Source organism: Stegodyphus dumicola, chromosome 9 (assembly GCF_044657685.1).
Source record: "Stegodyphus dumicola isolate Sdum_Otavi_A_Nest chromosome 9, ASM4465768v1".
NCBI lineage: Eukaryota > Metazoa > Arthropoda > Arachnida > Araneae > Eresidae > Stegodyphus > Stegodyphus dumicola.
The window spans coordinates 23,434,859-23,579,037 of NC_140776.1; the positions used below are offsets into that span (position 1 = coordinate 23,434,859).

A 144,179-nucleotide genomic window follows, 5' to 3' on the forward strand; every position below is an offset into this window, starting at 1 on the left:
GTGAAATAAACAGATATTTTAAATTAACATGAATCTCAATTTTACATACGGAAAAGAAATAACCCTATCAGTGTGATCGTGTGATTAAAGAAAGGAAAAATCTAAAATTTTAAAGAATTACTTTCACGTTTGCGACAAAATAACTCGAAACAGCCTTGTGAAAATATGTGAATAAAAAATCATCATTAAAAATATATTTTATTATTTTAGAGGTTAAAAAAGTGAAATGCCCTACCGAATTGTCAAGTAATAAATTATCTATAGCACAGGGTATTTCAGCTATATTCTGAAATCGCATTATTACAATTTTTTGGCCACTCATTTGTGTTCATTATACTTACACACCGATAATTTGATACGCAAATTCAGGTTTCTGAAAAATGCAGAATTAACAAACATGATGAGTTGTTTTCAGAGGGTCATATAACAATTAATCAGAAACTCCATGTCTTCCATTTTGTATTCCAAATAAAATTCCTTTTTTAACGAATTATAAAAACCATCATTTTAACTTCTTTAATGTATTAGATTCACAGTGCAACAGAAATCTACGTGTAGGCTTCCTTTCCTTCATTTGTATTCCTTAACCAGTACTTTATCTTCTTTAATATATCAGATTCATAGTGCAGCCGAAATCTCCCTGTATGCATTCTTTCCTTCGTTTGTAATCCTTAACCATAACTTTAACTTCTTTAATGTATAAGATTCATAGTGCAAGAGAAATCTTCCAAATATAGCTTTCTTTCCTTCGTTTGCATTCCTTAACCATTCCTTTAACTTCTTTAATGTTTTCGATTCATAGTACAAGTGAAATCTCCATGCATGCTTTCTTTCCTTCGTTTGCATTCCTTAAAGCGATGCTCTCTAAAACATGCTTGTAAGGTACCTTATACATAAAAATTGATTTGTTTCGGCATTTAGTTAGCAAAAATATCTGCAGAGAATATAGATGATCGAAAATTTCAATTGTTAAGCTACAACAGATATTAACATACATCCTTATTAGTGTTTATTACTAACACAAATCATCCATTTTCTGTTAACTTCCATGATATTCGACTTACATCCAGTTTGAAATAAGGTGAATTCTTAAAAAATTACGTTAATTTCAAACTTTAAACTTATTGTAGCAAACATTTGCGAGAGAAAATGGACTAACAAAACTGGTTTAAGTGAGCTGTCTTGAGAAGTTTGAAATCTCCTCCACTGACCTATTTACAAGTAAACAGCCCTATCAGTAAAAGGAGAAGTTGATCATATCATTAAATGGACACCTTATCATTAAAGAGACAAATAGACTGTACACTGTTAGAACGGAAGTTGTTCTTACGGGCAGAGAGGCTTTTTTGTATGTTTGTAAATGAATTTATCATCCTTAGTTATTAAAACGCTAGCCTGGTAAAAATGTCTTGTTCTGAAAGGTTATACTAAAGCTTAAAAAATTATCTTTTTCAATGGTAAACCTTTCAGAAAAAAGAAGTTACACTTCAGCCTTAAGATTTCTTGAATATGATCAAGAAAATTTAAAATGAAACAATAATTTGAAAAGAATTTAGAAAAGTCCCTGTACATGACGTTTGTCTGGACAAATGGACTTCGAGCTTTATTTCATTAAATGTAAAATCCTAGACATATACTTTCTGTGGTGTAGTGGCCAAATCTGCTATCCAAAATCCCTGTTGTAATCCAGGGTTGAAATATACCTTTAACGCAAGTTCTAACAATAAAATGAATTTTAATAAAACAAAACATATATATCAGGTGCGGTTCATGGCGATGGGGGACTTGGATACATCCAGTCCAGTTATTTCAGAAATTTGTTAACAGAAATGTACGCGATCAACAGCACACACAAGGAGTCATAGTTCTAGCGGGCCAAAATGCCCATAGCCTCAGCAGGAAGGTCCTGGCTCTTCTCAGAAAACCACCTTCCATTTTCGCAGCCAGAACTTCAGTAACTGTCGCTATCTCCTCTGAACCCATGGAGGTAAGAAAGAACCTTACTTCCTACCTCCCTGCCTGAACCCCGGAGAGGGAGGGAGGAGGATATCCTCTACTCGTATATAACAAAGGTACCCATATTCCGACCCCAGTGAAAGATTTATTTATCCCTGGAACCGTTGAAGTGATCTTTTAAGCTGAAACAAGAATAATTAACATTTGGAACTCGTTGCAGCAGGATTTCTTCTCTAGTGGATAGAGGCACCACTACATTCAGAATTTAGTTCCCCTTGGATGAGATCTGTCAGAGGATATCTATGGGACCTTGTCGCATTTCCATTAAAAGGATAATTTAAATATGGAATTACACAAATAGTGTCAAAAGGAGTCTACCATCACCGCTGAAAAGCTGCAGGTTGAGTTAGAAATGCTTTGTTAAAAAGTCTAACTCTTTTATATGATCATCGCAAAGCAATTATACTATTTTAAAAATTATTTAATTGAATTTTATTAAAATAAAAATTTCCGTGCTTTTGAGCTAAAATTGCATATAGCCAAAAAGTAAAGTTCATAAAAATATTTTTACCCGAAAATGAAAATCAAAACTCTTTGAAATGAGTATTGTTTTGATAGCTGAGATATTCTTGTAGTTTTGTTTCTAGTTTCGATAGCTACGTATCTAGTTTTGACTCTTCTGATATTTTTCTCAGAAGTTCGCGAATTTCGGATAAAAAATAGGCACACAGAATTGATTTAGGTCATACCTCATTTTCGAATGTCTCTATGAATTTTGCAAGTAAAAGTAATGAATGCTTTGTTTTAAATCAATTATAGTATAATGTACAATTCGTTACCTGTAGCTATTACTCTGTGGGAGTCATATAAAAGTTTAAGTTGTTTGAACTCAACCAAGGATTCAAAAGTTTCGGTACCTTATTTGAGACAAAATCCTATTTGGAAGTATGCGTTCACGTAAGCATGAATACAATTTTTGATTGTTATTAGACAGAATATTTACTGAGAAATGGCAACAATTTTCTTGGTTGTCCTTCTGCTTACATTTAAAAATATTTAGACATGTACGATGCAGTAACAACATTCGTCATGATATATACGTTTTAAGAATAAATTAAAGGTACATCTAATTAGACGTTTCCTCTTCCAATAAATGCTTTTTGTCTTTTAAAACGTTTTCTGAGTGTTTTATTTAAATACACAGAAATCAGGAGTGGGATTACAATGAATCTACATGAAACATAGTAACGGATATTATTATTCTGTATAGAATTAAGGCTAAACGAACTTTAACAAGTTTCAGGTGCGTAAACGTTTTTGAAAATTATTTACAATTCTGTGATATTCAAGTTTCATCAATATTTAATTATTCATGAAACTTGAAGGAATATATGTTTCGAATTACTGCTATATTTGAGCGCAAGATTAATACCATTTAGGAAATCGTCTAACTTATAAGTTGCTAGAACAAATATTAGAATTTTTCATTCCAATATTGAGCTATTTTAAAGAAAATTAACTTAAAAATCCAAAATGTTTATGCTTAGAAAAGCAAAACGTGTGCTTTGAAGATTTTAGCAGAAGAATCGAGAGAAAACGTTTCGGCTAATCATAAAATAAGTAACATGAGGAGAATAAGTTTGGGAGCAAGGAATTTTACGAGGATTGCGTTAACAAATATTTAAACTTTATTATATACGAGAAAAAGGAAAGTGCAGAAAGAAAAAGAAAGACAGAAGAAGGAATACGCAAAGAAGTGTTTGAAGAACGTGTATTTTGTCTGTGGTGTATTGAGAATACGGCAAAGCACACTAGGGCTATTTTCCTAAGGAGAGGGATGCCTTCGTGGAAGACTTTCTAAGGAAAACTGGCTCGTATAAACTGTTTGAAGAACGAAAACGTCGAGAAGAAATGGAATTTGGATTGCAAAAATTACGTACAGATACTCAAAACATATGTTCCACTTGCTGTCACTTAATCGAATGGTGGTAAAGCGATAATAATAATAATAATAATAATAATAATAATAATAATAATAATAATAATAATAATAATAATAATAATAATAATAATAATAACAATAAGAACAATAATAATAATAATAATAATAATAATAATAACAATAATATTCACTTGATTAATAATAATAACACAAATAACTATAACAATAACAATAACAACAACAACAAAATAATAATAATAATAATAATATTCACTTAATAATAATAATAATATTCACTTGATTATTATTATTATTATTATTATTGTGTATCGAAACAACTAGAAGAAAATGTTTAATACTGATCTTCAGTTAACAAATAAATGAAATGCACATCAAAATACTTTTATGCTTAAACGGTTATGAAAATGTAATATATTAAGGTAATAGTTTTTCATTCAGTATGATAGAATGTTGAAGTGTATTGTAATATAATGTTATATGTATGTAATATATATAATGTAATGCCGTAATGAACTTAATATGTATCCAATGTAAGTAATGTAAAGTACTTAATGTAACAATGTAAAGAAAGTAATGTAATGTATGTAATTTAAGAATGTAAAGTACGTAATCTAGCAGTGTAATGTTCTTAATGAACGATGCAATGTATCCGTGATATTGAAGTACAGACGCGTAGTGTTGTACAGTTGCGATCAGTTAAGAAGTCAGAATGGTCGAGTGTAAACATAATTGCAAATAATTTATTATTAGACATAATTATACATTAGGCATAAAGACATAATTATTAGGTGCAATATCTACTGAGAAAAGGAAACAGCTATTTCCGGTTGTCTTTCTATTTTATATTCAGAAAGCATTTAGACATGTTCGATTCATTACTCGTTACGATATATGTTACGTTGAGGTCTAATAAGTTATGAGTCCTTTTTATCTTTCAATAAATGCTTTTTATCTTTTAAAAGCATCTCAAGAGTGATTAGAGTAAAATACGCAGAAAGGCAACATTCATGAACATCATTAATAAAAAGTATAGATAAATTTCTCAAATTCCTTTATATAAAATTTTGCAAATAACATTTTGCAGGTATTTACAGGTATTTCCGAAGCAATTTATTACACCATAAAATCAGAGAAATATTTGAAATAATTACAAAATACTTCAAACAATGTTACAGAAATAAAAAATTCAGATGTAGTTTTACCATTTTCTCAGAGTCAATTAATATACTGCAAATCTACTTGTAATCACATAATTTGTGGGAGATAATTAAAACTTGACATTCGCTTTCTTCTCGAGTATAACAACTGTGTTAAAGCATTGTCGCATCTGCGAGGATATGAACCGTGAAAAGATTAATGTTTGCACCGACAAAAACTTCCTCGTATAATGGGCAATTAAGTACATAGAGAAGAGTAAGCCATTTTAACAGTTCATGTTTTGGTGAATCCAAGGTTTTTGACTTCAGTAATTCCTCTGTACTATTTTTCATTTCCATATTTAAGACTTTCTCTTCAGAATATATTAGAATGAATAAATCTCTTAGGAAATATTTAAATCCGACTAACGAAACATAAACCTCAAAGGGTATGCATTAAAGACATGCTCTACATCATGTTTCTTTTATAGGTGATAATAGCTGATCACAGATTAAAGTGTTTCGCAGTATGAGTTATTGCGTTCCCCCTTTTTTTAAAGGTTAAATCATTCAAGTGGTTTTCTTTTCTTTTTCGTCTCAAAAACATTTAAATGCTTACAAAGTTTTCTGTAAAATTATTGACGAATGTTTATCCCAAAAGGGCATTAGCCCAGAAGGGATATTGGTCTCGAAACGGCATTACGTTGAAAAGCATTGTAACACTTTCAAATAGTTGTCACTAAATATAATCGAAACTGCTTTTGACGATGAAGTAAAGGCTACATATTTTGCTTTATGACCCTTATTTGCTCTTGAAGACCTTTCTTTAAATACTATGATCATCTCTGATTTTAGGGCAACTTCTTTCGCTACTGTAAATAAACATAGACCTGCAACTGGACAGGAACCTGAGGAATGCCGAATTAAGTAATCTCCCTGGAATATTATTTCCTTCTCTGAAAATTTGATTCCATTGGATTCCTTCTCATTGCGAAATGTCTTGTAACGAGCACGCAGATGCTCTTGCAAAGAAGGGCCCACACATCTTAAATAGCAGTATTATTCATCTACATTCTCCACTGCACGTCAGAGAGTTCTTAATAGTTGTAAGAAATATCTATTAGTGGAATTTCGAACAAAGATTCAGCTGCTCAACTTAACAACCTACAAGATCATTCTATTGATAAAGCAATTGCTGTTTTTCGTTTCACCGTCACCCATGGTTGTATTTTTGCCTATCCCTTCCATTCGGAAAGTTTTCTAGTCCTCTGTGTGCTTTACGTTGTATAGGCAAATATGAATGTCATCTATGAATGCCTTATCTGGAGCTGCTTTTTATTTGTGGTACTGGACTTCTTGTATAATATTTCAATATTTGAATTTTGCCGCAAAGCCGCGAAAGTGTCTAGTGACTCTGATTGACATTCGAGTCCCGGAGAAGATGTAAATTGTCTGTCACTTCATAGGAGGTAACTGTGGCCGCCTATTAATTGCCTCCATAATAAAATGACTAACGTTTCTGGCCTTAGTAGGGTTCAAAGCCTAAAACGGTTAGTGCCCGCCATAAAAATTTTTTCTATTTATTCCTGTTCATGGCATTCTGCACCTTAGTTTGCTTTTATGTGTTCCTATTTATTTATGCCATCTTAAAATACTCTTGACTAATGTTCACTTTAATTAAGACACAATAACACGCCGAATAAATACTGATTCAGAAGTAAAACAACAAAAATCAGCGTTAATTCACAAAATTTTCACAGGACTAGTTTCGATGGTTTTACCGAACCATCATCTTCAGCTGCAAAACCGCAAATGAACAAGATAGGAAATAATGTTTAGATAAGATAAGAAAGCCTGGACAAGAATAAGCAAGTGGCGCCATCTGTTGGCGAAACCAGAACTAAAGCATAATTTCTCTAAAAGCCGAAGGCAAATTTGGATTGGAATTAGGATCGTTAACTAGAACAGAAAGATTTTTATGAATGTGAAATGCCTCTAGAAAATCCAGTTCTCCAATGGAAGATGTTTTTTGAATAATTTTGGCAGCAGAAAAATTGAAAGTGTGATTTTCGGACCAACAATGTTGAGCAACAGAAGACTTCTGTGTTTCCTTTTTTCTAACATATGCCTCATGTTCTTTGACGCGAAATTTTAAGGCTCTCTTAGTTCTCTTAGTCTCTTAGTTTCTCTTAGTCTCTTAGTTCTCTTAGTTTCTCTTAGCTCCGACAAAGGTGGCCAGATAGTCGTCATGGATAAGAACACTTACATCGATGGTGTCACTAAACTCTTAAACGAAGAACCATATAATCCGATCCCTAAAGATCCTTCACCTTCGGACTTATCCAAAAGAAAAACTGCGATCAAATCTTCGCAAATCATTTCAAGCAACTTAAAACATTCGCTTATCCCATCTGTTGCGAATTGTGCCAGATTATATGCTCTTCCCAAAATTCATAAAAGTGGTATTCCTTTCCGCCCTATTGTATCAAATTTAGGTACTGCCTCGTATCCATTAGCTAAATATTTAGTTTCTAGATTTTCCACTCTATTAGACAATAACATTTACACCATAAAAAATTCAATAGAGTTTGTAAAAAAGGTTAAAAACATTTCTCCTCGTAATTTACTCATGGTTTCTTTTGATGTAAAATCATTATTCACCAATGTCCCAGTGGAGGGTGCATTAAGATGTCTAGAAACCAGACTTCGCGAATTTCATTTCTCTTGCATCGAAATTGATGAGCTAATTTCTCTCACTCAACTCTGTTTGAAACAAACACATTTTGTTTTCCAAAATAAATATTACAAGCAAACTGAGGGATTAGCCATGGGAAGCTCCCTCAGTCCCATCCTGGCTGATATCTACATGTATTATTATGAATCAAAATTGTTTGAAACTTTAAACTTCCCGGCATGGTTCCGCTACGTAGACGATACTTTTACCCTGTTTGAAGGTAATAAAGATGATTTAAATAGAGTTCTTTCAACAATGAATTCTATTGATCCTGCTATTCAGTTCACTTTTGAACTTGAGACTTGCAATTCTCTTCCGTTTCTCGACATTCTGGTCACACGTAACACATCCAACTTCAGTACTACAGTTTACCGTAAACCTTCATCGGTTTGCCTTCCACCACACTTTAAATCATGTCATCCGACTAAACAAAAGTTAGCTTCATTTTATTCCTATGTTTTCCGTGCTCTTCAAGTTTGCTCCTCCAAACTAGCCCTTGATGAAGAACTAAATTATTTAAAAGCAATAGCTATTGACAGGGGCTTTTCACCCAACATTATTAATCAAGCAGTTAAAAAATTCTCATCTCAACACACTAAAAGCCACACTCTTATTTTAGGAGATTATAAAAATTCTGTTGTCATTCCCTTCTTTCCATCAATTAGCTATAAAGTTGCACATATTTTGCAGAAATTTAACTTTCGGGTTGTTTACTCTCCCATCAATAAAATTCCAACTTCTATACTCAAGGACCCCATTCCGGATATGAATTCCTGGCGTATTTATAGGATTCCTTGCCAGTGCGGTTTAATTTACATTGGCCAAACTAAGAGAGCCTTAAAATTTCGCGTCAAAGAACATGAGGCATATGTTAGAAAAAAGGAAACACAGAAGTCTTCTGTTGCTCAACATTGTTGGTCCGAAAATCACACTTTCAATTTTTCTGCTGCCAAAATTATTCAAAAAACATCTTCCATTGGAGAACTGGATTTTCTAGAGGCATTTCACATTCATAAAAATCTTTCTGTTCTAGTTAACGATCCTAATTCCAATCCAAATTTGCCTTCGGCTTTTAGAGAAATTATGTTTTAGTTCTGGTTTCGCCAACAGATGGCGCCACTTGCTTATTCTTGTCCAGGCTTTCTTATCTTATCTAAACATTATTTCCTATCTTGTTCATTTGCGGTTTTGCAGCTGAAGATGATGGTTCGGTAAAACCATCGAAACTAGTCCTGTGAAAATTTTGTGAATTAACGCTGATTTTTGTTGTTTTACTTCTGAATCAGTAATGTTCACTTGTCTGACCTATAGTCACCCCAAGCCCACGTAGGCCCAAAGTAGTAGTCTTAAGTAGTAGTCTGAAATAGTATTCTTAGTAGTGTCCAAAGCCTCAAATGGCTAGTGTCCGCCATTAAAAAAAAAAAAAAAAAAAAAAAAAGGAATTTACTATTTATTCCTGTTCATGGCGTTCTGCACTGTATCTTTGCTTGCTTTTATGTCTTCCTATTTATTTCTGCCTTCTTACAATGTTCTTAACTAATGTTCACTTGTCTGTCCTATAGTCAGCCCAAGCCCACGAAATAAGCAAGGAGCAAGATACGCCTGTCGTTGGCAATAGCCTTCAGCACCTTTCAGGTGACAGCGCGATTTAGCTCAGTTCAGCCCCCAATTTTGATTGACAGCACCCTGGGGGGATGAGTACAGGAGTCTCCCTCCCCACTTTCCCTATCACCCTCTGGAGAGGACTTTCAGAGATATTTAGAGTGCCTCCATGCCGCACGGACACTACATTTACAAACACACATGGTTTCTCCGGGTTTCAAAACCGGGCGTTTTGGCTCTGCAGTCAGCGACGCTAACCACTTTACCGGTTGGGAAGCATTTTCGTACATATTTTATACATTTAAAATGAAACTACGACGGAGATTTTCCACGGGTGTCTACTTATTTTGTGGTAGTGTTTGTTTTGGACAACAAAGCTTTTGAAAAAATAAAATCCCAGGCATCTAATTTTAATAAAAGTGCAATAATGGAGCATCTAATTTGGTGTAATAATGGAGCATCTAATTTTAATAAAAGTACCATGGTTTTAGATAAAGAAAAGGATCATCGAATGCTCACGGGGGTTGTCGCATTCTTCGGAACAGAAATAGTACGTTTATATACAAAAAAATTACTTAATTCTTTTGCGAAAGGATCCGCATAATCATTATATTCAGCTAAAACTATCTGAGCTGTTATCTTTCCCGCAAGACAACAAAATGAGGAAATTAACACACAATACAAATTATTAAATATTAAAAAAAATTACCAGCTGAATGCTTTGGATTAATGGGATTTCTCAGCTTCAGCAGTTTGGAAGAAGATAAATATCGCTATTGATTACATTCTTTGGAATGGAACTATTATATTCTTGAGAAACTATGGACATTTTGGAAATGCCTTAAGACCCAGATTCTGAATTAATCTCATTAAAAGTGGCAAGGTCCTGGCATCAAGAAGGGTTCATCGAATGCTCGTGGGAACTGTTACATTTTTCAGACATGTGACTAGTGAAAGGTGGAACGAAAATGATACACAAAGTGGCTCGTCTTCTTGTATGCCTGAGGGAGGGGGAGAGAAAGCAAATAAAGTTAATCTCGGTAGGCGATGGAGTAGGGAAAGTCGTTCCTCCACTTTCCTTCGGATGCACCAGAGCGAGACCGGTTACGCCTACACGTGGTCGCCACTAGAGTACTTCAGATTTGCAAGCCAGAACACTCTCAATCACAACGTGCAGCATGAGCCGCGGCTCTCAACATTCGCTGGTTTCTAGCCGCGCAAAGCATGGTGCTGCCGGTGGTGATGGCAAAAGTGGTGGCGGCAGTATGAAATGTATTATCACAATTGGGATCTTATTACCACTTCTTGCTGCAATTATAGGTGAGTGTATTTTTGCTTAAATGAATATGCTAATCGTTTGAAAATTTCACCATTTGAATTTTTTGTTTAAAGGAATACAGTTTTTAACATTCTTTTATCGAGTTATCTTTTTTCTTGTGCGTTATATATTTCGACAACTAACATAACTTGAAGCTATTAATAATAATAACAATAACAAAAGAAAATATGAAAGCTTTCAGATTTTATATTACGCCCAAAGGGGCGTTTTTTAACGTTTTGTGTTCTACCTTTATTTATTAAATATCATGTTCTTCGCACTTAAAGTATTAAACTCAATTAAACAGCAATATCGTAAAATAATCTGAAAAAAAAACATACCTTTAGAATTTCTCATAGACAGGCCTCGCGCACTGGAGATAAAAGTGTTTTTGTTTTTAGTACAGTGTTGCCAATGCTCGATTTGAAATCGTTAAGTTTCTTAATCAAAAATTCATAAATGCTTCACAAAATGTGAAATAGATAATAAAACAAATTCCAGCTTCACAATTTTGGGTTTCCAGATGCCCATATTCGAGTGGAGATGTACATTATTCAAAATTGGATGGCTCTAGGTACCGTTGTTTTATCACAATGAGAGACATACATTCATGATCATACCATACATACATTCAGACATACATTGCCATACATACATTCATGCAGATTCGTCATTATTTATTCTTTAAATGCAATACATGGCAATAATATTTGTTGGCAACAATTTGAAAAATCATACAGACTTTTAAAGTTTCCGACGCAAAATGCCAAAACGAAATTAATAACCCTTGTGGGCTAACTCCCTTAGGGATAAAATTCCTTCAAGTGTAATAATTTTCAAATAAATTAAGATAATACGGGGAAAGGTGCGAGGGTTCAGAAATACAAGGAAAGCTGAATATGTGCATATAATACAAGATCTACTAATTGAGTAGAATATAATATACTCAACAACCATTTTTTTCTTAACATCGAAAATTTTCTGTCATGAATTTATACTGATATTTCTTAAGGCTAAAATGATTTTAATTTAAACCTGCAGAGAAACATATTTAACTTTCAAACAAACTAGAACATATATGACAGCTGTCTAAGTTTGTGAAAAGAAACTTTGCAGATGAAATCTGAGTTTATATTAAACAAGTGTATTTAAATGCAGTCTTACAGTGAAATTATGTGATATAAAATGATGCTGATTTAGCTAAGCAAAAAAACTGATATTTGAAAATTTTTCGATATTAATCTTCATCTTGTTTTTGAGTTTTTGAAAGTTTGTCATCTGATGTGCCAAAATTTGTGCTAAATAAAAAGCTGAATGGGAAAATTATAATAGGGGGAAAAATTCTGACATCTATGAATTCTTTCATTCCCTTAATTCATTTGATATGAAAATTAAAGACCCCCTCACTTTTTTCTGAGTACTTACAACATGTTTTAATTCCAGAGATAAAACCATTTAGGCTATTTTTAATTAAGCTACTTAAGCTTGCAATTAAATATTCTAATTTTTTTACAAGTCAAATTAAAAGGTTTTCAGCTAAAATTTACTATCTGTCGTAAATTAAACTAAAATTTTCTAATTCCTCCAAAGTTCTTGACAGCATTACCTTTATTTTTTCGTGTTTTCGTGAATTAATAATAGAGGTAACTTATATTAATATAAATATCTCTCTATATAAAATTAATAAATATAAAGCAGGTCAAAACCTGATCGAACTGCCCGCTGAAAGGAGCAAAAAGTGGTTGGTTATAATATGAAATATATTTACAAAAATGCAGTTGAAATTCATCCGATATTGATTTCGGAATAAACATATGCAAAAGTCCAAACAACAGAAGGTCTGTGGTAAGAGAAAGGGGCAAAAGATCCCAAAACCAAAAATGAAATTAGAAATTTACATCTTCCGCTGCATCGTCATCAGGGGGCTGGCGCAACGAGAGAAGTAAATAAATCAACCTGTTTCGGAACGAAAAAAGGCACTAATTAGGGCTAAAAATCGAAAATAATCTCAGAAAAACAATCAAAACAGTCTGTATCTTTATCACGCCAAACCTTGCAGACCCTGTAGTAAGCAATGCAGACATCTGCAAAATTATAGCATTCAGAACATAGACAAATTTGAAAATCTGAAAATTATTACTTTGAAAAGGACGAGTTATGAAAATTATTACTTTGAAAAGCACGAGCCATAGACTTAAAAATATAAGCAATCCAATATGTGCCCCCCCCAAAAAAAAATGTGAATTTTGAACTCCACAGGCTGGGTTAAATCCATTTTGAAATTCATAGCATCAAAATCATAAACAAACAAAAGGGCTTTAATATCTTAATTATTATAATAATTTTCAAGTTAAATGAACCGGGCCAAAAACATTTAAAACCAAAATAATCTAAAATATGAAAAATAATAAAAGAAAATTTTGACTCTAAAAACATAAAATAATAAATAATAAATGAGTTAGTTCTTAAAATTTATAGTATCATATTAACATTAAAATTTGTATCTAAGTTTTGAAGTGAAAAAAACAGCAAAAGTTTAGAAAAAATAAATTCGACCTGTTTAATAAATAAACCTAAAATGTGACAAGTAATGAATTTAGCTAGACTATGAGTTTACAACTTCAAATTTAAGTCATTAATTTTATTGAAAATAATTAGAATAAACCTCTGTCATAACATAAATTAATGTGTAGCAAGAAGAAAATCTTTAAAAGAAAAAAATATAGAATTACATGGATTATAAAATCAAAGGAAATTAGAAAGAGAGTCAAAAGAAACTTTCCTAGAATTATGTTCTAAATCAGTTCGCTTCAGTTCAATGATAAGTTTATTTGATTATGGCAAAGCACTCGAGAGCTAGCTGCCTAAAGAGAGGGATGCTTTTCTGCTGGGCATTCTAAGGGAAAATGGTTCCTATACACGTTACACATGAAGGAAAGCACGAAAACGCCTATACAGCAATTTCATTTGCCGAGAGGCCCAGCAGCGGCCGAGTGGTAAAGTCGCTGAACACTGGTAGTTCGGTCCGAGGTTCGAATCCCGCGAACGGGCTGGCTGCATAAGCGTTTTCATGGTTTTCCCCATGTGAAACGTGTATACGAGCCAGTTCTCCTTAGAAAGTCCTCCACGAAGGCATTCCTCTCCTTAGGCAGATAGCTCTCGTGGCTTTGCCATAATCACGCACACACACATTTGCCGAGATTCAAGCCCCGAACAGAACTACCTGTGTTCAATGACTTTATCCCTCGGCCTCTGGTTGGCTTCACTTCAACGAATGGATTGAAGAGTTTAGTTAACGAATGGAATAATTTATAGTGTTTAATACAAAACTAAAACTTTTTTTTTTTTTTTTTTTTTTTAAATTCAGCGAACAAGAAAGGTGTAGTGCAAGTTGAAGAGCTTAAAATATTGAAGTATTTTTAATTTTATGTGCTTTGGATCAAAATTTTCATTTAGTATTTTTGATGTACTGAATTGCTTCCGTTTTACATGTTTCTCGGACTTGTTCTGCTTTAATTTGAAAATTATTATTATTATTAGATTTTTAAGCTTTTTAAGCTTCTTGCGACAATTTTTTTAATTTGCTTAACCCGGCTTATGGGATTTCAAAATCTAGGTATATTTTTAGTTTTTGAAGATGTTAGATTTGTGCTTTGAAATCAGTCTGCTCAAAATAATAATTTCAAGCTTTTTAAAACTTTGTTTATGTTTTTAAGGCCACAATTTTTTAATTGTTTGTACTATTTACTTCGTCCTGTAGGGATTGGAATGATAAGTATACAGATTACTTTTCAGGTTTTCGCATATGTTTATTTCGAAATGAATATGGAATGAGTTTTAAACGTATTATATTTTAATTTCTTTTGTATTTTATGCATATGTAGTAAATATTATTTAAATTAAAACTAAACAGGCCCTCCATAAATTTAAGCAAGTAGAGAGAAAAAATTACTTATTTATTTTTATTAAAAAAACCTTTTAAGCTGAATATAATGGATATGTATTTTAAATTTGGATGAAGTTAAAAATAACTGCTTAAAAATATTTTACATAAAATAATACACTCTGATGAAACATAAAAGGGAAAAAATGGAATTATTATTTCCAGATTTTTTACTTTATCATGAGGAGGTCAAGTCATCTAACAATAATATTTCTTTTTCCTGGGAAAATCTGTGACGTTTTTGTACATTTAAAATTAGTACTCATTTGATAATTTAAATATTTTCCGTACCTCTGAAATTTACCCGTACGTAACAAATTTGCCAACGAAAAGTAAAAGCATTAAATAAACAAATAACAAAGAAATATAGCTAAATGTCTTAATGCAACAAATTACTCTAATTTTTTAATTTTCCACTCGCTGTAAACAATCTATGTATGTGAAATAATAACAAGTAAGCCCTTTCTACATAATATTTCATGTACGTTTCCAAATCCTTAGTTTAGCATAATTTTCCAACTTTTTTCATGTGTTCTTATGATATGACTATTTTCAAGTGCATGCAGAATGTTTCAGTGTCATTTGAAAAGCATACAAATCACTTCATTTAATGAAACATATTCATTATCTCATAAGAAAAAGCCAAATTATATTCGCTAAAAGATGTAAAAAGAAATAAAAAAAAGAAATTAAAAAAAAACACATTTTGAAAAATAAGGTATAATAAATAATTTTTACCACTTAATTCCCCTTTGTTTCTTTACTTTATTCCAAATACTTTATGGTCCCTGAGACCTTTCAAAAGCCAGCACCAGTTAAAGAAAACATAATTTGTGATAGATGTTTCTAAGTCAAAATGCATTTTTTAAAAATAAACTGATAACTACATGTTGAATTACTAAAAATAGATAGTTTGGATAATGAATGACTTTGGTTGAGTAATGAATGTTTTGTATTTATTCAAATGCCAAAGAAAGTGGCATTTGAATAAAACCAAAACATTCCTTTCTGGTAAAAAGTTGTCTAAATGAAAGATGTTAAATAACCTTTGAAACAATGCAAAAGTCTTGAAGTTTTGAGTTCCTCTTCGATGTTTTATGATGTGCTAAAGAGCGTAATATATATTACTTGAGATGATTTTAAAATAATCATTATATGTCAATCATGAATTGCTTTTATCGGAACTAAATATTTATCAAAATTTTAAACTCGCTTTTTTCGAAACAGGTTAAGTTCTTAATGCAAGAGATATACCGATACCATATATTCATTAATCAGCATGATTGTATGCAAAGAATAAGTAATAAATGCAGAAAAGAATCCATGAATAGCAAAGGAAAATAGAATAAATACTTTAGATTGCGAAAATTCTTTCCATAAATTTGTTTAAGCAAATGTCTTTTCTTTTTGACAGTATGTCTCTTTTCTCTTTTCCAATTTTTTTTATTTACGTAAACCTCTCTAAGTTCTCTAAAATATTTGCATAACCCATTTATGTAAAACAAAAAGTGCGTACGCTTTGAGCTAAGGCTATTACACTTGGCTGCATAAGTTGCAATTAAAATAAATCCTTTAAAAGGGTTCAGAGGACAAATGAAACAAGTTGTGAAAAATATTTAAAATAATTTCCAATGGAGGTAAAGCGTTTTATGGTGTGAAATTAATATTTTAAACTTGCTATTATTGTACAGTTAGAATACATCAAGAATTTTCGTTCTACTCTAAATGAATCATATACCTCTACCGAGATCTAAAGATGCGAAAATAACCAAGCCAGACATATCTGTCAAACCATATATAAATTATTCATACTACTTACTTTTATCTTCCATATTTCCAGTTTTCTTCAGCTTATATTTTACAAATCGAATCTTCGTATATTGTGGAATACCAAATACTTGAATATGAACAAACTAGGACTTGAAAAGTAAAAAAAATTAAAAAAAAATCTATTCAATAATCAATTAAGTTAAGAAAGTTGTTAAAATATTCAAATATTAACATTTAAAAATTAATCTTAATATTATTTCATAATTCTATGTTCTCATTAAAATTTATGAACAGCTGAAATTTTCCTTTGTAGGGAATTTCAAATAAATCTCCCTTGTTCTGAAGACACTGTAAATGACTACAAATGGTAGAGTTTCCTGCTTTATAAAAATAAAAATGTTTAACGGTTTCAATAACGGATGATTTATTTTAATTACAATAAATAACACTAACTTATCACCTATCTAGTAATTCTCCGATGCCTAAATCGTATAATTTGTTCTTTCTTTTCATTAACTTTACATCATGTCTCAAGTTACAAAATGTTTTGAATGAATGCTTACTAAAACTAATTTTTTGAAAACTAATTTTGAAATTTTTAATAATGAATTTTTCTGCGCTACTTTCGCAAGATTTATTGAACAGCAATTTTCATTACTTTTCATTTTAGACCCTTTATTCATCACCGAGACGAAATCTGCTATTTATTCCTATCTAATTAATCAAGAAGTTATACGTAACGTATTAGTGTTATATTTATTTCTTTGTAAAAATTAGCTAAATAAATTAGCCGATGCAAATATTTAAGAAATAACTAGTCAGTTTTGAAACTAAAAAAACTAGTTACATAGCACATTAATTTAATTAAATTTTTTAATTTGGCTAATATTCAATTCACTGTGTCAAAAAGTTTGATATTGTATTAGTTTTTTTTTTTAAAGCTATTGTAAATATAAAAAATATTTTCTTTTAAAAACAGGAACAAATTTTACAATGAAATTAATAAGAACGAACGCCTGGAATATATTTCTACTGTTAAATGTTAATTAATTGCTAATTAAGTGTTAAATGTTAATTAAAATTAAATTTTAGCATTAAGTTTCAATCATAACTCGTGGCTAATCTTTGAGTAGAGGTATAAGCGGCTTACCGCTATGTCGTATGCTAAGATAAATCTTAAGAAAGGTATCAAAGATCCTTTTATCCGGAACTCAGAATAATTTAACAGAAGGCAGTTCTTGTGTTTACAAATCAGCTAGCATTTATAGCGTAGCTCAAAAAAAAAAAAAAAAAAAAAAAAAAAAAAAAAAAAAAAAAAAGGATTTAAATTTAAAGCTAAGTTAAACCTCAGGTTAGCCTAAAGGTTACACAGTAGTGAATAGTTGCCTCAACTCAAGTCACTACAATGTTTGCAATAAACAATATTTGACAAACAATGACAAGCAACAAATAATGACAAACAATATTTGCAAGAATAACGCAGCGTCGAAGACAGACTGCTATAGTAGTAAAATTGCAACTAGTAACGTGGCTTTCAGAAGGCGGAACACACTCTGATTAAACAATCTGAAACTTTTCTTTAAATACTGTCTCTTTCTACCTCATTTGAATATGCACGAATTAAAAAATTAGCATTATGGCAGCAATACGGAAAGGGAGAATGACAGTAAAGCTATTTAATATGAAGTAACCGGTTAGATAAAAATAAATAAATCTTTATACGTAATTAATGTATAATTCACCATATTGAAGTTTTCATAGTCGACCTTTCCCCGAGTTCTCGACGCTCATTAGAAGAGTCATATTGCCATTACATATGACATAAAATCCTTAATTTTCCTTTGAAACATTTTTTAACAGATTGCATTTTTTAACAGATTGAGAGAAAAATATTTCATCACTTCTTAAAAGCTTATAGCTTTTAATTTTAAAAATAAATAATATTATGATATAGTTAAGTTAAAAATAAGTATTAAAGCAGTTATTGGTCAGCTACATTCTAGCGACCGAATTCTATGAACAAGAATTCTAAAGCGTATTGTCAACGCAGGGCAACGAATAGATGTAAGTTAATTAGGAGAGTCTTAAAAGTAAACACTTACTCAATAATACATTTTAGAGTACTGGTTGAATTTGAGTTTAAAACATTACGAATGTTAAATTAGCGATAATTAGTCAAACATTCCCAAATTTTCCTCCAAATTAATGGTGAAAAGCAATCACAAAAGTCTAGAACTTCAAATGCCTCATGAACTACAAACCTGTGAAATTTTCTTCAGGAAACGGAACTTCTGAAACAAATTTATCATAATGGCAGATGGTATCTATGGGTTTCAGAATACTTTCACTTAGGAAATGAAAAATTGACGGTAGATTCTCTCTTTTAGTATAAGGAGCCGATGGTGTTCAATGCGCAGGCTTACTAACGTATTGGCGGAATGCGCAGGCTTACTAACGTATTGCGGAATGAGGAGGATTACTAACGTATTGCGGAATGAGGAGGATTACTAACGTATTGCGGAATGCGCACGATTGTGTGAGGATGCTATAGAAAAAATAAAACAAACAAAAGATTTTACACGCACACACACATATTTTACTTTATTTTATTTTTGGTTTATTAAATTCATTCATTAAAAATGACCCTACGTTAGAACTGATCAATGGTATGAGAAATAATATACGTAATTTAAGATGTCTACAGTTATATTCATAGTAAATGATAAATCTGTAAATGAATTACTAAGTGTACTTGAATAGTAACTTGGCACCTAAAATGATGTTTCATAAAATCAAATGCCTTTTCGTCTACAATGCCTTTAACGTCTACGCTGAAATCACAAAACGGTATTAGAAAATGAAGCTGCAGACAACACTGCAGAGGAAGCAAATAAAAACGATAATATACATATTCTCTGCACCGTCTCAGTAGAATACGTGAAGACATTGTTTCAAAAATAAGTAATGGAAAAATGATAACACTGGAATTCCTCATTTTTCCTAAAGTTAAGACAACAAGCTTGTGTAGTGAAAAATGTGTAAATCAAGTACTGCCAGGTGATGTACAAAGTCCAAAATATTTAAAGAGATTTCACAGAAAGAAAGTAAAATGTAAATATGGTTGTGAAGCACAACTTTAGACACTATTTGTGTGCATAACAGACAGTCTCTATTAGAGTTGAATATTTGAAAAATATTTCAAGAGAAAATATAAAGTATTTATTTACGAAAGAAAAATCCAAATAGATTAGGAATTATAAAAATTGTAGATCATTTAATCAGGTACGAATATTTTCAAGTAGATTGATTATGTAGTAAATTTCTAAAACTGTAACTAAACTTAATTGTGTATTTGGGATTATTTATATAATCTAATTAGAAAGATTATGTAATAAGGAAAAATGTATTTTATAATCTTGACTTTATGTTAAACGCTATATAAAATTGATTAATTTAAATGAATAAATGATTTAGTATTTTAGAAAGATGAAAAAAACAAAATATTTATTTGTATCATATATTATTCTGACTATTATGCTGAATTTATTCAGAATAAAAATGGAGGTGACCCTACTGGCGAGGCCATTGAATCTTTCTCCGAGGACGAGTTAAGAGCGAGTTGCCCAGTATTTTTGATTTGGTTAATTAGTTTATTTGGTTATTTGATTGTTTTTTAGTTTTACTGGTTCGCCAGAATTGGCGGTTTGGTTTGTAAGTTGAGTTTAGGTTTAGGTCTACATTGAATCTCTTATAATGGGAACTTCTGCATTTACAGAAAACTCTTCACGAATCAGTAAAGTAGTCTCAGAATATTTCATCAATCCACCAAACAAAAACATCCTTAAATTTCAAGAATTAACAGCTGGATGAATATATATGGATACTAGAATAAATTTGATTGTTTATTAACAATTACATCCAACCATACATATATAGCCTGTTTTCGAATCCTGTATCCTCTTACGCTGTTTAACAGTAAGTTCTGTTGGTACAAAATCTGCCACACTCATCAAATTTCTATAAATAGCCACACACCACCAGCTTGGAGAAATAAAATAAAATGCGGCAAAAACCACTGCAACACACTGATTGTCTACGCGCGACTGTCTACCAGATGATCTTGCATTCACACGCGGTCGCATATTCGCACGGAGCTTTGGCTTCACCGAGATTTTGAGATATTTGACGCGTTACTATGCATAAATCCTTTGTTCAGTTTTTCAAAATTCTTTTTTTCTATGTTTGCTAATGAGATCTTTCATCTATCTGAGCAGTTCTCAACCGGTACTACGCAAGAGAAAAATAGGTACCACGCAAGGGAAGTATTGTTAGTATTGTTAACTACGAAATATACTTTAGTATTGTTAACTACGAAATTATTTTTAATTTATTATAATTTATTATTATTTAATTTATTATTAATTTATTATTGTTAATTATTTTTAATTTAAAATTACTCTCGCGAAGAAAAAGAACAGGTGTTAGAAATTTTCTGTGGTTGAACTCCGAAGATTTCAAAAATAATACTCTTGTTAATTTTAGGCTGAGCTGAAAAAAATGAATTTAAAAGCATTCCAAATAAAGCTGTTGAATTTTTATTCCCTTTTCGCACAACCTACTTGTGTAAACAAGGATTTACTTGCATATTAAATTTGAAAAAAAAAAAAATCTGAAATGTTTCAGATTTTAAATTACATCCAAAGGGGCGTTTTTTAACATTTTGTGTGTTACCTTTCTTTATTAAATATCATGTTCCTCGCACTTAAACCATAAGATCCAGTGCAACAGCAATATCGCAAAACAGTTTTAAAACGAGCATATCTTTAGAATTTCCGATACAGAGACTCACGCGCTGGAGATAAAAATGTTTTTTCTGCACAACGTTGCCATTGCTCGCTTTGAAATCCTTGAGTTTGTTAATCAAAAATTCGTCAAAGTTTTAAAAAATAGGAAATCGATCATAAAACAAATTTCAAATTTCAAATTTGGTCTTCCACGTGTTCATATTCGTTGGAGGATTACGTTATTCAAAATTCGATGACTCTATGTACCGTTATTTTATGACAATGTGAGAAATATACATACATTTACGCAGATTTTCATTATTTAATTTCTTCAAATATAATGCAAAACTCTAACATTTTATGGCAAAAGTTTGAAAAGTGAACCGACATTTATCCGTCCGACGCAAAATGCCAAAACGAAACTAATAGTCCTTCGGGACTCAAATCCCTTTGGACTAAAAAAGGACAAAATTAAAAGTGGATCCTAATTTACAATTATCGATTTGTCTCAAACAGGCCCGAATTTCACAATACATTTTAGAATTAAAATATTATAACTTAAATTTTGATAATTAAAATGGTAACCAATTATTAATCTATGTGTGCATATTTAATACAAATAGCCAACAGGTTGTGCAAATAGCAAAATATATTTTTTTAAATATTTCTCTTGAGAAATTGAAAAATAATGATTGTAAAAAGTAATATTGGTTCTAAAGTATTTTAATTTTTTTTTATATGGTTCAAATTAGTCAAAAGGTCGTGACGTATTTAGATTGAATGCAGCATTTGTAGTTTCGAAGATATAAGCATTCTTGCACACTTCAAATTGCGCCTTAATTTTTGATTTCCCATCAGACTATTTTTGTGGAACGTAATCCTAGGTTAAAAAAAATTCTTTATTACTAAAACGGAAAAGCTCTTTGCTTGTAATTAAATGATTAATTATTTCTTAGCCAAAAAATCCTTCATTTTTCACGAGAATTGATTCTAAAAGAAGATGACCTGTAATCTGGACCGACTGACCATCTGTTATAGCAAATATGGTGTCTAAATTCATTTTGATCAGTTGTACCAGAGTTGAGACATCTCCTGATGGACGATCCGTCCATTGACCGACATCATCAACAACATACTGTGAGAAGTGATAGTGATTGTTTTTGAACTTTCAGCGCTTCGCGCGCGTTATAATAAATGTCTTTTACGGAGAAAGACAGAGTTAATGACCCAAGAATGGAGCGTTATGTCCCACTTTCGACGCATTTCTTTTGAGGAGTGGAGCGGAAAGTTTTTCCCCAATGAGCGATTAATCGTCTTGCAAATAAGAGGCTGGAGTAAAGCGCGAAAGGACTTCGCTGAATTCGGAACCCGAATGACCTGCTAACAACTCTTGACGCGCTATATTTGACGCAATTTTGTAATCTAAAGTGTTACGAAACAAGCTCATTAACTACGTGTAAAATAAACATGTTAATAAAAATAAGTTACTTTTCAACTTAAGAAATAACCGTCAGTCTTTTTTTTTTTTTTTTTTTTTAATTTCTGGAAAGTAAAGCTCTATGAAATAACGTGAAATCGAGCTCAATTTAAATACTCTTTAAGAAGTCTTTATGAAAATTTATTTTACTTGAGTTGGACATGAGGAAGGTCGTTAGATTGCAATATAGACCGGGTAAAATGCATGTTTAAAACCACCAAAAAATTAACTGTGTATTTTTAATTAAATTTCTTATTAGAAACTAAAATTTAAAATTTTTAAATACTGTTAATATTTGTACCTTCATAACCAGATTTCTATTCAAACTACTTAAAATACTTTGCAGATGTTCAAATACAAGAACCAATACACAATACGCAACAACCATTAACACTCACTCAGGACCATCGTTGAAAACTATCAACTATTTGGACAGACTATATTAATCAAGACAAACATCATTACTGGCAGTACCAGCGACAGCATTCTGTCTATAGTTAACAAGTTCTGAGGTTTATCTATTTATTTTAACTAATGATTAATTTAAAGTTTTAATATTTTCCTATTACTCTCTTTTCACCCACGCTTTTCTTGCCAGAATGTAAATGGGATAGCGAACGTTTATTCAAATTAAGATAGAAAGAAGTGCTAATTAAGCAAGACTTATTATTATTATATAAGTATTAGTTTTAGAGCGTGTCTGTATATCCCAGGTCACATTGTGCCGTGATTATTCGCGATTTGATTTTGTGACGTAGAGTGCTTCTAGCCATTTAGCTTTGTCTCGCCAATTTTCTACAAACCAGAGCCTTGCTTGCATGTTAAATTATCATGTGAACCGTTAAGCTAATCTACCACATTTTGGTTTTGTTCAACATTACGTATTTCTTTTAAATCATAAATGCTTGGCTTGTGTAAACCCAAGTTGTGTAATTGTTAATTTTGGGTTCGAATAAAAGGATCTTATACACCCTTCTTATGACTTTTGTTTTGTTTAACAATAATAGAAGATAATTCTTCAATAGTCTTTTTAAAGTCTATAGTGTATGCTCCCTAAAGCAACCAAACGACCAGACTTTATAAAGTTACTCACTTATAAAACCATTCTGTGTTCCATTCTATGTTATGCCTGCCCTGTATGGAATTACTCTTGTCGATAAACAGAAAGCAGTTACAAATGGAGCAAAACTCTGTTCTACGTCAAACTACTAACTCACTCTGGTATGTGCGAAACAATGTTATCCATGAACAACTGAATATTATGCAACTTCCCACTTTCTATTACCACTTAGCTAGAAAATTCCATGTTCAAATGAGAAATAGCTCAAGGTATGAAATCGGGAACTACATTCTATAATTACAATTGCATGACCAACAACAACAGAAAAAAAAAAAAAAAAAAAGACCAATGACAATTGACAATTTTAAAACCCTAGCATTGTGATAAAAGATGTATCGTGTTTTCTATGAATGATTTTGTTTCTGTTTATTTAATTATTGCAATGCACACGAGAGCTATCTGCATAAGGAGAAGGATGCCTTCGTGAATGACTTTCTAAGGAAAATTGTCTCGTGTACACGTTACACATGGGGAAACCAAGAAAACGCCCATACAGCCAGTTCGTTCGCAGGGATTCGAACCTCAGACTGAATTACCAGTACTCTGCGACTTTATCTCTCTGCCGGTGGCGACCCCTGTCCCTTAATGTATTATAAATTTTGTGTTGTATTTACATTAACATAATATTTCTATTTGTATTTGTATTTATTATATCTTTTGTGTAAATATGTTATTACTTACTGATATTGGGTGATTAATATTTACTTTCTGAATTATTCATCAGCTCAGCAGCTTTCGTTTTCCTCTTCCAATGTATCCTAATTCAATTTAAACGATTATTAATATTTAATTATTATTTAAGATAATTGATCTACGATATTGACAGAATTTAATTTGTGACTTTCAGTTTAATTCGATTTGGGATATGCTCTCGCACCCAGGTACCTTGGTGTTTCACACCGTTAAATAAAACAGTACTTTTGGTATTGACCTGTCCAATTATTACGGGAAAAAGTATGCAGGATGCATTACCTGTTTTGGAGTTTTCTCTCGAGAGCAGGGATTAGCAACCCTTTTAAAAGAATATTGTTCTTCATCAACCCCTCATATTTTGCTCTATAATTAGAGTATGCAACAAAATCTAATTCAAATAACGTAAAGATAACCCTTAGACAAAAAATATGAGGAGAAAATTTGAAAAACATGGTTTATTAGATTTATGTTTTAATATTTTGCAATATTATACTTTTTTATATTTTACAAATACGTACAAGTTTTCGAAAAGAAAATCAAAGATTATAATTACATAAAAGTTCCACTTTAATTAATATGATGACTACATTTGCTGTATTCATGCAATTTTCTAATATTTAGTATAAAACTTAAATATCACATGAATACCAACATAAATTATCTTCAGCGTTTTTGAAATGAATAATTTTTGAATGAAGTTCTTATATTGTTCTTGTTACTACATTTTAATGAATAAGCTATTTTTTATAATAATTTTATTTGCCATTTCAGAAGGTACTAATTTTGGAACACTTTTTTAATTCAGAATATTTAAACGAATTAAAGGACATATTTTTATTTTAACGTTTAATATATTAAATGCCTTGTTATTATTAATTTTTATTTTTAACTTATTAGCATATTTTACAAATTTCAATTAATATCATTTTCTTTAAATTTCTATCTGTAAAATAAGAAATATATCATAATTTGACAAAAATTAGTCAAGTGCTTCCTCTAATTAATTGTACTTGAATTGCACTTATAATCTACATTATAAGAATTGATAAAAAATGATAAAATTTTTTTAGAAGATCTCCTGAAATTAAATTAAATTCTGTGTATTTTAATTACATTTCTCATACAGTTTTATAAACGAGACCAACAATAAAGTTTAATAATTTTAAATAACTCTATCACTATGTTCAGAACTGAAAAATAATCTAAGACGAATATGAGCAATTTGCCAATTTGACGAATATGAGCAAAAGCAAAGCAAATATAATTTTCGTAAAAATTATTTCCATTAACATAAAGCTGTTGAATATGAGATCCCGTGTCGAGAAAAGCAATAAATGAAAGATAAGGAGGGAATATAATCCGACTCTAAAAGGAAGAATGTGAGAGAGAGGGAACAAATTTATCTTTGATGTCATCTCAAGAGGATCCAAGAATAACATAAGACAAAAGCACATAATCAACCATTAACTGGAGATTGTGGGCCAGATATATGACATTCTGATCGCTTTTCAGAAAGGAGAAGTTTCATTTTACTGTAATTTAAAGTCATAAATGCAGTTTAAAATTTCAAGGAATCAATGGATTCTCTTATTATCTTAGACATTAAATGTTTCTCCTTTGGGTTTTCTTCTTTCACTATTGCTTAAGTGATTATTAACTCCAGAAATGGGATAGATCAAATTTTATTGTTGCCAAAGATAAATTCATAAATGTTTTGAGTAACGGCAATTTTACGATAGCTGCATGTGGTGGAATTCTTCCATGGTATAAAACTCTTAAAGCATTCCTTTGCAAATAACTTTAGGTAAACGAAATTTTTAGACCGTTCTAGAATAGTTGAATTAAAACATTTTATTTTTAACTTATTAGCATATTTTACAAATTTCAATTAATATCATTTTCTTTAAATTTCTATCTGTAAAATAAGAAATATATTATAATTTGACAAAAATTAGTCAAGTGCTTCCTCTAATTAATTGTACTTGAATTGCACTTATAATCTACATTATAAGAATTGATAAAAAATGATAAAATTTTTTTAGAAGATCTCCTGAAATTAAATTAAATTCTGTGTATTTTAATTACATTTCTCATACAGTTTTATAAACGAGACCAACAATAAAGTTTAATAATTTTAAATAACTCTATCACTATGTTCAGAACTGAAAAATAATCTAAGACGAATATGAGCAATTTGCCAATTTTAGTGCAATATTATTAACGGAATTATATATTTCAAGGGTTTAAAAATCGAGGTCTTTTAAATAATTGAAAAAAAAATGCATTTAATTTGGCAGCATAAAATATTTCCGCATGTAAACAAAACAAATTTCTTATTAGAATATTATTGCATGATTTAAATAAATGTTTTTGTCATTAAAAATAACCTAAACTTTAAAACATCTTAAAATTCATCATTTATTTCAAATGAAAAAGGTTCGACTATTATCTGTTTGCGTTGCTGTTTTTTGTTCCAAAGTGAAGTGGTATGCTTCCCTTTTCAATAATTATTATCTCTCAAAGTAAAGCTAAGCAAATATAATTTTCGTAAAAATTATTTCCATTAACATAAAGCTGTTGAATATGAGATCCCGTGTCGAGAAAAGCAATAAATGAAAGATAAGGAGGGAATATAATCCGACTCTAAAAGGAAGAATGTGAGAGAGAGGGAACAAATTTATCTTTGATGTCATCTCAAGAGGATCCAAGAATAACATAAGACAAAAGCACATAATCAACCATTAACTGGAGATTGTGGGCCAGATATATGACATTCTGATCGCTTTTCAGAAAGGAGAAGTTTCATTTTACTGTAATTTAAAGTCATAAATGCAGTTTAAAATTTCAAGGAATCAATGGATTCTCTTATTATCTTAGACATTAAATGTTTCTCCTTTGGGTTTTCTTCTTTCACTATTGCTTAAGTGATTATTAACTCCAGAAATGGGATAGATCAAATTTTATTGTTGCCAAAGATAAATTCATAAATGTTTTGAGTAACGGCAATTTTACGATAGCTGCATGTGGTGGAATTCTTCCATGGTATAAAACTCTTAAAGCATTCCTTTGCAAATAACTTTAGGTAAACGAAATTTTTAGACCGTTCTAGAATAGTTGAATTAAAACATTAAAAACAATAGCTTTGATTCACACTAAAAACCGTTTATAATGATTTTAAATTTGTAATCATTATTATACTAAACGTCTATCCAAAGCATTTTTACTTTCTTGTACGAAGTAAAGGAAGTATTGTAATCACGAAAAATTCCGGATACCATATTTCAAAGAAAATATCCATTTTGACCCCCATCGAATGCAATTTAATGATGATTTTGCGCGACATCTGTACGTATGGACAGAATAGAGGACTATTTCCCTCCCTAAAAAATTATAAAACTGATTTAAAATGGATTCAGAAGAGATTTTTTCCTGGCATCTGTACGTACGTACGTATGTACGTATGTATGTATCTCGCGTAACTCAAAAACGAATATTTCAGAAAGTTGAAATTTTGTACGTGCGAATGCTATAACATGTACATGTGCACCTCCCTTTGTGGTTGCAAACCGGGCCCACCAAAAGTATTTATATGTACTTAAGGATTTCTAAAAGTGTTTATATGTATATATATATCCACTCTGTTACTAGGCTCAGTGAGCTCAGTTTCTTTATTCTTATATGTTTGTAAATTGTGCATTTTTTGCTTTAAAAATGATTGAATTATGTTGTTCTCATTTTCCGGTTAAGTTTGTGTGCCCTTAGTTAACCTGCTTGTTATAGGTGCAGAATTATCAACAATTTAAAAGTGGCTTAAGTGCGGCTAAGCCTATTTTTTTTTAACATAGCAGCCATATTTGTTTACATTTGAAACTTAGCAGAATAGTGGATTTGTTGCCAATCTAGTGAAACTAAGCTCCACAACAACAAAGTAACGTCTTCTTTTATTATTGCGAATTAAATTATGCTTAATAAATTCTAAAATTATCAATTAAGTTATTAAATTATGCCATATATTGACTCAGCATAGCGTCCGCAACAAATTAAATCAGTTTCTACGCCTTCAGTGTCTTTTTGTCGGGTGAGATCAAAAATAAACTTTCAGTTTTGTGCACTGGAAAATCTGCCCTCTTGCCCTCTGGTCGAATTGCTTGCTTTTGCTTAGAAACTGTAATTCTAATTGAAAAAAACAATTTTTTTAAAATTGTTTTAACATATATTTGGTGTTTTATGTTTTTCTATATCTTTCAAAGATAAATGTAGATATTTTGAGTTTTTATGTATTTTTGCCTTGCCGCGAAGTGAGAACTGAATTAATTAAATGAGAAATGTATCTCCAATGAAATTTGAGCAAATAGGTTTAATGAAATGCAGGAAAAAATTGCGTATAGTTTAATATTCCGTACAAGGAAGTCATGTGGTGTACACATCAGATTTTTTTTAAACATTTTTCGATGGAGACTAGAAAGTTAGTTGAAGATAAATTCAAATCTTCAAGAAGTTTTATATTAGATTCAAATGTTATTTTTTATACAATATATTTTCCTGTGGCGTCAAATCTTTCACCGAAAATAGGCAAGAATCATATATCTGGCCTGATGTGTCTGTTGAGGTATTTTGCAAAGTTTTGCTTTAAAATTGCATTTATCATCAATTTATTTTTGGTTTCATATATAATGAAAGGAAACGTATTTATTTGTCACATTATTATCATATGATATATCGGTTTCAGTTCTGTAGAAAAATAAAGAATTTTATGATTCTTCATATATAATTTATATGCTATATACTATTCTAGAAAGAATTTCCATGATACATAAAAGCTTATATAGTACAGTATATTTTATACAAATATTTCTGCTTTTCTTTTAAGTAATTTCTTTTTTTTATACTAAAAAACCAATACATATTGGATTTTTTAGGGATATTCTAGATGCCAATTATTTTTGTTAATTCAATAATTGAAAGATTTATATCCATCAAAACATCAATAGATAAGCTTAGTAGCAATGACTAGAAAATCAAGCAGAGGATAAATATTTCAAAAACAGCATACGTCTCTGTAAATGCGATTTTTGATTTGAGAAGAGATAAAGTTCATTTCTGTGGTCTGCTTAAAGTAATGACGTTTACTGTATTCAAATGATTCTTTCCGTTTCATAGGAAGGTTTAGTAATATTAATTAAAAAATTTTTTGGTTATTATTAATTTTTGAAACTTTTCCCTATTCCTAAAAGTCTTAAGTATATAAATTAGGTAAAATTAATTCTAAATACTGTTTTAAGAACAATACTAATATTAATATTTTATTCGTGGATAATCGGTGTTTTGTTAGCACAGCAAGAAGAAATTTTCAAAACGAATTCTCTTAGCTTTGAAATGTAGTCGTACCTCGGTTTACGTCTTAATCCTTTCCAGATCCGGCGGCTCCCTCTTCCGGACGGTAAAGCTGCTGAACGCTGGTAGCTCTGTATGGGGTTCGAATCCCGGTGTACGGGCTGGCTGCATGGGAGTTTTCGTGGTTTTTTTTCATGTGTAAAGTATATACGGACCAGATTTTGTTAGAAAGTCCTCCACGAAGGCATCCCTCTCCTCAGGCAGATAGCCATCATGTGATTTGTCATAATAAACTAAACTAAAAAAAAAACAAACAAACAAAAAAAAAAAAAAAAAAAAAAACAGATCCGGCAGAAGCCTTCAAGTGCTTTGCCATAATCAAATGACCAATAAATCTTTTCAGATCCGTTGACTTTATACCAAACGAACTTTTCCAATAAGAAGTGAAGAGAAAATAAATAATACATTCTTAAAAAATTATATTATTATTATAACATTGGATAACTAGAATCCACCCCGCTGGAAGGGGGTTGCTGTATTGTGACTTATCTCACTTTTCTGATAGTAACAGCAAAACAAGCCCACGAAATTCACTGTGTCGATAAGACTGCGTCTGTCGTTGGACATGCCTTTTCCACGATTCAAATTCGGAACCTTTGGTACTACAGTAGGCTCCCCTAACCGCTATACCGTCTGAGTGGCTAAACAGTGGATGTAAATATATATCGTATATCAAGAGGTGGCTGTCTATCTTGGCTGAGAGTTAGAAACAACCAAAATGTGTGTGTTAAGAAGACGTTCCAGGTCAGCGGAATTTTCAGTTTGAAACAGTCTTTCTTGGTGAATAATAAGATAAATTTTATTACGAAAACATATATAGCATGCTTTAAACATCAAATTTAAAATTGTAATGATTATTATAAAAACAAATATTTTAACTAAATGAATTTTATTTTTTCCTTTGGTGTCAACGTTTTCTCTGATTCTGAACTTGCGACGTCAATTTAGTCAAGTCTGCCTTATATGGATAGTAGTCTTAAGACAAATTCAAGCATCTGAATTTTAGGTAGTCTAGCTGCTTCTGTTCTTACTTAAAATAAATTTCATGTGGGAAAATATTTGCTCGCATTTATAAGTTGAACCGAATACGGACAAAATGGCAAAGCTAGTTTTTCGAAATTATAGATTATCGATCAGAGTTGCCAAATTTATCTCTTGAAATTATGTTACATTAATTACAAGTAAATCTTAAACATTTATTTCCTGGAAAAAATTCCAGAAAGGATTAAGCATGATTTAATTGGTAATAATAAATGAAGGAATTACCTTTGTTGTTGCGAAGCCAAGTTTCTCTAGATTGGCAACAAATCCACTAGTCTGCTGTTTCAAATGTAAACAATCAATGGCCGCCATAAAAAAAAGGCTTAGCGGCACTTAAACAACTTTAAAATTGTTGATAATTCTAAACATATTGCATACATTTACTAAAGGCATAAAAATCTTAACCGGAAGATAAAAACAACATAATTCAATCATTTTTAAAGCAAAAAATGTACAATTTATAAACATATACGAGTAAAGAAACTGAGATCACTGAGCCGGGTAACAGAGTGGATATATATATATAAATATATTTATATACGTTTGGTGCGGCCGATTGCAACCATAATACGAGCTGCACATCTACATGTTATAGCAGTCCTATATACAAAATTTCAACGTTCTGAGGCTACTTGTTTCTGAGTTATGCGAGATACGTACGTACATACGTTCGTACAGACACCCCGAAAATTTATCTTCAGAATTAATTTTAAAGCAGTTTCATAATTTGTTTTGAAGAAAACGAGTCTTTTATTCTGTACTTACGTACAGATATCACGCAAAAACACCGTTAAATTGCATTCGATAGTGGTCAAAATGGATATTTTCGTTGAAATATGCTGCCTGAAACTTTTTGCGATTAGAGTACTTCCTTTTTACTTCGTACAAGGAAGTAAAAAGGAAAAAAAATCTGTAAATATAAACTTACATATTATTGAAAGTATTGAGAAATACGAATGCATTGCTTTAGAATTTCTTAGCGTTTCGCAATATAGGCAATGTAATAGGTGACGCTATAGTTTGGGAGATAAATTGTAAAAGGTTTTATCTTAAGAGTGTTAGTGTTCTTAGGATTGCCAAATTCTTACAGAAGATTAATTATAAATTTTTTTCATGTCTGCAGCCTTTTTAATAACTAGCAATTTGCCAGACCCCGCGCATAATTAACGCCGTGGTAAAATGGCGTAACACAGAGTAATGAATGTAAGGCGAGGCCAAAAATAGAAAGATGTCTCTATTATTAAAGTATTTGCTACATAAATGCAGTTTCTCTTTTTAATTCTTTCTCTATATGAAAGGATAATAATTTAATGGAAATTGTACAATACTTTTAACGCAAACTTTATAACAAAAACATCGATGCACCAAGAAAGAATCATTCGATTGTTTTGAAATTTCGTATGCACAAATGTTTTGACCAAATATGCAGATGATTAAAATTTGGTCCAATGAATGAATATTGCGATCTCCAGCACATCGGAACTGTGCATCCAGCAAATGTATATAAGGAGCTGTTCTTGAACTGTTGTTAAAAATTTCTACTGTATTGCGATTTAGAATACCTTTCAACCACTGAAAAGAATGCCTCGCCGCAGGATTCGAGTTCATTGCGAGCAACTGTCAGAGTTTGAAAGAGGTCGTATCATTGAATTGAAAGAGGCAGATTGGACAAATCGGAGAATCCCTCATTATATGAGTCGAAGCGATGCGGCGATTAGAAGACGCAAGAAAAAATGGGTGGACAATGGCAGATTTCAGAGTCATGATGGTAGCGGTCGACCTAGGGCCACAAAAGATCGGTAGGATAGCGTGATTGTCAGATTAGCTGTCACAGCGCCTGATTCATTGTTATCAACCATCCGACGTGCGACCTGGACACGAGTGTCTACCATGACCATTCACAGACGGCTGATAGAGCAAAATCTGCCCTAGTACCGATCGTAAGGCCACCTGCCACTGAAGCCTGCAGAGTATTGAGCCAAATTACAGTGGTACTTGGCTCCATCAGGTTGGAATGATGCCACTGGAGACGTATAGTCTTTACGAATCCCGCTTCCAACTACGTAGTGATGATCGAAGACGTGTCTGGAGACGCCCAGAGCGGCGTGCCGATTTTGTTTTCACTATTGCACGCCACACAAGCCCCAACCAGGAGCTATGGTCTAGGATGTCATTTCCATTGATAGCCAGGGCCCTTTGGCAGTCATTAGAGGCATACTTACAGCACAGCGGCAGGTCGACGACATTCTGAGACCTGTTTTGCTACCGTTCCTTTTGCAGTAACCTGACATTATTATTTTTCAGCAAGGTAATGCCAGACCACATACGGCACGTGTTGCTATGAACTGTCTTACAGCTTGTCAAACACTTCCTTGGCCAGCCAGATCGCTCTTCTATCGAGCATGCCTGGGATATGATGGGAAGGCGACTGCATCTACCAGGGAATGTTGATGACCTAGCCTGACAACTGGAACAAATTTGGCAAGAAATATCACAGGAGACCGTTCGGGAGCTTTATCAGTCTATGCCCCGCCGTGTGACAGTTTGCATCCAGGCTAGAGGCCACACATTACTGAGGTGGTTACTATGTAACTATGAAATAAATCATTCAATTTTTCCGAAATTTTAATCATTTTGTATTCTGTATATAATCTTCCTATCCACGAATTTTTCTTTCCATCCGAAAACTCCTTCTTAGCGCGTCAATTTTTTTGCTATAGTGTAGTGTATTTTATACATTTATCTAGGGGTCTCAAAATTAAAGGAACTGTCGTACTCTATATAACTCAAGCGTTAATTATGGTACAACAGCTTAAGTGTTAATTATAGGGCGAATATGATGAATAGTGAAAATAAAAGTGACTGTACTCATACCTGGAGGCCCGGTGGCGCAGCGGCTAGCGAGTCGAAGCACCACAGGTCCGGGGTTCGATCACCGGGCTGGGCGAGGTTGAATCAACTTTTCATCCCGTGAGTGGGTCGATAAAATGAGTACCAAGTTCGCTTGAGGACTAAACACCGGGGGTCCTGCGACAAGCTGATCACTTGTCCAGGGTAGATGCTCATGGATCCTGGAGCTGACGATCTAGAAAGCAGATATCAGGACACTACTGACCATGGTTCTCTAATGATTATAGCGCCATGGGTTTAGTTTTTTAGTTTAGTACTCAAACTTAAGAAGCAACCCTGAGTAATTAGTTAATCCTTACTATGGGAATATCGACATTTGAAAGAAAGACAAGACACATGGTCTTGCGAAAAGATCATATGTCAAATAATGATTTGATAAAGATCATGACTAAACTTGAAAAGACTGTGCAATTGATTGTGTTTCCAGAAAGACAAAAGAAATATATTTCAAATAAAATTGTGCTGTTAAGTTTGCATATGTAGTTCGCTGGTTTAAGTAGTAATCATGAAGGAAAACTAAACTCAGACTATTACGATGAAACATTTTTCATATGATTTTATAAAAGTTCACGGAAATAAATCATTCAATTTTTCCGAAATTTTAATCATTTTGTATTCTGTATATAATCTTCCTATCCACGAATTTTTCTTTCCATCCGAAAACTCCTTCTTAGCGCGTCAATTTTTTTGCTATAGTGTAGTGTATTTTATACATTTATCTAGGGGTCTCAAAATTAAAGGAACTGTCGTACTCTATATAACTCAAGCGTTAATTATGGTACAACAGCTTAAGTGTTAATTATAGGGCGAATATGATGAATAGTGAAAATAAAAGTGACTGTACTCATACCTGGAGGCCCGGTGGCGCAGCGGCTAGCGAGTCGAAGCACCACAGGTCCGGGGTTCGATCACCGGGCTGGGCGAGGTTGAATCAACTTTTCATCCCGTGAGTGGGTCGATAAAATGAGTACCAAGTTCGCTTGAGGACTAAACACCGGGGGTCCTGCGACAAGCTGATCACTTGTCCAGGGTAGATGCTCATGGATCCTGGAGCTGACGATCTAGAAAGCAGATATCAGGACACTACTGACCATGGTTCTCTAATGATTATAGCGCCATGGGTTTAGTTTTTTAGTTTAGTACTCAGACTTAAGAAGCAACCCTGAGTAATTAGTTAATCCTTACTATGGGAATATCGACATTTGAAAGAAAGACAAGACACATGGTCTTGCGAAAAGATCATATGTCAAATAATGATTTGATAAAGATCATGACTAAACTTGAAAAGACTGTGCAATTGATTGTGTTTCCAGAAAGACAAAAGAAATATATTTCAAATAAAATTGTGCTGTTAAGTTTGCATATGTAGTTCGCTGGTTTAAGTAGTAATCATGAAGGAAAACTAAACTCAGACTATTACGATGAAACATTTTTCATATGATTTTATAAAAGTTCACGGAAATTTAAATTAACATATTTGCAATCCAAAAGATTTAAAGAAATTTGAAAATTTTATATTAAACAACTGCCCGGCGAGATTTTTAATGTTTTTGCCTTCCAATAATTGAGTTGAAGGATTCTCTCCTCATAATAAGAGAGGAAATAAAGAAAGATATTGTAGGGTTTTATTTGATCTGGTAATGTTAATTAGTTCACGAACCCCTGTAGAGACATTAGGATTTTTTGGGAGGCAGGAAAGATGGAAAATGAGCACCACCTTCGCCGGAAATCGAAGCACGGACTTCTGGGCTATGCGCTCAGTGGCAGACAACTACACCACGAAGGCACGCCAAGAAGGCGGTAGAAATACCTTACACCCTAAAAAATGTAAAGCGAATTACCGCTACGTCTGAAGTAACAACGTAGTAGTGAGAAGGTTTAAATAACCCTTTTATTTAAACGTAAGTTAGAACATAAACGCACTCTGTGCAACGATATCGGTCAGAGCTTGTGGTGATGCAACTAAATAGAAAAGGCAAATTTAAGTTAAAAGTATAACAATAGTCAAAGGCTACACAAATTAAGAATAACACAAATAAAAAAATTTACTAGAAGCTGCCTCATTACTTTAGTGGAGCGTCAAAATGAAAGTGTCAGCAGCGATAGAACGCAGAACCGAATAATTACAAAATTCAGATCTGGTAGGAAACTAACACATAGCGTGCATGCGAAGAAAGAAATGCTCTGTTTTAAAATCCCAAAACCTCACTTTTTAACATTGGTTAACACGTTTTTATTCTGGAGAAGAATACGGGAAGGAGAAGTTGTACCAAAGACGGAAATCATGATAACTGGTTAATTTAAGTAAAAATCTTACAATAACATTACTAAATATCTAAATACATGTAAAAGAGAATGTATAGAATACTCAACTTTTACTCTTTAAGCAAAAATAATGATGTGTTGACTAAAATTAACTAAAATATTTGGTGCCACAAACGGAATTGCGAATAATCTTTTTAATATTCTTACTGCCTATGAGGATTAGTACATAATATTTATAATTCTAACGAAATGATTTCTTTTGTCTTGTGTCATTAGGCATTTAATACAAACACTAAATAAATTACACTTCATGCTTAATTTTCAAACCATAATTATTAAAAAAATCCGTAGTGTAATGTAATTAAAATTCATGGCAAGTAATAAAAATATTTTTAATGGTACTTTTCGTAGATATATTGCATCATTAATGGAAAAGAAAAGGACAATTACATGGCTCGTGAATAATAAAAACAAGGTAATGTAATATAACTTAACTTAACGATCTTAATGACCCAAATGTGTTGAAAAGATTCCTCTAAAACATTTTAAAAGTTAAAAAAATTTACAACCTGCATTTTTGTTTAAAAACTATTTGAAGTCGGCAGTAAAATAGCTTACACTCATTAAAAATATGTTCTGGATTCAGTGTTATGTGACAAGAAAACTTTAATCGCATAACATTACATAATGTTTTCTAAATGTCTTGAAATTGTTGAGAAGAATTCAGATTGTACCGAAGTCAAAAAGTAACTTTTTCAATCGATTCTTTAGCATCATGATTGCAGTGATAATGTAGAAAACACAATTGCGCAAAATAGGTTACATTCAAGTTGATCGTTTAACTAGAGACGGAAATATATTCAGCCTATTACTAACCCTTTCCATTTCAACCCTACTTTGAACATTAATCCATGCGTGTAAGAACATTACGGATTATTGTCCGATAGCCAATTTCCGTATTCATATGTTTTTGAGGCACTCGAATCGTTTAGTGACCGAAAAATCATGTTTCGTTAGCAAATTAAGTGTTATGTATTAGAGTAAAAGAAAAAAGCTTTCTTTGAAACAAAAGAAAATGAAGCAGTTTATTTTCTGCTTGGATACAGAGCACGTTATTGTTCAAATAACTTTAAAAGGAAACAATAATCATTTTTAATTAATGCCTTCTTGCTAGTTTTTCGTTCTGCGTTCAATTTTTTTATTTTATTTTCAATTTTTAAGAATTTAATTTTTATTTCACTTTTGAAAATTATTGAAAGCCTGAATTTGTAGTCAAATTTAATTTTCAACTATTTCCTTTAAATACGAACAAAAATTACATGCCGCTTCCATGTATTCTTTTCTCAATACTTTACAAAATTTCAATACTTTACAAATTTCGTTGACTAATCCAATATACATAAAAAAAAGCTGATGTGTACACCGCATGATTTCCTTGCACGGAATATTAAATTATACCCAATTTTTCCTGCATTTCATTTAAACGTACTTCTTCGAATTTCATTAGCGATAGATTTCTCATTCAATGAATTTAGTTCTCACCTCGCGGCAAAGCGAAAATACATGAAAACTCAAAGTATTTTCATTAAAAATTCATTCCTCTAGAACATTTTTAAAGTTAAAAAGTTTAAGCTATAGAATAACTTAAAGCACCACATAAAGTTAAGACAATTAAAAAAATAACAATTAAAATTACAGTTTTTACCCAAAAATAAGCAATTTGGCCAGCAGGCAAGAAGGCAGTTTTTCGGTGCCCAAAACTAAAAGTTTCCTTTTGGTCCCAATCGGCAAAAAGACACTGAAGCTACAGAAACTGACTTAATTTCCTATTCTGTTAAGTTTCAAATGTAAACAAAAGTAGCTTCAATGGTAATAAAACTTAGCTTTGGCCGCACTTAAGCAACTTGGTGCTAATTCTACAAGTATTGCATGCAGAAGAATAAAAAACTGAGTTCACTAAGCTGAGCAATATATATATATATATATTTATATACTTCTGGTGCAGCAGATTGCAACCAAAAAGGAAGCTGCATAACGGCATGTTATAGCAGTCCTATATAAAAAATTTCAACGTTCTGAGGCTGCTCGTTTTTGAGTTACGCAAGATAGATACATGCGTATTTACAGACGTCATGAAAAAAATCTCTTCTGAATCCATTTCAAATGAATCAAATAAAATAAGCTGTAATTATACACATACACACACATATATATATATATATATATATATGTATGTGTGTGTATGTGTATAATATATATATATATATATATATATATGTATATGATATATACACAAAAAAAATGTTTTAAAATATTATGGTTTTTAAATTGAATTTATGTTCCTTGGAAATGGTATATATATAAATATATACAGTAATATTATATATATATATATCGTGTCAGTCCCATAAGTTAGTGCGCATTAAGAGTACGCGTGGGATTCACTATGACGCATTTACTAAAAAAATACAATTTTGAACCTGTTGAAACTTGTCATCGTTTGAGTTCATTACCAACTTTCGTAAATATCGAACGCATTTTAGTAACTATTGAAGATTAATATAGATAATCAGTACAAATGTGCTGTGCTACATTTTTTATTTTCGTGTGATGAATCTACCAGGTTTGCAGCGATAAAAATTAATAGTGCACATGGTGAACACACTACTAGTGTAAGGACTGCACAGAAATGGTTTAAAAACTTTAAAGTTGGAAAACGCAGCATTGATGATGATCCCCGTTCAGGACGTTTTGAACTATTAGAACCAAATCAAACGATTAATTCAGAAGTTTATAGTGAACAACTTTGCCGTCTAAACTCAGAATGGATCAAAAAACGCCAATTATTGGTGAATATCAAGAAAGTGTTGTTTCATCATGATAACACTAGACCGCATATAGCTCGAACAACGCTTCAAAAATTAGTGAATTCATTAGGAGCTTTTGCCACATCCTGCTTATTCCCCAGATATTTCCCCAAGTGATTTGCACCTATTTTGTGCCTTACAAAATTTTTTAGTGAGAAAAAATTAAATTCTTAACAGGATGTACACGATGAACGTTCACGTTTTTTTGCATCAAAACCAGAGTCTTTCTACAGCAATGGCATAAAAAGCTGCCTGTAAGATTGCGAGACATTGTAGATAATGGAGAAAAATATATAATTGATTAAAATGTCAAATTGGTTTTTTATATTATTTAAAAATTTACCAAGAAATGCGCGCGAATTTATGGACTGACCTAATATATATATTAATATTATATATATATATTAATAATAGGAAGAAATATTGTAGCGAGCTTGCTAAAAAGTTACCAGGAGCTGTAGCTTCATGAAATAGTTCAACGCAGTATTTTTAAAATATTAAATATTGCGTTTAACTATTTCATGGAGCTACAGCTCCTGGTAACTTTTTAGCAACCTCGCTATAATATTTCTTCCTATTATTTCATATTTTTGCAGCATTTTGCGCAAAAATTTTTTAAGACCAAATAGGTCTTACGTCACATTACTTGTTAGCTTTTCAATTTCTATTTCGATATATATATTAATAAATATATTTAATAATGTTATAGAGGAAATTACCTTTTACGCTTTTGAATAAATTTGAAAATTCTCTAGTTTTTAAATTTTTCTTCTCGTTTTTATTTACGTATATATAATTTCAGCTTATTTTATTTTATTTTAGTACTTTATACACACACACACATCTATCTATCTATATATATATATATAATTTTCTTACTAAGAAATATTGATTATATTTTCTCCTAATATAAATTTAGTAGAATGTATCCAGAAAGAGTGAAACCATATGTAGGAAGCTTAATTCCGAAAACTGTGTTTTAAAGTAACTTGGATCATAATTTACATCCAAGTTACTTTAAAACACAGTTTTCGGAATTAAGCTTCCTACATATGGTTTCACTCTTTCTGGATACATTCTACTAAATTTATATTAGGAGAAAATATAATCAATATTTCTTTAGTAAATATATATTATACCGTGTGCAAATTGTTGGGGCATAGGTTTCTTTTCCATAGAATTTTAATTTGGTTGCAAGTTGTCACCAGTAGAACCCTCAATGCAGTTTAATCAGCTTTGAAGAGATCATCAGGATGTCTGTCCTTGATCACATAGAATTGCTTTAGACAGTAAATTAGGATTATTGCACCATCTTCTTTAAGCTTGTTTCTGTAAGAAGAGGAAATTTTGCATATATATAAATGCATTCTGCATCGCTTATTTTAGTATACTAAAAATGGATTTAACACTTAGAAAGGCGTTAAGGCAGAAATACTTTAACGTCTAGAAAGTATAAAATACTCAAAAGACCTACTAGATTTTAAAAACTCATCAAAGATATAAAAATTTTAGACATAGGGCTGTGCTATTTTCAAAAACCTTTGCAGGGACATTTCAGCATGAGTTGACTTCATGCCCCAAATTGAAATCTGTTTGAAGGAAAATGAAAACAGTTCCAAAGCCTTATCAATTCCTACTACGAAATGGCCTTATTAAATCCAATAGAAACTAACAAAGACCTTAAAAGAAATCTGTTGGCTATTGGTATTGACATCCATCTTTCAAACGTACAGCGTAGACATTTCACCGCTAGTCGGAAGGCGAGAAAGCTTATTACAAAACGATTTCTCACACATGGAATAAAGCAAAGCGATTATTGCAAGTAAAAAAATACAATTCTCGGTCCACAAATGACTCGAAAGATGTCATTTTCAGAAATGAAACTCATTTATTTGTTCATGGTTAGGTTACACATATAACGCTGTTAGACGAAGGTGTGTTAGGGTGAAGCGATAAGACCTCACTATATCCGACAAACTATAAAATACTCTGAAAAGCAAATGTTTTGAGCGATTTTCTCACTGCAGATGGCACTGAAAATCTAGTTCCGATTGACGCAGTGGTGAATTCATCAAAGATATAAAAGTTTTAGAACATAGGGATGTGCTATTTTCAAAAACCTTTCCAGGGACATTTCAGCATGACTTGACTCCATGCCCCAAATAGAAATCTGTTAGAAGGTTCATGTTGGAAAGTAAAATTATCGTACTCGATTGGCCTGGAAATTTACCAGATATAAATCTGATTGAAATTTTGTGCCACATTCTCAAAAAACATGTTAGCGAAATGGATTGCACGACAAAACAGTGCATGATTAAGAACGCTATAAAAGTGTGCTTCCATGATAATGAAATACAAAATATATGTAGTGCTAATATAGTAAATGCCTAAGCGCATTCTAGAAGTCATTTCTGCCAAAGGAAGACATATTTTCTATTAATGTTATTATTAATATACATATATAACTGAACAAATCGAAAATCTTGAAAATTGGAATCGAAGAATCAAGAAAATATCCGAAGAGCCTTAAAAAGAAATAGAAATCACGAGCTCCGTTTCAAACTAACTTCAAAGGTATCAAAGTAAACACATCTGCTATATTGTTATCTTTTGATGAGTTTTCCAAAACTCTGAAAATTTATGTTTAGCTGTATCATTAGAATATTTTGATTTAATAATTTAAGGCTAAAATATTTATTTTATTTCAGACAATGTCAGTTTTAATTTCTCTGTTGTCTATTCCTCTGTTGTATACAAATGAATCTTCGGATCAACGTTTTTATCGATTTTATTTCAGTCTTTTCCTAGAAGACGTATATAAAAAATTTTGTACATTCACTATTTTCATCAAATGATTAAATAAAAAGAGTATAATTTTAACATTGTCTGACTTTTAAACTTTAAGACAGGTGTCCCACTCAAGAATGTTTAGGCTGGAAATCCGAATTCTCTCAAAAAGCTTGCTTAGAGTTGTTTTTAGCCCAGAGCTAAAAAAAAAAAAAAAAAAAAAAAAAAACTTTAATTTAGCCCAAAGGGCTAAAAAAAGGGAAGAAGAAGGGCTATTAATTTCGATTTGGTATTTTGCGTCGGTTCACTATAAAATCGAATTTTGCTTTTCATATTGTTGCCACCAAATATTAGAGTCCTGCATTATATTTAAAGAAATTAAATAATGAGCAATCTGCATGAATGTATGTATATTTTTTGCATAGTGATAAAACAACGGTAGCTACATACATGCAATTTTGAATAACGTAGTCTTCCAGTCGAATATGGGCATCTGGAAGCCGGAATTTGAAATTTTTTTTATTATGTATTTCATATTTTGCAGAACGTTAACGAATTTTTGATTAACAGACTCAACAATTCAAAGCGTTCCATTAACCTTAACATCGCATGTATCTTCAAGCACGGATATTCTAAGCGCGAGGTTTCTTTACATTACTTACTAATATTATGTTGGTAGCGTAGCAACGCAAAGACGTTACAATGTCTAACGTTGTTTTGTGTCGAATGATTTTGAATGTTTGTATCACTTTTCAAATCCCGTGAAAAAAACGCACCTTTGGGCGTCATTTTATTTAATTAACATGAAATAAGCAAATTTTGCCATGTGTTAAAATCTCCATATAAAACATCGATAATTGTTTTCATTTTAGTTGACCTTTTGAACATTTATTATTACAATGACAAAAAAATATACCTTCTAAGGATTATGCTAATTTTATTAACAGTTAAATTTTGAGTTAAACTTTTTTTCCTATCGATTCTTACTTCAACTTACCGCTTCTGGTCAGAAAGTAGTTTTAGAATCACGTCTGAATAATAACGAGGAAGAGCAGCATATAACCGCGAAGTTCTACAGTCTTAGTGAGACAGATACCAGATATTCTAGCTGCACGTGTCCGCCTTTTTAGGCTACTCTCTCGTAAGCTATTATTACGCTTGGCCCTTGATAGCTTCGCAGCCTATTAACGTTAAGGGGCCAACTCGTTTAGAATTTTGATAGCTTCGGTTGTATCTCTTTAGTTAAGATTAGTTTAGTTTAATTCTTAGTTTCTTACGTTCAAGCCCAAGTGTCGGCTTTTATTGTACACTCCAAGAAGGAGTTCTGTTAAACTTTAGTTGGAATAATAAAGGGTTATTTTATCCTTCTATCTTGTTGTTTCCTGTCACACAAACTCAAGTAATTATTCCCTTATCAGTTCTTAAGATTCTTCACTTCCAACACTAACTTAATTACACAGAGGGGAATCCTACAATCTTTTAAGAGATGCACTTAAACATTTTGCGCTTCATTTTTGACTTTGTAGATAAATGCAAAACTTCTATCTATATACAGCACAGATTTTGTTCCTACTGCAGCAATCTACAGTGGGAAGGAATGAGCAGTGCTGTTTCGTTTACCATATCCTAAACGAAATTTGCTTTAAATTAAGAATGCTATGCTTGGTATTATGAATATTATGCTTTAATTTTTCTTTTATTTCTCTCGCTAACAATGGCCGAATGTTTATGACCAAGACAAAGGGCTGGTTCCATGGTGGGTTTTTGTTTTTTCCTCCATGTCTAACGTCAATCTGAGTCAGTTACTTATAAAAAATCCACTTCGAAGGCATCTATTCCATAAGGTAGACAACCCTCGTATACTTTGCCATATTTCAACAACTTTGCAGAGTCATAGGTTAGAAGCAGAAGACATGAAAAATGAGCAATGCCCTCGCTGGTACTCGAACCTGGACCTGGACCGAGTGCGCAGCCATTACACCACGAAGGCATGCTGGAAGAAGGGAGAAATAACTTATATACTCCCCATTTTAAAGTTCGACTGGAGGTTAGTGGACCAAGTCGCTAAATCCTGGTGGTGCTGAATTATTGTCCACCTCCTTGTAATTACGGCGCCACTGTCATTAGATTATTTTGAAGTAGCAGACATGAAAAACGAGCAATGTCCTCGCCAGTACTCGAACCTGGACCTTTCGAATAGACGCCGAGTGTGCTACCATTACACCATTATGGCATGCTGGAAGGAGGGAAAAAATACCTTATATCCTAACGCACCTTATTACGACCTAATCGAACCACCAGCAATCGCCATATCGTGGCAAATTCTACAGATCTAAACACCACTACTGATCTGCAAACATACCGATGCGATGTAAATTATCAATTTTATTTTTACTTAAAAATGGCATGCATGTATTTTCACAAATTTAGTAAAATAAAAGTTCAAACAAATGATTAAATTTTTATTATCTCTATGGCATAGATAATATTTACGAGCATCATAAAATCTGAATTAAGTAGTTTAAATTTTTATACTTTGAATAAACTTCAAGTAGGTAATATCTGTCTAATGATAATTAAATGAGAGAAAGTTTGTATAAAAATAGTAAATATAAAAATACAAATTCTATTTTCAATAAAAATTAAAAAAAAAATATCTAATTTGAATCACATGTAAAGCAAGTTCTTTAAGAAATAATTTTTTCCAAAAGCCAAAGACATATTTTTTATTATTGTTTCGATTAAGCAGTACGAAAACATACTCTTGATGAAAAATAAAATAGATTTTTATTAAAATTATATGCACTTAATTAGAGAATATTTATTGATTAAATTATCTAATCTGTTAATTTTTTTTTTTTAATATCAGGTGTAGCTGCATGGTCATTGAGCAGTGATTCAAGGCATCATACTTCCCATCAAACCCCTCTTTATCATGTAAGTAGAATTATCAATAATTTCTCCAGAATATTAATAATTATTACCATTAAATAAGAATTAAATGAGTTTATTCAATGTTTCTAGCATCGCATGAATAGTTTTAAAAAATTAGCTGTCGAAATCCTCAGTAGTAATTGAATTTCATATATATTTATTAATATCTCTTTTTTATTAAATTCACTGAATTTCTCTTTCAGAGTTCGGAATTTCGGGTCAAACCAAATATAATTCGGAATTATTTTCTGATTTTTTTTAGAATTTGTATTTTTTAGTGTTTTTATAATTTTTTTTCGAAAAAACTTTTGAATTATAAACTAAAGCGTTTTTGCCACTATCTTAAAAGTAGATGTATTTCTAAGAATACTTGCAAAATATTAGAGCTTTTTATTCCAGATTTCCTAAGATATGCGTGAATTTACATATTGTGCGATTTGAAATTTAACATATGTGTTATAAAAGATAATAATGCAAAATGAGGCTTACGCACTTTCTTAAAATTACTTTGAAAGTATGAACGATGTCTTTTTTTCCGGATCGTCTAAAATGAAAAAAAAAAAAAAAAAAAAAAAAAAAGTTCCTATAAATCATTTTTACAAATTTTTCGAAAAAAATATGAATTAAGACCTATAAACGTTTTATCATCATCTTAAAGTAGATGTATTTCTAAGCATATCTACAAACCATTAGGGATTTTTATTCAAAATTTCCTAAGATATAGATGAATTTACATATTGGCAAGTTTTGGAATTTGGCATATATATTATAAGCGATAATAATGCCAAATATGGTTGACGCACTTTGTTAAAGGTATTTGAAAGAATGAACGATGCACCTTTATTTCCGGCTCATGCACAATGACAGGAAAGGAAAATAGGTTACCATAAATTAAGGCTTTCGCCAATGAATTTTTCTCCCCGCAAACTGCAAAAAGTGCGGCAAGATAAATTTGTAAATTTCTGACCAAAGTTTACAAATTTAATATTTAGGCGAGTCGTAGACTGGAAATAAAAAAAAAATCGGTACGTCGTTTCCGAAAGAGTCCGATTTTGTGTCAGAATACCTATGTCAGAACGGCGCTGTGTAAAAATCTAATATATATTCGCTTTTGAGACATGAAAAACGCAAGTTATATTTCATCAATCGGTTCAGTAGAATGGGATATATAAAACTGTTCCATTTTTTGGGGGGAGTATACCTACTTTGCCATTAGAATATTTTCATTTTAGCTCTTGCAGATGTAGGTTAGTGTTTTCTTTAACCATTTTGCATCCTACGTAATTACATATCTAAATATTGTTTAAAAAGAAGATTAATTTTTCGCCCTTTAGGAGTAATTAGTTCTACCCTCGAGAACACTTAAAACGTACCGAAATAAGTTTCTAGAACTAAAGCCATGTTCATTAATAATTAAAAAATAATGTTTCTGATCAAGAATTCATCTATTTCATTACGTTTATATTGCTAAAGAAAAAAACATCATTATATGACATTGAATTATTCAGAAAATGCTGCAAATATGTTACTGAGGGATTGACGGAAGGAGCTTATAATTAATAAAGTAAATGTATAATGCTTTGGAAGTTTTTCCTAAATTTTTAATTTTACATATTCTTAAATTTAGGTTAAAATTGAAAACACTTTGCTTCAACATGGTGCCTTTTGTTGCTTCATTAATTTCTTTCTCTAAACATTCATAATTAGAAGTTGTTGTGAATGGGATATAAGCTTCCATCTCTATTTTAAAAGTTCTTATTAATTTACTTCAAAAAATTCGTACCTCTCCTAACTTATTTGGAAAATTAAATTATTCTTGATAATATTATTACACCCGGATACTTCAGACTTGAGTAAAAATAACAGACCGAATAAATATTGTTGGAGGAGTTAATCAAAATTAGAATCAGAAGATATCAGTAATATCAATGAATTTACAGGACAAATTCTCGAAGTTGTGAATAAAGAACCTTTTTCTTAGAAGTGCAAATGAACAATTTTTACTGTTCTGATTCTTATTGTTTTAACTCCTCCAATAAATGACACATTATTTAAGAAGTAAAAGAAAAGGCAAAATACATGCAAATTACTTATTATATGTTAATTCCTTTTCATCTTATCCTTAATCATTAATCTCCGAATAGTTTTTTTTTTTTTTTTTTTTTTTTTTTTTTTTTTAGTCCAAAGGGATTTCAGTCCCGAAGGACTATTGCTTTCGTTTTGGCATTTTGCGTCGGACTCATAAACGTCGGTTCACTTTTCAAACTGTTGCCACAAAATGTTAGAGTCCTGCATTATATTTGAAGAAATTAAATAATGAAAAATCTTCATAAATGATTGTCTATTTCTCGCATTGTGATAAAACAATGGTACATAGAGCCATCGAATTTTGAATGACGAAATCCTACTGCGAATATGGGCATCTGAAATCCCAAATTTGGAATTTGTTTTATTATAGATTTTATATTTTGTAAAACTTTAACGAATTTTTGATTTACAAACTCAATGCTTTAAAAGCGAGAAATGGCAACGTTATATAGAAAAAAAAATACTTTTATCTCCAGCTCGCGAGACTGTGTATATCGGAAATTCTAAAGATATGCTTAATTTAACATTATTTTGCGATATTGCTCTTGAACTGAATTTTATGGTTTAAGTGCAAAGAACATGATATTTAATAAATAAAGGTAACACTCAAAACGTTAAAAAAACGCCCCTTTGGACGTAATTTAAAATCTGAAAAATTTCAGATTTTTATTTATTTATTTATTTATTTATTTTTAATCCGAAAAGGGCAATTTACCCAGAAGAGCAATTAATTTCGTTTTCGCATTTTGCGTCGTCCACTATGAAAAGGCGTTTCACTTTTCAAATTTTTGCCATAAAATATTAGAGCCCTGTATTACATTTAAAGAAATGAAATCATGAAGCATCTGCATGAATTAAGACACAATAACACGCCGAATAAATACTAATTCAGAAGTCAAACAACAAAAATCAAATTTTGTAAATATAACGCTGATTTTTGTTGTTTGACTTCTGAATTAGTATCTGCATGAATGTATGTATGTTTCTCGCACTGTGAAAAAACAACGTTACATCAAATTTTGAATAACGTAGTCATCCACTCGAATATGACATCTGGAATTTGTTTTATTCAAATAATAATAAAATAAATTCAAAGAATAATGAAATAGATAATAAAACAAAATCCAAATTTGGAATTTGTTTTATTATCTATTTCATATTTCGTAAAATTTTAACGAATTTTTTTAACAATGATTTCAAAGCGAACGATGGCAACACTGTACTAAATAAAAAAAAAATCTTCAGCGCGCGGGACTTTGTATCAAAAATTGTTAAAGATATGCTCTTTTTAAATATTTTGTGATACTGTTGTTCAATTGCATTTTGAGGTTTAAGTCAGAAGAACATGTTATTTAAAAAATAAATGTAAGAGATAAAACGTTAAAAAAGGCCCTTTTTAAGTATAAAATCTGAAAGCTTTCAGACTTTTTTTCGTTAATTTATGCTTATTTTGTTTTACCCAAAAGGGCGTCAGCCCAGAAGGGCTGTTAGTCTCGAAACGGCATTTTGCATTGAATTGCTAAAAGCTTTGTATCACTTTTCAAATTGTTGCCAACAAATATTATAGATGTGTATTATATGTAAAGAAATTAAATAATGAAGAATCTTCATGAATGTATATATATTTCTCGCAATGTGTAAAGACAACTGTAGATTTTGAATAACGTACTCCTGCGCCCGAATATGAGCACCTGGAAGCCCGAATTTGGAATTTGTTTAATTGTCCATTTCATATTTTGTAAAACTTTAACCGAATTTTTGATTGAGAAAGTCAACGATTTCAAAGCGAGCAGTGGCAGCATTGTATGGAAAACAGAACATTTTTATCTCCAGCGGGCCGGACTGTCTATCGGAAATTTCTAAAAATGTTCTGTTTTTAAATATTTTTAACCCAAAGAGACATTAACTCAAAAGCTATTGAAACGTGTATGCGGGTGTAAATGAAAACATTATAAAATCTGGAAACTTTCAATTTTTTTTTTTTTTTTTAAATTTGCCAAGCTTCAGTTGCATTAACAATTTTGATAAAGTGAAGAAATTCAAATGTCTTGCATATTTCAAGATACATTCTAAATTTAAGAGCGTAATTTAACGTAATTTGAGAGCAACCTGTGCTTTCAGATGTTAAGAGATCTATAAGTGTAATGAATGAGTCATTACTTAATAAGATTTCCTGTATAAATTAAACAACTCATTTGGAAAGCAAGGTATTTTCTCCCTCTTTCTAGCATGCCTTCGTGATGTAACGGTAACCCACTCGGAGCTTATTCGAGAGATCCAGGTTCGAATCCCGGCGAAGGCATTATGCATTTTTCATGTACCCTGCTTTAAACAAACCTAATGACCCTATCCAAGATGAATGGATATTTTTACAGTCTGAAATCAAATAAATTATGCAAAAGGAAAAAATTTGTCTTATTCAGTTTTTATTTAATAATGGCTTTTAAATTTACAATTTAAATCTTAATTGCAATTAAGTTAAACAAATCGGGAATTTATCAGAGACGACTTCCTTCCTTCAGACGCAATAAATTATGATCCGTTACTAATTACGTTAAAGGAAAGATAAACAACGTACCTAATCACTCAGGATGCCACATCGTCAAGCACGAGGTCATCAGTCACTCAGACAATCAATCATGCAAGCGGATGCTTTGTTAGCCCTATATGTATATTCGCTCAGTTCCTTGCAAACGTGTTTTCCTACAGAGAATATGAGCAGAACCGAGCTTTATATTTAGTGGTTATCAACCTCACTAAATTTCCTGTTGGCGCTACAAAATTACTTAGCTGTAGTTAAAAGTTTGGTATACAGTTTTGTTTATACATTATTTAAATTGTCCAAATAATTTAAGTTAATGTAAAACCTCAGTAAATAAGGATGCATTTTGAAATGAAACAAGCCATTGTAATTGGAGAAAACCCTAGTAATGCTTAGCCCCTCAATGCTGAATATTCATGTGCATTATGATTTAATAATTATTCATCAGTATTGGTTCCACACAGAGTCGTATTTAAAAGCGTTTTGTAATCATAATGCCTATTTAAAAAACAATAATTACGTTAATTCAAAAGCACCTCTTTTTTAAGACTCTAAACGAGTGTTTATCCCAGGAGTTTTAAGACTCTAAACGAGTGTTTATCCAATCTGAAGGTCTTCAGATTTTATGTTACGTTTTTTTAACGTTTTGTGTGTTACCTTTAGTTATTAAATATCATATTCATCGCACTTAAAACACAATATTCAATTGAACAGCAATATCGCTAAATAATTTAAAAAGAGCACATCTTTAGAATTTCCGATACACAGTCTCGCGCGCTAGAGATAAAAATGTTTTTTTTTTCCCTTGTACAGTGTTGCCATGGCTAGCATTGAAATCATTGAGTTTCTTTACAACAACTAATAAATGCTTTACAAAATATAAAATAGACAATGAGACACATTCCAAATTTCGGCATCCAGATGCCCATATTCGGGCGGCGGAGATGTACGTTACTCAAAAGGTGATGGCTCTAGGTACCGTTTTTTTATCACAATGCAAGAAACATACATACATTTATGCAGATTTTTCACTATTTAATTTCTTTAAATACACTCATGTCCATAAATTAAGGATAATGCAAAATCAGGCAAAGGAAGAGTTAGAAGCAAAACAAATTTGACTTATTTGCAAAGCTTATTTATTAAACAAAAGGTAAAGATCAAAAAAAGATGCTATATGTTTGATATTATTAAAAAAATTAGCGAATTTTTCTTACTGGAGCAAATTAAAAAAAAAAAAAAAAAAAAAAAAAAAAAAAAAAAAAAACTATTTACAAAAAACCAATATTACATGGTTGGTATGTTTGTTAATACATTGTATGTTTCCCAGACGATGCAATACAGTTCGTACAAAGCCTAGGTATGCTGAGTATCAAATTATCGATCTGATCTTGGAGGATATTACACCACTCAAAAAGCAATGCTCTCCGAAGTTCCGGTAGACATGTAGGAAGAGGTTGACGGGCTGCAACTCGTCGGCCAAGCATGTCCCACACGTGCTCTACTGGATTCAAGTCCGGTGAGAATGCTGGCCAGTCCATACGGGTGATATCCTCCGATTGAAGGCATTCGCTTACGATGTTTTCACGGTGAGGACGGGCGCTGTCATCCATAAACACAAATTGTCCGTCCATGGCGCCCCGAAACAAACGCACATGTTGTTCCAGAATGACGTCCCGATAGATTTGGCTTGTCATGGTTCCAATTTGAACATGCAGGTCAGTTCTGGAACTCAGAATAATTCCTACCCAAACGAGCACTCCTGCACCACTGTAACGGTGTCGTTCACCGTAACGGTGTCGTTCTTGGTGATAACGGGTACCTGGAGCTCTCCATATGAAAGTCCGGCGAGAATCAGATTGCAAGCTAAACCTCGACTCGTCAGAAAACATCACACAAGCCCACTGTGGCGGTGTCCACAATGCTTGCTCTCTACTCCAGGCTAACCGCAGGCGACAGTGAGTTGCAGTAAGTGAAACGCATCTGACAGGTCTACGAGCATATGGACCAATTTGCCCTAAGTGTCTATACACGGTCTGCCTTGAAATTGTCGTACCAGTGGCTGAAGAGAGCTGACGAGACAGATCTGAGGCTGTGCTCCGCCTGTTTCTTTTGGCAGTAACTGCCAAATACCGGTCCTCATTCGGCGTTGTAACTCTGGGGTGACCTGTGCTGTAACGTCTACTCACATTACCATCATCTTGGAATCGTTGCCAAAACTTGGAGATGACACTCTGGGAAATTCCAAGTTCGTCTGATATTTCCAGTTGGGTACGCCCCCATTCCAGACGGCCGATAATTCTACCACGTAAAAAATCATCCAAATGCGTCCTTTATGTCATAATTATTCGATTGTTGCACTGAAATGCTCATAAAGCGCCTGCGAACAATTTTACTTCTTTGCCTGTATTCCTTATATATCACTCTCTTACACTCTCGTCATTGTGACGTACCATCGGTGTCATCTGGTTACTTCCTGAAATTTGCATATGATTCTTGAAGATGTGCATAGTGATTTTACAGGTGATATATTTGTTTTAGAGTTCGATTTCGCGTGACTCCGAATTATCCTTAATTTATGGACATGAGTGTATAATAGAGGGCGATAATATTTTGTGACAACAATTTGAAAAGGGATTAAGACTTTTAAAGTTTTCGACGTCAAATGCGAAAACAAATTTAATAGCTCTTCTGGGCTAAAGAATGCCCTTTGGTCTAATAGTGATTGGAATAATATTTAACTGCTTGCACTAAAATTAACAGAATCATTTAAATCATACTGTAGTGTAAAGTCTGGATAAAGGCAATTTAATTGCCCTGATATGGAGCTCAGATCAGAAATACAGCTTATAAAGGCTCTAATGAGAATTGATTACAGTATCATTAATACCTGAATGAAAAAAAAAAACATTATTCCACATCTTTTTTCCAAAGAACTGTGTGGTAGACAAAAAGAGCTGCCCATTAAAGTGAACTTTTTTTTCCTGACAAATCAAATGCAAAATTTTGTTTTAAACACTGGATTTCCTTTATATCTCAAGCGACAGAACCTGGTAAATAAGGTCCATACCATACTCAACAGCAGTTTGCTTTTATCGTCATAATTTCTCACATCGTCCTCATCAATAAAGGAAGGAGTTTAAAAATGTAGTCTGAATTAACTCCGATGATTCGCTATTCATGACCACCATGGCATCTGATTCAACGTTTTGTTCTTTTCCGCTTCTCCCTATTTACAGCACGCAACAAGATTTCACTAAATGCTATAAATCTAAATTTGACTTTCACGTGCTATTTATCACACTAATAAAACATAAACTCATTGTTCAGCATTTAGCTTTTTTATCTCTTCGAATTATATTCTTTTGTTTTGTAACACATGGAAGGAAAGTGAATTGTGAAGAATGCACTATAGAGTCATTAGGATTTTTTTAAGCACGAGACGTGAAAAATATGCAATTCCTTCGCCGGGACTCGAACTTGGACCTCTCGGATAAGCGCCAAGTGTGCTACCATTAACCCACGAAGGCATGCTGGAAGGAGAGCGAAAATACCTTATATGATTCTCCTTCTAAAGGGCGACTGGGGGTTAGGGGATCCAATCGGTAAATCTTGGTGGTGACGAATTATCGTCCACCACCTGTTAGTTCGAGCACCATTTGCAGAGTCCTTAGGTTATTTTGAAGCTTGAAACGTGAAAAATAAGCAATGCATTCACCGGGACTCGAAGCTGGATATCTCGAACACGCGCCGAGTGTGCTACCGTTACACCACAAATGCGTGCTGGAAGAAGGGAGAGATAGTGTTTATTGTGCAATAAGGTAGATTACTATAAGGTATTGTGCAGTATAAAAGAAAATACAAGCAAAATCTATTTCTAATTTTATAATAACATATTATCACCATTTTGAAAGAGTAAGCAGAAATTCTTATTTATTCTAATTACTGATTATAACAATCAAATCTAAAAAAAAGTTTCGACACTTTCCCACAGAAAAATGAGAAATTTGATAAAAAGAAAGATTTATTACTAATTATTGTGAAGTCAAATCTTGGAAAAAAACTTCTTTATACGAAGAATTAAAATTTAGTGGTCTAAAGGCTCTAAAATTGCATTCTTGGAAAATAAAATAGTTTTCAATATACTCATTGTTCAGTTTCTTTTAATCGATATTAGACCATAAAGGTTTTGACCAAATATGGTTAATTTTCAGGTTAAAAATACTACGGTATGTTCGGAAACGTTTGACATTAAAAAAGCGGTGTAAGTAAAACGACATCCGGAAGCCGAAATTTAGGAACAATTAATGTCGACATTGGGAGAATTACTCTAATTGGATAGAAGAAAAGAAAAGAAAGAATCTTCACAGCAGTTGACTTTAAGATCATTATAATCAATCAATGGAAGCAACGTAAAAGATTTCTTTATTCAAATCATTTACTTCTTCATGGGAAAAGCTTCAGGAAATAAATATATCTTACAAAAAAGTACCTTCTCTGCTTGTCTCTCTAACAAAGAATAAATAAATATTTCTCTACAAAAATGTGTAGCTGTATGAGATAAAATATAATTTAACTTAAAAGGGGTATATAGCATTTTAACTCTTAAAACTTACATACTTTGTGCAATTATGGATAAGTTTAAAAGGCTTTAAAGAAATAAAGAAATGAAAAGAAAAGTAAATTTAGCATGCGTAGAAACTTGGTTTCGAAATGCGAAATTGTTTTAAAATAATTCTTTAAGACGAATTAGTTTTTTTATCTTTTCACGAAAAGCATTCTGAATAGTGTGGCAAGTTTTTTTTATGTATCAGCAATATTTACGTATATAAATATTGTTGATATTTATAGATATAAATATTGTTTTATCTGTATATGTTCTAATTTGATGACTTCAAAGCTTTAACTTATTTTTCTGAATGATTACTTTATTTTCCTGAAAGAATGTCATCCCCGCTTCCTTCACAGACAAAAAAGCTGATAATCAAATCTCTCGAATATGCACCGACTGTGCTATCGGTACACCCGGAAGGCCTTCTGAAAGGAGGGAGAAAATACCTTATATACCCCGCTTTTAAAAGGGAACTACAGGTTAAGGTATCCAATCGCGAAATCCTGTTGGTGAAGAATCGCCATCCAATACCTTTTAGTTCGGACGCCATTGTAAGAATCATTAGAAATATTTGATGCTGGAAATGTGAAAAGAGAGCAATGCCTTCGCCGGAACTCGGATCTGGAACTCTCGAATAAGCGCCGAGTGGGCTATCGTTTCACCACGAAGGGATGCACAAAGGTAGGAGAAAATCCCTTGTACAGTTTACAGCTGAATCATTAGAAAAAGTTGAAAATAAATTTAATAACATTATGAAAATTTTTAATCAATGGTGCTCTGAGGAGCAAATGAAATCGAATGCTGTCAAAACTAAATTTATATTTTTCCTAAGTCCGGTCGCCAAGTTCGTCCACTAGATTAAGATTTAACGGTAAAATTTAGAAAATTAATCAAGAATTTAAATATTTAGGTGTTTATTTGGATTCAAAATTCAATTTTAATTATCATCTTAATTATCCAAAATCCATCTTAATTATATCCATCTTAATTATATCCAAAAACGAACTGATCTAATTTTAAATTTTTACAAAAGAAATTACTCATCCATTATTTTGAATAAAAGAAACGATATTTTGAGACTTCTTTATACTAAAGTTTTTATACCCATTGTTATGTATGGAATTACGGCTTGGGGTCGCAGAGCGGGGGAGTTACAACATTTACGTATGAAACTCAATACCATTCAGCGGAGCTGGCTTCTCGCGCTCATCCGTTGATTCCACACAGTCTCGAATGAGGTGCTTTGCATCTTGGCGGGAACTCCGCCTCTCTCGATAATCTACAAATTTTATTATGATAAGGATATATTAAGAAACAATATTTCGGACTTATTTAACTATGATGAAATCCCAGTTTTTGCTGATTCACTTTTTCTGTCTTTAATTTACATCTGATCCACCTGGCAAACCGTATTTCTATTAATTTTAATATTTATGATCCTTGTTAAATGGAATACCAAATTTTTACTGATGGATCGGGTTATGAGGGTGGGGTAGGCTCGCCTTCTGTTGTATATTATTTTGATACTGAGATTTATCACTATAAATTGGGCCTTAAAAATATAACTCTGTTTATCAAGCCGAGCTCATCGCCCATGCTCGATGCCCTTAAATGATATTGGAAAGTAATGCACTTTATAATGCTGAAAATATTAATGGTCTGATTATCGACATTAAAGATCTTTACCAAAAACTATCCTTATCCTTTAACATTAAGCTTGGCTGGGTTAAAGCCCATATCGGAACATTCGGTAATGAGAGAGTGAATGTGCTCGCAAAGAAGACTGCCTTAGGGAGTGTTTCGGGGACGCCCTATATCCAGAATTAAAAATAAATAGCAACCAAAGTTATTTATTCGTATCATTTTGAGCAATGACAGTTATAATGGAATACTTCTGAAAGGAAAAGCCGTTACTTGAAACAATTAGAACTGACTAAGAAAAAGCATATTATCTTCAATGATTTTGATATTAAGCAGTTTCTGACCGGACATGGGCTTTTCCCAGGATTCTTCCCTATGTTTAAGATGAAAAAAAAAAGACGATAAATGTAAACTATGTGGTCTGTTTGGTGATGCTGTTAATTTCATTGCTGTCTTACATTATTTTACATACAAATTCATCTGTCAAGTGCTTCAAAACCCGACTTCGTTCTTTGCATTGTTAAACAAGCAATTATTATTACTTTAAGAATATCAAAAAATACATGCTTATTGAAAGACCATTACAAAGGAAAACGCTTCCCAGAAGTACAGTGCTCAAATCACATCACGAATGCATTTTAATAGATGATGCTTCCAAATTTCCGGTTGCAGTTTTCGTTCGGTTTAAGAACAAATCGTCATTAGCAAAATTTCCTCTAGAGTTTCCTCTTTACACCATCTTCACCTGGCGCGAAATTCTTCCGTATTTGTTTTCCGTTTCAAATAGTAACGATTGCCTTCCAAGGATACGTGGTCCCTGTAAATTTTCCAAAAATTTGATTAAAATTAAGAAAATAATTTTAGAATTCTGAAGTCCATGTCGTCTTTATCATAAAGATTTAAGTGGAAGACATTCGTAAAATAACGTCGGAAACATATAGTGAAAGCAATTTATTACTGTTGAGCAATTTATTACTGTCTTTGTTACATGTGCATCGTTCATTATTACTACAATCATTTTTAATAGGTCTGGTCCAATATATTTTTACCAGAAGCAAAATTATTCTCTCGATGAATATATCTTCTCTTCTTCTCCATGTTCTGTCATAATTTTTTTCTGAAGCTTTTTTTTATATTTACTTAGTATTATATATATATATATGTTATTTATATAATTTTTGATCGAAAATTTTATGTTATTAATAGAAAAGATACTCACTTTTGCGATAGCAGGTATCAAAAAACTCTTCGTTGAAATAGTGACAAATTAGCGTACTTGCAATTACATAATTTAATAAAATATATCTTAATTTGCTATATTTTTATTTTCCCTTTATTCACGCCATCTTTCAGTTGCTAGACGCTTTTAAGGTTTTGTTAGCGTAAATGATTTTGTTAGTGTTTCTTCCACATTTATATCGATGTATTAGCTACTTTTTCATTTACAGGAAGGGCCCATCAGCGGCCGAGCGGTAAAAGACGCTGAATACTGGTAGTTCGGTCCGAGGTTCGAATCCTGGGAACGGGCTGGCTGCACGGGAGTTTTTGTGGTTTTCCCCATGTCTAACGTGTATACGAGCCAGTTTCCCTTAGAAAGTCCTCCACGAAGGCATCCCTCCCATTAGGCAGATAGTCCTCGTGTGCTTTGCCATAATTGAATAACCCCAATCTCTCATTTACAGGAACACATCGCAAAAAACGAGAATCTTTGATTTCAGTTTGATTTTGCTTCACAGCAAATTCTGTTTTCGTAGTCTTTTCCTCAATAAACATCGAAATTAAAAAATTATCTCACGTTTCCTATCACATACATAGCAAAGCTATATAAAACTGTATTTGAGTCATCAAGCACTTTTAACTTGAAACGCCAAATCTAATTTTTTAAAATGTTGATCTAGAACAGAAAACCTTTAAAAATACTCAGATTCATAGAAAAATCATTATAATCTTCATTTGTTAAGCAAATGTTTTATTTGTGAAAAATAAAAGTTTAAGACGTAAATATTGATCGCTTTCGACTGATTCAAGCTTTGTGTTTAAAACCACAAGGAAGCGAGCAGTAAGACAGCTATGCACTGGTATTATAAAATATTTTCTCCTTCCTTCCAGGATGCCTTAATGGTGTAACGGTAGCACATGGAACTAATATTCGAGAGATCCAATTTCGAGTCACGGCAAGAGCATTGCACATTTTTCAGCTTCCTGACATAAAAACCTAATCATTCTAAAGTGACGCCCGAATTAAAAAAGGGGATTTAACGATAATTCGTCACCATCATAAGTTGACGATTGGGTCTCCTAATCCCCAGTCGCCCTTTAAAACAGGGACTATATAAGGTATTTTCTCTCTCTCTCCAACATGCCTTTTTGGTGTAACGGTAGCACACTTGGAGCGTATTCGAGACGTCCAGGTTCGAGTCCCGGCGAGGGCGTTGCACATTTTCAGCTTCCTAACAAATAAAACATAAAAAAACCCTCATGATTCTTTATACAAACACTTAAGACAAGTTTTCATTGGGCAACCGCGCTTGTAACATGTTTATTTTCAATATTTAATTCAATTTTTATTTTCTGAAATGACTTTAAATGACTACTGAGTTTCCATCTGAGATATCTGACGTTTGAAACTGACATTCGAAAGAAGGTGATTTTTTAATACTCGTATGTAAGTTTGACTAGAAAATTTGTTTCCATATTACGAAAAAAAAATGTTATATAATAAACCTTGCAATAAAATAAATACCAAACAAAAAAAAAAAAAAAAAAAAAAAAAAAAATCTGAAATGTTTCAGATTTTAAATTACGTCCAAATTAAATTACGTTTTTTTAACGTTTTGTGCGTTATCTTTATTTGTTAAACATCATGTTCTTCGTACTTAAACCATAAAATTCAATTCAACAGGAATATCGCAAAATAGTTTTAAAATGAGCATATCTTTAGAATTTCCGATACAAAAACTCACGCGCCGGAGATAAAAATGTTTTTTCTGCATAATGTTGCCATTGCTCGCTTTGAAATCCTTGAGTTTGTTAATCAAAAATTCGTCAAAGTTTTAAAAAATAGGAAATCGATCATAAAACAAATTTCAAATTTCAAATTGGGTCTTCCACATGCTCATATTCGTTGGAGGATTACGTTATTCAAAATTCGATGACTCTATGTACCGTTGTTTTATCACAATACGAGAAATATACATACATTTATGCAGATTTTTCATTATTTAATTTCTTCAAATATAATGCAGGACTCTAACATTTTGTGTCAACAGTTTGAAAAGTGAACCGACATTTATGAGACCGACGCAAAATGCCAAAACGAAACTAATAATCTTTCGGGATTCAAATCCCTTTGGACTAATAAATGAACTTATTAAAACATAGATGAAATGAAATATTACATAATAAATCTTGAAATTCTCTTAATTTATTGATTGAAATAAACGCAAAAGTGCAGCATTATCAATTTTTTAAAGTACAGGGTGATTATAATTAAAGTTTAAGTTTCAAAACGCTATAAAAAAAGAACCACTGATGAAAATGATGTGAAATTTGAAAGGAATGTTATTGAAAAAGGCGGAAAGCATATGGCAGAAGAAAAATTTTAGTTTCAAAAGTTAGCAACAGATGGCGCTGTAAGCGGCAGAATCACGACGAGAAACGAGAAATGATTCGTAAAACAATGGCTAAGGTGGAAGTTACACATTAAAACGCATTGAAAAATTAGAATTGTTGAATAATTTTATTTGCATGACTGTACATATCACATCGAAAGGGACAAATCGGTTTCAAGAGTTTTGCGGCGACATTCCGCATAAGAACCATTCATCAAAGAAGTTCGGAACTGTCGCGAGACTGGCGCAAAACATGTTCAATATGGTGTCCACCGTTGTGTGCAACAAGTTGAAAGTGACAAACAGCATGTTCCACAACGGATCGCAGTGTCTCCGGGGTGATGTTCAGAATGTGTTGCGAAATGCGTGCCTTTAATTCCGCTAAATTTGCAATTGGAGCACGGAACACAACATCCTTCAGATACTCCCACAGCCAGAAATCACACGGAGTAAGATCAGGCGATCGGGATGGCCAGGATGTAGGGAAATGACGGCTGATAATTCGAGCATTTCCGAAATGGCGCCTCAGCAGCTGTTTCACGGGATGTGCAATGTGCGGAGGAGCGCCATCTTGCATAAAAATGATTTCATCCACACATCCATGCTGTTGCAGACCTGGAATCACGTGGTTTCACAAAAGAGACGCATACCTCTGACCAGTGACGGTTGCGGGAACAGAACCGGAAGCACCCGTTTGCTCGAAAAAATATGGTTGTAGGATGAATGATGCCGTAAAGCCACACCATACCGTGACCCTTTCAGGATGAAGTGGTACGGGGTGCGTTGCCAGTGGATTTTCTGTTGCCCATATTCGACAATTCTGGGTATGCACGTATCCTGTCAGATGGAAATGGGCTTCATCTGTCCACAAAATTTTCCACGGCCATTCATTATCCACTTCCATGCGAGCCAGGAATTCTAACGCAAACGTCTCCCTAGCTGTCAGGTCAGACGGAAGCAACTCCTGCACATGGCCAATTTTGTACGGATAGCATTGCAGAATGTTTCGCACAATTTTCAGCACTGTGCTCATAGGCCTGTCCAATGTTCGGACAATTCCTCGTGCACTGCACGGTTGCACACCACCGGCCGACCCCTCCTGTAATGCTGTGGCCACTTCTTCAACTACCGTCGAATGCACTCGTTTTCTCCCTCTACCAGATTGCACATCAAACGAACTTGTCGTTTCGAATTTTTGCATCATTTTCTTTAGACCTACGACACTCATTGGACCAACGCCTTCTTTTATATCCTTCAGTGTCCTGAATTTTTGCAGAGCTACTCTTGACAATCATCATTCTTGTAATACAGCTTTACCAGCAGAGCGCGGTCCTGCAGTGAAACACCCATGGCGAACGTCTGAGACGGGAAATGAGGAACAGCCTGGTACCTGGTGGCTTTATAACACTGAAATTTAACTAACATTTTAGTTTAAGTCTTCTTTCGCTTGCAGCGCCATCTGTTGCTAACTTTTGAAACTAAATTTTTTCTTCTGCCATATGCTTTCCGCCTTCTTCAATAACATTCCTTTCAAATTTGACGTAATTTTCATGAGTGGTTCTTTTTTTATAGCGGTTTGAAACTTAAACTTTAATTATAATCACCCTGTATATTGGAAGCGTAAGCATGATTTTTTAATGGTTTTTTGAACCAAATTAGTTAATTATTGTAAAAATAGAGTTAAAAGATTAGACTATGATATCATAGAATGGACGCAGCCCGACCCTCCTGGCAGACTTTACGTCGCCCTATGGCCTTTTTGCGGGCTGCGCCAGAGCAAGCCAGAAAGTGCACCTTCAACAGACATAAAGAACATAACTAAAAAACAAATTAGGGATGCAGTAGGGATTCAGATTAAAATCCCTACTGCAAGCTTATTATGATTAATCCTCTCCATCAATTTCCTGGCAAATTTTTTCAGTCTTTTAAAACCATTTAAAATATCATTAAAATATCATATGAAAAACAACATTTTTCTTAAACTCGTTCCTGATATCAGTAAAATATTTACATGTTTCCACATAATATTCCGCAGTGCCCGGTTCTGTACAGATATCACAGAAGTCAGACTCTTGTAATTTAAACTTTTTAAAATAGAAAGGAAAACGGCCATGACCTGTAATGATTTGGTTAACGTCAATATTTGTATAACATAAACCTTTTTTAAGCTTAACAAATTTCATATAACCGTTATTTCTATCAGAAATTTCCCGATCCTCCCTCCATTTATCATAAATATAATTTTTCATAATAGTCACAGCTTTCCCTTGTTGATCCCTGTACATGAATGTCCCGAGCATTAGCATCGGTAATTGCCTCCTTGACCAGTGCGTCCGCCCTCTCATTTCCAAAATGTCCAACGTGTGCCTTCGCCCAATTAAACACAATATTTTAATCTTCTCTCAAGTCTTTATATAATTCTCTAATCTATATATACCATTAAGATCACAAAACTCATCAGGTCTTGATCAGGTCGTGAGAGAGCTTGATGAACTGTCAGACTGTCAGAATAAATATGTAGTATATCATATTTCCCTTTAAGAGTCTTCTTAATCCATTTCAGTGAATAGCCATAACTTTCGCCTGATAAACTGAGTTATAAATATTGAGTTTATTATTCTCAACCTCTGTTCCATAATAATATATAGCATATGCGAAAGCAATGGCGTCTCCCAGACCTGACCCGTCTGTGATACAAACAACCTCAGTAGAGGTCGTTCTGAAACATCTCGTAAGCATTAGTAACCAAGATCTCAAGGTTAGGATATATTAGTATACCTACTCTTAGTATTTTTCATCGAAACATTTTTAGTGCGCAATGGGTTACAAAAATATTTGAGAACTAAATCAACAACGAGATAAGTTTGGAAGTAAAGAAAGAAACAGTTAGAACCTTTTACTGCTTTAATTCTTCCATTTTTGAAGAAATTCTTCCCGTTTCTACAACACATGTTTTTTTCATCACTGAAAAACGTTTTGATGCTGCAAGTTGACTGAATTCATTATTCACTTCATTTGTAGACTAAAGCCTTTTATATATACAGGGAAAGTGTAAAGGGCATACAGCCGTGAAAAATGTCCTGTTAAGAAAAAAAGGAAAGGTTTTTCCTTTCACTACACCTGAAATGTAATTCCTAATATAGTGAATTACATTACATAGAATCAATGTAATTCACTACATCTAAATAATTCTGATCATGAGAAATTGTATCAAATTAATGATTAAATAATATATATATATCTTTAGCATTGCAAAATGAGACATATTTAAAAAAGTCATATTTAAATTCAATTACATTTGCGTTTTTATTTGAAAAATTAATTGAGTGAGAATTTCAAATAATTTGAAAAATTATCCATGAGTTTCAAGAAGTGCAATTCCTACTATTTTTCTTCTGTATAAATTAAAGGAATTTCTATTTACTTCAAGGAAGATGCTATTAAGATATTTCTAGCGGAATATTTCTTTTTGCTTTTTAAGGAACTTCTTTTAAAAGTTGAAAAATTAAGCTTATATTAACTGAAGTACTTTCACACTTTTATTGTGCATTCAAAATCACTTCTTCATTTTAGCTGAAAAGAAAGTTTCTAACTTTAGAACTACTTAAAAAACATATAGCTTATCTATTTGAAATATGTATAAAACCCACTTTAATGAATGGAAGATCAAACTTTATTGTTGTTACAGGATTTCTTTGTTAAAACGAGCACGAGGATTTTTATTGATTTTATAATAAAGATTGTAACAAGTTAGAATAAAAGAAGAAATATAATAAGTACTTTCTTGAAATAAATTATATAACTAGGATATAAAGTTTACATTATTTACTTTTCACAAAATAGATACATTTAAATTATTCTTCACATGTTTGTGCATGCAGCGTTTTATAAGCGGCTTAATGAATGTTTTCCTTTTCATTCACATTTAAGAAATTATGTTAAAAGTTCAGGTTTCAAATGAAACATTGTCAGGTAATGCTATTGACAAATGATTATGGTACTTAATCTATAACCTTTGGCATATAAATCCAGAAGTTACAGATAAGGATGACATTTTGAGTACTAAACGTTTTTCTTTGTTGTATTCCATTTATTATTTTGTTTTGAAATGTGAGTTTTAAAATACTCCTTGCTTGTGAATTTAAATTTTATCACATTAGCATCCAGTAATCTCCCCGAAATTGCATCTCTTCCATTGAAAGAAACTATCCCTGAAATTATTGAGAGAAGATATCCCACTACACTCATGTTTCCTTCATGCAAAATCATGGATCCATGATTGAGCGAGGTATGGAGCTGGTGCTGGAATCTATTGTAATCGGTTTGCATTCTAAAAGGCAGTAGGAAGAGATACTACTAATTTTGATGGTGAAGTTGGGGCTTATTTATTGCTCTGAATCAATTAAGCTTTAAATCAAATAAGTTAATTTATTGCTCTGAATCAATTAAGCGCTCGGAAGAGTAATTTCCCTCGAGCTGTTATTTTGCCTGATAGCAAAGCCGCTTTGCAAGCTATCTCCAACAACAAAGTTTGCACTTCCGAACGAATTTACGAATGTAGAAAGATTCTTAACCCTCTGGCTGATTCAACCCTTTTGAAGTGGAATCTTGCTTGTTGTGGTATCGAAGGAAATGAAAGAGACAATTTCCTGGCAAAGAAAGGAACGACTGTTCTATAAACCACTAATAACCATATGATTTTTAATTCTGCAATATTCCTAATTAAATTAGAATTTAAGAAGTTTGCCTCCTACCTATCAAATGCAGCTAAGGAAAAGGCTTGGGAGTGTCTCACTAGTTCAAAGCCAGTTATTCCAAATTTTCTTCGTGCTGTAGACGTGGAGTTATTTCGTCTTTTGCCTGGGCACGATTGTTTGAATGTCCATCTTTCTAAAATTCGACTTAAGTACTCTTCAGTCTGTACTCTTCGTAACAGTCCATGGATAAGAAGCATATTGACGAATGCCCTGCAGTATTATTTTATAATTCTTTTTTTCTTAAGTACTGGGAGGCAAGACCAAGACTAATGGCTAAGTGGCCAAATGTATGGCATTTGTATAAGTAAACATCGCTCCATATTAAGTTTCTACTTAGTCACCCAGACAGTATAGTGGATGGGAAACCTGTCTCCGATACTAACCCGGGTTCGAATCCCGGAGAAGGCATGGATGTAAAATTGTCTGTCCTTTCACACAACGGTAACAGTGGTTAGGTGCTTCCACAATAAAATGGCCACCGCTTCTGGCCTTAGGAGTAGCCAATGCCGTTATATGCAAGCGCCCGTCATTGGAAAAAACGCTTCTACTTAGAAATTTGCAGCAGATAAATATTAACTTAGAGAAAGAACTTGGATTTATTTAAAAATGAGAGAGAGAAGTTTCAATAAAAATTCAGTCTGTGCATTGAACTTTAATAAAATTAAATACGAGTAAAATAACAGATGATTTCTTAAAGTTCATAGCGTTTCATATGTTCATGTCATATGCCCATAAACATATGTTCATGTCTTTATGATCATAATATTTTAAATTCAAAGTTCTAGCATAAGAATATTACACGAGCACCATATTTCTGCTATCTGTTTAATGATGTATGAATTTTATTAACAGAAAAATCTAAAAAATTCAATGGACTGATCTAATTTATTTATAATTACCTTAATATTATATTCTTAACTTTACATTGAAAGCGTTTTTATTAAACAAAGCTATTGTAAGAAGCATAAAACTGTATGGTATTTGAAAAGAAAATCTTGTTGCAACACGTACACTAGTCGATCGGATTTTTATAATCGTCCAGTTTAGCCTTTGTTGTGTAAATATTAGCCAAAGGAAATGTTCTTTGGAATGAACTGCAATGAAAATTGGACCGATAACGACGCATTTCCTTTTCGTTTTTGTTCTTCCGATGTTGGCAATGATAATCTAGGCACGTTTTCAATAAGCCACGAAGCTATTGCTTAAATGAGGAAAAGAGCACAAGCGGAAATTTTTTTTAGCTAGATGATTATAGGATAGAAGCAGGGAATTGAAGTGCAACTTGTATTTTTGTTAAATCTTTTTAATAACTGCTTTCTCCGGGTGAGAATGAGACAATAGACTGTGCCAGTCGGGGATAAACCAAACTGAGCTCGCTCTTTGCGATAGTCAATTTCATCGTTATCGATATCGGCGAAAGTCCGAGAGTGATAATTTTGTTTGCTGTTTATTTTGGAACATGTTAGGAGGCGCAGCGAACCGTTCTGACTAGGCAACGTTCGCAGCGCTTTACTACAGCCGAAAAATGCGGTTTTGTTCGAAATAGGACAGATTCTTTTTTCCTTTAAATTCCTCTTTTTTATATTTTATAACCGCCCTCTATGTGAATGTTTCTTCAACACAGACTGCATTTTTTTTAGTATTTTATACTTTTTTTAGAGGTATTGTTTCGAAACGCAAATGCACGCTTTGTGTCATTAACATCGAGGAAATATATACAAAAATATATGCGTGCATACAAGTGCATGACAGATCTCTCATATCTTTAAATGTCATTTCGTGAATTAGGAAATAGGCAAACACGTTTTTTAAATTACATAACAAACTAATATTTCAAATATTACACTTAAAAGAAGTTGAAGAGGTTGACAATGATAAAATTTTATTTTTAGTGATAAACTGGTAAATCGACTGATTGATTATTGCTTCCATATAAAAAGAATCAAAGTATTTGTTGGGAAATTGAGTCGCATGTTTATTACACCTCTTAAAATCTTAAAACCGCAAATGTTTGTTAGACCTCTTAAAATTTAAAAAAGTTATATAAACTTTAATTCGCGATTTTCATTACATATTTTTTTTCAAGAATGTTTATAGGAATTATCTTTCTCATAGCACAACGTTTTGCATTTTTTATTTTAGTGTGCAGAAATTATCTCCTAAAATGCGAAGACTTTTTATTTTAGTGTTAAACTTCATTGAAAAGTTTGAGTTTAAATCAGAATAACCCCGAAAACGTTTGCTAGATCTCTTAAAATTAAAAAAAAAATTCTATGAGTTTTAATTCGTGGTTTTGATTAATTTTTTTAAGAATGTTTATATGAATTACCTTTCTCACAGCATAATTCTTCCTTTCTTTATTTTAGTATGTAGGAATTATCTCTTAAAAAAAGAGGACCCCTCGCTTGTATGTTAAAATTCATTTAAAAGTTTTAGTTTAAATCGGAATCATAAAATTATTAAATTTTCCAGTTATGAAATTTCAGTTAAATTTTTTGATAACTGTATGTACTGAGATGAAACACAAATTATATTCCCGAAAAAGGATTTTGCTACTTTTTCTTGTTGCAACTTAAATTCATCAATGGATTATCTCTGGCTTATGGTAATGAAATGATTCAAATTTTCTCTGCTAATTGTATTTGAAAAAGATTGAACTAATAATTTTCATTTGGACAGGAAAAATAATTATGTATATACTTGTCTACGCATATGTGTAAACCTATATTCGAATATCCTTTCTAACCGTATCTTATGATACGTTTCCTATGTTATGCTGTTATATCTTTTCAGCATATTTTTCGAAGTACCTGCGGTTTACAAACGTGGAAATTTTTATTACTGCAATATTTGATACCTTTTCTGATAAAGGAGTCAATAAATCTAATCGACGATAAATTAGAGAGCAAAACTGATATTATTAGCTCTATTGAAAACGAAACTTGTGCAAAATTTTGGATATTGATAGCTCGTAAGAATTATATTAATTTTATTAACAGTTAAATTTTGAGTTAAACTTCCTTTCCTATCGATTCTTAATTTCACCTTACCACTTCCAGCCAGAACATAGTTTTAGAATCAAGTTCTTCTGTCTTAGTGCGAGAGATACCAGATATTCTGGCTGCACGCGTCCGCCTTTTTAGGCTACTCCCTCGTAAGCTATTATTACGCTCGGCCGTACTTTAGGCCCCTGATAGCTTCGCAGTCAATTAGCATTAAAGGGCCAACTCTGTCAGAATTTTGATAGCTTCGGCTATATCTCTTTAGTTAAGATTTAGTTTAATTCTTAGTCTCTTAAGCTGAAACCCATGAGTCGGCTTTATTGTACAACTCCAAGTTCTGTTAAATCTTGATTGGAATAATAAAGGGTTATTTTACCCTTCTATCTTGTGGTTTCCTGTTACACGAACTCAAGCGATTATTCGCTTATCAGTTCTTAAGATCCTTCACTTTCAACGGTAACTTAGAATTACACAGTGGAGAATCATACAAGGTAACATTTTGATTTTATGTTACCGAATTTTGTTTTCACTTAAGTTGCTTTGAATTTCTCTGCGGTAACTTCAGTACTGCTACATATAAATAATACAGCAATCATCATATCTTCGGTATTTCTCACATCACTGTGCACATTTTTGAATAGGTCTACACATGGGTGTCATGTGTAGGTAAAATATATAAGCTTTTTATCGATATGGGCTTCACAAATAAAAACAAAATTAGTCCACGAATGAAATTGCTTTCACTCCTTCACTTGATTTTCAATGCTTTAATTACTAAATTCAATGTTAATGCTTAAAAAATTGAACTGATTATTTAGTTAAGGATGAAGTTTAATAGCTTAATGGTTTTATGTCAGTGAACCGATACTATAATACATTCACACTTATTGATTGTTATTATAATGTGTTACAATGATTTTAACCTGTACTTATGCGGGATGTGTTTTTGGAAAAAGGATTTAAGGAAGCTAGTGTTATAAGGTATTTTCTCCCTCATTTTCAGCATGCCTTCGGGGTATAATGGCTAGCACACTCGGGGGGATTTAAGAGGTCCAGGTCGGAGTCCTGGCGATAGCATTGCTCATTTTTCGTGTTTCCTAAGTCAAAAAAAGGAATTCCTAATAACTCTACATTGGCGCCCGAAATATATGGTGGTGGATGATGATTCTTCACCACCGGTATTTGGCAATTGGGTCCCCGAATTCCCAGTCGCCTTTTAAAAGGGAGTGTATGTATAAGGTATTTTCTTCCCCATTTGCAGCATGCCTTTGTGGTGTAACGGTTAGCACACTCGGCGCGTATTCGAGAGGTCCAGTTTCGAGTGTCCCGGCGAGGGCATTGCTCATTTTCTGTGTTTCCTACGTCAGGAAATCTGAATGACTCTACAGTATACAAATAATTGTTTATTTTCTTTAAAGCTGAAACAAATGAAATATAATTAATATTGATATCATTGATGGTAAATTGTTATCTAATAATTTTGCGAGAGTTTAGTATACTACAGTAAAATTATATTCCATTCATACTTTTTTTCTTTTAACTCTGTTTTATGGTTTCTGAATAAGATCACTTTTCTCTTTCCACAAACTTCATGCTTTATTTATTTACCTTAATTATCACTTTATCCTCTTCCATTGATTATCATGACCCAAGCAATATCTTTTCCCATTTCAAATTGTGAAAAAAGTTTAAATATTTCGCAGTATTGCATATTTAGCTAAACGTTTCAGGAAATGTTTATTTTTTCGCATTATAAGTAAAAGAAGATGCCATGAAATAAGATTTTCTTTTAAAAAAGGGTATAGCGAGAAGACTTAGAAAACAAGTCTTCTTTTCGATGCATATACTGGAAAAAAAGGTAACGCTATAGCAATACCATTAGCTAAACTTAAAAGTTTTATAATCTTTATTCCTTTCCTCAAAATCAAAAAAGGATTAGCATAACAACTCAGATTCTTCTTTTCATTTAATCCTAACTTCCTGAATATGTATTAAAATATACGGAGGACGTGCATTTTACATCCAATTACCGGAAGTAACGCAATGCGTAGATAAAAACTAATTATCAATCAGTATTCTTTATATCACTGAGAATTATTCAAGCGGGCAATGGAGGCAATTTAATACATTCATACATGAAGCATTTAATTTCCACAATTCAATACCATAATTTATTATCGTTATACATAAATCAGGCCATTTACATCTGCCTTTGAATAAGGATTCTTAACGTATTAGCAAAATTTATTGAATTACCCTCAGCTAAATTATTCCCAAGCTTATAGCGGCAAGGTTTGCCAGACGTGACTTTTAAAACGATATACCAATTAAAGGAATCTTTCAATGAATGCTAAACGGGCATTATTCTCTAACTAAAAGATGCGTGAGATTCATTAACATTTGAAAGGAAAGACATATAGCTCACGGAAATTTATGCCTTTGAAAATGCTCTTGACCATGAAATTCATGATTACTACCGCTGCTGAATTTGAACTCTCAAACAGATCTAGGACGCATCCTTCACAGCACAGCGAAAGGTTTAATAAATTTTGAGTATTGAGAGCAGTGAGTAATTTTCCCACGGGCAGTGATTGCTCTATTTTGTGGATGAGGAAAATCTGTAGCGAGAAGTTATATGATAAAGCTTCTAGTAAACAAAAGTCGGGCCATCTACCTATAGAGCAATGAAAGTTCACTATGTATAGTTTTATGTAAACCAAGCAGAACGAACAAATCCATCTAAATATCATTTCATTCCATTAGGAAATTCTCTAGTTCTTTTCGACTAAATACTTTCTCTACATTTTGTTTCCTTCTGTTAAATACTTTCTCCAGTTTTTATGATTTTAATTCGCTTTTCTTCATGGAATAGCATTAAAATTATGAAGATAATCAGTAGAGGGAGATGAATATTGTTTAAGAACATTAATCTCCTTTAAGTTAAAAGTAATTTTCACCGCTTTTCTTGATGGAATGCTACAAAATTTGTCAGGAGCTTTTCTTAATGTTATGCTATTAAAATTTTGAAGATAATCAGTGGAAGGAGATGAATATTATTGATGTAACCATAACTTTAATCGCTTTTCTTTATGGAATGCTATTAAAATTGTAAGGATAATCAATGGAAGGAGATGAATATTGTTGAAGTAAATATGATTTTAACCGCTTTTCTTCATGGAATAGTATTAAAATTATGAAGCTAGTAAATGGAAGCAGATTAATATAATCGAAGTAAAAGTAAACATGATTTTAATCGCTTTTTTCATGGAATGCTACTAAAATTGTGAGGATAATAGACAGAAGGAGATGAATGTAATTGAAATAAAAGAGTAGATGATTTTAACTGCTTTTCTTCTAGCGAAGATAATCAATGGAAGTAGATTAATGTAATTGAAGTAAAAGGAAATATGATTTTAATCACATTTCTTCATGGAATGCTATCAGTATTGCAAAGGTAAGAATGGGAAATGATTAATATAATTGAAGTAAAAGTAGATTTTAATTGCTTTACTTCATGGAATTCTATTAAAATTGTGAAGATAATAAATGGAAGCCGATTAATATAATTGAAATAAAAGTAAATATGATCCTTTTTCGTTATGGAAAGTCACCATGTAATCGCTTTTCTTTATGGAATGCTTCTAAAAGTATGAGGATAACCAATGGAAGGAGATGACTATTGCTAAAGTAATGTAATCGCTTTTCTTCACGGAATGCTTCTAAAATTATGAAGATAATCAATTGAAGGAGAGGAATAGTGTTGAAGTAAAAGTGAACATGATTAATCACTTTTCTTCATGGAATGCTATAAAAATTGCGAAGACAATCTATGGAAGGAAATTAATATAATTAATTGAAGTAAAAGAAAATATGATTTTAATCACTTTGTTTATGGAATGCTACTAAGATCGTGAAGGTAATAAATGAAAGCAGATCAGTATTATTGAAGTAAAGATAAGCATGAAAGTGATTTAACGAATTTAAATGTTATTCATCTTTTCATCTTGTGATTTTATGGTATTTTAATCACCGAGGTAATTTAATTCAAAAAGATGTAGATCTTTAGATGCATATTTAAAGTCTAGATGAAATGTTATTTGTTTCTAAGCTATAAATTTTTTAGTCTAAAATATGTAAATCTTTTAAACTGAAACTTATGTTTTTTTATATACTTTACTGCTCTTCATAAGGAATAAATTTAAAAAGTAAAATTGCTTTTTTTAATTAGATTTGTAGAGTCTTTAGTTTTTTTTGAAGCAAGATACGTGAAAAATGTACAATGTCCTCGCCGTAACTCGAAACTTGTACCTCACGAATGCGCGTCAAGTTTGCTTCCAATTACACCACTAAGGCATGTGGAAAGGAGGCAGAAAATACCTTAAAAATTCAATGATGGAAAAATACAGGACTATACCATGCGTAAGTTACTTTATTATGCGAAAACTCTTCTACATAAAATTAAACAGAAAATGCGCATGAAGCAAAACTCTTAAGCGAGCGTTTATAAGAGGGAAATCAAGTACATTTACTTTTCAATCATGCAAATGTTTGATCATTTAAACACGCTTAAATCGTGATTTTAGCACTATCATTCATTGGCAAGTCATGTGAAAAAATCCATAGTTTCTCTAGCTTTGGATATCAATTTTATGCTCATGTTTTAAAAATCATTCTGTTCATTCACTTTCTCAAACTAGATAAATGACCTTGAATTGAGCAGCTAACAAACTTAGATAAGAAGTGAAAGTACTGATAAAATCTCTACTATTCTTCTTGCTCACTTTCCTTATTTATGAATTCTATCTTACTTTTCTGCGCAATTACTTGTTCGGTAATTGAGATCACTTTGGATTCGCTAACCTATCAAACAACTAGATATCAATCACTATCTTTTCGAAAGCCCCTTCCGTAAAATCTATCTTGCTCTTTCACTTTTTATATTTAAACAATGTGAACACGAAACAGCTGTTATTAGTTATTATTTTAGAATGATCAGCTTAGAAAATAACATGTTGTTAGGAATGTATAGGAAAAATATCCAACTATTCTGAATATTGTAAATTTCAGTTCCAATTTAGAATATTAATGTATAATACGAAACATGAAAAGCAACATATATATTTTATTTACATACATTACAATTTTTATCAAGTAAATAGATCTAAAATCCATTTACGGATGTATAATATATGCCTATACTGCATATAAAGGTACCGGTTGGGCGGCTACACCGTTTGGGCTGCGAGTAACGAATGTATACACACATATATCTACAGAAGAGATACCATTCATTTAAAAAAGTGACTTCGTATATTTTTTATGTATCTTATTTTATTTTTATTTTTATTTTTTTTTATTATGTTAAGTATTTGTAATATTTATTCGGCAACTTTCTTTTTATTATATTAAGTACCAACTTATAAGCCTGAATTATATGTAGCATATGAATGCAAGTTGTCTTTGTTTTTGAAATACTGCTAGCTACTGTATATACTGTCTGATTTTGTTAAAAATATGTACAGCCCTACCCTAGTAGTGGCGACTGCTAGATTGTACTTGATCTCTTGCTGAGGAGGCACTATTCTGCTTGGTATACACCTTAAGTCAGAAGCCTGCTCAGTGGTGATAAATAAATAAATAAATAAATAATTTTTTTATGTACCCAACGAATTCTTCGTGGCAAGGAGCGGAAGGTATGCCTTTCTGTCGCCTTGAGCACCTTACAGGTGATAGTGTGATTTAACTCAGTTCCGTCCCCAATTTTGCTGGAGACCCTGGATGACGAATCCGAGGGTCTTTCAACCCTCTTGCCCTACCATCAAACTCTCGAGATTACCTTGACTCGCCGCATATTTAAAGGGCCCCCATGCTGCACGGGCACTATACATTTACAAACATCCATGCCTTCTTCAGGATTCGAACCCGTGTCCTTCGACACGGCAGTTAGCGAAGTTGACTGCTATACCGGTTGGGCGGCTAGCAACGAATGTAATTTTTAAAAAATATACAATTCAGGAAATGAAATTAATTAAGCAAAAAACAGCAGAAATGAGTAATTTTTTTTCAAGATTAACTCTAATAAAATTAATTAAAAACCGATAATTTAATCACTTATATGAAACTCACGCGCAGCGAAGAAAAGAGGGAAACATTTTAAGCCAATTTATTCAGGAAATAACTATATTTACGTAACGAGAGAGTTGCAGTTTTATTAAAATCAAAATGATTTAAGAAATGCAGCAGAACGTAAATTTTTCCTAACAATATGATGTCATGTCATATAAATATGCAACCGTTGTTTCAGTATTCATGAATAAAATAGCATTTCGCTGTATTTATGTCAGCATCAGTGTGATAGCGGGTATAAATTAAGAAAAAAGATAATATTATCAGGTATGTATGTCCTTTATTGCATAATGTTCATCCCATTTCACCGAGGGAAACGTAATTATTGTTATGCATTATTTATGCTACTTAATTAAAGATAGTATAGCTCGATATTTCATAGCATAATAATGGAAAACAAAATAATGAAAATACATGAAATACAGAGAAACTAATAAAATGGGAAATAAATGATGATTTTTAGAAATGCAATGCATAAAAATGTACCCTTTTCAAGGAAGGTAACTACAAATATTTTCCCCATTTGTTTGAAAAAGTTAAGTCCTAAATTCAACCATTAGAAATTAATGTAAATTTAATCATTTATATAGTTAATGTCCACCTCAAATAACACATAATACATTAAATTATTTGTAATTCGTTGAAATTCTTTCTTCAATAAAACTTCCATTTCTCAGGCATTGAATATACAGTGCAAGCTGACCATAAACAATATTTGAAAACAACCTTGAATTATGTTCCTTTGTCCATGATACTTATCGTTGTCTAAATTGTTCATTATTTATTTACTATTATACTTTATTTTTATTATATTTATTTATTATTATACTTTATTTTGCTGTTTCTAAAAAGTTATCTGGCATTGCACTGATTTAAGTAAAGTTTAATTTTATATAAAAATGCATATAAAGCTACATTTTACACCATATTTGTTTTGCTATATGTCTATCATATTACACTATTTAGAACACGCTTTAGCCATATGAAAGATTCCAAGAACATAGACAGAAGGCTATATATAGCTTATTTACTATCCCAAATCTATGCTTATGCAAATTAAATTTAAATAAAATCGGAGAAAAAAAAACAGAAAACACTGAAATCTTTCAGATTTTATATTATGCCCAAAGGGGCGTTTTTTAACGCTTTGTGCAAACTTTATTTGTTAAATATCATGTTATTTTCACTTAGAACTCATAAAACTCAATTCAACAGCAATGGCACAAAACAATTAAAAACAGTACAGTAGCATACCTTTAAAATTCCGATACACAGTCTCGCGGGCTGGAGATAAAAATGTTTTTTCTGTATAGTGTTGCAATATCTCGCTTTGAAATCGTTGAGTTTATTAATCAAAAATTCGTTAAATATTTACATAATTTTAAATAGATAATGAAACAAATTCGAAATTCAAAATTCGGGCTTCCAAGTGCCCATGCTCAGTTGGAAGACTACGTTATTCAAAATTTGATGGCTGTAGGTACCGCAATGTGAGAAAAATTCATGTAGATTCTACATAATTTAGTTTCTTAAAATAAAATACATGGTAATAATATTTGGTGGCAACAGTTTGAAAAGGGAATCGACGCAAAATACCGTTTTGAACTTCGCCCTTTGGGCTAATAAGTTCAGAAATTTACAAAAATTAAAAGATTGTATATAATTCAAAAGCTATTAATAGTATATATAAATATAACAAGCTTATCATGTGTTAGAGATACCTCCAACTAAGATCTAACGCTTCCTTTTGCATAATCAAAAGCAAATTAACTAAGATATCATTTTTTCAAAATTCTAAGATTAAAAATTTTAATTTCTGACAAGCGGGATTAGTGGCAACAACAGCACAACATATATTAATGTTAAGCTATCGTGCACAATTCAATAAAATGAAGTGAATTCATTCAGTTGAAACAACGTCACATTACTAAACTCTAAAATAAAGATTTTAAGCCAGTAAGCATTAATTTCAAATGGAATAAAGGTAACAAGAGTGTTAGAGAATAAATGTTTACAAGAAGAAAGAATAATATTCTGCTCATTGTGGTACTTCTCGTCACACACATTTGTCACACACATTGCTTTAGAATGATCCTAACTAACTATCCTAACTTGATAAACCATCTTAACTAAGCTAACTATGGGGATAATAATATAATACTCTGATAAGTGGTGACAAACTAATGTGGTTTCAAGAGTCAATAAAAGTAGCAGTAAGTTCCAAAGATTCATTATTATCTTAAAGTAAAAACTATATTAAAATTATATAATACTAACTTAGTCTCATTCAAGTTCAATAACGATGACTGTAATCTACACACAGTACATGCGTAATTAATTGAAAGTAATATATAATTGAAAGAAAACATAAACGAATTCTGTCCAAACAGTTATTTAACTTTATTCAAGTATACCGACCTGACTTACTTTCAAAATAGTTTCCTTTATGTCTGTGTAAGGTATTATGTCTTTCTATATTGTAACTTGTGACCAAAGACTGTAAGCGACTTATCGTTAAGTCATAAAGTACAGAAAGACTGCTAAGACAGAGACTTAAAAAGGTGTAAATGGTCCTTTATTTTAAACTAAAATTGATTAACAGAAGGCAGACTGAGTGCTCACAAAATCAGCTATCATTTATGGCCACAACCCACAGTAGAAATTCAAATGTGAAACTAAATCTGGATATCTAATTACCAAAGGCCACGTAGGGTAAATTAATCTCAATGTTGGCTCTAATACACTTTCACTGGTCTGAAATTGTATAATGCACGACCGGAGACAAGAACACTTATCTTATAATAACAAATTTAAAAACGTGCCCTTCAATACTATGCGTCATACATATTATTTAAATAAGAACAATATGTAAGCAACAAAACATTAAACCTGCAGCTAAAACTATTCTGCGGTTTAGTAAGAACTTGAAAAAAATCTGGTAAAAATGAAAAAAAAAAAAAAATGTTTGAAGATTTAAAATCTGAAGTGGTTTGTTGATTTAATGATGGTACTCCTAATGTTCTGGACATTACTTTAATCAAATTACCAATATCCCTAAGCTTATAGGGAAAAAGAAACTGAATGAAGTAAAAATATTTCGACATTAACTATATCTTAGATGTTACTTGTGAAACTACTTAGAAGTTATACTAAATAATTATATCATTAATTGTCATAATAAAGATAATAATCAAGTTATCTTACTTTCACGATGCACAAGTTAAAAGAGAAATTATTCTTCCAATGATACCATAAATTCTTCTCAAAGAATTTTACGGCCGACTCCTCCCCCTTTTTATGCTGAAAGAGTAGGTATTTTTATCCTGCGACCATTAACTTTCTCTCATACACTGGAGCAATTCTCCTCCAAATATTTCTTCATAAAAGCTAAAGTCGGTGTTATTTAGCTATCAAAAATTAGGAAAGCTCGTAGACCACCCTAGAATATAGTGTAACACAATGCTTTTAACTACCATTCCTTTTATTAAAAGGATAGCTTCTAAAAATGAAAGATGTCACTAACTGCTACGAAAAGTATTTGGCATGTTTTCTCAGGCATAAAACAAGACATCCGACAGAGAATGGCTTCATAAATAGACGTTTAGTGCTTCTATCCCCATATGTTAAACGTAGTAGTCATTCTGAACCAAAAGAAGTCATATCTTTTTTGCTACAGAGATAGGTGAGGGATCACTAATATTAACGGAATTTAGGTCAAGAATTCAAAAATCTGTATGTACGAATGAGGTTATTTTACTTAAAATTAACCAAGATTACGTTACTTCTGTGTGAACACCTTTTGGTAAAAAATCAAAGAATCCAGCTGCAAATTCTCCAGAGTAGATCTCTTAGTATTCTCAGAAATGCTTTATGGGTCTTCGAGAGTTCCATGTTTCATAAGAGCCCGAAAAGTATTCTCATTAATAATAACATTCTGAACATAGAATACGTTCTGATTGGGTTCAATCATACTTTCGAGAATAATCACTCTGATGTTATTAATGCTATCAAAAGTATGCTGAACTTAAGTATTTATAAGTAACTAGGGAATATTTATAATTGCGAAAAACTGCCCTAGGCATTTTAAATTGTGAAAATATTCTTGAACATTTTTTCTAACATGAAAGGATTCCGTATGGTAATTTTAAGAAGTAATGTCAATAGGCACTGATGGCCTTTTCTTAGCCATAGACACTGATGGCCATAGAAGTAATGGCCGTTTCTTGTACAGAAAAATCAATTAAATGAGAAGATGTAAAAAGGGATTATGTAACAAAACTCAAATTTTACAGGAGCAACAAAAAACTATTCTATTCCTCACAAGAATGCCAGAAGGCAACAACAAAAAATTATGAGATCGATGTAACAAGTATTCATGCAATGCAGCTTTTTTTAAAAGATTTCTGCCACTCTTGTAAGGAATGGGATAATTGTTTTGTAGTCATGTAAAAAACATTCGATAAAAAACGTGGATAATTCATCGCTGAACAATTGATGAATGGATTGCCAATAAATGATCGCTGAATGGCAGTTGAAAAAATAGATAAAATTTTTATATGTAATTTTTGTTGTGTTTCTGTCATTTTGCCTTTGTTGGAGCTACCATATTTCTGTTGCTAGGGATGAGTCGGTCGACATAGCTAATAAATAAAAAACTTAAATACCATACATAAAATTGTAATAAATTATAAATTTAATCCTATCTTGTTAATATTAAAAACCAGTAAAATGTTACAAATGAATCATAGTATCTTTTAAGTCAAAAACTGAAATATCTTACATATATAAAGAATTTTTTTTTTACTTTTATAGTGAAATGATTCGCAAACATTTGAAGGATTAAATTAATTTAATACCTTAATGTCAGCCAAGATTAATTTAATTGCACAATTCACTTACGCTAAAGTAACACAAAAATAGCATTTCGTGTAAAACATTAATTTACTATATTATCAAACGTTTTAAACATGGGTGACGTATGCAAGCTTATTGCCTGCAAAGGATTAAAAATAAGAGTATATAATCATAACTTAGATGAAAATGGTACTTTTTTTTTAAATTCTAGAAATAACAAGAGAGTGAAAAAGAACAGCATATCAATCAATACAATAGCATAATATCCAGTGCCGATATAGATTATCGATATTATATATCGAATTATAATCGATTAGCGAATTATTATCGATATTATCGATATCGAATTAGATATTATACAATAGTATAACATCTAATTATGAATGCATGTGACAGAACAGCACGCGTGTATACATACTCCACAATTTGAACAATTCAGGCTATACTATTTTACCTCTTTACGCATTTGTTTACAAACAAAATAAACCCTAATGCATAAGGAATAAAATTTTACTTAACAGTAAACATTTTAATGACTTCCGGTAATGGGGAAAAGCATTAAGAGTTGAACGTAATGAGTGCAGTAGAACTTATTTTGCCAAATTATTAAGCAGGCAATCTTGTGGAATTTAGAAAAAGATTAAAAGCATACATAGACTTTAATAAATAAATCCCATATTAAATCTGTTTCTTTATTATCTTTCTGATTCGCATTCTCAGATTAAACATTTTAAAACCAAAACTTTAATTACACATTAATAAGGTATTTTTGCCTTTCTTTCCGTGTTCCTTCGTGATATAACTGAAAGCCCATTCGACGAATGTTCGGAAGGTCCGGAATCCTTGGCGAGGGCAACTGCGGATTTCATGGCTTCGAAAAATTCTAAACGATTCTACACGTTTAACTGCATTCATAAATTACACTGAAGAAACTTATAAATTATATTAAAATATTCCTTTATTTACATAATAAGGTTTTTCTCCCGTCTTGTTAGCACGCGTTCGTGGTGTGGTCAGCAAACTCGGTGCGTATTTGAGAGATCCGAGGTTCGAGTCCAGGCGAAGGCATTGATCATTTTTCATCTCTCCTGCTTTAAAAAAAAAATTGATGTCTCTACAATCGCGCACGAACTAAAAAACGTGCTAGATGATGTTCTCCAACACCAGAATTTGGCAATTGAGTCTCCTAATTTCCAAACGCTCTTTGAAAGGGGGAGTATGTAAGGTATTTCTGCCGCCTTCTTAGCATGCTTTTGCGGTGCAGTGGTCACCACACTTGGCACGTATTCAGAGGTCCGTGGTTCGAGTCCCGGGAAGGGCATTTGCTCACTTTTCATCTCTCCTTCTTTTAAATAACCTAATCGCTCTACTACATAAATTATTATTTCAGTTTTTAAAAAATGCCTAGGTCTTACTGAATTTAGATAAAATTTTAGTACAAAAAATTTGGGTTATAATTTATAGCCCGACGTTTTAGCAAGTATATTCAATACATGTACAGAGCCCTTAAATAGTCGTTACGTTTTTAAGTGTATTTCATTTATTTATTCTGTATCTTTAGAAGGAATATACCAGTGGCCATAATTTTTCCTATTTTTTAATCAAAATGTGATACAAGAAAAATATTTCTTTCTGTTTCATCTGAGAGCCTTACTTCATTATGATATGATGCTACCATATACTTGCTGGAAGTTTTTTTAAAGAATGCAGATGTAAAGAACAATAAAAACTAAAATTAATTAGATATAAAATTAAAATTACTGAATTGAAATCGAGTAGCTGTACTCGCATTTGTTCATAAGTAGCTACCATAAGTACCTTTAAATATACTGGTTAATTCCTTATTTAAATTTTTTTCATCTAAAACCACTTTTGGTTTTTTTAAAAAATTCTAAACAGTCTATTTTAAACTCTATTGCATGAAATGAGAAAACGGTTGAAGTGAAATGTTGATGGTGTGATTAATATTGATGAAAGTGATATTTTTGAAAATTATCAATACACATTTGTGATAAATTCCTTTATCAGAGGTCGAGTGACATCCCCAAATATACACATGTGTTCTGAGACTTTCATTACGTGGCATTCATCCACTTACGCATAAGCACAAAAAAGCATTACTCCCTGTTACGTAGATAGCTTTTAACAGCATTATCACACTTAACAGCACATTTATGAGATTTCGACTGGACATACGCGAAGAGGAAATTTTTCCTTGAAGGCGAATTGCAGATATTTTTTCTAGATCAAAAAATCACTTTAGCTTTATCCTAGGTTTTTAACGCTTGCATCCATTTACTCCATTTGCTCTTTTCTAATTCACGTTACCTTTCAAGTTCTTTCTCATTTATGATGATGAAGTAATAGCAAGAAATTTATGAACAGAAATGTTTTTAATTACATATGTTATCTAAGATTTAAATTACTTCTAAGAAAATTAAGAGCATAATATAAAAATTTCCTTTAAAACATTTTTGACATCAAAATAAATAAAAAATAAAAAACAGAATTTAAAATTAAAAAAAAAAATCTGTAAGTTTTCAGACTTTATACTACGCCTAAAGAGGCTTTTTTTAAACGTTTTCTGTGTTACCTTTATTTATTAAATACCATGTTCTTCGAACTTAAACCATAAAATTTAATTCAAAAGCAATATCAGAAAAGAATTTAAAAGGAGCATATCTATAGAATATCCGATAGACAGACTCGCACGCTGGAGACAAATTTCTTTTTCGTACAGCGTTGCCATATCTCGCGTTTAAATCATTGAGTTTCTTAATCAAAAACTCATAAATGCTTTACAAAAACGAAATAGATAATGAAACAAATTCCAAAACCCAATTTTGTTCTTCCAGATGGCCATATTCGAGAGCAGACGTACGTTATTCAAAATTTGATGTCTTTAGGTACCGTTCTTTTATCACAATGCGAGAAACATACACACATTTATGCATATTCTTCATTATTTAATTTCTTTAAATATAATACAGGGAGATAATATTTAGTGGCAACAATTTAAAAAGTGAAACGCCACAAAATGCCGAAACGGAATTAATAGCCATTCTGGGCTAACGCCCTTTGGGCTAAAAATTAATTTATTATTCAAAAATTTGGGCATAAAAATGTAATTATAAAGCTAATATTACATTTTACTTACTGGCTCCATTTTAATAGCATCTAAAACGAAAGCAGGAATAAAAGACATATTTTTCCTTTTATTTTTCAATTAAGTTTTACTTATGCTAATCTACGCTGAATGCAAATTGCGTGACAAGTTATGGGTGACGAAGCATGAGAAGGGAGTTGACTAAACCGCTCCCGAACAGGAGGGGTACACTGGGTTCAATTGTTTCTAAGAGGGGGGGTTTAGTTTATAACGTACCATCATAACTTCAACATTTACGGTCTGTTGGACATTATTTTTGATCAGGGGTAGTTTATTTGCTCATTTAAAAAGCGTGGAACGTATATGGATCGAAAACAAATTCTTAATATTATTATAGATACATTTTCAAAATCAAGAAATTGAGTTTGTATCTGTGTTTTCTCAACGAGCGACTGTCAAGGGAAATAAAAAGCAAAAAATTAAGGTGTCACAAGAATGAATTTTAAATCATAATTTGAGTACATTATGTTCTCTGAAATCGGTTTGTTAAAGTGACGCTTCTCCTCGAAACTACATCAGCGCGTTAATTAGAAAAATTCACTTTATTTAAAAAAAAATATTTATCTTCGAAGTTACTAATTTAATTATCATTATTGCTGGTTCCGAAGAAGAAAATTATAACGCTTTGTAGAACTAGATATTAAGTATAAAAATACTCTTCTTCATATGTTTTTTTTTTTTGTCGGTTGAGTATTCAAGTTTCTGAGAATTTCCAAGCCTTCCAAAAGAATAACTCAGAAAGACCAATTTTTAAAAATAAAAATTCATTTTATTTAAAAAATAATTTATCTTCGAGGATACTAATTATCAATGTTTCTGTTTCCGAAGAAGAAAATTATAACGCATTATAGAACTCGATATTAAGTATAAAAATACTCTTCTTCATTTTTTTTGTCGGTTGAATACTCAAGTTTCTGAAAATGTCCAAGCCTTCCAAAACAATAACTCAAAAAGACCTATTCTTTTTTAAATAAAAATTAATTTTGTTTAAAAAAGAATTTATTTTCGAAGATAATAATTTAATTACCAATAAATTAGTTTCTTCGAAATTTCTGTATATTCTATATGAATCTGAATATTTCTGTTCCTTAAGAAGAAAATTATAACGCTTTGTTGAACTAGCTATTAAGTATAAAAAATACTCTTTTTCATTTGTTTTTTTTTGTCGACTGAATACTCAAGTTTCTGAGAATTTCCAAGGCTTCCAAAAGAATAACTCAAAGAGGCCAATTCTTTTTTAAATAAAAATTCATTTTATTTAAAAAAGAATTTATCTTCGACGATACTAATTTAATTATCAATGTTTCTGTTCCCGAAGAAGAAAATTATAGCGCTTAATCTGGAAGGTTATTCAGTAACAACTAACCAACTTAAAAGAAATAAACAGTCTTTAAAAATATTTTTCCTGCTTTTTAATGCGTTCTTTGTCAGAAAAGTTCCAGGAAATTTTTTTTTATTTCTGACTTTTCAGTACTAAAAAGGAACAAAAGTTGTTTTTATGTTACCTGATATATGTATTCTTATTTGAAAGGACCTTGGCCATGTTTCCATGCAAACCAGCAGTACTTAGTGTCAACAAATTAGGACTTCGTATCGGTAAGATATACTTTTTCATCTGGCGATGGCACATGTTTTATTAGTTACTTAATATTAGTAAGATTTTTCTTAACTATAATTTTAGGTATCGCTACATCAAACATTTTTTAAGGTTGGATAATCAACGTGTTTTTAGCAAATATTAGCCCCTATGAGAATCATGAATTTCAAATATCATTGTTTCAGCCTGTAGAATTTTGCGATTTTCTTGAAACTTCCACATTCCAGTAATGCTATTGTCTATGCTGAAACATTTATTTTCTTTAACCATTTACATCATGATTTGACCTAAGGCATTGGAAGAACATGACTACCTTTATCTCGCTCCTAAAACGTAATCCACATAGCTTAGGGAGCACTGTTTTGAAAATCAATCAGTTCATGCACTGCTTAAATTCTGATTTAAAACTCTTCGCATCAGGAAATCTGATGCTTGTTGTTCTATAAAGTGAGATTTTAATTCTAAAGAGCTTAATGAATCCAACTAAGGACTTCGTGAAACGAACCAAGGAACGTGAGAAATTTCTGCAGTTTGCTATAAATATTAAGTATTGACTTTCAAGAATAACTAAAGCTCCAGTGAAAGCCATTCTTCAAATGAAACTTGAAGAGTTGGTCAAGATTAATCCTATCGCAGTGTAATGTTTCAATATGTGGAGAAAACTTGATTGTGTTAACAATGTTTATCACAGCCTTTGCAGGATTTCTGCTATACAAGTCTGGTATAAGTGTTCAGTTCATATAAAATTAGAGTTATCTGCTAACTATTCTTTAATCTAGTCACGAGCAATTAAAGAGCATTCAGCAGCAGTTTCTGCAGTGATACAAACTGCCTGAAACGAAGCCCTCCTTGTTAAATTTCATGCGCTAATAATTAAAGAAGAAATAGTATGACAGGAAATTTTAGACTTTTATTTTTCAAATACATTTACCGCATTCTGAAAGTGCTGCTATTAATTTCCAAGCCTGAAAGATACCTTTCAGGCCCCAAATTTCTGGTTTTCAATCAAAAATAAATTATTTAATATTTTTATGAATCTAGATGCTCTTGTTCCATAGATGTTAATTTGCTTTATTCCTTTCAAATGAAATATAATTAATCTTCCCCTGAATCAACTACAGTTTTTTCTAATGACATAAATTTATATTTCAGCTAGAATCTGAGTCTTCCTGAAACAATATACCTTCAATAATAACTTTTTATTTAAAATGTTTTTTATTAATAAGCATTTAAGAGAATTGCTAAAATTTTATCAGTTATTCGCCTATATCTTTTCGTCATTTTTGTTAAAATTTTACTTAAATCTTTCTTCTTCAATTATTCTTTCATATATATTTTTTTAAACAGCTATTAACATAATATCATAGCAAAAAGACCATCTGCAATTAAAGAACGGGTTATAAAAGGCATTTAAAATGAAATCAACACGGATGTTTTCGCGACATCTGTACGTACGTATCTATACATATATCATAACTGACAAAGAATTAGCCGTAGAACGTTGTAATCTTAGAAGAACGAAAATCTTGTATATGGAAGTGCTATAATATCTAGTTGTATACTTCCCTTTTTATTGCAATCAATATCCAACCCCTTACTCAGCTTAAAATTATTATAAATAAAAATAATTATAAATCATTTCCAAAAATATCGTGTAAAAGAGTATTTTATAATTCTTACATTTGTTTCATTTTATTTCTTGTTTTTATAAAGGTTCACTAGATCTCTTTAATAGGTTTCAATAGGGTATGTTAGGAAATGTCCAACACTAGGAGCCTGATTTTAAAAACTGCAGTTATTTGAGAAACTCCACGTTTTTTAGCTAATTTCAATTCTTGAAAATGTAAAGGAGAAGATTACAGGTTTTTTTTATTTCTAAGTGGAAATCCAGTGAAAGTTAAACATATTACATTTTAAAAATATATGAAAAGTAATGCTAACATATTCTATATTTTTTAATTAATAAATGTATTAATTTGAAGAATAGTTCTTTAACTAGTACAATGCACTTTCTTATCTGCGCATAGTTTTCATATAATACCATGAATTAAGAGTTCTAAGTCATGCGCTGAAGACGCTAGGGAAGTGCACACGACAGGGATATGAAGTCCTATTATAGAGACATTAGGTTATTTGAAAGCATGAGACATGGAAAAGACTAGAACCACGGACCTCTCGAATACGCGTCAAGCGTGCTGACCACTACACAACGAAGGCATGCTAAAAAGGCGGGAGAAATACCTTATAAATTCACCCTTTGAAAGAGCGACTGGGGATTAGGGGACCCAATCGTCAAATCATGGTGGTGGAGAATCATCATCTACCACCTTTGTTTTCAGTTTGGGCGCCACTGTAGAGACATTAGGCTATTTCGAATCAGTAAAGATGAAAAAGAGCAATACCCTTGCCGGAACACGAACCACGGACCTCTCGAATAAACGTGAAGCATGCAGACCGCTACACCAGGAAGGCATGCTAAGAAGGCGGGAGAAATACCTTATAATATTCATATGTGAGTAAGTATGGAAAGGTAAAACATATTAGTTTATTAACCATTGCGTTTGTATCGCTATATTTGAGAAAAAAAACTGCAAAACGTTATTTTCTATATAGGGGACATGACTTGTTAAATAATTTGAAATTTTAAAATTTAGTTGAATAAATTAGGGTAAGAAATTATATAAAATTCTTTGCATTTTATAATCCAAGAAGATTCAAGCTTTTCAGGAAGGAAATCAAGGTTTTGACAAAATGAATAAATGTTATAATCTCATGTTATTTGCAAAAACTTAAGAATTATTAATTTTATTACTAATTAAATTAATTTATAATACTTTTCTTCCTGCTGAGAATATCTTTTTAGATGCCCTGAATTCAAATTTCATCATGCAAGCAGTAATGTTTCGAACTTCTTTCAGGAAGACTCTGTTTTGTATAAAGGAATTTCGAAAGAAGACTCTGTATTGTATAAAGAAATTTCGAAAGAATCTTTCTTATTGATGCAACTTTGCTTTTGGTTTCCTTTTAAAATCTTGGTTTAATCAGAAGAATTTAAGCATAATCTCCGAAGAATCACTTTTGCTTTCAATTCTGATGTGTCAATGATTTGACTGTTATTGACACTGCTCGTTTATTTGGATTTTTATTATTTATCGAACATTTTAATATGTCATTTTGCTAAAACTTGTGTCTACAAAATCTGTTTATAATTGCAAGCGAAGTGCGTAATAGTGCATGTTTTGAAACAAAAATAATTACATTCAAATAGTGTTCCTTCCTATAAAATTCAAAAGGAAACACCCTGGAAATTATTAACGTCACCCGTATTAATTCCGAATTACCCCAGATTTTCGATTTAAGGTAGAGTTGCTGAACTATAACGCATTTAACGAGTCATTTGTAGCTTTCACTTTATTGCCACATGCATTCAGATATGCTTGATATAAATCGATTACTGAACTGTTTGTCTATTATAAGTACCCAAGTTTTCGATCTTGCTGTGCGAGACAATAGCATTTATTTTACATTTCTTTTGCGTAACAATTGTACCATGGCAAGTAAACAGCGTAGGTAAACTTTAATAGAGTGAATTTACCGCATTTAAAAGAGCTACTTCATATTTTTTGGTAAATTAAGTTTTTACATTTGGGGGGGGGGAGAAGACGAAGAATATATATAGAACAAAAGTTGGTATAAAATCTGATTTCTGCATATATGCAATGACTTTTTGTAAAGTAATAAATTTACAAATTGATGTGTCCCGTTTGAAATAAAGAATCATAAATTAAATTAGTAACACTTAATTCTTCTAATAACTTATTAGCCGACAGAGGCAATTTGCCTAGAATGGCTATTAATTTCCATTTGACATTTTGCATCGCCCACTATAAAACGACGTTTCACTTTACGTATTGCTGACACCAAATAGTACAGGTCTGCATTATATTTAAAGAAATTAAATGACGAAGAATCTGATTGAATGTATCTATTTTCCTCGCATTGTGAAAAAATGATGGTATTTAGAAACATTAGATTTGGAATAACGTTGTCCTCCACTCGCATATGGGCATTTGGTTAGATTAGATTATTAGATTATGGCAGAGCACTTGAAGACTATTTGCCTTAAGGGAGGGATGCCTTCGTGGAGGACTTTTTAAGGGAAACTGGCTCGTATACACGTTACACATGGGGAAAACCAAGAAAACACCCATGCAGCCAGCACGTTCGCGGGATTCGAACCTCGGACCGAACTACCAGTGTTCAGCGACGTTACCGCTCGGCAACTGGTGGGCCTATGGGCATTTGGAAGCCCAAATTTAAAATATGGAATTTGCCTCATTAACTATTTCAAATTTTGTAAAACTCTAACGAATTTTTGATTAACAAACTCAAAGGTTTCAAAGTGAGCAATGGCAAGACTGTACGAAAGAAAAACGTTTTTATCTCCAGGGAGCGAGTCTGTGAATCGGAAATTCTAAAGATATGCTCTTTTTAAATATTTGGTGACATTGCTGTTCAATTGAATTTTATGGACGTGCGAAGAATATAATATTTAACGAATAATGGTAGAATTAAAACGTTAAAAAAACACCTTTTTAGGCATAATAGAAAATCTAGTCCAAAAGAGTAATTTGCCCAGAAGGACGGTTAATTTCTTTTTGGCATTTTGCATTGATTCATTATAAATGTCGGTTCACTTTTCAAATTGTAGCCACCAAATATTAGAGCCCTGTATTATATTTAAAGAAATTATATAAAGAAGAACTGCATAACTGTATGTATGTTTCTCACATTGTGATGAAACAACGGTACCTAGAGCCATCCAAATTTGATAATGTACGTTTACACCCGAATATAGGCATGTGGAAGTCCAGATTTGGAATATGGAATTTGTTTTATTATCTATTTCATATTTTGTAAACCTCTAAAGAATTTTTGGTTAACAAACTCAACAATTTCAAAACGAGCAATAGCGACACTGCACGGAGGGGAAAAAAAAAACATTTTTATCTCCAGCGCGTGAGATTGTGTATCGGAAATTCTAAAGGATATGCTCATTTGAAGATTATTTTTTTATATTACTGTTGAACTAAATTTTATGGTTTAAGAGCGAAGAACATGATATTTAACAAATAAATATAACACACAAAATGTTAAAAAAGGCGCCTTTGCGCATAATGTGAAATCTGAAAGCTTGCAGATTTTAAAATTTTTTGTTTTGATTTGATTCAAACTGACAAGGTGTGCCCAAATTACACTATTGTTCATTTATTTATTTATTTTTGAAGAGGAAAAGAAACCATTATCTTGACATAAGAGAAAGAACTTTTATCAGTTTAATATTTGGTAGACAGCATGTGAAAAATTCATTTTCATTGAAATGATTATGTAAACATTTTACCTCTAATGTCTGATTTGAAAGGTTATTCACCTCGTGATGTAAGTAAAGTAAGTAAAGAAATAAAAATTAAAGACCATCATAAGGAACATAGAATAGTTGTGAAGCGTTAAATATCCTTCCTTTTAAAAATCCACTAAAATAAGCTTAATTGGCTGTTACTCTGTATCTTTCATTATAAATTAGAAAGTTCACTTAATATAATGTCAGTTGGGAATGGATTAACAAATACAGTTATTTAGTAAGCGAGTTAATAATAACAGGTCATAAATAAATGTGTCAGTACGAACCAAAATTACCATACTTTTTCTTGAAAAAGCGAAAATGGCAACGCATTAATAATTTCTAATCGTGTATAATGTTCTGCAGGTGCATGTTTGAATTTTAAGGACTAAGAATTGGAAAGAGCAATTATATAGTACCCTAAAAACCAGAAATCTCTGTTAAAATGGGATTTACATCAACACTTATAGAAACCTGCATGAGAGCTTTTTGTTAAACTTCATGGAAGCCTATATTGAACAGATCCTTACATCAATATTCACAGAAATGTATATTTTATAGCAAGGTACACGATTTTATACTTGAGAGCGTGTCGTGTTAAAATTTGCCTACTATAGCAACGCAAATGTTACGTAAGACTAGCGGGCATGACCAAAGCAAAATTTCTAAGTTCTATGTACCCTGAAGAGCATATATATAGAAACATTTCAGTATGAATGCAATCAATTCATTTTTTCCAAGCAACAACCAATTCCTAAATAATTTTTTGTTGCCAAACCAGGAAACAAAATCTTTCGGCATTTCAGGTTAATACGTATGACGTCATAATTTAAATTTATTGTTATATAACAACATTTTTCTCAATGTCAATAAAAGAACTAACGTAGCATTATTATGTGATGTCAATTATACCAATCTGAAACAAAAATGTTGCCAGCAGCAGTTATTTATTTAACATGCTGCATTAACGAAAAATTTTCAACATATAGAATGACGTCACAGGCAACTGCGTGCTTTCTTCGGTGTCAGAACATGACCCTATATAATAATAACTAGCTGATACCCGTTCGCTTTGCTGGACACACTATTTATTTGAATGCGAACCTAGACCTCTTATATGGACGAAATATCTAATTTCGAATTGATAATCAAATGAAATTTTTTATATTTAAAGTCGGGAAATGTAGTGCTAATCAGTGAATGTGTCATACACAGATTTCCACATCACCCATGAGGTACTGCGTATTGGGATGCGTCAACATTATTTGAAGTGGCGGTATTCCCAGTAGGCCTACGTTTATGCATATTTAACTGTTATCTTAAGTTTCAAGAAAATAAATATTATTATCTTTGTTATCAAATTTTTTAATCAAATATAATTATTTGTCCCTGATTTTTTATGTATGGCAATTTTTATAAATAACAACAGCATTTTTATTTTTCATCACAATAATTTGTTTCTCTTAATAATAGCATTTATTTTCATGAAACTTGTGATAACAGCTAAATATAAATGTTATTATTAACCTTATTATTTATATGTTCTTTGTACTCGTTGGCTAGATGTAAGTTATTCACCAATTTAATAATTTTAGAGAAAAATGCAATTATTGGCAACACTGTATTTCATATCTAGTTTGGGTAACAATAAAAGAAAATTCTGAACTTGGATTTGAAAACCAAATGTATGAGAAACTTCTATTGTATAACAAAAATCTATTTTGGACAGGATTTACGTAAAATCCGTTCTTAGTGCTCGTCTAAATCGTGGAATGTGTAACTACACAAAATTTCAAGTTAATCGAGTGCATAGTTTCGGAGATCTTGTGATGAGTCAGTGGTATTTCGCTTATATATATAGTATGCAGAGACATATGTTTAACTAGAAAGCCCGGGGGTCATACGAAATGACCGCTATTCTAGATATTATAAATTGTAATTAAAATGATTTGTACAGAGGTGTCTCCTAATTCAAACTGAATTACCCAGGGCCGGCGGCGAGGACGCCCCTTTCCTTAATGCCCCACGGGGTTTTCCCCTTCTACTTGCTTAATTGCTTAAAGTAGAGTGCAATGAAGGAAAGCACTGGCGGTACATTTCTTAAAGAGCCCCCGCTAGCTCAATAAATAAAGGTGATTTAAATAATAAAATGTTAATTCACATGTCAAAGATCTCTTTGTACATAACATTTATTGTGTAGATCTTTCCATTAATTTTAAGCTCGTCTTGCAGAGAACCATTAATTATTTTTAATTTTACGTCCGTTCTTTCACGAATTCTTAACACGAACTTACCAACTATTGCATTCCGCACAATTTGCGTTCAGCAGAAAATTCAGTTTAAAATACAATGTCGGAATAAAATCGGGCAAAATTTTTAAATCTTTCGCGAAAGGATATTTAGCCTAGAAGTTTGGGTAAACCTACCTGATGAGATGTACTACGCACAACTCGTTAGTTGGTTTCGTCTCCTTTAATTTATGAACAAGTTTCTAGGTAATTCATATGTAAATAGAGTTAAATGCATAATAAGCAACAATTGTATGAATTAAAAATATTTAATGTTCTTAAATACCATGATAATTTAATTAAAACAATGATAACTGCATGCATGGTATCAATGTATATGCACTATTTGAATCCCGTGACAACTTCACCGCATTGGCTAGTACAGTTACGCAAGCAACCAATAAACTATCGGCGACAAACAGACACTTAAGCCGCATATAATAAAGATGTTTCGCAATGCTATCTTTACTTCATATTCTGTGAAACCTGCAAAGTTTTTGATTAACATACTCCACGATTTAAAAGCGAGCAGTGGTAACACTTTTAGAAATAAGCATTTTTATCTCCAGCGCAAAAGCATATTGCCACTCGGAAAAATTAGCGAAAAAATTGCCTATTTAATAAGTCTTTAGTTAATATCTCGGCTGATTAAAGTTGTACGTAGTTGCGAATGCTCGAGATGGCTTCCCGCGAAATTTTGGAATCCGGGGGGGGGGGTGCCTCTCTCGAGACTCTACTCCCGGTCATTCCGGAGGAGATGATGTTTATATTTTTAAAAGTTGTTTAAAAAGTGTGTATGGAGCAGTTTTTCTGCTCAAATTCCTGTCATATTTATTTAAAATAAACGTGATAATTAAAACAAAATGAAAAGTAATTTGTTTTTTCCTTCTTCTTCTTTACCATGAATTCTAAGCTTCATTTTATATTAATACCGCTTAATGATTTTAATCAATGCAAGACAGCGCCAGAAAATATATAGATAGACAAAATAAAGAAAATTATAGTTTAGTTTTAGCGTGCTTCTTCATGCGATAAATTGCCTGTCAATGCTCGGATTAGATAATTCAGCTTCTTCGTTACTCTTTCACATCTTCGTTCTCGTGAATATTGAACCCTAATGAAAACAGTCTTCCTTTCACCGTAGAAATGAAAGTTACTGTCTCAAAATGAAATCGATTTCTAAGTCGATTAAAAGTACAATTGACGACACCCGAGGATGCGTATCGGGGCCAAGGAGTTACGCTGCGACAAGTGCGAAATCTTCAGAAAACAAAAAGTAGAACTTTTTATAAGAACGACGAACTTTTACCGTCTTCTTTCGTCCTCATTGCCTTCTTGACGTCACTGAGAATATAAGTACTACTTTTATTTCCGCTGCTTTAAAACGACAGACTGAAAATGCATTTAAACGCTTATATGTTGATGTGTTTTGATAATAATTGCTTTACAGACAGTGGCTGTGAAAACTTAAGTTATTTAAAGGTTATCTGAACAGCTCATTGTCACAGTGTGTCACGAAGACAACAGCGTAAACCTGTAATTCTTTAAACGTTTGCAATTTATCTCACAGAATACCTTTTAAAATGCGTTAGAAGGGATGTTGAAATGCAGAATAATGATATTATCTGGAATATGTAGACCTTATCGATTACAATTGCACATCTAAACTTGTGTGATTTCAAAAATCGAGCTTGAAAATAAATTGCTTGATTATTTGTAGCTGTGGCCGACCAATCGAGCGAAAAAAATGTAACATATTTTGAACAATTTTTGGACACAATTTCACACATGGTTTACACGGCAATTTGCAGTGAAGGACACACAAACTATTGTCTCCACTATCTTGAAGATAACTGATCTCTGTTGTAGAGTTTGTATTCTGTTACAGCAAATGCTCTTCATAATCGATATAATCACAATGCTTTTCAGTTTTTTGTTATGTGATGTAGTGACAAATTTAAATTTTGGGCATAACTATTCTTTCACTGTTCCCCCATATATGTTATCTTGCTGAAGAAGATTGATATAAAAATAAAAGACATTTAGTTTATCAGTAAATTGACTGTTTAATAAGCAGATGGTTTATATACTTATATCTATGTAAATACGGACTATACTTAAATTAAAAGAACAAATTGAGAAACATCGTATGATCATTGAAGCAATTAAAGTCAATTGACGCTATTCACCGTTATCCAGCTATTTTTTGTCATGATGTTTATCGTATGATGACCGCTCCTTTTAGAACAGAATTTGCGGAAACTATATCTTGGAATTATTAACCCGTTAAAATGAATGATAATTTTTACAGTTTGAAATAATAAGTATCAATGATTCGAAAACAAGTGAAATTAATTATTTATTTACATTTCGCGTTTCTTCTGAGAATCGTTTGAGGTTTATATAAACCGGCTTGGTTTGGTTTATTCGATTACGCAGAGCACTCTAGAGCTACCTGCCGAAGGGAAGGGATGCCTTCATGGACGGAAACTGGGTCATATACACGTTACGCATGGGGAAAATGACGAAAACGCCCATGCAGACAGCCCGTTCGCGGGATTCGAACTTAAAGACCGAACTACCAGTGTTCAGCGACTCTACCGCTCGGCCTCTGGTAAGCTTTGTTTAAACCGGAATTGCAATGAAGAATGCCAGGGAAAGTTCTACATTTATAAGTGTAACCAACCACGTAAAAGCCTTTTTAAATATCTATATCTGATTAATTTTTTTTCGTCATTTAGTGACCAGTCTCTCTGCCTGTGAAGTTACAACCTTATATGCCCAGATGAGAATGAGGAAAGTTTTTTAAAGTAAATTACGTTAAAATTAATTTTAAATTAGTTAGAATTAATTTGAAAACAAAAATTATATCGTTATTAAAAGAATCTTATAATGCATAAGCAAATCTTTTATTTCATACAAAAATTACAAATTTCTTCTATTTCACAAATAAATGACATAAAAATTTCGTTAATCAAACTAAAAAAAAAAAAAAAAAAAAAAAAAAAAAAAAAGAGAATACTATTTTATTAAAATGCCCTCTTTAGAAAGGATTTTTAACGAATTATATAATATTCCAGGAAATTTATTTAAAAGGTTGGTTTGGTTTATTTAATTACGGCAAAGCACACTAGGGCTATCTGACTGAGGGGAGGGATGCCTTTGTGGAGGACTTTCTAAGGGAGACTGGCTCGTATACACGTTACACATTGGGAAAACCACGAAAACGCTCATGCAGCCAACCCGTTCGCGGGATTCGAACCGAACTACCAGTGTTCAGCGACTTTACCGCTCGGCCTCTGGTGGGCCTTATTTAAAAGGTAATGTCCGGCAGTATTTGCGCTGTGTGTGTAACTTCTTCCTTTCTTCTGGTAACGTTCCGGTTATTAAGCCACGGTTCTACAAAAACTTTCTTTGATCTCTTTAACTGTTTAAAATGATGGACAAATGTCCTTTGCTTTGGGATGTATTTGTATTTAAACAGTTTCAGTGTTACTTATAACTACAGTTCTTTAATGAGAAGTGCCTATTCATGACAAAATAAAAAGCACAAATAATTTGTACCATTGAGAATTTAAATTTCTTTATGCATTCATGCCAGATTGTTAACTTGGCTTCACTAAACTGTACTCGTATCTCACTCATATCTTAGGCTTAAGTGAAAGTCACATCAGTAGTAGTCTGTATATACGTAAAAAATAAAGATAGATACAGGGGTTGGACAAAAATATGGAAACACCTTTAAAAAAACATGTTTCTTTGCTTAATATGGTGTAGGAAACCCGTTGGCATTAAAAACAGCTTACAGTCTTCTCGGAATGGATAAATACAGTTCCTGTATGTTTGCCAAGGAAATATTATACCATTCTTCCTGCAAAACGATGGCAAGTTCAGATAAAGATGTTGGCGGCGGATAACGAGAACGCACTTTCCGTTCCAATGTAGACCACAAAGGTTCGATAATATTCAGGTCTGGTGACTGTGGTGGCCAGGGCAGATGGGACAACTCATCCTCGTGCTCAGAAAACCAGTCCTGGACAATGTGAACTGTGTGAACAGGGGCTTTGTCGTCTTGGAAGACACAATCACCATCGGGGAACAAAGTTTGTACCATGGGATGAACTTGATCGGCCAAAATGTTCATAATGTGAACATTTTGGCAGTCATGTGCCCTGAGACAGTTATCATGGGGCTAGCAGAGAACCACGATATGGCTGCCCAAACCATAACAGAACCCCCGCCATGTTTCACTCTTGGCAACAAGCAGTCTGTATTATAGGCTTGAGATGGCGTTCTCCAGACGTAAACTCGGCCAGAAGTGGGAAACAATGTAAAAGAAGACTCCTCAGACCATATTACTCGCTTCCACTGCTCTATAGTCCAGGATTTTTGACTTAAACACCACCTTTTCCTGTTACGGGCATTAGCATCACTGATGAGTGGCTTCTCAATTGCAGCACGGCCAGCAATTCCCTGTTTATGAAGCTCCCTTCTAATTGTTTTGGTACTCGCAGGGTTCGGTAACACAACATTCATTTCAGCAGTAACTTTTGCAGCTGTGGTCTTCTTATTTTTCGTCACAATTGCCCTTAATGATCGTCTGTTACGATCACTCAGGACACACTTTCCTCCGCGCTGTGATTTAGCAGATGATGTTTTTCCGCTTTTCAAATATGCGGAATAAATCTTCGATACAGTACCTCTTGAAACACTAAACACCTCGGCTACCTTGCTTACGGAAGCACCTATCATACGTGCTCCAACAATTTGCCCACGTTCGAAGTCTGTTAACTCTGACATAATGCAATGACAACCTCACATAACAGTACTTCGACAACAACTGAACTGTTTAGCACATTTACGAAGTTGTATAGGTGGCATCAGTAGTCAAAAACGACAGCGCCACCTACATATTTAATTAAAATCAATCTTTTTAAACATGCATTTCACAAGGTGTTTCCATATTTCTTCCCATCCACTGTATATGTAAAAAATAAGATATATTTTATGGATATATGTAAAAAATCATACACTATAAAAATATAGCTGAGCAATTTAATGGTTAATTAACTAAGGGAAACTACAAGAAATTTACTGCCAAATAAGGCATTGCCTTTGTGGAGGACATTCTAAGGGAAATTTCATTTACGTTCCACATAAGGAAATTTAGATTGACAGTTAATTCAACTTTCTTATATTGACGCACTTCTTGCTTAAATTTCTAATAAGTTGAAAACATAAGTTTAATTAAATCTGTAATTTTTAAAGTTTTTAATCAATTGAAATAAGAAATAATTTTAAGAACACTGAACACAGTTGTAATGTCTGATACCTCCCTCCCCCTGGTACTCGAGGAAAAACGTTGTACAACTCCCTCTGGCGACTGATTGCCGCAGGGGAGAGTCAGTTAGGGTTTGGACAGCGTCGGAGGTGACTGCACGATTATCGCAGGCATGTACTCACCGTATATCTTAATAGGACTACACGATAATATGCAGGCGTGTACTCTCCAATTGACTTTAATTAATGTTAATCTTATGTAAATATTTTGTAATCTAATTAATACCTCTTTTATATATATATATATATAAATAAAATAATGTGTGAAAAGAAAGAAGTCCCATTATTGGATTAACACCACGGATGACAGCAAACCAAAGAACCTTTAAAAATCAATCATCACAACAGTCATCTTCGATTTTATAATGCATGCAATTACTTGCATTATTTACTCAACTCAGATTCGAAAAATTAGAAAATATATAAAACTTTTATTTTACATTCTTAATCTTTCTTTTTTTTTCAAACATAAATAAATTTATAAATTTTTCAAATCTAAATGAAGTGCTCAAAATTTCTTAGCCAAAAGCAATTTTTAATTATTAATCTGATCTTCAAAGTTTTGTAAAGTCTTTATATTTTATATGTACATAAGAAAAACTTCAAAATATAATGAAGAATAGATTTTAATTGAAATTGGTTTCTGAGCTTTAAAAATTAATTAAATCTTTATCGAAGCTTTTTCAATGTATTTTTATCTGAAAATACATTATTAAAAAAAAGAAAGAAAATCTGAGGGTTTTCAGATTTTTATATAACGCCTCAAAAGGTGTTTTTTAACGTTTCGTGTGTTACCATTATTTATTAAATATCGTGTTCATTCGCACTTAAACCACATAGAATTCAATCAACAGCAATATCACAAAATATTTAAAAACAGCATACACAGTCTCGCATGCTGGAGATAAAAATGCTTTTTTCCGTACAGTGTTGCCATTGCTCGCTTTGAAATCGTTGACGTTTGTTAATAAAAATTTGTTAAAGTTTCACAACATTTGAAATGGACGATAAACCAAATTCGAAATTCAAAATTTAGGCTTATAAGTGTTAAAATTTGGTGGCAGCAGTTTGAAAAGTGAATTAACGCAGAAAGTGACACTACGCGAAATGCCATTTTGAGGCTAATAGCCCTTTGGTTCTAACGCCCCTTTGGGCTAAAAATTTATAATCTTTATACTTTCAGTAATGAATAAAAAATCATCATAAAAGAAATCTCTGTGGTTTTAATTTTTTCGAGGAAAAAGTTACGAATGAAAGTACTGAAATATTTACTCTTAATAATTCATTTCGGTCTTCAAAGGTTTCAGTTTTAATAGAACGTTGTTCTTTTCTTTCAGAGTGGCCGTTCATATTATCGAAGCGGTGACCACATCTTTGAAGAACGTAATGATGAAGGGCTCGTATTTGGGCAGAAGGTTCCTATTGGTGGAGCTGTTAGTAAAGACATATTAGGACCGGATGTTGAAGAAGAAAGGGATATATTACCCCCTCTGGAGAAGGATGTATTACCCCCATCCCCCGAATCCGCAGAAAGGGATCCTCTTTACGTTGTTCACTATGTACCGCGTGGACCCCAAGAAGCCACATCAGAAGCACCATTGCCTTCACCCGCACCAGATGTTCTATCGAAGCTATTATCTGCTGGTAAATCTAGTGGTGGTAAGTGATGAGATATCTTAATTTATTTTTGATAACGGTTTAGAAAAAGCAGTCTGTTTTCAATGAAAGAAAGATTTCTTTTTTTATTTTTTTTTCGTAAAAGTAACAGCTTCACAAAGAAAATCCTAATCAAGAATACAGAGAATTTTCTTTTCCATCTTAGAGTTCAAAATGCCTGTGTTAATCATTAGACAAATGGAAATATTTTTATGTCGCAATTCATTTTCTTTTATTTTTGGTTATTTTTTTATTTCATGCTTTCATATTTCTTTAACTGTTGTTGAAATTTCGTGTTCAAAGGTTTCATGACAGCATTGTAAATACATTATATTACGCTCATCATCTTGTTTAGAATATTGAATAGTATCTGTTTCACATCTATTTTGTTCATTAACTTCCAAATACTTTACGATTTGAAAACACTTCTCAATTAGAGTGTGGATCATTTGGATTACATAGAAGAATGAAATGATTTAAATAGGTGTTTTCATACAGTAAATGAATAATTATGTCTATTCGTACCATAAAATGTTAATTATATAAAAAAATCTAATGAAATAGTAACAAATTAATTACTCATCAAATTTATTGGTTATATACAGAAGAAAACCAGCTAGGAATTTAAAATTACGCAAAATTTAACTTTTTTTAACTTTATTTTGAAAATGGTTAAAAAATATTAATAAAAACCCTACAAAAGAGGTTATTGAATTTTTAAAATTTTGTACCACATGAATAAGAATTAAAATTACATGTAACATTTTAAAAGCATTTTCTGATTAAAAAACAATGCATCATAAATGGAGTGTATATAATCAAAGAGTAAAAAAATTTTAAATTTATAACTGTATGGTATTTTCACCTTCTTACCAAGGGCCTTCATAGTGTAATTGGAAGCACGTCTGGGTAGCAGTCAGAAGATGTTAATTCGAATATTGGCAAGGACATTGTTGATTTTTAGTTTTTTCTACACCGTTAGAAACCTAATGATTCTACATAAATTGGCATACATTCTACATAAAATACTAACGATTCTTCATATAAATTGACATATTCTACATAAAAATCGAATGATTTTGATATTAATTGACATACATTCTACATAAAAAAACTAACGATTCTACATACAAATTGACACATTCTACATAAAAATCGAATGATTTTGTTATAAATTGACATACATTCTACATAAAACCCTAATGATTCTCTATATAAATTGACGTACTTTCTGCCTAGAAAGCTAATGATTTTGCATATAAATTAACATATATTTTGCATAAAAACTTAATGATTTTACATATTAAATATATTTGTAAATAAGACGTTTATTTAATAACGTGTAGAATTTGACTTGCTTTGGGAGCTTAAAGTAGATCCAAACACTTGACGCAGAGAGAAACTATAACGGTGTCGTCGTAGGTTTAAACAAACCTTTTAATTAAAACATAACTTGAAAGTTAACACACTTTTTGATCTTAATCAACCACCACTTGTGACAATGTAACTAAGTAACAGTCACATTCAAATTTAAAACGTGGACCAGGACTCTAAGACTATATTTTTACATCAAGCTGGCTCAGAAACAAACCTCTAATCGACTCAACAGTTTACATATCGGCAGAAAATAACCCGAGATCGAATAATTATATTCTTATCAGAGCTAGTAGAACTAACGTAACGTGCCTCGGAAGGCAAAAAACACGCTATGTCTTACAATCCAAAACACTGTACTTAAATGCTCTCTAACCTCATTTATATTTCTGGTGAGGAAACGGAAAGTAGAAGTTGTAGTAAAGATCTAAATCATCGCAACTGGTTAGTTTCAAACAATTACCCTACATGTGAAATAATAATATACGCTACAGTTCCTAAGCTAAATACTTAACAAATTGTACCGCTCGTTTCAGTATTAATCCCAGAGATGTAACTAACATATGGTCAGTGCAAACGCCACTATAAACATCAGTTTAATGGACATTCCCAAAACGGAAAAAATATGTACGTATCTGAATAACAAAGAATACAGTGAATAAAGCTTTAAAAGGGCGACATTTTTCATCCATTTCGAATATTCACTAAAAATTTTTGTGTAAATATTGTTGTTTAGGTGGTACAGTATTTGTGGTGAGATGGCTTCCCCGCAAAGCATTGTTAGGGTTAGGGTTGCCACACTTGGCAAAAAATCTCCCATTTGGCGACAATATTGGCGATATACAATGGACGGATGGAGAACCTTCTGGAACGAATTCTTACCATTTTAGCCTAGAATGTTCTCGAACACAAGCCGAAAGCTATATAAACCCTGCTGGTCCGCAGTCAGTTAGTAGGTATGCCTCGTATAGCGAGCCGATAGTCAGTCATTGAGCGAGTGTCTCGAAGTTTAGCGCCAAGTTGGTCGTCGAGTGCATCGAGAGAGTCTTTTAGTGCATCGTCGAGTTTTGTCTTAGACTGTGCTGAGTCGAGAACTATGCTCTTCTGTATCGTCGAGTGCATCGCGTGGAGAGTCTCGAGATTACGTGGAATTCCGAGAACAACCAAGCAGAGTCGGAAGCTGTACTCCGGAAAGCAGAGTCGGGTGCTTTGCAGGAAGCTGTTTCCACCGTTATTGCCTGACAGTGTGAAGGCTGTGTCGCTGATTGTTCCAGCGTGTTTATAGTAGATCTTCGACGACTTTAAAAGTGTTTTGGAGCTGTCTTGATTAATATTGATAAATAAAGTGTGTTTCGATACTTCATCCAGTGTCGTCGTTATTCACTCCAAATCTACGAACCCCGTACGAACGTGAAGGAAGAAAATAACGTAATAACTGGTGTCAGAAAAGAAAAACGCAACAATATATTATATGTAGCACATATAATCTGTGAATGATACACATACCATAATTGAGAACCTTTTCTCTGAAATTAGCATTATTCAAAGAGCTGAAGTCCGCCTAATTTTAAATACAAAAATTAGTTAAATATTATACATCATTAAAAAATTCAGTAGAAGCTTTGTGCTTATATTTCGTACCCTGGGACATAAGTACTGGGATTCGTAGGTGTTCAAAAATGTCTTCAAATTCAGTTTTATTTTATACCAAAATATTTCGCATTAACTTTCACAGACAAAGTCTCCACAAGTGAAAAATGTTGTTGTTGTTGTGACTTATTTCACGGCAGTAACATCAGAATAAGCTTACAAAATTCATCATTGTAAGGAGTGCAAGTTTGCGCCTTTCGCTGGCAATAGCCTTGAGAACCATACAGGTGAGAGTATACGACTTTTCTCTGTTCCTCCTCCCAATTTTGAAGAAAAGCACTTCTTCCCCTTCCGTCAACCTCACAAGAGGGCTTTCGGCCAGCCGCATATCTATAGTGCCTCCATGTCTTCCCCGGGATTCGAACCTGGGCCTATCGGTGCGGCAGTCAACCTCGCTAACCACTATCCCAATCGGGCGGCACAATTGCAAAATGGTTGACTTTAGTGCATCGGGTGATTCAATGTCTTTTAAGAGATATTATGTACTACATGAGATAAGAAATTGAAGCTCTAATACGAAATTTCAAACGTAGCTGAATAAAATTCATGATCACAAAAGCAATTCTCCACTTGAGAATTTTCTAGCTTCATATTATACAATGATCTTAGAACCTCAAGGAAATGCAGTGTAGTGGCGGAGACGGAATCTTCTAAAGATTGAACAGCAAGGGCAAAGTGAAATTCCTGTTCTTTTATTCTCATGCCAATAAATAATCGAACAGTCGTGACGGAAATGATATGAAACAGTTTTGAAGTGAAACTTCAATGCTATGGTGGAAGGACAGGAATAAAAGGGAAGTGCAAGAAACAACTATCATAATATTAGCAAGCATGAAGTAACTACTCATACATTTTAATATAATAATACGCATAAACTTTGATTTCTGAAAGTCAGGAAGAATCCGGGAAAAATCGAAGCATGTAATATCAAATCATTGTTACTGCCGTGGACCGCCTCATATACCATAGCGCATTGCAAGCTGGAATTCATTGATCTAGATCATTAAAAATGAACTTTTTATACTAATATCCAAAGGAAATTTTGTTATGCTTAAATTCACTCAAAAGCTGATGAAATTAGGGAAGAAATATTTTTTCATAAACAGGAAATATACTAACAGGAAATTACACATGTCACGAGCTCCGCGGGACTTTTTTTTCCACGAAGAGGGTCAGCACATTTTTTTTGTTCTTAAAAGATAGAGACATAGCTCACAGTCACTCATATATCTGACAGATTATATCTGAATAAGGAAAACTAACATCTCTGACAGCTCTTAGACAAAGCTACGATTTGATTGAGCGAATTTTTTGGACGATTTCATTGTAATTACATAATTATTTTACTCAAAATGTTTTAAATAATTTTAAATAAATAATGTTTTAAACAATTGTGTTTTAAATAATCTATTTAATAACCCTTATTCTTCGGTATCTTTATACACTGTAATTTCCAAGGCACTAAAATCTTTTTAAAAGAGGTATTTTATGCAATTAATCTCCAAAAGCTTACTAAAATCTATGGAGTTGTACGTCGGCATTCGGAACAATTAAACAAAACTCCAAAAGCGCAAAAATGCATTGGTGATAGGTCAGGAGATTTAGTAAGGATATGAGTGAAGGGAACCTTGATACCCGTTTCTTGTTACATTTTTTTCCAAGAAATTAGCCATAGATTTTGATGTATTGTTGCCTGCTTTGTCTTGATGCAGTCCTAATGATTGATCACATTGTGTGTAAAGAGAAGGTATTTCACATTTGAAAATTAGGTATAAAATATGTTTTTGATAATATGTGAAGTTGATCCTAGCATTTTTCTCCACTCTCATTATTTTAATTTGCCGTTATATGAAAAACCAGCAACGATCTTAATTCCCTCCGAAAAACTTTCTTTAGATTCCTTGAGCTATCTTTTAAAGACTTTTTCTCCTCTTTGATGATAATAAGTGAATCTTCTCTTACTACAATCATTAAAGTACACCCAAAATTCATCTATTGTGACAACATTTTTCCATTTTTGTCCTGATAAATGCTTCTCATAAAGAATTCTGCAGCGAGTTCTGCATTTCGTGATATGTCATGAAGAGGTACGGTCCACATCACGTTTCTTCGCCTTTTTAAGATTATAATCAGTATTAATCACTTTGTTTACAGTTACATGACACTGAGCATTTTAATGATTTTGCAACTGTCCTTTAACTTGGCGGATATACTTTTAACATTAAATATCTTACTTTTGCAACATACGAAACATTCTATTTGTTTTCTCAGGTATGTATTTGGAACAATGCTTCCACATGTAGCTAAATGTTGGCTTTTTTTTTTTTTTTTTTTTTTTTTTTTTTTTTTTTTGACTTCTTTTAGCTTTAGATATCGAAAAACCACGGCTTTCACTCACGTGTCTATAAACTGGTTGCGAATAATTTTCTTTGGAAAGAACACAAACATAGCCTCCCATTCATTGCTTCTTTGAAAGCGACATTTTGCATGAAAACAAAATTGTCAAGTAGCGGATGATAATTTATACTTTCAAAAATATAGTTGATGTAAAAAGAATTTCAAGCGGAAATTGTTTTTAGTCCAAAGGAATTTGAGTCCCGAACGACTATTACTTTCGTTTTGACATTTTGCGTCGGACTCCTATAGATGTCGGTTCACTTTTCAAACTGTTGCCACCAAATGTTAGAGTCCTGCATTATATTTGAAGAAATTAAATAATGAAAAATCTACATAAATGTATGTATATTTCTCGCACTGTGATAAAACAACGGTATCTAGAGCCATCCAATTTTGAATGATGTAATCTTACTACGGATATGGGCATCTGAAATCCCAAATTTGAAATTTGGAATTTGTTTTGTAAAACTTTAACGAATTTTTGAGTAACAAACTCAACGATTTAAAAGCGAGCAGTGCAAAACTCTAATTTTTGAAAAAAAAAAAAAAAAATACCTTTTTATCTCCAGAGCGTTGAACTGTGTAACGAAATTCTAAAGATAGGCTCATTTTAAATTTATTTTGTGACATTGTTATTAAACTAAATTTTATTGTTTAAGTGCAAAGAACGTGATATTTAATAATTAAAGGTAACACACAAAACGTTAAAAAAAGTCCCTTTGGACGTAATTTTAAAATCTGAAATATTTCAGTTTTTTTTTTTTTTTTTTTTTTTTTTTTTACAGCAAAGCAAAATCGTTGAAAAATGTGGGAACAGCCTTTATACTTGAAAAGTAATTGCGGACTGTACCAAAGAATTAAAAAAATCTTTATTAATGCTAATTAATACAGAAAAATTTTCAACATACGTGATTTGGCATGTTAACTTAAGCGAGTTTAGCGGTTAAATGAATAGCTTTCTTTTTTTCTACATCAAGTAGGGCTATATGGGGTAATACTTTACTTTAACACTATTTAGCGCAAATTTTAAGAGTTGAACGAATTATAATGGTGGACCTCAAGAAAGAAAATAGGAAAGTGTAAAACCTTTACTCTTTCAAAAGTTTCTTCTTGGCTTCGATGGCAATAATTCATGTTGTTATGATAAAAATAATTAATTTAACTGTTAAGAACTTACTAATAAGTAATATATATTTCCTTGATTTTAATCACTTTTCTTGAAGAAGAATAAATCAAAAAGAATAATTAATGCATATGTCGAGTATTCATATCTTGAATACTTTTTATTACATCTTAATCAAAATAATCATCAACATGCATACATTGAGTATGGGTTTTTACCATTTCTTACTTTAAATTGCATTTTTAATAGGTAAAGGAACGCCTCAATTTATTGTTTTTGCTCCTACGGCTAACGAAGCACATGCTGAGGATGACGAGGAAGACGATGATGGTTATAGTCCCAGAGTAACCCGTAAACGTGTGAAGAAGAGAAAGAAGATGAGAAAAGAAATGGATGACATTGAAGATGAATATGCAGATAATACTCAACTAAGAAAACAGGTAAAACTAATAATAATCTCATATAACCTATCCTAATTTAACTGCAGTCGTATTCAAATGAATTCGGGGTATACCTAGCATTCTAAAGCAAATGAACATCTAATTATTTTGGCTGTATGCGATGAGTTCTATTCTATTTTATCTGTAATATCAAATGTGTATTTGGAACTTCGAAATAAGAATTGAAGCTTTTTTCAAAAACATAAAAACAGTTTACTGCACTGAGAGGATAGCATGTAATCAAAATAAATTTGCTGCCAGTATTTATCATAGATTTCTGTAGCTGAAGTAAAAAAAAATGTACTCTCTGGATTTGTTTGAAATATTCTGTGACTACAGACTTTCAGATCCATTCCATTCGTGTAATCTAAAAAAGGGGATTAATATTCTAAAAATATATTTAATCATGTAATAATTATAATATGACTCTAACAGTTAAATGTGTTAATTACTATTTTTATAACAAGATGCATACCGAAGAGAAATACCCTCACATCAAAGCACATTCATGTGAAATTAAAGTTTTGATCAGCAGTAAAATATGAATTATTGATTTTTGAATAAGGAGTTAAAACATGAATAGTGATAAAAATGATAGAATAAATGAAACCATTATATGCCTTATACTTTCATGTGTGGCAAAAATTTCTTAGAAATTTATTAAAAGCAAAGTAGTGTAGTTCATTCTGCCAAAACAAATTGTTCTGTAACATCTGAGTTTATCCCGTTTTGTTGAAGAAAATAAGTAATAAAAACAACGCATTTCATTACATTTATGCACAATCATAGTATCTAAATTATAATATATTTTAACCAAAATTGAACATAACAGTTTATTTATTATTGTCTGAGGTTTTGTTTGGTGACATTGGCGTGCTTTCTCTCGAAGAATGCTCTAAACTAGGTACAGAAAAGGTGAATTCCTAAGAGTACCCATAGCTTTTAACTTGATTTTCTTCTTCTCAGATAACACTGTACTGGACAGTAGAACTTAGACTACTAAAGCGTCAAGGAGAGTTATTACCTGCGTAAAAAACAAAACAAAAACAAATATTTTCCAAAAACAACAAGTGCTACTTATGGTCGAACATAAAATAACATGCAATAGAAAACTTGAAATTTTCGCTAACTTATGAGAAATACACATTTGGCTTAAACTAATAACAGTTTACAAGCATAATTGTAAATCACTGCTGTTGTCGTTAGTTACCAATCACACTTCTCTGATAAAGGTCAACACAAGCCCACGACATTCATTGTGGAAAGGAGCCATATGCAAGTCTTTGGCAAGTCTTGACTATCATATAGGTGACAGCCCTACTTCAGCTCAGTTACGTGCCCAGTTTCGAGATAGATTACCCTACGGGACGGGTCCGAAGGTCTTCCAGCTTTAATCTTCTACCATTAACCTCTCGAGAGGACTTTAAACTCGCAGCGCATTCAGAGTGCCCCATGCTACAAAGACATTATACATTTGCAAACACTCATGTCTTCTCCGGGATTCAAACCCAGGCTCTTCGGTACGGCAGAGTCACTAACCACTATCCCCTTTGGGAGGCTAATTGCAAGTCGTAAATTAGACATTTGGAAGGATATTATCTCTCAAATTTAAATTTCCAAACACATAAACTATAAAAAGGATTTCGAAGATGCAATAAGGAAAGGAACAGAGGTAAAACAGCTCCTAGCCGTGAGGAGGACATTCTTGAACAGGTACTAATCTCACAATCTGCTTTCCCTGCATAACTCAAAATATTTACTCTGGCATAACTACCGCAATTTTTGAGAGTTGAACGAATTATAATGGCGGACCTCAAGAAAGGAAATAGGACAACATAAAAACTTTACTCATTCAGTTTCTTCTTGGCTTCAATTGCAGTAATTCATGTTGTTATGATAAAAATAATTAGTACATTTAACTGTTAAGAACGTATTAATAATTAATATATATTTTCATGATTTTAATCTCTTTCCTTGAAGCAGAACAAATCAAAAAGCATAATGAATGCATATAAATCCTGGAATACTTGCACACAATACATGGTTATTAGTGAAATTAGTAAAGTAATTTTAGGCATTAATGGCCTTTTGTGCCATTTGTTTATAAAGAAAGAAAGGGAAGCGTAAAATCAGATAATTTAATGTTTTTAGGGAAAACATTTTTACAAAGATTTCTAAATGTTTCCTTCGTGTTATTAAAGGAATACGTTATTTGGCCTTTTAGGTGTTTTAGAGCACATTTCTTTCTCAATTCTTCTACAGTAAGAATTATAAGCATTATGAGTAAATGAATGACTAACGATGAAAGTATTAATTACATGCATAAATGTAAATAAAAGAAAGAAGTGTTTTTGTTGAGGGAAGAAAGGTTTTAATAGTGACTGATAATTATAAGTTTCAAATGATGAAATAAACATTTTATAAAATTTTGTTTTGGATACTTAATACATTATCTTGGGAAAGGATTAAGAAGATGAACACCATTCATTTTATTTAATTATTTTTAATAATTAAACCGATAACTGATAGAAACTTCCCGTTTTTGAATAATTAGTGATTTAAGATAAAGAATATGTGGCATTACTTTAATAGTTACATTGGATAGTTTTATTTCTGTTATATGTACTTAACTCTTAATTACAATTATATAAAATTATTGTATCCGCAGTTTATTATTGGGTTGGTCCATAAGTTCTGGTTTTTATTTTTATTTTTTAAAGTTTAGGCTTTTCCTAAAATAAACAGGAAATGAACGACAAATCGATTAATAATGTGTTCTCCGTTGGTCTTTACAACTTCTTCCTAGCTTTCAACAAGATGTTCAATGCCTTGACTTTAAGATTGACCTTCTTTGAATAGCTTAAACCAATTTTTAGTTGCACTGAGAGATATCGCTTCTTCGCTATACAAATTGTAATTTTTTAAATATAACGCTGATTTTTGTTGTTTGTCTTCTGAATTAATATTCAATACTCAATGGAATTCCTTTTTTATACTCAATTATACTGCCAAGAATCTATAAATTCCTTTTTATCTTGACCGAATGCAAAGAATTTGTTTGAACGCCATCTTTTTTTGCAAAGTTATATTTATAATTCTGCTGCAGGATTCGTAATAATTTAGTCATCTGTGCATTTATTCCATTAATTCCTTACTGCGTTTCAAGCTGATAGGTTCATGTAACTCTCTTTAATTTTCTTCTTATTAAATATATTATGACATAGGAAATCCTGAACTTATTCCATTAGTGGAATGAATTATGCATATTCAAATCTAATAAAAATTATGTTTAAAAACTCTAAAATCATTCATTTTTTACTCAAAACTGGAAAGAAATTATCATTTGATAGCAATAAATGTTAAATAAAATGCTCATATTTAAAACATTTAGCAATATTAAATTTGCGTAGTTGTTACTAGTTTAAATTATATGCTTCAGAGGTACATCTAGAGCTTTTAAATATTTTAATTTGAAAGCTTAAACTAATTTACTCAGAAAAGATTTTACAGACATTTAAAACTGTCTGAGCTTCAAAAAAGATTATTTACAGTCATTAATAATCTGTGATCATTATAGAAAATTATCTATATTTTTCTATAATGATCCTTCAATTTCTATAATGAGCCTTCAATTTTCTAGCTAAGTGTTAATTAGCTAAGTGTTAATTATTTGAATGAATAAAATAACATTTATTCGTATAAATTACATGCATATAAATTATTCCTATAAATACTATAATTTATCTTCCAAATCACCTAATATTTGTTTATATTTATTATGTGAATTTAGAATATACTTTTTTTCTCACAGTTTTACAAATACTATAAAATTATTTAAAATTCGTTTACATGGGATTTATATACATACTTTGTCAGAAATATTCTAGGACCAACGCCATAAAAGTAGAAAATTGCACTTACCAAGTAATGATTGTAGCTGCTATCAAAAGTAGTTCCCTTGGCTATTTATGCACAACTGCCAACATTTCTGCAGGTCTTGGAAGCAAGCAGGGAAATCTTCAATTGCTATGCTTGCAAGCTCATTTGTCACAACCCGTTGGATGTCTGCAATAATCTTGACCAAGCTTTTCCTTCAGTCACCTTTTCACTCACAGAAAAAAGAAAAAAATCACAATAATCTTTGACACAAATGTGGCATCACGTCTGGCTCTATCCAATAGTTCAACAGAAATTCTTCGTTTTTCCTCTTTCTGTTCATCTGTTGTGAGTGAAGGAGGATTCTTGCATTAAGTTTCCGTTTCCCTAAATCTTCGCTTAAAACCTTCTGACACGTATTACGATTTCAATTTAGTTCTTCTAATAGCATGCGCACAATTATAAGACGGTCTTCTTGTAATAACTGCCTTGCACGCTGTACACATCGGTATCAGCTCTGCGTTCGTCTTCAACTAAATCTCTGCCCTCACGAAACCTTTTCCGCCACTCGAAAACAAGTTTTTTTTTAAAAGTGTCTCGCCTGCATATGCTTGCTTAATCATATTCCACTTTTCACTAGGGGGGTTTCCCGAGCTTAACACAGAGCTTAATGTTCACTTTTTGCTGACAACCAGCATCCATTGTGTCACCTTAATGAATGCGACAACAATCCGAACAGCGTGTTGCTAAACACAGCCCTGCCGTCTAGTCAGTTTGGGCGGAAACATGGCTAAGGTCATGTAAAATAAGAATACATACCAGGTAACATAAACATAACATTTGTTCCTAACCATTCTTTTTAATACTGCAAACTCAGAAATAAAAATTGCCCTGTAAATTTTCTGACAAAAGATGTATAAAAGTATTTCCTTTGACGTTTGTTTGAACAAGTCTCTTAGCTACGAAATTGTGATATAAACCATGGTTATTGCTTTAAACATACTTTATCGATTCATGGCATTGTAAATTAACATTTGTGTGTTCTTCTTGTACAGGTTACAGCTGTACCACGCAATGGCTATTACGACCAGTCTAATGATTTTCAAAATTGGCCTGTGCAACAATTCAACAATCAGCAACAGCAGTACAGTAACCAGAAACCATGTTGTAATATGCCCCAGCAATCACAAGGAGGTGGTATGATGCCCGCTCAACAAGGTGGGGGAATGATGACAACGCAAGCTCCTAGTGGCATATCTATCACTTTAGGGCAAGGTCTTCCTTTATCACCATTAGGAATTCTAAGGCGCTTGTTACCCAACCCGAAAGTAGATCTTAAGAAAAAAGTTTTCTTTGGTGTGCAACTTGAAAACGGATTCGGATTCGGCGGGGCTGATGGAGCTGGAAATGCGGGTGGAGGTGGAGGTAATATGGGTGGGCAAACGGGAGGTGGCGGAAACATGGGTCATCAAGGAGGTGGTGGTCAACAAGGAGGTGGAATGACTTACCATTTTGGTTGAGGAGAAGCGAATTGAAATGGAAAACTTAGGTGAGGTTCGTTTTTCATTTTAACTGGGTTTTCCAAGTTACAACGGATTCATATCATTCATTTATTATCTCATTTTAGAAGTAGATAAAAGTAAATTTCGCTGTGAATAACTGCATTGAATGGGATTATTTATTTCGGGTACAAATGGAGATGGATAATAGTTATTGCTTTCATAAAATTTCTTAGCTTTGTTGGTGGTGCTTTGATGTCTATTTTATAACTAGTATTTCAAACTTTTATTTAGTCAAAATGAAGTTGACAATAACCTAAATGAGATCACAACTATAATTTTTAATTTACGGTTAAATTTAACTTGCAGTCTGAGTGTTACATACAGCATCCTCTGCATGCATAGATACATAGATACACATAGATACAGCATCCTCTTCATGTAACAAACTAAATTTTACTTTTTGTAAGAAGCTTATTTAAATCAGGATACAATATTTATGTAAAACTACTCATCTTGTCATATATTAATTAGTGAATGATAGTTAATGATTTAAAATGAAACTTAATTATTGAATATCTCCTTTAAAATGACTGATAGAGGAGACTTTTGCATGTAAACCTATATTTATTGCAAGTCTTATTGGCCAAAGTAAGGTTTCAAAATATTTCAAAATGATAGCTCTTTTTTTTCCTTAACAGAGAGTATAAGACATATCATATTTTGTGATACAATGATCTAGTCGGCTATTTATGAAAGCAAAATGATTACTAAGGCAAATATTCAATTTATCATAATACTGTTACTCAGTTTTTCCAAATGTGCACATTTTAACAATAGCTAAGAGTATAACTTGTTTTGTTTAAGAAAAACATTAGCTATATTTATGTGTAATTAAAATAATTAACAATAAATAACAACGAATGAAGTTTGTCAAATATTAGTTGGATAGAGAAATTTAATACTCTTTAATTTATAATTTTATAGAAGAGTTTCATTGTGAGAGACCAGCACCGTAAAATTAGCGTTCTGTGACCTAGACGCATTGTGATTTTCTGGTTTGGGTAAAATCTTAGATGCAGAAGGAAATAACCATTACTTCTACGAAACGAGAATGAAATGCATATGCCTTGGTAAAGGGAATCCGAATCCGTTTTGAAACTGGAGCCACAAATCCAATATACTATGCAAAGAAAATAAAATGACTTTGTGCCTGTGATGCCATCTGGGACTTCAGAGAAAGTCAGACTGTTTTCATTCTAAGAACCAAAGAAGACTCTTCGCTAGTGTATAATATATATTTTTTTTTTGAGAAATAAAAAGAAAACTACTTTTCTATGAAAGGATCCATTACTTTACGTGTATTTTCTCCATTTTTAGAGCAAACTTTTGTACAACACTCTTACCACAAAAATGTATAGTAATGTTATAAATGCGAAATTATGTTTAGCAATAATAATAATAATAATAATAATAATAATAATAATAATAATAATAATAATAATAATAATAACAATAATAATAATAATAATAATAATAATAATAATAATAATAATAATAATAATAATAAATCTGAAAGTTTTCAGATTTTACAATTACGCACAAAGGGCTTTTTGTAACGTTTTGTTTGCTACCTTTATTTACTAAATATCATGTTCTTCGGACTTAAATCATAAATTTCAATTCAGCAGGAATATCGCAAAATAATTTAAAAACAGCATATCTTTACAATTTCCGATACACAGTCTCGCGCGTTGGAGATAAAAATGTTTTTGTTTCGTACAGTGCTGCCATTGCTTGCTTTGAAATCGTTGAGTTTGTTAATCAAAATTTCATTAAAGTTTTACAAATTATGAAAGAGATAATAAAACAAATTCTTCTAAATTCCAAATTTGGGCTTCCAGATAACCATATTCCCGTGGAGACATACGTTATTCAAAATTTGATGGCTCTAGGTACCTTTGTTTTATCACAGTGCGAGAAACATACACACATTTATGCAGATTCTTCATTATATTTTCTTTAAATATAATACAGGGTGATAATATTTGGTGGCAACAATTTGAAAAGTGAAATGCCACAAAATGCCAAAACGAAACTAATAGTCATTCTGGGCTAACGTAGTTTAGGCTAAAAAAATTAATTGAGGTGGGAAAGGGGTGTTTTCTTCAATTTTAGGCATGAGGCACTAATATAAATGCTTGTTAATTTTAACTCAACATAGAAAAATTTATTTATTTTTTGTTATAGCTTTAAAAATGGGGTAGGAAATAAAATAGCATTTCATATTCAAAACTAAATTATCGAAATGTTTTACATATTAATAATTGTGGATATTTTATTATTTCAGATTAACTCCCCTACTTTGGAAACACACCTACAAGTAGTCTTGTCATTTAAAATTATAATTAAGACTGATAAGTTTTAATTCCAAGGCATACCACGCGTATAACAAAAGTTAAACAAAAAAAAAAAAAAAAAAAAAAAAAAAAAATTAAAGTTAAAGTTATTCTCTAAAGCTTGTTAAATTTCACTTCATATTATAAAATAAAATTTTATTATCTTTATTAGCTTATTTTAAATTTAATTCTGTTTTGTGAATTTTTGTACTTTTGTGTTCTGAATAAAATTTAATTTCGCAGATGCATTAAAACGAAAAATAAACAAATAAAATGCTAGCTATTAGCATCCTCTAAAGGCCAAGCAATCTTAGCAAGGCTAGCTGGATACGTTGAGTAGTAGCAGCGATATTTTGTGCATTCTATAGTTATTCCTCTAAAAGTAGTTAATTAGCAAAACATTAGTATTTAAAGGAAACACTTTTTTTTCTTCTTGGGCAACGTCTGGGCATTTACTCGAATGCATACGTCGAGGTGCTTATGCTATGATAATTGGATTGGATTATTTAATTATGGTTAAGCACACGAGGGTTATCTGCCTAAAGGCAGGGATGGCTTCGTGGAGGACTTTCTAAGGGAAACTGGCTCGTATACACGTTACACATGGGGTAACCACGAAAAAGCCCATGCAGCCAGCCCGTTCACAGGATTCGAACTTCGGACCTAACTACCAGTGTTCAGCGTTTTTACCGCTTGGCCGCTGGTGGGCTATGCTATGATAATACATAAGCATATTAATTAAAGATTATTATATCTAACTAATTAAACAGTATTAGTCCCGTTAGTCTCTAGTAGTTATTCAGATTTACTTTATTATGTTAAAACGAAATGTTGAATTGAACCGACACTTTGCACTTTATTTGATGATATGTATATATAGATATAAGCAATTAATTGAAAGATTTAGGAATTTACGATTTAATTAATTATACAGGAGAAATTTATCAGGACTTTTTTTTTTTTACTTAAAAATTTAGGATTACATAAGTAACAATGGTTAGTTACACTTTATTAACAGAACAAATGAACAATTCAATTATTGTGAAAAATTAATTAAGTTTTGCAGTCTGGTACTTGGCATTTACTACATTTTAACGCAAGTAACTTGTGCTCTACAAGCATTCTCGATCTATAAAGGCAGCCTCAGTAAATGTTAAATATACGTATATGTAAAAATCATAATAATATGAGAACCTTATTATTTACAAATTTGGGGGAAATATCTGGAGCTGTATTTGAATTTCAGCTCAAATTTGTATCCGTAATACATAGTATTTAATTTCACAAGCATAACAAATAATGATTGCTATCTATTTTTAGATGAAAAATTGCTCAGGAATTAACCTGTTACGTATCACTTTTCTAAATTATGCTCCAGGGCTCGTATATAAGAACTCACGATACATCATCAAATAACTACAGATGATAAAATGTAATAAAAATAATTTGCATCAGCGCTTTGCTTGGCCGTATTTACAGATACAGCATAAAATAACCGCATGCATTTGATAAAGAAAAATAGCATTTAATACCATTAAAATGAAATTGAATTTAGTATTATAGAAATAACTAACTGCTAATAATACTAAGATAAAAGCAAAAGATCTGATGTGAACACTACATAACTTCCTTGTATGGCCTATTAAATTATACACATGTTTGGCTGTATTTTATTTAAACTTATTTCCTTGAATTTCATTAGAGATACATTTCTCATTCAATCCATTCAGTTCTCATTTCGCGGCAAAGTAAATGTATAAATAATCTCGAAACATCTTCGTTAAAAATTGTAAAATACAGAAAAACATAATACGCCAAATACAGTTAAAAGCAGACAAAAATTGTTTTTAGAGTTAAAATTAGAGTATATACCAAAAACAAGCAATTGGGATTAATAGAGTTTTCATTAATAAACTGAAGGATTTGAAATCGAGCAAGAACAACATTGTTCGAAATGCCGTTCAGTAAAGCCTAAGGTACATTCAAATTTAATCTGGAAGGTTACTGAGTAATAAATCGAGTGATTTAAAAGTAATAAACATAGTTCTTAAGAATACCTTTTTCTGCTTTTTAATATGAATGATTTAAATAATCAGGTATTAAAGTCATGATATGTCTACTAGAAATTTTATATTTATGATAATTATTTCAGGTAGCTAGAAGCACGAGCGGCTAGTTTCTTAAGAAATAACTTAGCAAATATACAAATGTGTATGGGAACCACTAACACTCTACCGAGAATTCTAAAGATGCGCGGTTTTTAAATATTTTATGATCTTTGCCAATGAATTGAATTTTATGTGGCGTAATTGCGAAGAACGTGATATTTAACAAATCAAGTTAACGCACAGACAACTAATAATAAAAAGACAAAAAAAAAAAAAAGTATTAGCCATTTTTCTAAGAAAAATGAATATGGGTATAGTAAACTGAGAAAAAGAGAAAAAAAAATATAAAAGCATATGGCAACATTTAAGAAACTTAACACAAACATGAGTTCTAAACATATAACTACTATGAAGCTCGTACAAATTTTGTGTGCTGAACTGTACGTGGCGTAATGAGCAGAAAACGATGATTAATAATTAAGCTAAACGAACATAAGCAGGAGTGAGTGGGAGATACCAAGAGTGATTGCAAGAACAGACTTGTAGCCTGCGAGCTCAGCGAAAAGCGTAAAATCCTTAACAAACCATTTTGGGCAACCGTTTAAATCTGAAACCTACTAGATTTCTTTAATTTTAATTATAATCAACATTTATGTGGTATCCGTATCTGGTGCTTAAATTTTGAGAAGTGTTCCTTATTTGAAATGCTGAGTTATTCCATGCTGAGTTCCAGTAATTGAAATTAATGGAAAAACATTAAACAAACTTGGTTAAGTTATTGTGATATTAATGTGATGTTTTTGGGACAGTGTTGCAGTTCATAGATGATTCACAGTTCATGAAAAGTTCATGGATTGAGTCAGAGTTCATACATACAGTAGAGTTCACCAGTTCTAGTTATGCCATTTTTGATGTGCATAACTGTGGTCGTATTGTCTAGGTGCTAAATCCTTGCTACACTAAGACAATCTATTGCAATGACTATAGAGGCACCCCCAACTGGAAAACTGGCGTTTGTGCCAAGATAAAAGAAGCACTGATAACAGTTATGGTGCACACAGTTCCAAGCCGTGACGATGGAGTGTGTCAATTATGTTTTTGATACTATTGTGGATTTTCCGGTACTTTATCAGGAAGCGTTTGAAGTCTGTTCTTGGTGCTGTGGGATGGCGGATATGATGGTCTGCTGTTATTGGGCATTGGAATAAATAATGGTATAGATCACCCGGATTGCCACAAACGCATATTTCAGTCTCTGAAAACTTTCATAGAAGTACTTTGAGTACGGTCCATGACCAGAGATATATTGAGAGAGATAATAATTATAAATAGTACGCTCAGTATCGACACATGGGAGAAGTGAATGCGTCCTTCTGCTTTGCGGTCCTGAGTTCCATTGTCTCAGCCACTCTTCTTTGGCTATCACTTTTAGCGTAAACTTCACTATGGAGCGTGGCCATAGGATGTGGATGGTAGTGCCTAACTGTTCGAGGGCAGCTTGCTTTGCAAGGAAGTCTGCTCTTTCATTCCCGGCGCAATTACTATGTAAGAACGAAATTCATTTGGCTGGAATTGATAATTGTCTGTATTTGTCGGGCTACTGGTGAATTTGAGCAGGGAATTTTAATAGCATAGATTGATGATTGGCTGTCACTGACGATATGGACTGTGTTCGTTAGTAGTTGCTGGAGCTCTTGCATACTGTAGAGGATTGTAGATCTCTAAGGTGCCCTTGCCATTCTGTGTGTGAGCTAAGATTATATTGAATGGTTGCAGCGCTGCCAAACTTTCGTTCAATCTTTGAGCCGTCAGTGAAAGCCATGTATTCCGTTGTGGGTGGTGTTTTGTCGAAAATGCAGTGCAGGTTTTGGAGATTCAAAGCTGGGTGATGAAAGTACTTTTTAGGCTGATCTTCGTAGTCTGTTGGGTAGACTGACTGCATTACAGAGCCACAATTTCTGATTAGCGCGCGTTCGACTTTTGGCTACACTCTCTATAAGCAATTTCTACGCTCAGCCGTATCTCAGGCCCTTGGTAACTTCGCAAGCTTAGTTGATATGCTTAGGGGCCAACTAGTTGGAAAACTTGATAGCTTCGGCTATATCTTTTAGTTAAGCTTTAGTTAAGTTTCATTTCTCATTACCTTGAGTTCAAGACCAAGTGTCCTGAGAAAATCCTGAGAAAGGGACCATTTATTAAATTCTTATTTTAAGAAATAAAGGGTAATTAACCCTTTTTGAGTTTTACGTATCTGTTAACATAAAGCGATTATTCGCTTAAGTGTTCACGAGGTTCCTACACACTTAGCTCTTAGATAAAAGGTTGGAACCCCACATAGTGACCAGCTAAACGAATAATCGCTTTAGTTCAGGAATAGAGACGAAAATTAGAGAAAGGTTAACTACCCCTTATTGCTCAAAATAAGATTTGACAGATGGCTCCTTTCTCAGGGTGTACAGCAAAGCCTCCACTTGGACTTGAACTCAAAATAATAAGAAATAAGACTTAACTAATGCTTAACTAAAGAGATATAACCGAAGCTATCAAAGTAGTTGGCCCATAAATATCGAATAAACTAGCGAAGCTATCAAGGGCCTGTAACACGGCCCAGCGTAGTGACAGCTTAGAGAGTCGTAGCCAAAAGACAGACGCGCGTTAGTCAGAAACTCTGCGACTCTTTCTCGAAGTCAGTGGAACTTCGGCTTAAATACTACTCTTACTCATTTGCATTAAACGCTATTCTAAAAACACGTTCTGGTAGGAAACTGTAAGCTGAAATTAGGAAGGACAGGAAAATAGATTTAAATAAAATTAACTGCTAAAAATCTAAGATAAATCTTACAAACATATAAATTACAGCATACAATTCATCCTATATGTTAAAATTAATAGCAATTATTTTAATGAATAATTCATAAAGATGTCTAAATAACATATTATCAAATAATGAAATACCAAATGGTGCCGTAAAATAGCAGAAATAAAATTTGAGAGATTTCCGTGCCACACGTTTGAGAGTTTTCAGCATAGATACTTTTAGCCAATCCTTGCTATAATGACTGAAGTATATATTTACAAATTATGATGAGGAGGGCCGATTTTAAACGGAAAATATAACGAATTTCATCATCAAGTCAGCTTGTTCACTATTGTCTTATTCCAAGACTCAGTTATTCTTACTTAAAAGTTGACTTAGCCATTCTTATGTACAAACGTTTTCATTGGTGACATTTAATGAATTAAATTGCAGATGATGTCATGCGAATGTCTCTTATATATCAGTGATTTTGTTTGCGTCATAATTCGAGCACTTTATCTACCGAATTTGACTTACTAAAGAAAATTCTGATAAAAAAGTTCAAACATCAATTTACCTCCGAATACTTGAGTAACTAGTCTGAAAAATGTTGCTCGAATTTATGTCTTTTAAATCAAAAAAATTAATAAGCATATTTTAGAATATCTAATGTATAACATAATTTATGATTCTGATATAAAGATCTGATCAATTATGTAAACTTATACTGACATTTGAAAATAAAACGGTTCATAAAAGTTAATAATCATACGTGGAGCTCTAGAGCATAAATGAATTCAGATTCAGTATTATCATCCTTGTTTTACGCGTTGAGTTATTTATTTATAGCCTTATAAGGTATTTTCTCCCTCCTTTTCACATGCCTTTGTGGCGTAATTGGAAGCATACTCATGCATATTCCAGTGGTCTAAATTTCGAGTCCCCGCGAGGACATTGCACATTTTTCACGTTCCAGCATCAAAAAAGCGAATGCGTCTTCAAGTAGCGACCGAAGTGAACGCAAGTGAATGATAATTCGTCACTAGCAGAATTTAGCAACCTAGTCCCCCCATCCCTAGAAAAGGGGAAGTATATAAGATACTTTCTCCCTCCTTTCCGCATGCCTTCGTGGTATAATTGGAAGCATATTCGACGCATATTCGAGAGGTTATATGCTTGAGTAACGGCTAGGGAAATGCACATTTTTCAGGTTTCTTGTTTCAAAAAAGAAAAAAAAAAAAAAAAAAAAAAAAAAAAAAAAAAAAAAAAAAAATCCTGAAATGTTTCAGATTTTAAATTACGTCCAAAGGGGCGTTTTTTAACATTTTGTGTGTTACCTTTCTTTATTAAATATCATGTTCCTCGCACTTAAACCATAAGAACCAGTGCAACAGCAATATCGCAAAATAGTTTTAAAACGAGCATATCTTTAGAATTTCCGATACAGAGACTCACGCGCTGGAGATAAAAATGTTTTTTCTGCACAACGTTGCCATTGCTCGCTTTGAAATCCTTGAGTTTGTTAATCAAAAATTCGTCAAAGTTTTAAAAAATAGGAAATCGATCATAAAACAAATTTCAAATTTCAAATTTGGTCTTCCACATGCTCATATTCGTTGGAGGATTACGTTATTCAAAATTCGATGACTCTATGTACCGTTGTTTTATCACAATACGAGAAATATACATACATTTATGCAGATTTTTCATTATTTAATTTCTTCAAATATAATGCAGGACTCTAACATTTTGTGGCAACAGTTTGAAAAGTGAACCGACATTTATGAGTCCGACGCAAAATGCCAAAACGAAACTAATAGTCCTTCGGGATTCAAATCCCTTTGGACTAAAAATAGAAACCTCTCACTGTACAAGTGACACCCGAACTGAAGGAAAGTGGAAGATAATTCGCCACCACCAAGATGTGGTGGTGATGTAACCTTAGCTGTGTAACTGGAAGCATACTCGACGCGTATTCGAGAGGTTCAGGGCTCGAGTCCCGTTAAGGACTGTCTCATGCTTTAAAAAAAAAAAAAAAAAAAAAAAAAAAAACTAATGACTCTACAACCTCATCAGGCCGCCTTGACTGCGTAGTGATTAGGGAAGCCGCCTGTGATACCGAAAGGCCCGGGTTCGAATTGCAGAAAACGCATGGATGTAAATTGTCTAGTCCCTCATAGGAGGTAAAGGTGGCCGCCTATTTGGAGCCTCCATAATAAAATTACCACCACTTCTAGCCTTACTAGTGGCGAAAGCCTGAATATGTCTAGTGCCCGACATTAAAAAAATAAAAAAATCAGAGTAACAGGCAAAACAGGATAATAATTCAGCAACTTTCATTGAGTTATAATTTCCTGAAAGTTCGTTTAAGAAGAGTCGTGAGAACTAGCTGATTTTACCGTTTGGTTTATGAATACCCATATCATTTTCAACTGACTGAACAAATCAATGTTTTGCTACATGCAGTAAAGTTGATTTTTTCTTACAACATTAAACCAACATGGTACCAGATTTTATAGGGCAATTAATTTCGAGAATTCCCTCAGAGAGCAAAACGTACGCTCTGAAATGAAAAATATCTAAGAACTCAGAATGTAAGTGACATCTGGATCCTTGCTTTAACAAATATGCTATTAATTCTGAATCCGAATTATTCATCATCTGCGAAAAATCTGCCAAAGATACTTATTTACTGCTAATATTAGAAGACTACCCAAATTGCATTTTAAAGCAATTAAAAGTCTCATGTTGTTTACAAGTTTCTTATTTATAAAAATAAATTGCATTTACCTAAAATCTTTAAATTGCGGTTCCTTGTAATTAACATATTCGAGTAACAATAATTAAAAGGGAAAGTTTTGAAATGCTTCAAAAACTTGGAAGTTATCAAAAGCATTTTAATTGCTTTCTGAATGAATAAATTATCGCTTACGGAACCGGAACGCAGGAACGTTGAGTCGAGCCCATAAAACTAAATTTATTTTCTAATAAATAGTTTCTTAATAAAATGCTTAATTTTTTTTTGTTGCTGTGATTAATCTTGCTTGTGTGATATCATTGCTTACTACTAAAATATAAAACAAAGTGAGTTGTTGTGGTGAGACGTATTTCACTTACCTGATAGTAACATCCAAACAAGCCCACGAAATTCATCGTTTCGAGGAGAGTAGGATTCGTATGGCGTTGGTAAGAGCCTTGAACACCGTACAGCTGACAGTATGAATTCGCTCAATTTCGCTCCCAATTTTGATGGAGAACACCCAGACTGACGGATCCGAAGGTCTCCCACCCCTCTTTATCTACCAACAACCTCTCGAGAGGACTTTCGGCTCGACGTATATTTAGAGTGCCCCGATGCCGTAAAGACACTCTACATTTACAAACATGCAGGCCCTCTCCAAGATCCGAAACCGGGCCCTTCGATACCGCAGTAGGCTTTCCTTAGCACTATCATCATCAGTGAAACAACCATCAGTGAAACAACGTTATTTTGACCCTGTAAACCACCAGTGAGATTTATTAAATATCTCCGTGATTTCGAATAGTGCCAAGCACCACTTTAATGTTTGATCTCCATTTTATTGTTTTTTTAAACATTAAATACATCTTGCCTTTTAAAAAGGCCGATCCATAACTTTTTCTTTGTTTAATCATCGCACCAAAGGATGCAAAAGTGTGTCGCTATAATTAGTGAAATTTATTGCAACACGCTTTTAAATTTTATAAATTTAAATGAACTGGTAAAATTCATTACATGTATTACAGTTTTCTTCAGGTATAAAAATACCGTACTGTCACGTTTTTTGATGGATGGTATAGGGAAAGGATGAGAGTTTTGTAAAATTATATTGAATTTGGACAAGAAATTCGACACTGGCGAACACACAAATTAATATGTGCACTGTACAAAAAAAGAACAGTTCTATATCTCTCGTTCTACTGAACCGACTGACGAAATACAAACTGCGTTTTTCATGTATTTCTCTAACGCGCGACTTAGGATATGTATTACATTTATATATACCATTGTTCTAATATATGTATTTCGACACAAAATCGGACCTTTTTTGAAATGACATGCCGGTGGTTTTCCATATTTCGATTCTACGACTCAAATTATGCCAAACTAACAAGTTTCGTAAAATTCGGACGAATAGTTTCTAAAAAATTAACTCTCAAAATTTTAGCTCCTCAATGTTAATTCAATTGGGTGTCTATTTGTTACTGTCCTTTTTTTATTAAACGTATTTGATTCCTCCTTTCACATTTCGAAATTTAGGTTTATTCCAAAAAAAATTCACCCATTTTTTATGATTTGTATTTTTAATTAATTTTTATAAATTTTTCGAAAAAAAATTGCACTTTAACCTATAAAATGTTTAACATAATTTTAAAGTAGATGCATTTCCAGGCATACCTGCAAAAGATTACAGTCTTTTATTCAGATTTTTTTAAGATATGGAATGAATTTACTGGCACGTTTTGAAATTTGGCATCTTTTTTATAAGCTATAATAACGTCAAACGTGGTAAGTAAGAACGATGACTTTTCCCGCTAGTCTAAAATGTCGTCGCTAGTCAACATTTTACCTTTAAATATTAGTCAAATCTGAATTTTATGTGATGGAATAATTATTCTTGTAAATATCGACCAAACATAGAAAAAAAATTCTTTAGAATAATTGCTGTTTATAGCGAGGAAATTTCGAATTAGTTTTAAATTACATTGAATGCTCAATAAATGCTTCATAACATATTGGTTCAATAGAGTAGTAAATAAATAATGAAAAATCAAAAGGAATACGATTGTGGGGGTCTTTACAAGGTCTTCGTATGAAAATAAACAGTTAATAAAAAATTTAATAAAACATATTCGCAGTTAGGAAATCAAAACAGAAATTAAGATCGTGCTATTACATTAGATAGATACATGAGCTAAAAGAAAACTTTGGAGCAAATACGAAACTATTTGTAAGTGCTTATTCAATAAATGGGAATCGTGCTATGATAGATAGGAAAGTGAAAAAAGGAGAGGAATTTTTGAACAAAATTTGAAAAGATAGAATTTAGAATAGTGCTTGGTATTTAATTAAAGCAAACATATCTTTATGTTTAGGACGCAAAATTTATCTGGGCATTTATCTCCTGAAGTTTAATAACCATTCATGATTTGTGAAACTACTAATTTTTTGTGTAAAATCTAAGCTTTTCAATTACGCATGCAATTCAAATTTATCTTCTGTAAGTTTTATTTTTCTCATTTTTAAATGAAACTGAATCTTGTCTTAAAATTCAGGACTGGCCCGCTTTTTTTTCCACGTTCCATTTTCATTCAGTGCGCATTACATTTTCATTATTTTCATACATTAGTATGATTGTTTGAGTAAAGAGTTATTGAACCCAAATAAAACATAATACACATTTTAACACATATACGTTTACATCGTTTTATAGAAAATTCCTAAAAGTTGCCAGCTTAGAAAGTCAGAATTATGTTTCTGATCATAATTTTAGAAGTCTTAACTGAATATTGACTATTTTTACTTTCACCTTCAACTTGGCGAAGGCTTGAATATCTTACTACCAAAATCCTAACTTTATATCCCACATGCATTCAACCAAGCATCTCTTCACGCACAAAATAAAATTAATAAACGCGAGAATTTGAGTAACACAGCTTGCAGTTAAACTAAATCTATAAATCTAAAGCACCTTTAATTTATTATAACACCTATATATTTGTAAAAACGTTTGTCAAACATTTTAAATGTCATTATGCTCTTTAAACCATCATTATAATTAAATAAAAATGCTAATAAACATCAATGGCTTAATTGTATTTCCCATAAATAACGATCTAATCATATATAAAAAGCTAAAATACTCTGAAATTTCTTCTGCTGTTTAGCCTAAGGACAGTTTTGGTTAAAATGGTCTTTATTAATATTTCTACATAACTACCACCATCCTTCAGCAAAGAATTCAGTTAAATTCCGATGTAATATTTATTTATATAATGCATTTTTCCTCCAATTAAAACGCGAATGATGATGTTTTCTGGCAACCATATAATAGATTGTGGTAGAAGCTTCTTTTATTAAATACATTAATTATGCGAATGCGCACATAGATTGTCAATTGATTAGATTACTAAATTGATGTATTTTTATTACGTCGATTAAATGTGTCATAAAAAAGTAATTTGAGACCTAATTTAATAAGATACGTATATTGCTTTGAAATAGCTGAGCTTATTAAATTTTCAAATTAAATCAAAAATCTTGACGCTTATCGAATAGTATTCTAAGTGCTGGCTACTTGTTAGGCCGTTTTTGTGTTTTAAACATTGGCAACGTTTGTTTAAGTTCGTCGTTGATTTGGCGTATGACATTTTGAAAAGAATCTACTAAAAGATGTATCCGGATGTTTGTTGGGTCGCGTTTGTGTTTCGCACATTGGCAACATTGCTCAAATTCGTCGTTGATAAATAAATACCTGGCATATTACAAAATATATTATATCAAACATTGTGAAAAAAACCTGCTAAAAGATATTTTTGACTTCATAAAACTAATAAGACCTCTTGTAAATAACTTCATATAATGAAACACTGATATTAACAAAATTATCGCCTCACATATATACGAAAGTTATGTGGCAGTAACAATACCAACTCCAATCACATACATACGTCAGAGTTTTCAATTTCCATACATTAAAAACATTACTAATCAAATATTCAATAAAAATATTTTATTAGTAACTAAAACGTCTATTAATATTACTTATTATATGTTGCTTTCTTGAATGAATTGCAGTAAATGATATATAATTATTGAATACATCAATGAAATATGTTTAATAAAATGAAAAAAGATTTTATAAATAAAAGAAGAGTCTAGTTATGCTCAATACATTTTCTGTCATTGTTTACAACCTGAAATGTACGTCAGATGCTGGAAGTAAAAGGTGAGATGCTGAAAATAAGCCCTAACAGCACTTGTCTAGTTTTCTAAAAATTAACTTATTCTTAGATCATTACCTAACGAAACAATCAGATAGGAAATTAGTACCATGTTTTTAATTTATGTGTGGTATTAATTCGTCCAGTACATGGACATTTCACTTGTACATGAGAACTGTATTGGATTCAGTGGTACATGTGAAATAAAATGGCCATCTCATGGCCTCTATTAAGTAGTTCTACATTTCAGCATTATTTGAGATACGAATATTTGAAGAATAAACAGAAAATTCAGTAAGCATAAAAAATTGCTTAATCTTTGGCCCTTAATTTTTTAAGGATTAATATTTATTGTTACTAGGACTATTCTCGCTTATCTTATATCAGACAAAGCATATGAAATCATAGACAAAGCAAATGAAATCGTGGCAAGAATGCAATATTACGCATTTCGTTGGCAAGAGTCTCGGGCAGCTAATTTCCGCCTCAATTTTGAAGGACTGCACCACGAGGGGCTTTACTTAGAACGTCTACCACTCCTCTTGTTCTACCACCAACCTCGGCAGAGGACATTCAACTAGCCGCATATTTTGGCAGTCCCAGTGCTGCACAGACACTATACATTTACAAACAACCATGCCTTCTTCGGGATACGAACCTGGGCACTTCGCTACGGCAGTCCGAATTACTTATCACTGTCCCTGTTGGGCAGCAAATATGTGTTTTAACATGTAACAACAGATCTTAGGTTCTCCCTATTTTTAGCTTATTATATCGCGATTTATATTTTTTTAGCTTATTATATCGCAATTTATATTTTTTTAATTTTATACAGTTGAATCCAATCGTAAGAAATGTTTGGTTATAAGAAAGAAAAGTATAATTTTCGGTGGATAACATTAAAATATATGATTTATTGCTTTTACGAAATTGACAAAAGACAGCTTTCGTATGCAAGAAAGCGAAATTTACGAGGTGAAATATATTTTATATGCATTTCGCCGTTTGTTTTCTCAACTTCTGAAAGTTTCATGTTTATTTAAGAGGAATGATTGAACTATTTTTCCTCTTATATCTAGAAATTCTGGAAAACCCTCTTTTATTATTGTTGAGTCTAAAGGTTATAAAAACAGTCTAAATATTTTCCGTATACATCTCCCATGTAATATGACCACTAGAAACTTCAGTGCGTTTTTACCCCAAAATAAAACTAAGCAAAACAAAATTTCGAATTCGATATCTTTCGATTTGATCAGATTATAAAAATGCAGGACTGTCAACAGTTGAAGTAAATAATGTACAGGTAACCAAAGCTTGCATATTATGTATACTGTTCTTCCGTTTAAAGCTTATTTTGTTAATGCAAATGGACTGCATATATATGTGTATATGTTGTCTAAAGATATACTCAGCTATACAAAATTGTGGAGTACCTGATGCGTGAATCAAAATATGTGCATCAAGAATTAATGTTTGGTGTATTTAATTATGGCAAAGCACACGAGGGCTATCTGCCTAAAGGGAGGGATGCCTTTCGTGGAGGACTTTCTAAGGGAAACTGGCTCGTATACACGTTACACATGGGGAAAACCACGAAACGCCCATGCAGCCAGCCCGTTCGCGGGATTCGAACCTCAGACCGAACTACCAGTGTTCAGCGTCTTTTACCGCTCGGCCGCTGGTGGGCCCAAGAATTAATGACCAGCAAAATAAATTATGTCTTTTCTAATACTTCATATATGTTTTATATACATTCATGTCCATAAATTAAGGATAATTCGGAGTCACGCGGAAATCGAACTCTAAAATAAATATATCACATGTAAAATCACTACACACATCTTCAAGAATCATATGCAAATTTCAGGAAGTAACCAGATGACACCGATGGTACGTCACAATGACGAGAGTGTAAGAGAGTGATATATAAGGAATACAGGCAAAGAAGTAAAATTGTTCGCAGACGCTTTATAAGCATTTCAGTGCAATAATTGAATAGTTATGACACAAAGGACGCATTTGGACGGCTTTTTACGTGGTAGAATTACCGGCCGTCTGGAATGTGGGCGCACCCAACTGGAAGTATCAGACGAACTTGGAATTGCCCAGAGTTTCACCTCCAGGCTTTGACAACGATTCCAAGATGATGGTAATGTGAGTAGACGTTATAGCACAGGTCACACCAGAGTTACAACACCGAATGAGGACCGGTATTTGGTAGTTACTGCCAAAAGAAACAGGCGGAGCACAGCTTCAGACCTGTCTCGTCAGCTCTCTTCAGCCACTGGTACGACAATTTCAAGGCAGACCGTGTCCATACGCTTAGGGCAGATTGGTCTATATACTCATAGACCTGTCAGATGCGTTCCACTTACTGCAACTCACTGTCGTCTGCGGTTAGCCTGCAGTAAAGAGCATGCATTGTGGACACCGCAACAGTGGGCTTGTGTGATGTTTTCCGACGAGTCCAGGTTTAGCTTGCAGTCTGATTCTCGCCGGACTTTCATATGGAGAGCTCCAAGTACCCGTTACCACTAAGGAAACATCATTGAACGACACCGTTACTGTGGTGCAGGTGTGCTCTTTTGGGATGGAATTATTCTGGGTTCCAGAACTGACCTGCATGTTCAAATTGGAACCATGACAAGCCAAATCTATCGAGACGTCATTCTGGAACAACATGTATGTTTGTTTCGGGGCGCCATGGGCGCACAATTTGTATTTATGGATGACAACGCCCGCCCTCACCGTGCAAACATCGTAAGCGAATGCCTTCAATCGGAGGATATTACCCGCATGGACTGGCCAGCATTCTCATTGGACTTGAATCCAGTAGAGCACGTGGGGGCATGCTTGGCCGACGAGTTGCAGCCCGTCAACCTCCTCCTACATGTCTACTGGAGCTACGGAGAGTATTGCTTTTTGAGTGGTGTAATATCCCCTGAGATCAAATCGATAATTTGATACTCAGCGTGCCTAGGGGTTGTACGGACTGTATTGCATCGTTTGGGAGACATACAATGTATTATTAATCATACCAACCATGTAAGATTGGTTTTTCGTAAATAGGTTTTTTTTTGTAATTTGCTCCAGGGAGAAAAAATCGCTAATTTTTTTTAATAATATCAAACATATAGCATCTTTTTTTGCTCTTTACCTTTTGTTTAATAAATAAGTTTTACAAATAAGTCAAATTTGTTTGCTTCTAACTCTTACTTTGCCTGATATTGCATTATCCTTAATTTATGGACATGAGTGTATATGTGTGTTGTTGTTGCTTATGCTCGCTTGTCAGGTATAGTCAGCCCTAGCCCACAAAACTCCTCGTGGCAAGGAACGCTAGATTACGCCTGCTGTTGGCAACAGCCTTCACCACCTTTCAGGTGACAGTACGATTTAGCTCAGTTCCGTCCCCAATTTTGATGGACAGCACCCCGAGGGACGGGTCCAAGGGTCTCCCACCCCTCTCCCCTTGCACCAAACCACACGAGAGGTCTTTTGGCTCCCCACATATTTAAAGTGCCGCCATGCCGCACCGACACTATGAATTTACAAACATCTATGCCTTCTCTGGGATTTGAACTCGAGCCCTTCGGCACGGCAGTCATCTTGTATCAGTAGTGTATCAGTTATATTTGCATCAGTAATGTACCAGTAATGTAACAGTAATGTAACGGTAAAGTATTCTTTTGTGTGTGCTTGAACATTGATCTGTGATATTTTAATTCGCAATATCTTGAGTTTCTGTAAAGTATTTTTTCGTGGATTTACTTACCGACTCATACAAAATCATTCCCATTTAATCAATATTGTATCGGTATTATAACAATGAATCAGTAATGTAGCAGTATTAATCAGTATTAATATCAATATCAGTATTATACCAGTCTTGAATCAGTTTTGTACCAGTCATATTTCCATCAGGAATGTATCTTGAGTATTAATCTGTAACTCTGTAACATGTTATTTCGCATGTCTTGTCATGCACGTTGAACACCTTTCAGGGGGGTTATGTACTTTGGTACATTTCTGTTGAGCAGTTAGGCACAACTTTGTTTTCGAAACCTTGTTCGAAACTTCTGTTTCTTCTTATATGTCTCACCTAAGTTAAAATCACATGTTAAATTAAGTAATCTGACTAATTGTAATAAGAAGTGCATGCATTAAGGGGAATTGGAAGCCCAAAATCTTCAAAAAAATTGTGATTTCGGATTTTTGTATTTTCAAATTCTGTACACTTTTATCTTTCTAGAAATACCATTCTTTAATCTCTATGAAAATTAGAACTGTAAAAAAATCTAGTTTTAATTTGTCATTTACTGATTTGATCAATGAGGATTTTTACATAAAAACGCGTTTTTTCTCCAAACGTGATTTTTTTATTCTCGATGTACCTTTTCTCAGGAACTACTGCTCACAAATATCTAAACCTTTTATGGCTTACTTATTAGGTTCGCTAATATTTACTGAAATGAGCTTTTTGTAATAAACTTAGAAAAAAAAATAATTTTTTTTTGTGTGAGAAAAGTGCTAAATTTTACTATGCCTAACAAAATATCCTCTAATTTTCTCTAAAATTCAAAATGTTTCAAAAGCTCATTTCAGTATAATCAGATAGGTATACTTTAATTACACAAACAATTTCCAGTTTTTATCTACAGCAGATTTTGAGAAAAAGTACATCGAAAATGGCCAATTTAACATTGTCGGTATAGGGGTTTCTGATACCCCTTAAGAATTACAATTACGTGTATTAAGAACTACAGCTACATGTATGAAGATCGCCCTTATATGGCCATGTATGTGATACATATGCTCTTTACAAACTCCTAGTATTCACTTGTGCTGGGCTGGGCGTGCGTCCAAAACAGACGCCCATCTTGAAACATCCCCTGATGCATCGCGCGCTGGGTTTCCGAGGTCGATGCGAGCTGACTGTGTGGCCCCTTCTAACATCTAAAGGGTGCTATAGATAATGGTGGACGTGGTGCTATTCTGATTAACCGTTTGGTCAGTGCTTAAATTGTGCCGGAGCCCAGCTCCGGTACTTCTCAATTTTTAAGATAAATTACAATTCTAGCCGGAGCGCACCGACCCCTAAATAAGATGAGCTCCGGTACTTCTTTTTTTAAAACTGAACCACAATTTAAATGGAAAAAAAAATAGATTTCCTAACGTTTTAGTTTAACTAAAAGCAGACTTTTCAATACTCTCTTTCCATAGAAATACGAACTCATGAGAAAATGAGACGTTCAAGTAAAGTCCCCTCACTCACATGCGGAAACCTTTCCCTTTAAGTAGGGCAATAAATTTTGGGGAATTTGTTTAGGAACGCGTAAATTTCTCGCCATACCATCGGATATAGTGTATTGTTATCTATGCTTACAGTTAGTTGTCCTCGTACGAAGGAAAATTTGTTTTTGTAAATGTGCGTTAATTGACAGCGAGTACAATAAGAGTGAAATAATGAGATTAAAACTGCTCAAGTCCGTCCTATACGTAGCCTTCCCACAGAATCCACTAATGGGGGGGGGAATAAGCGTAACCAGAAACTTTACATTCATCCTTAGGAGTCGGATTCAGAACTCATTTTACCTCTGACACACATCTGGTTGATGGCTATAATTATATCAGCAGAGAGCCATGGTCAAAGAGAACGTCCTCTCTCACCAAGATTCCCCTCATTTCTTGTTTCCACCCACTCATACTCTCATTCTGTTTCACCCTGGAATTTTCATCAACTATACTTTACGTATATTTAATTTTTGTGATGATAAAAGAACTTCCCTCCCCTTCCTAATATCAGAGCTTAAATTAGGCCGTAGCCCACCGGATCTTGGCTCTGGTGCTTCTTAGTTTTTGTAATAAATCATTATTCTAGCCGGAAGGCACCAGAGTCTTGAATAAGAAGGCTGCGGCACTTCTTTTATGTAATTGAATAACAAATTCAGTAGAAATTTTTATCTCGAAAATTTTATTTTAACAATAAAATTATATTAAAAATCGCTTATTAAATTTCAATTTATCTTTTTACATTTTATTTAATTTTAATTTTTCAGTTACTTTAATCTTTAATTATTTCAATAAATAATAATTAATTATCTAATAATTACTGATTAAGTAACAATTTATAAACATTAATTGAATAGCTATTAATTAATTTGTTAATAATTAACTTTTTAATTTTAAAATTATTAATGAGTTTAATAGTCATTTTATTTATTTATTTACTCTTTTCCTCTTTGCTGAAGGTCTCCCATAGGGCTCCGGCACTTCTAATCTTAGAAATTAAGCACTGAGTTTGGTTAAAGGGATAGTGCCCACGTTCCCCGTGTTCTCTCTCTCGGCACGGCAGTCAGCGACGCTAACCACTGTACCAGTTGAGCGTCGTATGTGTGCGTATATGAAAGATATGAAATATGAAAACAAACTTGTAACTTTAAGTTGCAAGCTGTCCCTTTTATTTCTCATTTTAATTTGGCTATTTCCCTTCCTGACCGAAAATAGTAACGCTTTGTTAACGCGATTGAATAAAAAGTATCCGTAATGCTGTTCTTACATAATAACTTAATGCGGATTAAGTTTTAGATGATGTACTTTAGATTTGTGGTTTTAAGAGAGGAAGGGTATGTAGACAAATGAGAATGAATAATTAAAAGGTCTGTTGCTAAATTAAAAGGTAGCAGTTTTATTTCACATTTTATATCTCTTAGGATAAGATATATTCATTTTATTGGATTGCATTGCTTTCGGAAATTATCTTTTATGCTGCGTTTCTTCTCTAAGGCATTTATTTTGCGGCATGTTTTATATGTACTTAAATCATGCTTTATCAGTCGAGGAGAATACGAAGCTCAATGAAGTTGCTGATTATGGTACTTTATTATGAGTCGTTCTTTACAGTTTACCCATTTTGAGTTATTTTACTTTTAAATGTTTTAGAAAATTTTAATTCCATACCCACTTCTCTTACACTGAGAGTATAGTACGGATACTGTACGATTAACTGCAGCCGCTAATTTTATTTTTTAATTTAAGTACCGTACTGGGGGTATGGAGTTTTTCCTCTTCATAATGTTCTTTTGTCATTTTTTTTATTATCTGTTTGGTACATTACTGCTAATTTATTACCGCAGAAATTAATTAACTTTCATGCAACACGCAGTTTGCAAATTGCCAAATTTGATATACACCTCAACTAATTATTAAAAATAAATTCTTGCAATGAATTAATTTAGTGGTTCTGAATACACTCCCTTTCATACGGATAGACTAGAAACAAAATTTTAAAAAAAATCTTTAAAATAATGCATCCAATCATTTTAAAGCAGAGGTACAGTGGGCGAAGAGATTGGCTTCGAGCTGTATCATATATGTTCGCATGACTTATCATAACTGAAATTATGGTGCAAGTGCCTTGAGCAACATGCAGGTGACAGTATGACTCCTCTCAGTTCCGCCCCCAATTTTGATGGAAAGCATCCGGGTGGGGATGGGTCTCCTCACCTCTTCCATTAACCTCTCGAAAGGACTGTCGGCTCGCCGAATATTTAGAGATCCCCTGCCGCATGGACATTATACATTTACGAACATCCATTTCTCGTCCAGGATTCGAACCCAGGCACCAGTACTGCAATAGGCTCTCCTAACCGCTATGCAGTTTAGGCGGCAGAAAGAACATATAATTTAGTGTAAATAATAAAATGTGACCTTTAAAATATAATTTTAAGTCTTTTATTATATTAATTCTTTTATTATATGAATTATTCCAGGGTGAATAAAAATGAATGCTATCAGGGACTGATTACTACTCAGACTAACGAAACCTGCACTAAAAGGCCCCTTGTAACTCATGATTCTCCCTCCACCATTGAAGTGAAGAAAGTAGGCATTATTAACACTGAAAGAACGTTCTTCTATGAACTCCAGACTGGCTCTGAATTATTTAGCGTAAGCATGAAAACGCTGCTGCGTATCTGTGAGTGTGTGTGTGTGTGGGGGGGGGGTTAAAACAATTCTAAACCGTAATTTTATTTTCAAAGTTTTTGATTTGAGAACTGCGTATGGAAATCGTAGGAAAAAAATGAAGTTACTCAACCATTTTCGAATACAGTAAGATGAGTACATCTGGCGCCATCTGCTGTGAATAAAAGAAATCGGTTGATAAAAAGGGATGCGTTTCTCATTGCAGCGGCATATTATTAACACCACTACATTTTATTTTCTTTCCTCAACGCCCTTTTCTTTTTCTTGTCGTTTCTTTTTAATGGAATGTTTTGTATTTTGTTCTAAAATTCTATTACGTAAAATTAATATTTTAAATGTAAGCTTGTTCAAACACTTGTGGCATATGGAAACATTGCATATTTAATTATTACCTGAATTACTGTCACCTGGCGCTGGAAAATATTTAATTGAGGAAACAACTGATATATCAGTATATTGATTTTTTAATAACATTTCTATTCATTGAATGGATTATTTACCGGTATGCTTGAAAATGAATAAAATTGCTTTTATTAGACAGAAGAAAACATTTATTTGAATTAAACAATGTAATGTAATTGAAAGTGTTGGTAAATATGTTATGTAAAACGAAATTTTTTTTGCGTTGTACAAAGATTTAATTATTCTGATTTAATGAATTATTCAGGAGAATGTATGTATTTTCTTATTTTCTTGAACAAATAATTTAAAAAAATTGATAGGAATACATTATTAATGCATCAAAATGAAGTATGCAGAGTTTCAGTATGAAAAGACTTTTTAAATTTAGCAACTTCATTTCTTCAAAACTGTGTTAAAAATGACTTTATTTTTAGGGACTGCAAAAATTTAATTTATGTTACTTCGCTTGTGTTCAACCCTATCAAAATATTGAGAATTCAATTATTAAGCAATTTTTCTAATACAAGTTTCCTAAATTACTTTAAAGATAAAAAATATGAACAAAGCAGTGTAAATTCAATTATTAAACAAATTACGCAAATATTTGAAATTATTAAAAGAAACGCTGGAAAAAATGTAGTTAAAATTTTAAATACGAGTACATCTGAAATGGTAATAACGTGTTGACGCTACAGACCCGCTCCCGAAAAAAATGCTGAGCTAAATCAAATTGAGAAAAATCAGTGTTTTTGATAGAAAAGACTCAGTATAAACTAAAATAATCTAACGTGTTGCATAGAAGTAAATTTAAAATTTCGCAGTGTTCTTAAATTTGGCACTAGAAATTAACATCTTCAGTTTTAGGGAAGATTTATCTGAATAAAAGTCAGAAATATTATATGTTTTTTTAATTTCTTTTTTATTCAAATTATTGATAATTTTATTTGAATAAAAATAAAATCACTAATAATTGTACTATATTTTTGCTTTGCATATAGGAAACATCCACATTGGTACTAGTTTTTTCTTTTTCAACTCAGAGGAAAGCCTCCCTTTACATGATGGAAAAAATATTCAGTCTAAGTAGTCAAGAATATGTCATAGTCAAACCATTCACGTCACAATGAGTCGAAAACAACATTGAATTTTTGATTGGACCAAGAAATAGAAAACTATAGTTGTAATGATTTGGCGGATGAATAGATAGTTCTGTTTCACCTAAATTCTAATCTCCTCTGTCTTTTCCTCTTTTCCGTAATCTAAAAACGTAGCACACCATAGCCACTACTATAGCCCTCTCTAGCCTTCAACTATACTCGGTTCTTCTATGAAGTTTGAAAGGTAAGACTGCGCTGCATTGCAAAATAAAAATAAAAAGGCGCAAAATAAAAAGGTGCGCTGCACCTTTTTATTGCAATGCTTAAATAAATAAGGTGCGCTGCACCTTAATTTATTTGGGATTTGCGTTCATTATATTGTTGCGTTCTACGGCTTCGTAGATGTATATTGATTGACAACAATACTCGGTGAAGAATTTATTCGTCAGTATTACAAAAGGGGGTTCCAAAGACGCGTTACAGTCGTCGAAAAACTACGACAAACATATTGAAACACTCAACACAGCTTTCAGGCTATCAGGCTATAATGGTGAAGACAGCTCACGGCAAAGCACTAAAGTACAGCTCCCGATACTCTCGAACGCTCTCGAACTAATCTCTGAATTCAAGACACTATTACTGAACTCCACATACTACTCTGCTACTCTGCGAACCGGCGGGGTAAATACAGCTTTTGTTCTACCTTCGGAAACATTCTTTGGAAAATCGGAAATAATTCTTTCTAGAATGTTCTCGATCCGTCTATGGCATACCGTGAATATTCACCAATTGTCGACAAATGGGCGATTTCGCGCTAAATCTGAGAACTCTGTCTTTCCTTGCCACTTTCTGGCAACTCTAACTCCACTTTGCAGGAAGGTTGTCTTGCCACAACTCAGCATTTCGTAACAATATTATTTTGCTAGTGTAAACTTAGTATTTTTGAGTCATTTACATTTGGCATGATTTGATAAGGTATTTTTTTTATACTTGGAAGCGCTAAATATTTAACCTATGCAAAATCTTTACTTTAGGTCCCATCGGATTATGGAAGTTTCTAGAAAAATGGAATGCTTTTATAAAACAGAGGAAGCTTATAATTTCAGAATATGAATCTAATAGGAGAAGCATATATAGCAAAAATTAAACAGTTTACTCTACTACAATGGACAGTACATTATTTGATTTAAATTTGTTACATGATTATCAGCTTACGAAATCTGTATTAGTTAGCTGCAGATTAGTAACTTATTAAGAACAGTTAGCATATTTCTATTCTTGATGCAAAACGGATTCAAAAAGATATCAGTTTTATAAGAAATATATAAATTCATTTTCCAGACTTGTCTACAAAAAGTCTCTGTTACACACTCTGAAGCTTATAAGGTATTTTCCCGCCTTCTTAGCATGTCTCCACGAAGTAATGGTCACACTCGGCGCGTATTCGATAGGTCCGAGGTTCGAGTCCCGGAGAGGACATTGCTTATTTTCACGTCTCTCAGCATAAAAAAATCCTAATATCTCTCCAGAAAAAGGTGGTGGATGATGGTTCTCTACCACCAGGATTTGGCAATTCAGTCCCCTAACTTCAATTGGCCTTTAAAAAGGAGAGTATAATGGGTATGGATATGGTGAAGTGTGGTGGACACCCATTGTTTAACCATTAGCAATGTGGGTGTTGTCCAGGCAGACTAGTTATTCAGATAATTACATCCCACAGAGCTCACAGGAGACCTTGCTAAGCGTTCCTTGCAATTCTTTGTATTGATACTACACCGCAGGCAATGCCTTTCTTTTTCCATTAAATATGTATCGATATTTTCACAGTTGGTACCTTTCGCCTTTAACATGCCATGGAGGACAGCTCCAGGTCTGCTTACATATAATGTTTTAAGTAATCTTTGTTATGTTATTCTATACTGTGTTGCATAGCTCAGTGCCTCTTGTGGACAGGAAGTTCATTGTATTAACGATTTTTTTTTTTTTTTGGAGATGGTTGTTCTTGGTAACGTATCTTATAAAAGGAATCATTTCACTTTCTGAATTCGGGACTTTTAAATGTCGTTCAGCTATGAGGGAGCATTTAAATAAATAATGTTCGGGACTACCTCTTTCTCCGCATACACACTGGTCTGATGTAGCTATGTTCCTTGCATAAAGTACGTGGGAAAAGGGCCATGCCCTGATACGAACCACGTTATTTCTCTTGTCATTAAACTGGGAGCTGTGCCTACTTTTGGAAACAATTGCTAAGTGCTTCTTCTTTGTTCGACGTTATACTACCAGTTCTGCCATTCAGCTTTAGATTTGTTGTTTATGATTTTTTTAAGCTTCGAGCCAGGTCATGGCACTGATAAATTTTGTGCGTTTTGACCCCTAGCTGCTTCTTTGGTTAGGATGTGAGCCTCCTCGCTGCCTTTTGTCCCTGCATGTGCCTTCAGCCAAGTGACAAAGAAGTGTTTATTTTGTGATGCTGAACTTCTTTCTGTAATCTCTTGGATTAATTTTCATCGGTGGTGCTGGTTTGCGATGGCATGCATCGCTGTCTGTAAAGACATATGCTATTTTTAGGGAGTTTGTGATGCTTTATTTTATTGCTTGAATAAGCACTACTGATTCCGCTTGGAATATGCTATTTTGTTGATTTAGGTGGAACTTTTGTTTCTGTTGTCGAATTGGGATCTAGGTAGATTTTGATTGCGTTGCCTTTATGTTCTTCTAGGCCGGAACCGTCTGTATAGAGTTGGGGCAATTTCTTTTCGTTTACTTCTTTTTTCATACTTAATGTGGTATTGTAAGGATCTTAAGTTTTACTAACGTTTATTTTATTTTAAATCTTTACTATCACTTCTTATTTTCTACTTCCGGCCAGAATTATAAGCGTTAAGGTTTTTATGCAAAGTTTGTCTGGCGAACGCCAAGTATTTAAGTTGTGGCTTTTTGCCAAACGAGAGAGAGGAAGCAGTGAGTCGACGCAGGCCGCTTACCTTAGAAGTTACGCAGTTGCTTGTTGCCTTCCAGGCCAGAGGTTTTAATCCTCTTGATAAATTTTAAACGTATTGTAGTGTTCACAGTTCTCTGTACTACATACGCTTCCTGTTATTATAAGGACAATCTTCCACGTTTATTATTCTAAAGTTAAATTAGAGTTTAGTTTTATCTTTATACTTTTACGTTTTGACCCCAAGTAGCGGGTCAGTGTATTCCGAAGTACGGAAGTCATTGTAAATAGAGAAAAATAAAGGGTTTTGTATACCCTTCTTGTGTATCCTGTTTACTTCCCACAGTTTTGAACATAGCTTTAGTAAGCTCTCTGTTCCGAGTCAGGTCCTTGCATGTTCCCGAAAAAGGTTAGGAGGAACAATTGAACCTGATAGTATTATTTTTCTTTCCTGGGTGGTGCTCATGTGCGTGTGCCGGTGTCTCGTATTTCTCTGCTAAAAGTTCTAATGATTTTTAATGACTCTTCTTTCGTAATTGTAGTACTTTTGTCTTATGGAATTCTTGTTCAGCGCGTATAAAAGTGTTGTGCTGTTAGCAATTTGTAAGAGGGCCGCATTTGATGTTGTTCTGTAGCTTCCTGTGTAGTTGAGAAGGAAGAGTCGTTGAATTGTATGGAGCGTTTTTTGCTTTCTTTTTCTCATTGGTTCTGCCGCGTATAGGGCAATCGTCTCGATTATTGTATGGTAAATGACGTTTTGGATTGGTCTGTTCATCCCCCATCTTATTCCGTTCATTCGCTTTAGATTGGTTGCTATTTTGGAGATCTTGTTTCTCCCGCCTTTATTAGTATGCCTTTGTAGTGAAATGGTCAGCACACTCGGCGCATATTCGAGAGGTTCGAGTCCCGGTAACGGTATTGTTCACTTTTCATGTACTCCTGCTTCAAAATAGCCTAATGACTCTAAAAATCTGCCATTTAATGTAAATTTATCTGATTGGCATACAGAAAGTATGGCCAGATGTTTCGTAAAAGATTTCGCTTTATTTATAATGGATTTCATCGAATAGTAAAATACGGAAAATTCAAAAAATTCTGTAAATGGAATAATTTCCAAAACAGTTGATGGAGATACATGTATGTTTTCTCATGTATGGCTGCAGAGTTAATAGTATACTATTATCAACACAGAATCGATGCAACAATAATTAAATTTTACGGGATTTTCCTGAACATCCAGAGAATGATGTTTCAAAAATAAAATAACATATTCTTAATAACAGAATAACCAAGTTCATTCATGAGGTAAAAATATGGGATAAATATTGTAATGTGACATTAATGGCTGAAGAAGGGAGCATTTTATAACAATATGCAAAGCATATAATTATTAAAAAAGACTCTAAAAGATTTATAATTTAGATAAGATAGAATTATCTAGGCCGTACGAAACAAAATTTAACACCTTTCATGGAACTATAATTAAAAAAAATATTTATTTCACTAACAGAAGTTTCAAAATGATATTTAAAAAATAAATCCTATAAAGGAAATTTATAATATTATACTTCCATCACCGTTTCGCTTATTTCGTCGAATTTTATTAAAGAATATTAAAAACGTGTTCAAAACAATGTAATGCTAAGGAAGTTACACATTAAGGATGAAGAAGAAAAGGTATAAATATGAACAAACATTTCCTCGGTACAGTCATGCCTATTGTTAAAGAAATAAAAAAAATTCTAATCCTAAAATTTGCAGTTTGATTTCGAATTTCAGGTTTATCATTTAAAAATTACTTTTTTATATTATTTTACAGTAATATTTTCTTAAGTGTAGCAGCATAATGTTCAATGGGAACTCAAAGTGTGAAATTCACTTTCGTTTACATAAATTGTCATTCTTCGACTTTCATACAATCGTATCGCAATTTTACTAGGCCATTGTTAACTTCATCCTCTGTTATAAGACTCTGTAGTCATTAAGTTCTTGCTTAAAGCAGGAGACATGAGAAACGAGCAATACCCTCGCCGGGATTTAAAACTAGACACATCGAATACGCGCCGAGTTACACCACGAGGCATGCAGAAAGGAGGGAGAAAATACCTTATAATTTCACAATTTTAAGCTTTCCCTTATGAAAAAAAGTATGCTGCACTTCTTCTATTTTTATAGCTCTTTTTTCTGTCCTTTGTTGCAATTTATATAAATGTTTCAACTACATTAAATAATCCCAAATTTCTAATTTTGGAAGTTGTTCACGCATTTAAAAGTAACGAATTTAGTTCCTTGTTAGTTGCGACTTTAAATTATTATGACCGACAAATGATTGTATTATTAGGCTTAATGGTACCGCGCAATTATTAGAATGGATTAGAATTTAGTAGGGAACCCTATGTTAATTAATCGGCTATTAAGATTTCAGCCTTTACTATAATTTCTCCTTTCCGTATCTTCCCCAGAATACAAATTAATAGTGAGTATTTAAGTTGAGGTTTTTGGATTTTAGACAGAGATGGTTTTTGGCAACGCATGCGTACTTCGTGGTTAGTCTTTGACTTCTCTAAAATGTATAATTATTTGGCTTTGCTGACTCGCTTGTGAGGCTTTAAATTCGACGTCCATTTAGAGTTATAGAGGTAGCTTCTAGTGTAGTGTTTAATAGCTTAGTCTTCGACTACTAAACAATTAAATAATATACTTTTCGACTACTTGATTACTTATGTTAGATATCATATCACCCTGCCCTCCGTTTAACAATCGCCATTCTTCGATTATTTAAGTTTAATTTAAATTGGACTCTAACTAGAACAGGTAAACTGATCCTTTGGAAAACTTGAGATGCTCATACGTTCAATCTCTTCTTTGGGACCTCTTATAAAGTTTGCAATAGGTTTTGATTAGTTAATATGGGAAAATATTACCAGAGGCCCATGATACATCACCTGGTGTTCATATGTTGTTACTGATGCGACTGAGATTAGCGAATGATTGCTTTGCAGTTCAACTAAAGATCTAGCCAATAAAGTAACTTTAAAATCTTTCAAACTGCAGAATCTTAAAAACTGTTTTGTGATACATATTATTATAAGTTTAAACGATATTAAAATCTTTCTGTTAAAGCAGTAAAACAATACATATAATTAATAATCATCTAAATCAGGTGAGCAACAGCTAATCTACAAAGAGTTAAATTCAAATCCATTGAGCTAACTCTTTTGGAAAATACATGAAAACGGCATTAAGAGTCATTGGAGGTCATTTAAAAAGAAAATGGCTAAAACAAAATCTGCATTTGCTTCGCATACCTGCTTGTTACAGAGTCAAACAAGAATTATTTCATGAAAACTTACATACATTGAGAACTGAGATAAATAAATAAAACAATCAGTTTTAATCTTTACTGGTTTAATTATGCAGGGTATCCCATAAATGTTGCAACAAACTTCTGGGTGAGATAGCGCACATCAAAAGGATTAAGAATTGCATAGGAACCCATGCCTAGAATTGTCAGGGGTAAGTGGTAGCAGAGGTAGAAGATGGGAAAAGAGTAATTAATTTGAAACATTTATTGGACATGGTGTGCGACAGCTTGATGTTACAATAGATGCTCGAAGTTTGCACCATCAGACGCCAAACATGCCTGACAACAATGGACCATTTATTGCGGGACATGTTCGAACACACCGGGAGTTTCTTTGATTGTAGCAGCTGCGTAGGCGAGTGTTGCCACGAGATCCATTTCAGACATAACAAGATTGTGATACACGACGCTTTTGATGGCTTCGCCCCAAAAAGAAATCAAGGCTCCATAAATCTGGTGAGCCTGGGGGCCAGGGAATTGGTTCACCATGCCCAATCCATTGATGCAGTAATGGTCTATTCAAATGGCTACGAACATCCAGTCCAAAATGAGTCCACTTCATAGTGACCCGTAGTCGCCCAAATTTTGAGGCAGACGTGTAAACAAACTGTGTTATGGTTGATGTCTGGCGAAAAAGCGTTCTCGATAAATGCGTGCAGCGGTTCGACCATTACCTTCAGCTATTCCATACACTAAGTGTTTGTCTGCAAACTCCCGGTTCGTATAGCGTTCCATGCTCTTCGTATGGTACCTACCGCTCGAATGAGACAATCCTTACTTTTCACTAGCATTCTCCTTTGCAGCAAACCCTGGCGACGTACAATGATGTTTCTGGGCATGGGTTCCTATGCAATTTTTAATAATTATGATGTGCCCTACCTTCCCCAGAAGTTTTTCGCAACATTTACGGGACACCCTGTATTGTTAAGCCGCCCAACCGGTATAGTGGTTAGCGTCGCTGACTGCTGTACCGAAGAGTCCGGGCTCGAATCCCGGTAAAGACATGCACATTTGCACGCGTATAATATTGGTGCAGCATGGCGGCACTCTAAATATGCGGCGAGCCGGAACTCCTCTCGTGTGGTTTGGTGGAAGGTGAGAGGAGTAGGAGACCCATTCCCCCGGGGGGGGTTGCTCTTCATCAAAACTGTAGGTGGAACAGAACTAAATGGCACTGTTACCTGTATGGTGCTCAAGGCCGTTGCCAACGACAGGCGTATCTTGTACTCCTTGCCACGAGGAATTTCGTCGGCTTGGGCTAATGTTACTATCAAACAAGTGAGAATAAGTAACAACAATTATATAGTTATTTTTTTATTGAAAGCTTTTTATTGAAAGCTAATCCATATTTATTCGCCCTCACTATTATCGCTGAGGAGTAGTTCATGTAAAACACAAAGCACTGTAGTCTATATAATCTTAAATGTGTTTAAAAATAGTTAGAATAACTGTTCATTGAGTTATGTAATGCATGAAGCAAAAAATGATGTCACCAATATAGAAAATTAATGGTCATGCAAATGTAAAACTTACTAAACTTTTACACGTTAATTAACCTTAAAATACCTAAACCAATTCTCAGTTTGACAGTCTGGAAAGAAATTCGCATTCTAAAAGAGGAATAACGTGTTTTAGATGTAACAAAGAGGATGGATTTAAGCGTTATCCAATTGATCCACAAAACACAGATTTGGTGACAAATCCTTTAGATTAGAACATTTTTGCCGCCTTCTCAATGAATTACGAAATTTGTAAAATTTGAATTTGGCTTTTAAGGTAGGAAAACTTGAATAATATTTCTAAAAGTTACATAAAGTTTATAGAAGTTAGCAACTATGAATACACATGCACATACTTTCAATAAAAAAAAATCAAAGCCAAATCATGCATTTAAAGCTGCAGACATTACTTTTAAAAATCCTACATAACGATTTTAAACAAAAGCTGACAAGTGATTGATTTATGAAAGCATTTTAAATTCCAGATTCGGTTTATCGAAAATTTTGAACTTTGAAATTTGATCAGGGAAATAAGGTTCAGACTGGATATCCATTTTGATAAAGCTAAATATTTATATGTGTCAAGTTTTATGGTACATGATAAATTATGACATAATTAGTTTGCATTACAAAGTAAATATAAAAATGATGATATTATGAAAAGCAATAAATTCTAAGGTATAAATACAGCTTTGCACGCCTGGAGCTAGATATATTCCACTATTTTTAGATATTCTACATTCCTGAACAGAGCTTATAACAAAAAGTTGTTTACGTAAATTTGGCAGGACTTAATGAGATTTCTTTCAAATCAGTCAAAATGTTTTGTAGCAAACGGTTAAAAGAATGATCAGATTTTATAAAACCTGGAAATTACACAAGATATTTTATTCAAAATTCTTTCAGTTATTTTTTTTCCTTTTACACGTGCAAGTAACTTTAAGCTCATAATAAGAGTAGTGACAGCCACATATTTTGCCTGGAGCGTATTGAAGCTAAAAGATCTTCGATTGTTAACCTTTTTTAAAAATTTTGATCCTTCTATATGCATTTTCGAAGGTTAGTTTAACTTGCTGAATGCAAGGATGAAAAGATGATATACTATTTTTAAAAGGTTCCTTCCCATTAAATATCGATTTTACCTCAACATGTCAGGAACATATGCTGTTCTAAAAGTGCATCTCGGGCTCCAGGCAGCCTTTCAGAAAAGCCGCGAATGAATACATTTTCTTTTATATGGCCTGGATTTATACGTCATCTAGTTTACGTGGATCACAATTTTATATCTGCCTTTATTTATATAAATTACTGAGTTAGATGATCGTGAAACGCATTTTATACAGTGAGGCTTTAAATTTAAACGCAAATATTTAGAATTATAAAAATGTTTTCAAATTTTTTGGGAAAATTTTTATAACTTGATTCTTTGTTCACTCAAAGGAATGAAATAAGTTTTTTCTGTTCTGCAGTTCTCTCTCTCATTTAAAACCTAGGATTACAATCTAGAATCAACTATCCAGTACCAATTTTTAAACAAATTAAGTTTTAGAACTCTTGCGGATAGGCGTTAAAAAAACAAAATGGCGTTTTCTCATGGCAATAAACAATTTTGAAAAACAAGAAAAAGGTTTTTCTAAAACCTGTACATTCTTTTCTCATTTCTACAGAGAGTTCTCTCGCTATCATTTAAAACCTAAAATTATAATTTAGAATTAAATTTTCAGCGTGAATTTTTAAATAAATTAAGTTTTAGAACTCTTGTCGATAGGTGATAAAAACAAAATGGCATTTCTCATAACAGTAAACAGGGTTAAAATGAAAGATTCCTTTAAATTATTTTCCATTAATTTTGTTATATTATTTTTAAATTTCTATATTGGTTTTTGAAACACGTATTTCTTATGCTATTCAAAAACTGATATTCGATTGCATGTTTTAGAATTCTTTTCTCAGAGTTTTCTAGTTAGAAATTATCACATTATATTTTACAGTAATTACAATGTAGAGTCATTAGGTTAATTGGAAGCAGAAAAGATGAAAAATATGCAACCGCCTTCGACGGGAATCGAACCACGGACCTCTGGAATACCGGTCCAGAAATACCTTATATACTTCTCTTTTTAAGGGCCGACTAGGGTTTTAGGGGACCTAGTCGCCAAATCCTGGGTGCGGAGAATCATCATCCACAACCCTTTTAGTTCGGGCGCCACTTGTAGAGTCATTAATTTATTGTAGAGTCATTAAGTATTTTTTGGAGGCTGGAGAGATGAAAAATTAGCAAACGCCTTCGCGGGTAATCGAACCACGGATCTCTGGAATACCTGCGCAGCGTGCTACCGTTACATTACGAAGACACGCTAGGGAAGTGGGAGAAATACCTTACAACAGCGTTAATATCAAATGAATATTCCTTTCCATTTTGTTTATAATTAGAATTACTGCCAGTATTTTAAATAACTTTTTAATTATGCCAAATTAAAATCTCAAGATTTCTTCAATTCCAGGCCAAAGCATAGCTGATTTCTCATATTTCTTTCCTTAAAAAATCACCTTTACAACTGACGTTTGAACTTGACGTTTGTGGAGAACGATAATTCTTCACTACTGGGAATTGATAACTAGATTTTTCTCTCTCAATTGCTTTTTAAGGCGGGAGAATATAATGAATTTCCTTCTGCTTCACTGTGTGCCTTCATGATGTATTTGGTGCCTGCAGTTCTGGCATTAATTACATCACGAATAATTACCATTCGGCTGGTAGTGGTGATTCTAATTTGCAGGATACCATATTTGATTTATCGTGTTTCTTATCCCCTTCGCTCCCTCTGCTGTTTAAATTATGGGCCCCACCAGTGGTTGAGTGGTTAAGTCTGCTAAATACTGGTAGCT

The 144,179-nt window shown here is 32.6% G+C and overlaps 1 protein-coding gene across 1 annotated transcript; it reads left to right on the forward strand.

Moving 5' to 3' along the window:
- The first annotated feature begins 10,528 nt into the window (after window positions 1–10,528).
- LOC118195584 (uncharacterized) lies at window positions 10,529–111,080 on the forward strand. The gene is made up of 5 exons (XM_035366921.1): window positions 10,529–10,711; window positions 44,630–44,697; window positions 97,057–97,378; window positions 104,169–104,359; window positions 109,291–111,080. The coding sequence occupies exons 1-5, from the start codon at window positions 10,570–10,572 to the stop codon at window positions 109,753–109,755; spliced, it is 1,188 nt and encodes a 395-aa protein (XP_035222812.1). The 5' UTR covers window positions 10,529–10,569; the 3' UTR covers window positions 109,756–111,080.
- Window positions 111,081–144,179: the final 33,099 nt, after the last annotated feature.

Excerpts from the sequence above, each read along its gene's own strand:
- LOC118195584 (XM_035366921.1), top strand. The coding sequence starts at position 10,570 with ATGAGCCGCGGCTCTCAACATTCGCTGGTTTCTAGCCGCGCAAAGCAT. Across the intron at positions 10,712-44,629 it reads ACTTCTTGCTGCAATTATAG|GTGTAGCTGCATGGTCATTG; the intron begins GTGAGTGTATTT and ends TTTTAATATCAG. Across the intron at positions 97,379-104,168 it reads TGCTGGTAAATCTAGTGGTG|GTAAAGGAACGCCTCAATTT; the intron begins GTAAGTGATGAG and ends CATTTTTAATAG.